A 125,808-nucleotide genomic window follows, 5' to 3' on the forward strand; every position below is an offset into this window, starting at 1 on the left:
AGGGAACATTTAATCGGACCGACCGATAAATATGCTTTTACTGTGGGGTATGTTGCCGTGTCTCCATGGATACAGGAGATCGCCACCTGACCTTGTGGCTGCCACACCATACCGCCTAAGAGAGATGCTCTAATTAAGGTTTGACCACACCCTGTGTCCACTAATGCATGGGTTTTCACATTTCCAAAAATCACCTTAACAATACAAGGCCCCTCCCGACCATTTTTCCCTCGTTTACCCGCTTCAGATGCCAGATTACAGACGGCCACGTCACATTCCATCGCAGATGGGCATGACCTAGCCTGATGTCCCGGCTGGCGGCACCTAAAACAGGTAGGGGGAAAGGAGGGCACAGTATTAAATGGTCTGTCCCGCTGCTGGTATGGCAACGGGGCAGGGGCAGCACCTCTACCCCAGCTGGGGGCCAACCTTGGTCTCCATGAAGAGGAGGCAAGGTCGCCCATTGGGGTTGGTGCTCTCGGAGGTCGTTGAACCGGTCCTGGTGGTGGGGCTGGCGGAGCAGAGAGAGGAGGTGGGGCTCGGCCGCTCCGTTGAGGTAACGGGGTGAGTAGCCCGGTCTGGGCGGATACCAGGGAGTCCTCGAAGTCCTCAGCGAGCTTGACTGCCTGTTCCAGGGTGTCGGGGTTGTGGCGCCGTATCCATCCTTGGGTCTCGGCGCCGACCACATGACAAAACTGCTCAATAACGATGGCCTCCCCCATCTGGGCAGTTGTTTTTAGCGCCGGGGTGAGCCAGTGTATCATGTGGTCACAGAGTTTCTGCGCGACCACCCTGGGGCGTACGTTCGGGGACCTCCTGAACCTCACTCGGTGCGTTTCCTCCGTAATATTAAGACGGCGGAGAATAGCCAGCTTTACCAGGTCATATTGAGCGGCGTCGTCATCCCCCATCGCCTGGTAGGCTGCCTGCGCTTCCCCAATCAGGCAGGGTCCCAGCTGGCTTGCCCAGAACTGTCGGGGCCATGACGCGGTGGTAGCCAGCCGCTCAAATGCCACCAGGTATGCCTCTGGATCATCATCCGCCGTCATTTTATGCGTCCTGGCTTTGGGCGCTACGAAGCCGCGTTCCGCTGATGCTGTGGGAGGTATTGCCAGCCCGACCCTCTCGATCAGCGCAGTGTACCTCTCCTCTCTCCGTCTTTCCTCCACCTCCCGTCTGCTGTCCAGCTGCTCCAGCAGCGCTGACAGTGTTGCGTAGTCCATCTCTACTTCTGACAACCACGTGTGGCAAAGTGGTAATGACGTGCAGGTGAGTGCAGTGCAGAAGAATCACACAGACAAACGTTGGTACAGGTGCAAGGGTGTTTATTTAAATTAATAAATGTCCAGAGCCTCAAGGCAAAACCTGTAACTAATAATAATGCTGGAAGTGATACAGCGGCGTGTATCACTTCTCGTTATAATCCTACGGGTTTGACCCGCAATCCCAAAGTCCCGTTCCGACACCCACACTAAACACAAACACAAAGACAGTGCGTGATTCAAGTGCTAAAAGGTGCAAAACAAAAGACAGTTCCAGTAGTGAAAAGGTGAGTAGTGAAGTCCGGGTTTGTCGCTGGCCTGCGGCTGCAGCTCCGGATCGTGCTCAGTAATCTTTAGTGAGACAACAACACACAAGACACACAGTGTTAGAACACAGACACAAAACACTCACGGTCGATCTCACAAAACGGGCTCCTTCTTGGTCATATAATTTAACCATATGCAAAGGAACAGATCACTCAAGCCATGCCCCCTATTTATACCCTTGTCCATGACCCCGAGGTTAACGAGCGCATCCGCTCCTCCAGTCCTCGGATGCCACGCCGCTTACCGTCTGGGTCACTGAGCTCGGGTGCCATAGCTCCGCCCCCTTCCGAACTGACCGACTTCCATCTACCCTACGGAATAAATTGTCGTGCCATTTCATTAAGGGTACTCTGTTCCTCGTACACCGTGCTCTCACAGGTCGAAAGGGAGATCTAACACTAAGACTCATTCGATCGCTGTCACAATGAGTGATGCATTTAACAGCGATTCACCCCCACTGATGTAAAATGCTGTTTAAAAAAACAGCTGTAGCTAATCAGGGTATGGGCTGATCCCAATCTACCCCCAAGTGAAGCTGACAAACTTTGCAGCTGGTGCCTTCATCAGTGTTTGAAGTTCAACAGCAGCACCTGCAAGATGCTACGAGAACAAACAGTGCACTGATGATATTTTGTTTTACAAGTGTGTTAAAATGAAAAGTAGTTGTACTCTTATAAATAAACAAGGGAAGCTCTGATGATCACAAATGTAAACAGAACTCTCTCCCTCGCCTCTCTCTGTTACAGAACGGCGTTGGCCTGGCCTCCGTCTTGCTGCCACCCACCCTGTTCCACCCCAACACCCCCCAGGACTGCAAGCTCCAGTTCCTGACCTTCCGAAACGGGAGGCTCTTCCCCAGCACAGGGAACAGCAGCGGGCTGGCGGACCAGGGCCGGAGACGCAGCGTCAACACCCCCGTCATCTACATCGGCATGGGTAAGTACTGTAACAAGACCATGCATAGCACAGCACCACACACTGCAACACAGTACAGTACAATACAACTGGGAACATTCATATATTACCACAAGACAACCGGGTACTTCCACAACATATTCAGATTGAGAATATTCACAACCTGCAATAGAATACAATACTACATAACACAAGTGGGTAAAATCATAACACAACACAGTATGTATACAATAAAAACAAACCAATGAAGTACATTCACATTTCAACACAACAACTGGGAATGTTCACAACCTGGTATGTTACCATGTGACGGGGTCACCCCTGCCCCTGGGTGCAGTTTGGTTTATTGTATATAGCGTGGCTTATGTAGCACGGGTGATTTGAAATGTATGTTGGTATGTGGGCATGGGGATTTCACAATTAGCTCATGTGCAGACTGTGCCGGGGCCAGAGTGAATCATTAGCAGTTGAGTCCCGGCACAGCTGTATTTAAGAGACATGAATTTGTTACTTGGGGTTGGTGTGTTCAGAGTGGAGAATGGGAGAGTGAGTGAAACACAAACTAAAGATAAAACAATTGCTACTCGTGCTGGATTTGGACCAGCACGATGCTTGTTTGTTCCGTGTCTGTTTTGTCTGTTTATTTTGGCTACTGTGCCGTTTTGTTTGTTTTACAAAGTGTTTTATTTAAATTGTTTATAATAAACTTGCACATCAGCGCTTCACGCACCATACTGTGTGCCTATATTTCAGGTATGTGATGTCACACACAAACTATCCATGATGTACCAATACATCCAAGCTTTCAACACCACCATGCAACACAATGCAATATGCAACATCCACAATACAACACAGCACCACTGCACAACATCCACAATACAAGAGAGCACCACTGCACAACATCCACAATACAAGACAGCACCACTGCACAACATCCACAATACAAGACAGCACCACTGCACAACATCCACAATACAAGAGAGCACCACTGCACAACATCCACAATACAAGACAGCACCACTGCACAACATCCACAATACAAGAGAGCACCACTGCACAACATCCACAATACAAGAGAGCACCACTGCACAACATCCACAATACAAGACAGCACCACTGCACAACATCCACAATACAAGACAGCACCACTGCACAACATCCACAATACAAGACAGCACCACTGCACAACATCCACAATACAAGAGAGCACCACTGCACAACATCCACAATACAAGAGATCACCACTGCACAACATCCACAATACAAGACAGCACCACTGCACAACATCCACAATACAACACAGCACCACTGCACAACATCCACAATACAAGAGATCACCACTGCACAACATCCACAATACAAGAGAGCACCACTGCACAACATCCACAATACAAGACAGCACCACTGCACAACATCCACAATACAAGACAGCACCACTGCACAACATCCACAATACAAGACAGCACCACTGCACAACATCCACAATACAAGACAGCACCACTGCACAACATCCACAATACAAGAGAGCACCACTGCACAACATCCACAATACAAGACAGCACCACTGCACAACATCCACAATACAAGAGAGCACCACTGCACAACATCCACAATACAAGAGAGCACCACTGCACAACATCCACAATACAAGAGAGCACCACTGCACAACATCCACAATACAAGAGAGCACCACTGCACAACATCCACAATACAAGAGAGCACCACTGCACAACATCCACAATACAAGACAACACCACTGCACAACATCCACAATACAAGACAGCACCACTGCACAACATCCACAATACAAGAGAGCACCACTGCACAACATCTACAATACAAGAGAGCACCACTGCACAACATCCACAATACAAGAGAGCACCACTGCACAACATCCACAATACAAGAGAGCACCACTGCACAACATCCACAATACAAGACAGCACCACTGCACAACATCCACAATACAAGAGAGCACCACTGCACAACATCCACAATACAAGAGAGCACCACTGCACAGCATCCACAATACAAGAGAGCACCACTGCACAACATCCACAATACAAGAGAGCACCACTGCACAACATCCACAATACAAGACAGCACCACTGCACAACATCCACAACACAAGACAGCACCACTGCACAACATCCACAATACAAGAGAGCACCACTGCACAGCATCCACAATACAAGAGAGCACCACTGCACAACATCCACAATACAAGACAGCACCACTGCACAACATCCACAATACAAGACAGCACCACTGCACAACATCCACAATACAACACAGCACCACTGCACAACATCCACAATACAAGAGATCACCACTGCACAACATCCACAATACAAGAGATCACCACTGCACAACATCCACAATAGAAGAGAGCACCACTGCACAACATCCACAATACAATGCAACACATCCAATACAAGATGAGTTCACAGTACCGTAGGATACATTCACTATGCTGCTCCACACAGGTAGGGATGATTGGCTCCCTGTTTCTCTGTCCTGGCAGATGGATGCTCAATGTGGACCCTCTCAGACCCGGTCACTGTGTCCCTGCGTCACTCCTCCCCCGGCTCAGACCCGGTTGCGGCTCACTGGAGCTTCGAAGCTGTGGACGGGCAGGGGGGCTGGATCCAGGAAGGGTGCCAGCTGACCCACAGTGACCCCAACATCTCCACTCTGCGCTGCACTGACTTCAGCAACTACGCCGTGCTGCAGGTAGGGGGCATCAGAGAGAGAAAGAGACATACACACGTTGTGCAATACAACACAACTGGGTATCAACACTTAAATATTTAGGTTGTTAAACAGAAATTAAGATTAAATCTGTTTTAACATTTTAGGAACATATTTGGAATAACCCTTAACAAGAAGAACGCCAATAGAGTTGAAAATTACTGTATATACAGACACATATACACACACACTCATATACACATATATACACACACACACACACACACACACACACACACACACACACACACCATGAATAAATATGCAGTATTACATTACTTTAAGTACTTGATAAGTTACTATTGTATAAAACACCAAGGCCAAAATCTAGATTTCCGATGCATATTTCTGATAATGTTGGGATAAAACTTTTAACACCCCTATTCACAGCACAGCGCAGCGGGGCTCTGTGCAACAGGCATGTAGAAGAAAATAAAACCATAACTGTCTTTGTGTCGCTCAGGAGCTGAGTGATTATTCCAGCCCGCCGCAGTCACCTATGGAAGTGCTCCACCCCGTCATCTACACCTGCACTGCCATCCTGCTGCTGTGCCTGTTCACAGTCATCATCACACACATACTGCACCGCAGGTAAGAGCCAACCACACACCTGTACACAGGTAAGGGTCAGCAGCACACCTGAACACAGGTAATACATGGCTCAACAGGTAAGAGTATCTTACACACCTGTACACAGATAATACATGGCTCCACAGGTAACAGTGAATAACACACAACACCTTTTTAAAGTTTAAAGACCCCTCCCCCCTCACATTGCTGATGTCGAGCAGGAACGTGCATAACAGGCAAGGTAAGTCACATGACTCACATCTCCCACAGCGCTGTTGAATTCAGTCAGCTGTCCTCTTGAGGCAGTGAAAAGAGCATAAGGAACTTCTTCTATTACAAAATACTTCTTTAAGAAGCCTTAAAATGCAGACGAAGACGACAGCAACAGACAGCGCGTCAACTACGACTGTGGAGACAAACACAAACGAAGCCCCTGACACGTAAATAAAGTAAAGCATTCTCACAAGATGGAGAAAGACACTTTGTGGAAATTAGATAAATGCATTACCTATTATATGTGTTACTAGAAGTTCAGTATACAAATAAAATGTGAATTCGTATTACAATTACCTTTAGATTCAGGACGACACCACTGGCCCCTCACCTCTGTGTGTGTGTGTGGTGTCCTGCATTCCTGTCCCTCACCTCTGTGTGTGTGTGGTGTCCTGCATTCCTGTCCCTCACCTCTGTGTGTGTGTCTGGTGTCCTGCATTCCTGTCCCTCACCTCTGTGTGTGTGTGTGGTGTCCTGCATTCCTGTCCCTCACCTCTGTGTGTGTGTGGTGTCCTGCATTCCTGTCCCTCACCTCTGTGTGTGCGTCTGGTGTCCTGCATTCCTGTCCCTCACCTGTGTGTGTGTGGTGTCCTGCATTCCTGTCCCTCACCTGTGTGTGTGTGGTGTCCTGCATTCCTGTCCCTCACCTGTGTGTGTGGTGTCCTGCATTCCTGTCCCTCGCCTCTGTGTGTGTGTGGTGTCCTGCATTCCTGTCCCTCACCTGTGTGTGTGGTGTCCTGCATTCCTGTCCCTCACATCTGTGTGTGTCTGGTGTCCTACATTCCTGTCCCTCACCTCTGTGTGTGCGTCTGGTGTTCTGCATCCCTGTCCCTCACCTGTGTGTGTGTCTGGTGTCCTGGATTCCTGTCCCTCACCTGTGTGTGTGTGTGGTGTCCTGCATTCCTGTCCCTCACTTGTGTGTGTGTCTGGTGTCCTGGATTCCTGTCCCTCACCTGTGTGTTTGTCTTGCAGCTCAATTGGTATCTCCAGGAAGAGCTGGCACACTCTGCTCAACCTCTGCTTCCACATCGCCATGACGACAGCCGTGTTCGCTGGGGGCATCACCCTGACCAGCTACCCCACCATCTGCCAGGCTGTGAGTACAGACTCCCCTGTGGATATAATTCCCGAACCCTTTCATGCATGAAATGTTGAAAATAGCTGAACAACAACAAAAAACAACATTTTAAGTAGTTTGAAAAATATTTTTCATTTAAAAAAATTGAGTGTGTAATGGAAAACAAATATCTCCTAGCCTCATATCCTCCTATCATGCATTTATGTCTTGCTCATGTCCCCATATAAGAGAGGTTTTTATCCATCCCCATGCATGGAAGGGTTAAATGTCTCAGCTCTGTGTTCGAATTGCTATTGGAATATCAATTGTGTTTTATTATAATATAGAACCCCTTCTCCATATCGTTCTCTGAAAACGAGAGCACATTTATATATTATAGGGCTTCTGTTTTTCAGTTTTATTAATTTCGTTTTTCGGTGCTTATTTTTAGCTGTTTTCGAGTTATATATGTTTTTTGGGTTTTTTTCCGGGGCTTTTGCTTTTTATATACTGTATGAACTGATTGTTTTCGTTTTTTTGTTTTAGTTTTTTTCTGTCACAATATGTATAGTAACTCGACACCAAATCCAACCACTACCCCAATACCAACCACTACCTCAAAATCAACCACTACCCCAAAACCAGCCTCTACCCCTACCCCAACACCAACCACTACCCCTATCCCAACACCCTACCTCAACACCAACCCCAATACCAACCACTATCCCAACACCCTACCCCAACACCAACCCCAATACCAACCACTATCCCAACAACAACCCCAATACCAACCACTACCCCAACACCAACCCCTACCGCTATCCCAAAACCAACCGCTATCCCAACACCAACCCCTACCCCTATCCCAACACCCTACCTTAACACCAACCCCAACACCAACCCCTACCCCTATCCCAACACCCTACCTTAACACCAACCCCAATACCAACCACTATCCCAACACCCTACCCCAACACCAACCCCAATACCAACCACTACCCCAAACCAGCCTCTACCCCTACCCCAACACCAACCACTACCCCTATCCCAACACCCTACCTCAACACCAACCCCAATACCAACCACTACCCCAAACCAGCCTCTACCCCTACCCCAACATCAACCACTACCCCTATCCTAACACCAACCCCTACCCCAACACCAACCACTACCCCTACCCCAACACCAACCACTACCCCTACACTTACACCAACCACTACCCCTACCCCAACAACAACCACTACCCCTACCCCAACACCAACCACTACGCCTACCCCACCACCAACCACTACTCCTACCCCAACACCAACCATTACTCCAACCCCAACACCAACCACTACCCCATCCCAACACCAACCCCTACCCCAACACCAACCTCAATACCAACCCCTACCCCAATACCAACCACTACCCCTATCCCAACATCAACCACTACCCCTACCCCAACACCAACCCCTACCCCAACACCAACCTCAATACCAACCCCTACCCCAATACCAACCACTACCCCTACCCCAACACCAACCATTACTCCAACCCCAACACCAACCACTACCCCTATCCCAACACCAACCCCTACCCCAACATCAACCTCAATACCAACCCCTACCCCAATACAAACCACTACCCCTAACCCTACCCCAACCACTACCCCTACCCCAACACCAACCATTACTCCAACCCCATCACCAACCACTACCCCTATCGAAACACAAACCTCAATACCAACCACTACCCCTATCCCAACACCAGCTCAAACCCCTACCCCTATTCCAACACCAACCCTTACCCCTAAACCAACCACTACCCCAACACTAACCTCAATACCAACCCCTACCCCAATACCAACCACTACCCCTATCCCAACACCAACCATTACTCCAACCTCAACACCAACCACTACCCCTATCCCAACACCAACCCCTACCCCAACACCAACCTCAATACCAACCCCTACCCCAATACCAACCACTACCCCTATCCCAACACCAACCATTACTCCAACCTCAACACCAACCACTACCCCTATCCCAACACCAACCCCTACCCCAACACCAACCTCAATACCAACCCCTACCCCAATACCAACCACTACCCCTATCCCAACATCAACCGCTACCCCTACCCCACCACCAACCCCTACCCCAACACCAACCTCAATACCAACCCCTACCCCAATACCAACCACTACCCCTACCCCTACCCCAACTACTACCCCTACCCCAACACCAACTATTACTCCAACCCCATCACCAACCACTACCCCTATCGAAACACAAACCTCAATACCAATCCCTACCCCAATACTAACCACTACCCCTATCCCAACACCAACTCAAAGCCCTACCCCTATTCCAACACCAACCCTTACCCCTAAACCAACCACTACCCCAACACTAACCCCTACCGATACCCCAACACTAACCCCTATCCCCTACACCAAACATTCCCCCAACCGCTACCCCAACACCAACCGCTACACCTACCCCTACCTACCCCACTAACCACTACACCTACCAGGCCGTAATTACAGATACCCCCCATCCCCTGGTTCACTCTCTCTCTCTCTCTCTCAGGTGGGCATTGCGCCACACTACTCCTCAATCTCTCTCTCTCTCTCTCAGGTAGGCATTGTGCTACACTACTCCACTCTCTCCACGCTACTCTGGATTGGGGTCAGCGCCCGGGTCATCTACAAGGAAGCCATCTGGCAGTCTCCACGGCAACCTGAGGGCGAGCAGGCCACACCCACCCAGCGGCCCATGCTCAGGTCAGTGACGTCATCAATCTGCGACAGCTGAGGAACTGTGAGGGAGAGAAGACAGAGCTGAGGAGAGGTTGGACTGGGAGGGAGGGAAGCATTGTGGCTCTAGTGGTTAGAGCTGAGGGACTGGGAGGGAAAGAAGCAGTGTGGCAAAAGTGGTTAAAGCTGAGGAGGTTACTAGGAGGGAGTATGGCTCTAGTGGTTAGAGGTGAGGGAGTGGGCGGAAGGGAAGCAGTATGGATCTAGTAGGAAGATGAGGGAAGCCGTGTGCACATTAGTGTGTGTCTATCAATGTCTGTGAGTGTTTCTATTGCTGTAGCAGAGCAGCAGTTGTAAGCCTGGAGCTCCCTGACTGATCTCTGTGTGAAGGCGTGGGTCTGGCAGTGTGTGTGTGTTTGTAGGTGAATGTGGGTGTGTGTATGTGTGTGCGTTAGTATGTGTGTGTGCGTTTGTGTGTGTGTGTTTGTAGGTGTGTGTGTTTGTGTTTGTAGGCGTGGGTGTAGGTGTGTGCATGTGTGTGTTTGTAGGCATGGGTGTGTGTTTGTAGGCGTGGGTGTAGGTGTGTGCATGTGTGCGTTTGTAGGCATGGGTGTGTGTTTGTAGGCGTGGTTGTGTGTGGGTGTATGTGTGTTTGTAGCTGTGTGTGGGTGTGTGTGTGTGTTTGTAGGAATGTTTGTAGGTATGTGTGTTTGTGTGTGTGTGTGTGTGTTTGTGGGTGTAGGTGTGTGTGTGTTTGTAAGTGTGGGTGTTTGTAGATGTGTGTGTGTGTGTGTTTGTAGGTGTGTGTGTGTCTGTAAGTGTGGGTGTGTGTTTGTAGGTGTGTGTGTGTGTATCTGTAAGTGTGTGTGTGGGTGTGTGTCTGTAAGTGTGGGTGTGGGTGTGTGTTTGTAGGTGTGTGTGTGTGTGTCTGTAAGTGTGGGTGTGTGTGTGTGGGTGTTTGTTTGTAGGTGTGTGTGTGTGTGTGTGTCTGTAAGTGTGGGTGGGTGTGTGTGGGTGTTTGTTTGTAGGTGTGTCTGTAAGTGTGGTTGTGTGTTTGTAGGTGTGTGTGTGTGTATCTGTAAGTGTGTGTGTGGGTGTGTGTTTGTAAGTGTGGGTGTGTGTGTGGGTGTTTGTTTGTAGGTGTGTCTGTAAGTGTGGGTGTGTGTTTGCAGGTGTGTGTGTGTGTCTGTAAGTGTGGGTGTGTGTGTGGGTGTGGATGTGTGTGTTTTTTCTTTAAGTTTTTTAGACCCTGATTACTGTTAATCTTGGGCTCCCATACGTAAGGTAGCGTTAAGCAGTTGAAAGGGACACATATTGTGGTTAAGGTGAATTCAATTCTTATGGTATTTTTGTGTTTTAACAAGAGGAACTTGCCTCTGTTAAAGACACACTTTGAAAAAACAATCTTACAAAAACAAATCACCAAACAACTGAAGAACCCTGTTGAAGGTGAATGACCTCTTTCTTCTCCTCTCCTCTCCTCTCCTCTCCTCCTCTCCATCTCTCTCCCCTCTCAGGTTTTATTTAATTGCGGGCGGGGTTCCTCTGATTATCTGTGGAATCACAGCGGCCGTCAACATCAAGAACTACGGAGACTCAAAATCATAGTGAGTACCGAGAGAGAGAGAGAGAGAGAGAGAGAGAGAGAGAGAGAGAGAGAGAGAGAGAGAGAGAGAGAGAGAGAGAGAGAGAGAGAGAGAGAGAGAGAGAGAGAGAGAGAGAGAGAGAGAGAGAGAGAGAGAGAGAGAGAGAGAGAGAGAGAGAGAGAGAGAGAGAGAGAGAGAAGAATAGGGTTAGGGTTAGTGGTAATAGAGTTAGGGTTAGGGTTAGGATTAGGTGTAATAGCTCCTGCCACAGCAGACCAGCCTGACACAAATATAATTGTGTTCATTTCATGTCTGATCTTTCATGTTCTCAAATGCATTGTATCTTTGGCAAAACTTGTCATGCCAATAAAGTATTTGAACTTGAACTTGAACTTGAACTTGACAGAGAGAGAGGCAGAGACAGAGACAGAGAGACTTGACTTTATAAAATAAACAAATAAATAATAATAATAATAATAATAATAATAATAATAATAATAAAACCCTTCTTCACTGGATTCACAGACAAATAAAATTAAAATAAAATGTTGAGCTCCCACACACCACCCCCTCCCTGGAGTCTCTGAGCACAGAGTCTCCCACACACCACTCCCTCCCTGGAGTCCCTAAGCACAGAGTCTCCCACACACCACTCCCTCCCTGGAGTCCCTGAGCACCGAGGTCCTCACTGAAGATCCCCACTTCTCTTAGACAGTGGGTTTGTACAAAACTCTCCAAACAGGCCTTGTGTCTCCCTCAACAGAGAGATGAGCCCTCCACATAGTGTCAGTCAGCTCCTGCAGCTGTCTGAAATGGAATGTCTTGACATGGAGGCGATAAAGCTTTTCATTTTCAATCCTGTGGAGAGCCTGATCTTTCTCCCTTTCGATATTCAGCAGACCACAGCTGCTGCTTTACTTTCTATCATTCCTATTGGAGAGATGAGTATTGAAGGGAAGATGGGCTCCCTTTCCTGCTCTGCTCTCCTGGACATCCCCTCTCTTTTGGCGCCTCTCTGAGCACCAGAGAAAGAGAATCCCTCAGCCCATTCATAATCCTCCCAGCCAACCTCTCTGAATGCCAGCCTAGCCTCCCAGCTAGCTGATCTGCCGATATCCAGCGAGAGAAGCCAGGCTCAAACAGATTAAGTAGTTGGGTCAGGCCTGCCCTGCAAAAAACAGCACACAACAACTTGGACTGAAAAAAACAAACTGGGAAAAAAGGATTGAAGACGAGAAGCACCTGTAACAGAGCCTGGCCTGTCAGAGACCCCGCCTCTCTCTCTACCCTCACTGTCTTCCACACCTCCAACACGGTCTGATAAAATGAGGGGAAGCCCTCCTACAGTGCTCAGAAAGAAACAGGCTAGCCTGCTCCAGTGAGCCTCTTCTCCGGCATACAGGAGCTCTGTACTGCCTGTAGTCTAAAGCTGCCACCCTGCTGGCAATACGCACCAGGCCTTGCCCCTCTTCATCAGTGGGGAGGTACAGCACTGCCGGACACAGCCAGTGTCTCCCACTCCAGAAAAAATCCAAGAGCACCCTCTGGATCTCCTGTACCATGCCCTTGGGAGGGTCCAGGCACACCAACCTGTGCCACAGCATGGAGGCCACCAAGTTATTAATGACCTCTGAAAGACAGCTGCTCCAGCAAATCCTGCCAGCTCTGCAGTCGCCCCTTCGCCCTTTTCACCAGGCCCTCACAGTTCTCCATAAACAGCTGGGACCCCAAGTATACTCCCAGCACCTTGAGCCCAGCTCTATTCCACTGCAAAGACTGAGGCAACGCTGGGGGTCCCCCTCCTGCCAGCTGCCCAACAGGAAGGTGTCACATTTTGCCCAGTTCACCCTTGCAGAAGATGCTCTCTGAAATGTTTCTAAGCTTACTTTCAGGGACTCGACATCCCCATCACTGCGAACAAACACGTTCACGTCATTAGCATGCGCTGACAGCTTAACAGTAACGGGTGGGTGAAGCGGGCACCCCCCAGCCAGACAGTCTACCCCTCAAAAGGTGCAACAGCGGCTCTATGGAAAGTGAGTAGAACATACCAGACAGGCGACTCAGGCTGTTATTAACCTTTAAAATACTAAAACATATTTGTATTTAAAAGTTTTATAAAATTAATAAAAACAGGCCCAAATCCGAAAGCTCCCGAGGCCTAAAGAGGTAGTTGTGGTCAACCCTGTCAAAGGCCTTCTCTTGGTCTAGGGAGACCAACCCCACAGTAAACTTCCTAAACTCATTTAAGGACATAAAATCACGAATCAAAAACAAATTGTCAAAAATAGAATGTCCAGGAACACAGTATGTTTGATCTGTGTGCACTATAAGTCCAATATATTTCTTAAGTCTTATTGCAAAGGACCTCGAAATTAATTTAAAATCAGAACATAAAAGTGCCACAGGTCTCCAGTTCTTTAATAAACATAGGTCTCCCTTTTTGGGCAGTAATATAATTACTGCTCTACAGCAGCAGAGGGGCAGTTCACCAAGTTCCAAGCTCTCTTGCAACACCTGTAATAATATTTAAATGACGTCTTAAAATGTATCCCGGTCTAAACGCGCTCTATATACACAAGTACTATGGTGCTGCGACCAAGTATATTGCTGTGTGTGTGGATGCAGACACCTCCAAACATCAACCAGGTCTCCAAACTTAAAAACTGCAGTCAAAACTCCAGCAGACTGGAGATGCGGCTCCCCCCATTTCTATCTCTGTTAAAATCCCCTCCAGCCATCAAAACCTCATCGCTGTTGAGTTTTGAAAGAGTATCTTTAAGTTTATAAAAAAATTAAGTTCTTTCCTTTCCTACATTTGGAGCATATATATTAATGAAAACATAAATAATCTCCACAATTTTAACTCTCACCTTTAAAAGCCACCCTTTAACTATCTCCTCCATGTCTAAAATACTTAAGCTTAATCTAGAGCTAAAAAGCACAGCGACCACGGCGCTAGCATTAGAGCCGTGATTCTGCACGCTATGCCCCCGCCACTCTGCACGCTCTGCCCCCACCACTCTGCACGCTCTGCCCCGCCACTCTGCACGCTCTGCCCCCGCCACTCTGCACGCTTTGCCCCCGCCACTCTGCACGCTCTGCCCCCGCCACTCTGCACGCTCTGCCCCCGCCACTCTGCACGCTCTGCCCCGCCACTCTGCACGCTTTGCCCCCGCCACTCTGCACGCTTTGCCCCCGCCACTCTGCACGCTTTGCCCCCGCCACTCTGCACGCTCTGCCCCCACCACTCTGCACGCTCTGCCCCGCCACTCTGCACGCTCTGCCCCCCGCCACTCTGCACGCTTTGCCCCCGCCACTCTGCACGCTCTGCCCCCGCCACTCTGCACGCTCTGCCCCGCCACTCTGCACGCTCTGCCCCTGCCACTCTGCACGCTTTGCCCCCGCCACTCTGCACGCTCTGCCCCCCGCCACTCTGCACGCTCTGCCCCCGCCACTCTGCACGCTTTGCCCCCGCCACTCTGCACGCTCTGCCCCCGCCACTCTGCACGCTCTGCCCCCGCCACTCTGCACGCTCTGCCCCCGCCACTCTGCATGCTCTGCCCCCGCCACTCTGCACACTTTTGATTTAAAAAGCCATAAAGTTGCACTCTTTTAAAAGCCTGTCTACATCCATTAACATTAAAAGAGATAAACTTGGTATTCTCCATTACAGCTAAAAAGTTTCCATAAAAAACAGCCATTTTAATTTTTTTCCTTTAATAGTTTCCCAACAATTTTCTTTAATCTAAATCTTTTTTGCTGACTTAATTCAACTAACGTTGCTGTACAGAGTATAAAAACAATTTTAAATCATGGAGTAATGTTTAACTCTATACTTTTCTTGTTTTTTGTAATGTCCAAAAAACTATTTATTTTTCTCTATCAAGTATTTTGTTGCTGGCAGGTTGACTGCCAAAGATATCAGAAGATACAGAGGAATCAGAGAGCTCCCCGTCCTCCTCTCTTCATTTTCTTCGGCCGCCGCACCGGACTCCGGCCCATCAGCTAACGGTGGCTGTAGATCACCTCCGCGCTTCACCCGACTCACTGCCTTTGAGTTCAGCTCCAGTACACTATCTGACAGCCCAGCCGCACTTGTATTCCTTTTCTTATTTTCCTTCTTTTTCACTTTAGTGAACTGTCCTTCGTTATCATTACATTCGCTAGCTTGCTTCTCAGTTTGCGAAGCAGGTTAAGGTGCAGGCTCTGCGATGTTTTGTGAAGGCTCCGGGTCTGGGACAGGGAGCCCCTTCTCCCACATCCTTAGCCTCCCCCCCACCAGCATCTCCCTTCTCCTGTCCTGCCTCAGCCTTATCCCCCCTTCCCCGAGCAATCTCTTCTTGATGCCTGTGTTTTCCACAATTAAAACACCTCATTGTGTCTGATAAAACAAAAACACAGTTCACTTCATGTACACATTATATTGCCTGGTTTTTCCATGATAATAAACGCCTGTCTCCTAAAAGACAAGACGTGTTTAAGATTGGGATCTTTACACCCCAGGGGAATGGGTTTAATGGCAGATACGAGCTTCCCGTATTTCGACAATTCATTCTCCAGCAGACCATTACTCAAAAACGGGAACATTGGACAGTATCACCTTACTGTCAATATGCACGGCTTTATTCATTCAATATGCACGGCTTTATTCATTCAATATGCACGGCTTTATTCATTCAATATACACAGCTTTATTCATTCAATATACACAGCTTTATTCATTCAATATGCACAGCTTTATTCATTCAATACACACAGCTTTATTCATTCAATACACACAGCTTTATTCATTCAATACACACAGCTTTATTCATTCAATATACACAGCTTTATTCATTCAATATACATGGCTTTATTCATTCAATACACACAGCTTTATTCATTCAATATACACAGCTTTATTCATTCAATATACACAGCTTTATTCATTCAATATACACAGCTTTATTCATTCAATATACACAGCTTTATTCATTCAATATACACGGCTTTATTCATTCAATATACACAGCTTTATTCATTCAATATACACAGCTTTATTCATTCAATATGCACGGCTTTATTCATTCAATACACACAGCTTTATTCATTCAATACACACGGCTTTATTCATTCAATATACACAGCTTTATTCATTCTCAAAGCCAAATGTATGCCATTATATCCTACAACTTCTCCCGTTGCTAACAGACACTCCTCCTCCATCTGGCATACAACACACCCCGTGTTGGCGACTCAACCCCCCAACCCCGCTGAATGAGACCCCATCGCTGGGGCTCACCCAGCAAAATGCACCTCAAGCACGCACACGAACACACACAAACTATTGATTTATTTTTTAACAACAACATACAAAAACTAAGAAAAAAAGCAATTTTCACTCCTACCCGACAGGAAGGAGGGATACTGTTTAGTATTAAAATATATGTTTTCTCTGTCTTTATATATTTTACTTGTTTATGCCATGTATGTTCTTTGGCAACACAATTATTTTTCATTGTCATGCCATTAAAGCCAATTTGAATTGAATTGAATTGAATTGAGAGGCAGAGACAGAGAGAGACAGAAACAGAGAGAGAGAGAAACAGAGGCAGAGAGAGACACACAGAAGTAACTGAGCTGCTTTAGTCTCGGTGCAGTTTACTTCTCTAGCATTCTGCCCTTCTCAGAAATCTTTCACTGCAAGTTATCGGGTCTATTTTAATGATCTAAAACATTTACAAATCTGATGTTTGCAAACCGCATTTCACTATATTTCTGTTGCATTTAAGCAGTGATGTTAATAAGGTGGACAGTAGATTAGAGGGATACAGGTTTAGTTTTTTAAGCCTATTTTGATTTCATAAATCAATTAGTCCTTAAAAGTTTTGTTAAAAGCAGCAAGTACTTCAAAAAGATAAAATAATAAAAATACTGGATGTGCCGGTTACATTAGAACTCTAATTGAGCGTTTTGAAGGGATTGATGTGCTTCACCTCTCCCCTCTCCCCTCTCCCTCTCCCCTCCCACAACTACCCTCTCCCCTCTCCCCTATCCCCTCTCACCTCTCCCTCTCCCCTCCCACTACTACCCTCCCCCCTCTCCCCTATCCCCTCTCACCTCTCCCCTCTCCCTCTCACCTTCCACTTCTCCCCTCTCCTCTCTCACCTCCCACTTCTGCCCTCTCACCTCTCTCCTCTCTCACCTCTACCTCTCTTTCTCTCCTCACAGCTGCTGGCTCGTGTGGCGGCCCAGCCTAGGCGCCTTCTATGTCCCAGCAGCCTTCGCGGTGCTGGTGAGTTGGGTCTATTTCCTATGCACCTTGTCCAGCCTGCGGGGCCGTGGGGAGGGGGGTAGGAAGGAGCTTCCTGCGGCTTCCACCTCCTCCTCCTCTTCCTCCTCCTCCACCTCCACGTGCTCCCCCACTCCCGAGGCTTGCCGCTCTAGTCTGCTCTCCTCGGACTCCGCGGAGGGGGGGGCAGTGCACATCAGGCCGGCCCTGGAAGACCAGCACTCCCTGAGGGCCCGCTTCATGGCCGTGGTGTGCACCCACGTGCTGTTCATGGCTCTGTGGAGTTTGGGGGCGCTGGCAGTGTGGCGGGGGGGAGGGGAGGGGGTGCTGTTGTTCAGCTGCCTGTACGGCGTCACGGCTGTCGCGCTCGGCCTCTTCCTGCTGGTGCATCACTGCATTAGGAGGCGGGACGTCCAGGCTCATTGGCTCGCCTGCTGCTGCTGCCCCTCCAGACGAGCACGGCTCATGCAGGCCTACCTCGGCCCCGCCCCCCTCGAGTCGACGCCCACCAATTCATCGCCCAGCCTGTTGAACCCGGGGCCCTGCAAGCTCACAAACCTCCTCCAGGTGACGCAGTCAACAGCAGGGGCTCCTGGGGGCAACAGCAGCGGCAACGGCAATGTGTCATCTGTGTGCTGCAGCCTCGCAGACAACCACAGCAAGCACTCCAATAACAACCTGCAGCAGCAGCACCCTCTGCTTCCCATTATAGGAACTACAGCACAGCAGCAGCAGCAAAGGAGGTCACACAAGCCAGGAGGTAGGACGAAGCAAACCGCAACACTCTATCACCACCGCGGCGGGGAGGGCAAGCCTCACCACAGGATCAAAGTGACCAAGGGGGGGGCCTTGGAACTGCTGCCGTCGACACACCACACTCAGAGACCTGCCCCCTCCTCCAGCGAGAGCGGCAGCCTCCCCAACAGCCACTCGGAGAGCCGGGCCAGTCCGCTGCCCAACAGCCACTCGGAGAGCCGGGCCAGTCCGCTGCCCAACAGCCACTCGGAGAGCCGGGCCAGTCCGCTGCCCAACAGCCACTTGGAGAGCCGGGCCAGTCCGCTGTGTAGCAGCCACAGGGAGGCACCGGTGGAGGCCAGCACAAGCCCGTCGGAGGGCAGCGACGGGGGGGGCAGCGGGACACAGAAGCCCTTCCCACTGGTGCTGCTGTCCTCAACCAGGGCACCGACGGTGCCATGCCAGGGAGCTCAGAGGCGTAGCGTCAGCAGAGATAACCTGAAGACAGCTGCCTCGCCTGAAAGAGAGGCCAAGCGCAGCTCCTACCCACTCAACATGGCCGTCCTGCCCCCCGCTCCCCCCAGCGCTCACAATGGGTTCCAGCTGGATCTGAGCCCCATGGCGCCCTCTGCAGGAGTGGAGGGGATGAGAGGGGGAGTGTGGAAGAGTGAGACCACTGTCTGAAACAAAGACAAAGTGAGAGAGAGACTGAGAGGAACTGGGGTTGCGTCTGAAGCATCACCGAATCGTTAAACTGAACAATCCTATTCAGTTGTACAGGCAAGAATGATATTGTAATCCCCGTAATTCAACTTTAATCCCAGCTACAAAAACAATATATATATATATAAATACGATAAATAAAGTAATGAAGAATGGGATGCTTGCAGTAATTCAGCAGTTTGCCTATAGCACTATTTACTGTTTCAGTTTACCATGTAGTTTTCACATATTTCAATATTTTTTAATGAAGGGTGGACATATAGACAGACAGAGACAGATTAAGGGAAGAGACAGACCCTACACACAGCAGATCCACTAATTCTGCAGTTGAAGAGCAGTACAGTGTTTGGATTTGTGCTGATCGCCATATGTGAACAATAGAAGCTACGAAAAAGCTGTCTCTTTTTCACACAATTACAGAATAATGAAGACATAGACGAGACAGAAACTTGGGTCTACGAACAATACTATACAAGACTGCGATTTTATTATATCGAATTGAGCAAACCATGCCGTCCAAACACAAGACAGACAATCAAAAACAAACAACTCAGGCACTTCCAGAAGACAGCTATATAATATATATATATATATATATATATATATATATATATATATATATATATATATATATATATATATGTGCCCCCAGGCGAGAAGGGGAGTCCGATGGGAATGTTCGCATGTTTGTGTGGCGGTGCTGCCTTGCCAGTGTGTAAGTAGAGGGGTGGTGAGAAAGAGAGAGAGCGGGTGGGGTGGAGGGGTACAGCAGGGGCACCCTCAAACCCAATGGGCTCATTCCTGTAGGGTGCATTCTGAGCAGCTGATTGTCTAGTACATAAATGAGATCACTAACCCCCAGACCTAATACAAGCACCATGCTTTGTGTGCGTTAACAACTTAACTCTCTTAACTATTGGAGCATGCAACACACACACTAACTTCTAAACAGAATGCATGTTTTATTGGGACCAAGTTAATAGATACTGTATATTCCATTCCCTACAGTACGGTTTATATAATAATTAACACACACAAGTTTAAGTTGTTTCCGTCCTTTTGTTACCATCCCAGGTTAGTCAGACACTGCCAAGTACCGTCCAGTGCAAAAAATAAATAACATTATAGCATCCCGTGCTGTATGTCATCTCTACAGTCTGGTCTCAGACCACGGCAGTTTAAATACCCTAAATCTTTATCGTGCTCCTGGAGAAATCTGCATATTCTCAAATGGAAAAGTCAAATAGCTCCACCCAATATTAATGGGACAAGGGGCTAGTGATAATGCTAATTAAGGAGCTAAGAAATGAGATTTTAAAGCTTTGGTTAACACCACTTAAAAAAGGGGACCAGTGATGATGTTGCTGGTGCTATAAGAGGTAAGAAAATGCATTTTGACAGCTTGGTTAGCATGCCTCTAAACGGGGGGAAAATGTTGCTGGTAATAAGAGGCAGGACTATTTAAACCATTAGTTTAGCACTCCTCGGAAGGGGGTCAGCTTTAATGTTGCTAGTGCCAACAAGAGCGCACCAGCACCTATGGGCGTCCCACCAACTCTCACTACTGTCCCTGTCAACGCACACTGGCAGGCAAGGCATCCCCATTCCTGCACACCGAGTCAGTATTAACAAGCTCTACATGGCTGATGTAGTTCTAGTGTTGTTTCCTCCAGTATTATTGTGTTGAGTGTTCATATCCAGCATGCAATGATATGCCTTTTTGTTCTTCTTCTCATTTATTATAACAAGTGTTAGAAGATTCTCAGTATTATCCCTCGTAGAGTAGGTAGCATGTAGTATACTGTATACTGCACGCAGCCAGAACACTATGAGAAATGCCTTTATATATGTTAATAATATAACTATGCCACATTGTGTTCAGGGAAAAAAATAATAATCATGAATTAAATGTGCCAAAGAAAAAAAAATATGGATAGAAAAGATGCTTCAGATTTTTTTTTGCAAAGCAAATCTATTTTGTAAATATTTTGTATTATTTTGAATGAATACTGTGAAATCTCCCTCCCCTCCCCATGTGCATGGATAGAGATCCATTGAAAGACATTGTGCCTCTGTGTTACACTTACAGTAACAGGACGCAGCTACACACCTGCTATTTACAAAGGTGCATGAGCCCTCTTCATTCTATTATTTATTTTTAGCGTTATCACAAGTTATATTTTCGTAACTTTAAACACTCGCCCAAGAACAGAATTATATTTTTAAACGTATGACAGGGAGATTCCTATTGCATAGCAGGTTCACCCAGTCCAGCTTTTAATACAAGCTTGACAAGGTAACTTAAACTCCTAGTGAAGCCAGGAATGGATCCAACTGCTTATTTCCACACCTTTTAAAAAGTGCCAAATAATAAAAACAAACTAAAACAGAAGTGCGCAATTATTTGATGCCACCACTGTATACAAATACAAAACTGAGTTATCTGTCACAGGCGTTTGTTTTGTTATTTGGTTCTTTTGAACAGCCGCTGTAAGAAATTGAATTATAAGGGACAATCGTAAAACTGTGAAACTTAAAAACAAACAAACAAAAAAAAAAAATCTCTTTTGTCCAGTATTTGTCTGCTAGAGTTACACGTTTCTTTGTTCTAGTTGCTCACAGTAATGGCTCGTGGCAGCGGCAGTGCTAGACAGGGTGGGGGTCCCTTCCTGTTTTTCCAATTCCAGTTCCAATTCCTACAGAGCCATAATAATTGTTGTGCTTGTTCAACTGCTTTCATTTGAAGCCAGTTGAACGGACTAACACAGTGACTTCAATTGAAGTGATTTGTTGCCACTGTGAGCTCATTTTAACTAAATACGGCTAATTGCAATTGTGATCAGTGCTGTGTTGGAATTGATTAAAAGGGAATGGGAATTGATTTTAAAAAGGAATTGGAATTGAAACACAGGAATGGCCCCCGAACCTGGTTCTAGAATGTTGTTGCCTGTCGTTTCGGGCTCCACCAGCAGCCAAGACTCACTGCTCTATTGGAAAGGGTTTCCACAGTAGTGAATAGTTATAGACCTGGATTTGGGGAAAGCAGAATCGCTCACAGATCTCGGGGGTGGATTCACAAAGCACTTCTAGGAAGCACATTGTTAACCCTGTTTATCACAGGATTTTTGCAGTTTTCCCCATGGTTATACTGCACATGTTTATTGTTTACATTACAGCCTATGCTTTACCAGGCCTTCACTATTACACGCTGTTGTGCTTTTACTATGGGAAACTTGTATAAGAGAAATCCAATTGAATTCCATGAAAGTAAACGTGTCTTTTAATCTTTCAGACTAGCTGCAAGTCCTGTGGTATATTAAAATGCAATACTGTCTCGTCGCTTTAGGCCCCAGCGCCCCTTAGTGGTGCGCTTCTGTTACTACAAGGAGGGAGATTTCACAACCAAAATTTGTGTATTTATATTTTTTATGCGATGCCGCTTAAAATTTATAACAAAATGATCATTACTTTTCATGTTTTCATAGTTTTGGTTTGGTTTTTCATAATATATTTGTTTATTTTAGTAAAAGTAACCCAGACTGGGTTCAGTGCCTTAAAGAAATGTATTTTGTGGTTTGTTTTTTGTATAATAATAAAACAACAGTTTACGCTTTTAAAAATGTTTCTAAGTCTCACCAATTACTGCATGACTGGGATACAGTAAAGACTGGGTGATTCAAGCTCCTGTGCTCTCCAAAATGCCCACCAAGGTAAGCTGTTCTGTTTGCTCTTCTCTCCTGGCTAACCAGCCCTGTATCTCTGCCAGTCACAGTAATACAGCACAATACAATCAAACAATATCTTTATATAGCGTCCTCCCTTCACGCCATGGCATCCCAGAGCGCTGGACAGAGTTCAAAACAAGAGAGCTCAGTCCACACACGCCAGATACAACCACTTATGTTTTCAATGTAGCCTAGCCCAATGTTTCAACCTGCCTAATCTCAACTGGAACAGAATTCCACAAACGAGGGGCACAACAGCAAAGCTCCGGCTCCACATGATTTAAGACCATTTTTTGGAACAATTTAAAGTTTGCATTTTCTGATCTCAGGAACGAAAAGGAATAGACAGAGTTAGTAGTTCTTGGGGAGAGGGTGGCCCTAATCCATGAAGGACCTTGAGCACCTTTAAAATCAATTGGAGAACTCGCTGGTAACCAAGGTAAGGATCTAGGCACTGGAGTAATACATTGAGAAAGACAAGTGTGAGAAAGCAGTCTGGCAGCTGCATACAGGATATTATATTGAGCAATCATTATCCTCATATTTTCAACCATGTTTTTTTTTTTAGTAACTCCATTTATCTGATTATTATATATATATATATATATATATATATATATATATATATATATATATAAGAACATAAAAAAGTTTACAAACGAGAGGAGGCCATTTGGCCTATCTTGCTTGTTTGGTTGTTAGTAGCTCATTGATCCCAGAATCTCATCAAGCAGCTTCTTGAAGGATCCCAGGGTGTCAGCTTCAACAACATTACTTTGAATAAATACAGTAAACATGTTAATGTGTGCAGTTGTTATTTTTTTTTTTAACACAATTGTAATTAGAATTGAAATTTCACCAATGCTGCTGTAACAGTAATTATAATTGACAAACACAGCTTAAAATGTATTTGTTACAAACATGACCATATGCAATGTTTTTAATGTAATACGATAAATTACACTTTTGCTTTCCAGCTCATTCAAAATTAAAGAATATTTGAGTATTGAATATTTGAACAAGAAGCACCAGTACTAACATATTACAAAGAGTTTTTATTTTTGGACGTTTGCATTCTGAAAGTACAGTGTATTGAATAGCTAGGAAACTTAACATAGTACAATTATACTTAAAGGAAATATTTGGGGTGTTATAGAGTTCACACATATAGTTAGCCAAGTATTCAACATTTAGAACTTTGCATTGTAAGGGATAACAGTTTGGTTTCACTATGACTAAGACACACAAAAGCTTGTTAACCTTATACTAATAAAGCACATGGTAAAACCTGGAACAGGCAAAACTGCTATGCAATGGGAGTCTTATTTCCACCACTGCATTCATTTTCTTTGACAGTTGTTTAGAAACATTCCCAATATGTTCAATTTTAATACGATTTCACAAAGTCAGTCTGGTTAGCACCAACCTTGCACTTCCATCAGCACCTTACATTATGAGTCAATCTTCATTTTCATTTAAATTAGGAGGCTAGAAATCCCAGGAGCAGGCAGGGGGGTATGGGGGTCCCCCCCCCCCCTAGCGCGGGTGCAGGTGGCAAAGCCCCCCAACGAAAATTAATTTCAGGTTTTGCAGGGTCTAAATCCTGCATATCCTGGGCCTAAACATGCGCCTTAATTAAATTAAAAGTAAGTGTATAACTTTGTTCATTTTTTTTTTTTTTTTTTTTATGATTTTAGGCATCGAGATTTAAAGAGCATGTAAAAATAAAACTTATATGTGTCTATGAAAAGCAATTACAAAATAATGTATTTATATTAGAATTTTAAAACCACAGACTTGTCTTAGCACACAGTATTTTTCAAAGTAAGTAAAGTCCACATATTTAAGCAAACTGTTTGATTTTGCAATAGTTTATTACACACAAAAAAAAGTGGTGAAAGAAAGACAGAACCTGACACCAATGAAACAAAAATTGTATTTCAGGCACAAAAACAAACAATGTCACATTATACAGACACCATAATACCAAGTGAGCCATAAGAGAAAAATGTGAAGCACTTTCTAAATTAAAGACGATAAAAAGCAGTATTAATTGATAGTAAATCTGAATACAGTAAAGGTAAACCATAAGCTGTATTTTGTTTTATATTTGTTCATGTATTCCATTTTTCATTTGCATTGTATATAAAAAAAACAAGACATTAAGTTTCTCAAAAAATATTCATGGTACCAACCAGTCCTTACATTTATTTTTAGTCTTCCAAGATTCTACTACATACTTTCCCATGTCGTCGTTTTCATTAATTACCGAGTCCGAGAATGCGCAAGTCCATTAATAAATATATAAATACATTTTTAAAATGCGTTTGTTAGAAATATTATCCTTTAGGTGTAGTTCGGAGGCGCTCGAGGGAGCTCTCCGTGTCTCTCTGTTTACTACCAGCTCTAGCCGCGCGCCGCCGCGGAAACCAGCAAAAAATAGTTCCGGGTCCACGCGGCTGCACCCATTCCGCCTCGAGCTCTCGGTCTGTCTCGCGCTTTGCCAGCTCTCAATAGCCTCGCACCCTGCAATGGTACGTCAGCTTCCGAGCCAGGGCGGGGCGGGCCGGGGCTCCCCGCTTCGCTGTCCAATCTGTCAATCACTCCCTACTCTATAAATGCACAAGCACGATTTCCTGGCTTTGTCTTGCGTTTGTTTCTACAGCCTTCTTGACTGGCCTTTTAGCTTCAATCTTATAAATAAATACCTACCTACCTACCTACCTACCTACCTACCTACCTACCTACCTATTAAGAATAGAAATTATTTATTTAAAAACCTTTTTTTGAAAAAAAAACACCTTTTTTGAACATTTCGTTTTGGAAATCCTTTATTTAAAACTTAAAAAAAAAATGGTTTGATCCTTTCGTTTTTGAAATTATTTATTTAAATCTTTAAAAAACGAAAAAAGCATGGATCTGCAACCCGGGCAGTCCTTTCCACCGGCCCCTCTGACCGCCTCGACCTCCCACCAGGCCACCCCAGCGTCTCCTCACCAGCAGGACCCCGCTGCCCGGCGCTCAAAACGTCACCGCCTGCAGCTGCCACCATCACGCCTGTTCTATAAGGATTGGCCTCTTGCCCTGCTCCTCAAAGCCCTCTTCGTCTCGGGCATTCGGATTCCGCCATCTGCCGACCGTGAAGCTCTCTTCTTGCTCTACTGTAGCTCAACCGCGGCACAGCCCATCTTCCCGCCACTGAAACGCAGACGCGTCGCGACTGGAGGCCGCCAATCCAGCTTTGCTCCAGCTTCTGCACCTCCCAGCTCCTCTGAGCTGCTTCCAGCCCGGCCTTCCACTTCCACTGGTGTTTGTTCTTCATCACCGGTGCAGCGCACCTCCCCCTCCAGCAGGAGCACGGCCAGCGGCTCTCCAGCCTCCGATTTGCCTCCTGCTACCACCGCAGTTGCCCAGCATCCAACCTGCCCCAGCAGGCAGTCCTCCTGCCCCACAGCTCCCAGGTCTACTCCTCAGCCTCCATCCGCTGCCACCGCCACAGGCTTCCAGTCGCTGCACCAGGGTATCTTTCAGGAGATCAAGGAGTTCATGCAGCCTTTTGCCGATTATATATCGGCCATCAACTCCCGCCTTGACATCATCGAAGCCCGCTCTTCCACTCCTCTTCCACCCGCCACCACAGCCGATCTCGACCCTGCTCCCGTTTTCAGTCTGGCTTCAGCATCGGTCTCAGGTCCTCGCCCAGCTCCCGCCACCCGGCGCTACACCATCTCTCCTGCTCTGCGCCAGCAAATCATTGAGGGTAAGGACGTAAATCTTATCTCTATTCTTATTCCCACGGCGGAGTTAATAGACCATCGAGTAGTTCATTGTGGGGATGTGTCTGTCACACTGAAGTCCAGTGACCCCCGCTTGCTCAAGAACCTCACCCTGGGAGAGTTCGTCCTGGCCTTCTCCATCTTCCGCGATGTCCTTTGCACTGCTTACCCTCATCGACGCGAGGAACTGGATCTCTACCTAGCATACGTTGTCGAGTTGTCTGTGCGATACGGCGGTACAATGTTCTTTGAGTACCACAAGAGCTTCTCTGCTAAGGCTGCAGCAGTCCTTGCAACTGACAACATCATAGTCAACTGGACTACCCCCGACAATTACCTTTTCAACCTGGTCTTCAGCGGCCTCCTGGCTAACGCTTGCGGGGTCTGCGCCTCCGCTGGGCACTCCACCCACCTCTGCCCCAAAACCGCCTCTGACAGCAGCTCTCACACCACACAGCCTCTTCGAACCCCTCCTTGCTTCAGCGGTAGGCTTTCAAACGGCCCCAATACATTCATCAGCGCCTCCATCTTCCTCCTTGTCTAAAGACAGATACGGATGCGCCATCAAGTTCATCGGATCTAAGCAAATCTGCAGTAACTTCAACCTGGCCATCTGCTCTTCCACCTTTTGCCGCTACCTCCACGTCTGCTCTTTCTGCGGCGATGCTCATTCCCAGCTCATCTGCCCTGTCCAATGGAAGAAATGACATTTAACAGCCCCTTCAGTCTTAACGATCCCAGCCCTCATCGAAGCTCTCCGTCTCCACCCTGATCGGCAGTTCGTCGACTACCTAATAAACGGCCTTCAATGCGGCTTCTCCACCGGCCTAGCCAGCCTTCCATCCTTGTGCTTCATCTGCAAAAACCTTTGCTCTGCCGTCTCGGACCCTCAAGCCGTCTCTGACCCTCAAGCCGTCTCTTCTCTCATCTGAGATCAACAAGGGTTTCATGGCCGGCCCTTTCTCCGCCCCCCCCCCCCCCCAATCCCTAAATACTATATCAATCCCATTGGCATCTCTACCCAGAAGATCTCGGGAAAGAAGCGGCTCATCATTGGTCTTTCCGCCCCCCCCCCCCCCCCCCCGTGGTCGCTCCACCAATGCTCTAATCCCCTACGACCAATTTTCCCTCCAGTATATCACGCTTACCAATGCCATAAAATGCAGCTAGCTTTCTGGTCATAGAGCCTTGCTGGCCAAAGCTGACATCACCGACGCCTTCAAGGTGATGCCCATCCATCCTTCTCTGCGCCATCTGTTTGGAATCTCCTGGCAAGGCTCTTTCTGCTTTTCCACCTAACCTGACCTTCAGCTGCTGCAGTACCCCGAAGATCTTTAGCTCGCTGTCCGAAGTGCTGTGCTGGATCCTCCTTAATACCTGCTTTGTCCGGTCCCTGCTCCATCTCCTTGATGACTTCCTCCTCATCTCTCCAGCCTCTCATCCTCCAGCTCAAGCCATCACTCAGATTAAATCCCTCTTCTCTACCCTCGACGTCCCACTCTCCGACGACAAGACCATTGGCCCTACCAAATGCCTAGAATTTCTGGCAATAACCCTTGACACACAAGTTCAAGGCCCTCCTTCCTCCCTCTAAACTGGACTGCATCCACCAGCTCATCAGTTCCTTCCAGAGTTAAAAAAGAGAGACCTCCTCTCCCTCCTCGGTCATTTCAACTACGCCATCCGCATCATTCCCCAGGGTCATACCTCACTCTGTCTGCAACTACCAAAAACCTCAGCTCCTCCATCCGCATCCCCTCCGATGCCAACAAAGATATCCAGATGTAACTGGCCTTTCTCTCTTTTACAACAACTTCATAGCAGCCCCAGACCTCTGCCTGTTCACTGACGCCTCTCACTCCGGTTTTGGCGGTCTTTTGGTCTCCAGTGGTTCTCCAGCACCTGACCCCAGGAAATCCAATCACTGCCTTCTCAGCAGAAATCCTCTCCATTTTTGGAGTTATACCCCATCATCGCAGCCACATCTTCTACAGTGCATATTATCAACAAAGGCCGCTCAACCTCTCCTCTCATTATACAATTACTCTGCCGCTTAGTCTAGATTTCAGTGTGTAATAATTTTATCATTCAAGCCCGCCACCTTCCTGGCATTCAATAACACTGCTGATGCTCTCTCTCACTTACAGATCCTCAAGTTCTGCAGCCTGGGCCCCGCAGCAGACCCCACTCCTCTTCAAGTGCCTCTGTTCAGCCAGCTGACACTCAGCTTAATTCTACACTCTCCAGTCTTCTCCACTCCGCCCATCAATACATGGCCGCGGCGCTGGCTCCGTCTACCAGATCATCTTACTCCTCCGCCTGGTCAACCTACTCCACATTCTGTGCTCAAAACCAAATCTCTCCCACCATCTTTAACCAAGTTCTTCTCCTAGCATTTGTAGTTTTCCTCAGAGACACCCTCAAGCTGGCTCCATCAACCATCAAGACGTACATCTCAGGGATCCAGTACCAGTACTGCCTCATGTCTATCTCATCGCCTCCTCTGCTTTCCATCCCTGCAATCCGCTTAATTCTCAGAGGAATCGAAACGAGCCTCCCTCCCTCCACCCCAACCAGGCAAACAATATCTGCAGATATCCTCTGCAAAGTGGTGGTGCCCTCTCCGCCAGGTCCACCAGAGGTTTTCTCCCATTGGATGGGGGGAGGGGGGTATTCCTCGCCACAGTGCGGATGGCCTCCTATCTATAGCCTGTCCTTACTAACCCTCTCATCTGTTGTCTTCCTTTTCCTAGGTCGTGTATATGATGCGCAGTAGACAGCGCCACACCAGCGCTTCACTGTTTTTTTTGATGCGCAGTAGACAGCGCCACACCAGCGCTTCACTGTTTTTTTTTTTTTTTGATGTGCAGTAGACAGCGCCACACCAGCGCTTCACTGTTTTTTTTGATGTGCAGTAGACAGCACCACACCAGCGCTTCACTGTTTTTTTTGATGTGCAGTAGACAGCGCCACACCAGCGCTTCACTGTTTTTTTTTTTTGATGCGCAGTAGACAGCACCACACCAGCGCTTCACTGTTTTTTTGATGTGCAGTAGACAGCACCACACCAGCGCTTCACTGTTTTTTTTTTTTATGCGCAGTAGACAGCGCCACACAAGCGCTTCACTGTTTTTTTTTGATGTGCAGTAGACAGCGCCACACCAGCGCTTCACTGTTTTTTTTTTGATGCGCAGTAGACAGCACCACACCAGCGCTTCACTGTTTTTTTTTGATGTGCAGTAGACAGCACCACACCAGCGCTTCACTGTTTTTTTTGATGTGCAGTAGACAGCACCACACCAGCGCTTCACTGTTTTTTTTGATGTGCAGTAGACAGCGCCACACCAGCGCTTCACTGTTTTTTTTTTTTTGATGCGCAGTAGACAGCACCACACCAGCGCTTCACTGTTTTTTTTGATGTGCAGTAGACAGCACCACACCAGCGCTTCACTGTTTTTTTTGATGCGCAGTAGACAGCGCCACACCAGCGCTTCACTGTTTTTTTTTTTTTATGTCCAGTAGACAGCACCACACCAGCGCTTCACTGTTTTTTTTTGATGTGCAGTAGACAGCACCACACCAGCGCTTCACTGTTTTTTTTTTGATGTGCAGTAGACAGCACCACACCAGCGCTTCACTGTTTTTTTTTTGATGTGCAGTAGACAGCACCACACCAGCGCTTCACTGTTTTTTTTTTTTGATGCGCAGTAGACAGCACCACACCAGCGCTTCACTGTTTTTTTTTTTGATGCGCAGTAGACAGCACCACACCAGCGCTTCACTGTTTTTTTTTTATGTCCAGTAGACAGCGCCACACCAGCGCTTCACTGTTTTTTTTTGATGTGCAGCAGACAGCGCCACACCAGCGCTTCACTGTTTTTTTTTTTATGTCCAGTAGACAGCGCCACACCAGCGCTTCACTGTTTTTTTTTGATGTGCAGCAGACAGCGCCACACCAGCGCTTCACTGTTTTTTTTTTTTGATGCGCAGTAGACAGCGCCACACCAGCGCTTCACTGTTTTTTTTTTTTATGCACAGTAGACAGCACCACACCAGCGCTTCACTGTTTTTTTTTTGATGCGCAGTAGACAGCGCCAGGTAGGGGAGACTGGGGCTAATTGAGACACTGGTAAATTGAGACACTGGTGAAATACTGTCACATGATGACATGGGTCCATTATGAGGAGGCCGTTCAATTCAAAATTTCTGGATATAACATATAGCAGAATGGATATGGCATATGTCAGAATGGGTATAACATATTGTAACAGGGGAGATCTGTGCTGACTCTTCTGGTGCATTCATAGTGCTGCAGGAAGAGGGCAGCAGCCTTACAATATCTGCCTGTCAGTCATGGCAGTGACACAGAGAGGTGGGGGAGAGGGTGTGCGGGCTTTCCCTCTCTCTGATTGGCTGAAAGGCGGGCCTTGGGGGATTGCTGAACCTATGAATAACGCTCTGTTATCTCAGATCTGCCCCTGTAGGACGTACACGAGCCAGCGAAAGCTTTGCGGCCGGACAAAGAACAGTGCAATGAAATATAGCACAACAATACAACAAAATACAAGATACAGAGCAGTAGCGGGGAAATCTGCGCAGACCCCCACAAGTATAGTTTTCAGCAGCGCAGCTGAGGGAACTGCAGAGTGTAGGATGGAGTGTCAGGCCGCACAGGTAGCGATGGTCGGAGAAACGCTGCATAGTGCAGCACCTTTATTTTGTAGTTTTGTTAATAGTGTTTTATTTCTCTTTTTCTTTGTGCCTTCTGTTCTGATTATTGTTTCATGCACCTGCGTGTGCACGCAGGGTATTCTGTGTAGCCTTCTACCATTAGTGGTAACAATAGGACAGCAGTGCCACCTTGTGGACATAAATAAATAGTGCACCCCAGTGGTGTTTAGCACTGCAAATTTCTGCCTCCTGTGTCAGTGAATTCCTCACCCTCCCACACATATATCAAACTGTTGTGGATATACAACAAACTGGATACATCGAACTTAAACACTGGATACTGTAGATTACAAAAACAGTAGAAATAACTGGTAAACATGTTGTGAAGTGATTTATATACTTACAGTTGTTTTAAAAAAGAAATAATGTTTAATGTTAAGCAACTTTTAACTTGTCAACACAGTTATGGCAAAGTGGGTTATAGTGTAGAGGTACTGCAGGGCTCCAAACAATGACAAACACAGTACTGGTGATATGATGGTTTCTTTTATTTATAATCCAAAGGTCTAAACTGACCAACAGAAAAAACAATAATGAAACACAGGCAGTACCAAATGTTGGGTACTGCTCTGTATAAATAATATATAGGGAAGTCCTGACTGAATGAACAAACACACAGTAAATAAACACACACACACAGACAAAACATACACGGTCACCAGTCCTTTAGTGAATGCAGTAGTACGATTTACAACCAAGCATCATTGTATTTCTGTCACAAGAGGTTATTTGATTATTACAAAAACTGGAAAGTAAAACAATTGTAGATGTTAAAAATGAATGAGAATTGAAAGCAACATTTTTTATCACATACTTTGACAGGTTATTTTATTAAGTGCATTGTGGAAGGGTGGTGGACACTTCACTAGCACAAAGGAGGCAGAATTTTATTTGTAACACCGCTCAGGCTCACTGTTTTATTTTAGTCCACAGAGGGCGTGATTGTCTGTGGCCTGAATACCGACAATGGTGATCAGGTCCACAGGAATACCAACACAGGTAAACAAGTGTGATTGCACTTACAGGTGCTTTGAAAATAATAATAATAAATGACAAAAGGTGAAAGAAAAAGGGAAAATAAAATTACAAAATAAAGGTGCTGCACTCTGCAGCTTCACCACGACCGTCACTACCCGCACGGCCCGGGTCTCTGTCCTATGCTCACTGGGTCCCTCAGTACCTAGGCAGATAATCTCCGGGGTTCTGCCTAACTCTTTTCCCCGCTGCTAAAAATAATCTTTTTTTTTTCTTTTTACTTTGGTCCTCTCAGGCTGTGCTTGGTCCAGCAACAGCGCTTCCGCTGGCTCGTATCTCGTCTTAGAGGGGCAGATCTGAGGGAACAACAGAGCGTTATTTAAAGGTTCAGCAATCCACCAAGGCCTGCCTCTCAGCCACTCAGAGAGAGGGAAATCCAACACACCCTCTCTCCCACCTCTCCGTGTCACTGCCATGACTGACAGGCAGATCTTACGAGGCTGCTGCTCTCTTCCTGCAGCACCATGCATATGTCGGACAGTCAGTACAGATCTCCCATTACATGCATGAATATTGAAAATTAATAATTTGAAATAGTGACTTGTTGATTTATATTTTTTTTAAATAAATGTTTTTGCATTACAATATTTGTTTCTATGATTTTATTTAACAATTCACTTTTTGGGTATTACTGAGCGCATAGGCATCTTATAAGTAAGATGTGAATGTTATTATATTTAAAAATAATAATGCATGTCAGTTTCTGAAGAAAATGTGTAATATTTCAAATGAAATGGTTACAGTAGAAATAAACACTCAGATTGAAGATAAAAAAGCAAGGTATACAGAATTACATGGACATTTTACAAGTCATCTTTTGTTCTTGTATCATATGGATGATTTAGAAAAGAAAAATTAAGTTTTAAAAAATCATTTTATTTCTCTTCCATACCTACATTGTCTCTTGCAAGATCTGCACTTTTAAACTTTTCTGCAGACAATTCTGCTGTGGAGCAAAAAGTTTTGAAAATCACCCTGATAATCTTCCATCTATCTGAGGTGCGTACTGTTCAATTTGATGAACAGTCTCACACAGGAATCCTGAGTGTGAGACTGTTGGGCCACTCTGTAAATGTATTATTTGATGAGCAGTAGAAAGTTTTTTTGTACCTCCAAGTGACTTCAAACACCACCCTTCATAACCAAAAACGCTCTGTAAAATATGAAACGTGAACATATAATGATCTATTCCATAATTTAAATCGTCAATGCTCGGATCTACCATTGACTGGAGGTAGTTTATTTGCTCTTCAGACAGCAAATAAACTATCATGGTCTTTGGTTCATGGTCTGGATTTTGAGCACCACTGATATCATATTCTGATACATGCACATCATGAAGAACAGTACTGTTCTGCAACTTTCCTTCAGTCCACAACTGGTAATGAGAACAATGTCCTTCAGTACTCAAGGTGTGCTTATTCCACTGGTGCACAAATTGTGTAACAGATCGATTGATTTTGCCCAAGTAAACATAATGAAGAGCATACATGTGGTACCCTCTTATAGATTCTAATATTCTCCGATTTTCCTTCCAACGAAACACATCTCTGTAGTGAATGACTACTCTGTTGAACTCTACCCACAACCGCTCAATTTGTTGGTTATGAAGCTACCACTATTTACACCCCTCAATATTCTCTCCCCCCTAACTCGGTAAGGTAGTCCAAATGTAGATACTCCATCTTCAAACAGTTTGGGACAAATCATTTGTGCAACATTTAAAATAGATGAGAAGTCAACTGAAACCATCCATACATCCATGGAAAATAAACCGCCATGACACTAGCTTGTGATTACCATCAATGTGCCTGTGGAAACAACAGAAGAACAACAACTAATATGAGCTTCAACGTGGATGTATTTCTAATTCTGCATGCACGCTGTGGAGGACAGTATATTTCTAATTCTGCATGCACGCTGTGGAGGACAGTATATTTATAATTCTGCATGCACGCTGTGGAGGACAGTATATTTAAAATTCTGCATGCACACTGTGGAGGACAGTATATTTACAATTCTGCATGCACGCTGTGGTGGACAGTATATTTATAATTCTGCATGCACGCTGTAGAGAACAGTATATTTACAATTCTGCATGCATGCAGTGGAGAACAGTATTTATAATTCTGCATGCACGCTGTAGAGGACAGTATTTTCCACGGCTTGTGGGTACAAGAATACAAACATCCTCCTTGAGATGTACTATATTTTAAAATAATAAAATGCCAACTTCGGGTTTTATTAATTGTATTTTTTTGTGCTTATTTTGAGCTATTTTCGAGTTTTATGTAAAATCGGTTTTGTGTGTCAAAATATATATAGTAACTTGACAGTACTTCTTTCCTTTGCTGTCTTCCAGAGCGAAATGCCTCTGGTCACAGGCACATTCTTCTGGGGTTTTTGTGTGGAGGCATTTTTGTACATTTCACCACAATTCTGTTTTAAATCCTCTGTGTCTTACCTGTATTACAGCTTGAAATCCCGCTAACAAGCCCCCATCCTGATTGTAATCTTATTTTAAATCTTGCAGAGGAGTCTCCAATAGAAATGTAGGAATGTGCTGTCACTCAGTAGTTGGGGCGGGTTTAAAGTCAGGAAGGTGGGACATTGCCCAGCAGCAAAGGAAAATGTATTTATTATTATTTTTGTATTAGGTTTTATTTTTTAAAATGTGAAAAGGATAAAGTCAACATGAATAGATTCTCCAATCTACTCGGAAAAAGGATCCTTGAGGAGGTCCAGAAGCATTTAAACTAGAAAGGAAAGGGGGAGAAAACAAAAAAACAGAAGGGAGACCACATCAAAACAAGAGCAACAACTCAGGTAAGACCACTATTAAATGTATTTATCTTAATGCTAGAAGTCTCAGAAACAAAATGTTAGAACTTGAAGCTACTGCACTAACAAGTAACTACGATGTGATAGGTGTTACAGAAACGTGGTTGTCTGAGAGTGATGGAGACGAATATAATATTAGTGGGTACACACTATATAGGAAAGACAGGCAGGACAGAAGAGGCGGAGGGGTAGCGCTATACATAAGAAATAGTCTTGAAGCCCAGGTGTTAAATCTGGACAAAGAAAACAATGCAGAATCAATATGGGTCAGAATAATGGACAAAAATTCAAAGGGCATAATAGGAGCATGCTATAGACCGCCAAATTCAGAGGCTGAGCAAAATAATCTGTTATACAATGACATTCGAAATGCATGTAGAAAAGGAGAAGCCATACTAATGGGGGATTTCAACTTCCCCCGTATAAAATGAAGGTATGAAACTGAGACTAACAGAAGTAGATTGGAGTAAAATAGAGAAAACATCCACAGAAAAAGGATGGCTGTTTCTTAAAAATGTAGTACTAGAGGCACAAAACAATTACATCCCAAAAGTAGACAAATCTAAATCTAAAACAAAATGGCCAAAATGGTTTAATAGATCAATTTAAAAAATATTCAGCGAAAAAAGGCACTTTACAGAGTGTTTAAAAGGGACCAAAAACAAAGTACACGGAAAGAGTACTTGGAACTGCAAACACAAGTCAAAAAGGAAGTTAGAAAGGCCAAGAGAGAGATAGAAATCAATATTGCTAAGGGGGCTAAAACCAATTCCAAAATGTTTTTCCAATATTATAACAGCAAGAGAACATTCAAAGAGGAGGTTAAATGTCTAAGAAACACAAATGGCAAAATCACAGCAAATATATTAAATGATTACTTTTCACAGGTTTTTACAAAGGAGGACATGGACAACATGCCCCACATGTCGACCTGTTCCTATCCAATTTTAAATAACTTTAGCATAACAGAGGCAGAAGTGTTAAAGGGACTAGGAGCTCTTAAAATAAACAAATCCCCCGGGCTAGACGAGATCCTCCCAATAGTACTCAAAGAAATGAAAGAAGTTATTTACAAACCGCTAACCAAGATCATGCAACAGTCTCTTGACACAGGGGTTGTACCGACAGACTGGAAAATAGCAAACGTAATACCGATCCACAAAAAGGGAGACAAAAACCGAACAAGGTAACTACGGACCAATAAGCCTGACTTCTATTATATGAAAACTTATGGAAACAATAATAAGATCCAAAATGGAAAATTACCTATATGGTAACAATATCCTGGGAGACAGCCAGCATGGTTTTAGGAAAGGGAGATCGTGTCTAACTGACCTGCTTGATTTTTTTTGAGGATGCAACATCGACAATGGATAATTGCAAAGCATACAACATGGTTTATTTAGATTTCCAGAAAGCTTTTGACAAAGTCCTGCATAAAAGATTAATTCTCAAACTGAACGCAGTAGGGATTCAAGGAAATGCATGCACATGGATTAGGGAGTGGTTAACATGTAGAAAACAGAAAGTACTGATTAGAGGAGGAACCTCAAAATGGAGCGAGGTAACCAGTGGTGTACCACAGGGATCAGTATTAGGTCCTCTGCTCTTCCTAATCTACATTAATGATTTAGATTCTGGTATAGTAAGCAAACTCGATGATCTAGATAGCATTCAGAACTGGGCAGACACATGGCAAATGAAATTTAATAGAGAAATGTACGCAGGCAATAAAAAATGTGCATTATAAATATCATATGGGAGATACTGAAATGCAAGAAGGGAACTATGAAAAAGACCTAGGAGTTTATGTTGACTCAAATGTCTTCATCTAGACAATGTGGGGAAGCTATAGCTTCTAAAATAAAGAACCTTTGTCTAGTCATCTTATGTACCATGCCCATTTAAACATACATAGAAACAGTATCTGTTTATGCGTTTTAGTGTGTGTGTGTGTACTTTTTATCTGTATTTTGTGTGTAAACTGTCATTAATATTACTTGACCACAGTTTTACAGCAACTGATTGTGTAGCAAAAGATCTGACCGATACATCTTGTAGATCAGATAGTGATATTTATTGTTTAATAAAGGCTGCATCAGCAAAACAAAGCACATAAAAATAAAATAATCTAGTCATATTCATTAATTGCACACTGGCTCATGCAGTGGTTAAGACAGTCGCTGTTACATATGCAACAGAAGTTTAAGTTTTAATGGAAAGTTACCAAATCTCTTACTTTTTACTGATTCTGTGACCATGTGATTATTGCTTGGTGAAACCAGTAGTTCGTCTTTATTCAAAACGTATACAGGTGCAGGAGAAACCAACCAAAAACACATGCACCACACACTTGTCTAAAACACCTCTTCCATGACAAATCAATTGCTTGAACAAAATGTACCCCCCCCCCCCCCCCCCCCGGTTTCCTGTGTCATGTTCCTCTGGACACCTCTGCGCGACACTCATCAAGTCTGCTCTGTGTTTCAGCAAATTGCCTCATCTCATCAGGGGTGCGGATATACTGCTCGATCTCACTGTCTGAAATCTCCTCGTCCCCAGTCACCTCCCTGCCCCTGCTTTCCTCCTCGTCCCTCTGCCTCCTCTTCGGGGGATTGACGATACAGGGGGGCAGAAACACCGGCCGACGCCGCTTGCCTCCCGCGGGTAAAGGTAGTGTCCCACAGTTTCCAGGTCCCTCAGTCTCTACCAGGTCCTGCGCGGAATTTATGGTACCCTTTACAGGCACCATAGCAGCAGGTTTTACACTCCCTTCAGCACTGCTGCATTGCACCACACTGCCCCCTGCTGGTGAAGAAAGAGATCCCTGTGCACAACCTCCTTTTTCATTTCCTCCAGTGTTCAGTGCAGCAGCAGCAGCCCCCTCCAGCTCTTTATCCTCACAGCCAGCACACTGTGTCACAGAGCCCACTAGTGACAAAGATGCTCCACTGTGTGCAGTCACACAAGCTGCTTGCTCAGCAACACCTAGAGTGCGCTGTGGGGCTTGCTCACTGTCCTCCACCTCCTCTCCTCCCTGACTCTCCATGGCTCTCCTCAGTAACACAGCCCTGTGTTTCAGGATATCCCCAGCGTGCTTGGCCACCACCTTACGATCGAGTTTGACTCCGCGCAGCCACGGCAGTTCCTTGCCCAGCTTGCAGAGGGCGTCCTGGAGCTCTGCCAGGCGCTTGTGGGCTGGAAGGGGCAGGGGGACTCCGGCCAGCTTACAAAATCTAGAGAGGGAGGTGGCAAGGCGAGGGGCCACTGGCCGGAGAGAGAGCCAGGACAAGTAGACTGCAGCAGTCAGGATCGGGACGGGGTGCCGGCCTGTCACTATCCAGGCCTCTCCGGCCAGTTCAACCAGGTTGGAAGCACGGTCCACCAACTTGGAAAGGCATTCGCTGAACTGGTCCGGGACAGAGGCTGTGGAGAGCTGGAAACTGAGAGAGACAGACACAGAGGGTTACAATGATTCGACCCTGGAAAAATGGCTGCACAGAAAGGTTACAATACCCTGGTTACCTGCTGCAGTGGCTCCTGACGAGCTGTGTGATTGTGGTGGGCGGGGCCTCCACTCCCAGCTTCTCCACCAGCTCTAGGTAGACTCCCGCCATCAGCCCTGGGTTTGCCTGCAGCAGCGAGCTAATGGTTCCCATGGTGACAGGCCAGCTGTACTGCCGGCCCACCAGCAACACACAGCAGCCCGCCAGCACCTCCTTGCGCTCCAGCGACACGCCCAGGAAGGCAGGGTGGCGGTAAGCGCGCTCGAATAGGCTCCGAGAGGAGTCCTCCACGCCTGGGGGGAACCTCAGGATGTGACACAGAGTGCTCACACGCTGCAGACCTGCGGGAAACACGCTTAGTGTGGGGATACTGGCCTGAGTGCACACCCTCGATATGGTTGTCTATACTGTGCACGCACTCCTCTCTCTCACACTCGTCCCGATTGTGCACACTCACACACACACACACACACACACACTCACACACACACTCACACACACACTCACACACACACACACACACTTGCCTCAGATCTGGTTGCGGCTGCACTGCTTACTCTCGCTCAACTTGGAGCTGGTTAGGAAACCACATGCCTGCTGGTGTACACACTCACTCTATCACATACTCTTATTGTGGATCTGGTTGCAACTGGACTGCATACTATCCTCTCAAATTCTCACACTCACCTTGAACCTGTATGCAACTAGACAGCTTATGTGCAAAACACAAGCACACACACACACATCACTGACATCTTGAATCCGGTTGTGACTGGACTGCACTCTCTTCTCGCACTCAACTTGAATCTGACTGACTAGACTGCATGCTCACACTGTGACTGCGCCACCCTCACCTTGTCTGTTCTCTCAGAGTATCACCCCCTCTCACCTCTGATCTGGTTGCGGCAGGGCTCCTTGTCTGTTCTCTCAGAGTATCACCCCCTCTCACCTCTGATCTGGTTGCGGCAGGGCTCCTTGTCTGTTCTCTCAGAGTATGCTCCGCTCTCGCTTCTGTTCTGGTTGCGGTAGAGCTGCTTGCCAAGGACTGATCTCTCAGAGTATCCCGAGTCTGTGTGGAAACAACAATCAGATGAGCAAGTGAGACGGGGCCTGGCCTGGCTGAGCTCTGTGTGTCACGCAGGGCTCAACTGCAATGTCAAAACACTCAGGTGAAGCTCATCGATGCTGCACTACAGGCAACAGAGCATCCAGAACTTCACAACACCAAGTCAAGTAGACCAAGCTACCTTCATCATTGTAATGATGGGTAAGAGAGACCTCACAGGTAAGAGACCCCACAGGTAACAGGGACCCACATGGTTTCCTATGCGAGACAGGAGAATGATGTATTTATAAATCAATCACATACCTGTACTTTTAAAATGAAGTCAAGAACCAGGAGGTTGTCTGCTAGTAGCTATGCAGTGATTTTGGTTGTGTATCACACAATACACAATTCGTAAGACAGGGACGGAAATAAGACTCCTACTGCACAGCAGTTTCACCCATTCCAGGTTTATCTACAAGCTTCATAAGTACCAATGTACAGGTAACAACCCAGGAATGGATCAAACTGCTATGCTATGGGAGTCTTAGTTCCGTTCTTGTAAGATAACATTGCTTATAGTTTCCACTATGGGCAAATCGCCCCCTGCACAGTAAACGGGCAATATGTCAGTAGTGGAAAAATTGGGTCCCCTTAGTAGTAAAGGAAGAAAGGTACACTATGAAGCAGTACTCACGCTGATTGCTGTGACTGGTCATGTGATACTGCTCCTCGGACAGTGTGGTTGTGAGCAGTCCCTCACTCACCACGGAGCCGCAGTCCACACACACTAGCTGGGCCTGCGAGTGGTGCGAATCATCGATGATATTGGAGGAGCCGCACTCAGGGCACGATTGAGCCGCGGCCATCTTCAAACACAGCGCCCGGGCAGGAGCTGCAACCACAGGACAAAGAGAATCATTTCAAACACAGCGCCCGGGCAGGAGCTGCAACCACAGGACAAAGAGAATCATTTCAAACACAGCGCCCGGGCAGGAGCTGCAACCACAGGACAAAGAGAATCATTTCAAACACAGCGCCCGGGCAGGAGCTGCAACCACAGGACAAAGAGAATCATTTCAAACACAGCGCCCGGGCAGGAGCTGCAACCACAGGACAAAGAGAATCATTTCAAACACAGCCCCCGGGCAGGAGCTGCAACCACAGGACAAAGAGAATCATTTCAAACACAGCGCCCGGGCAGGAGCTGCAACCACAGGACAAGGGGAATCATTTCAAACACAGCCCCCGGGCAGGATCTGCAACCACAGGACAAGGGGAATCATTTCAAACACAGCCCCCGGGCAGGATCTGCAACCACAGGACAAGGGGAATCATTTCAAACACAGCGCCCGGGCAGGAGCTGCAACCACAGGACAAGGGGAATCATTTCAATTCCTCCGTAATCTTTTCAGGAGGAAACAAAACTCGACTCAAACCTGCAGTGTACCCATGCGCTGTAGCACAGTGCCTCCACACAACAATTAATTGTGTTGTCATATTAGATTTAGGGTAGCATGCAAAAAAAGGTACGGGTAATAATGGGCATTTAAGGCCCACCTTGTATAGGAAAGGTAACTCCATTCCAACACGGTGTGCATGTGTGTGTGTGTGTGTGTAATTTATTATATATATATATATATATATATATATATATATATATATATATTATATATATATACACACACACACACACACACACACACACACAGTGCCGTGAAAACGTATTTGCCCGTCTGATTTTCTGCATTTTTGCATATTTTTGACACTGAATGTTATCAGATCTTTAACCAAAACTTAATATGAGATAAAAGGGACCCTGAGTGAAGAAATAACACAAAAATTTGATACATTTCATTTATTTATTAAAGAAAGTTATGCAACACCCAATGTCCCCGTGTGAAAAAGTAATCTCCCCCTTAGACTCAATAACTGGTTACGCCACCTTTAGCAGCAATAACTGCAACCAAAAGCTTCCTGGAGTTATTGATTAGTCTCTCACAGCACCGCTGAGGAATTTTGGCCCACTCCCCCATGCAGAACTGCTTCAACTCAGTGACATTTGTGGGTTTGAGCATGAACTGCTCGTTTCAGGTCCTGCCACAACATCTCAATGGGGTTTAGGTCTGGACTTTGACTAGGCCATTCCAAAACTTTAAATTTCTTGTTCTTCAACCATTCTGATGTAGACTTGCTTGTGTGTTTCGGATCATTGTCTTGCTGCATGACCCAGTTGCGCTTCAGCTTCAGCTCACGAACGGATGGCCTGACATTCTCCTGTAGAATTCCCTGATACAGAGCAGAATTCATGGTTCCTTCAATGATGGCAAGGCATCCAGGTCCTGATGCAGTAAAGCATCCCCAAACCATGACACTACCACCACCATGCTTGACCGTTGGTATGAGGTTCTTACTGTGGAATGCAGTGTCTGATTTTCGCCAGACATAACGGGGCCCATGTCGGCCAAAAAGTTCCACTTTTGACTCATCTGTCTATAGAACATTGTTCCAGAACTCTTGAGGATCATCCAGGTGCTTTTTGGCAAACTTGAGACGAGCATTCATGTTCTTCTTAGTGAGCAATGGTTTCCGCCTTGCTACTCTGCCATGAATCCCATTTTTGCCCAGTGTCTTTCTGATGGTGGAGTCATGAACACTGACCTTAGCCGAGAGAGGCCTGCAGATCCCTGGATGTTGTTCTAGGGTTCTTTGTGACTTCCTGGAAGATTTTACGCCTTGCTCTTGGAGAGATTTTGGCAGGACGGCCACTCCTGGGAAGATTCACTACTGTCCCAAACTTTCTCCATTTAGACAATATGGCTCTGACTGTGGTTCGGTGGAGCCCCAGAGCCTTAGAAATGGCTTTGTAACCCTTTCCAGACTGATAGCCATCAACAACTTTTTTCCAGAGGGAATCAGGAATTTCTTTTGTTCGTGGCATGATGTGCCTCTAGAACCTGTGTGTTGACAACTTCACTCTGATGGTAAGGGCCAAAGTTAGTCAGATTTATATTGGGCAGGGCTGGCCCAAATCAGGCCTGGTTGTTAACCAAAGTACTCAAACAGCTGACCCTAATTATCCCTTTAATTGGGTTGAGTTAACCAGGGGGGGTAATAACTTTTTCACACCTGAAGATTGCATGTTTGATTACCTTGCACACCAAACAAATGAAAGAAGCACCAGTAATCCTAAACTACATGAACAGTGCGAGAAACTGAAGTTCTGGTAAAAATTTGTCAGACACCAAAATCTTGCTGAACGCAACAAAACTCACAAAATAGTAAAATACATTCAATCTAAACAATTACTTTGTTTAATGCCGACATTTGGTGAACCGTGCAGAATTGTCTAAACTGCATTATAAAATGGCTTGGATAAATTAAGTACTATGATTGGCTGAACAAGATCACATGACCATGCGCTACTAATTCTTACTGCACGGCTATGATATCAGATACCAACTTACTTACCTGATCTATTTATATTACTACGCCTTAATAGTAACAATTATCTAAACAGTGTTTCTGAAAGTAAAAATGTCAACATACAACTGAAACTGCATTTAATTCACTCAAATTACAGAAAAATTGGCAAATATACAGTGGTATTTATTTAGTCAGAGAACAGAACAAAGAAAACTCAGAGGCAAGCAGGAGCAGTAACACTATTCAAAAGCTATCTGAGAAATCACTGCGCAAGTCTCACTCCGCATGTAATATATATACGGTATATGCAGCAGCGGCATCTACTTAAACTAAATATCACCTTATTAAACGGACTAGCGAGTATGCAATGTTTAAACTAGACAGAACATACATCTCACCACTACCCTCCGATTTCACAAACATATTTAAAACAATTTAAATCTCCTGCTCTCTGCTGACACAACCGTTGGGCTTTTAAACCGTTATCATTGGTAAGCTGGCTGCACCGCTTCACCCAGTGCCATTTCATTTAAACCGTTATCATTGGTAAGCTGGCTGCACCGCTTCACCCAGTGCGATTTCTTTTAAACCGTTATCATTGGTAAGCTGGCTGCACCGCTTCACCCAGTGCCATTTCATTTAAACCGTTATCATTGGTAAGCTGGCTGCACCGCTTCACCCAGTGCCATTTCATTTAAACCGTTATCATTCGTAAGCTGGCTGCACCGCTTCACCCAGTGCCATTTCATTTAAACCGTTATCATTGGTAAGCTGGCTGCACCGCTTCACCCAGTGCGATTTCTTTTAAACCGTTATCATTGGTAAGCTGGCTGCACCGCTTCACCCAGTGCCATTTCATTTAAACCGTTATCATTGGTAAGCTGGCTGCACCGCTTCACCCAGTGCCATTTCATTTAAACCGTTATCATTGGTAAGCTGGCTGCACCGCTTCACCCAGTGCAATTTCTTTTAAACCGTTATCATTGGTAAGCTGGCTGCACCGCTTCACCCAGTGCGATTTCATTTAAACCGTTATCATTGGTAAGCTGGCTGCACCGCTTCACCCAGTGCGATTTCTTTTAAACCGTTATCATTGGTAAGCTGGCTGCACCGCTTCACCCAGTGCAATTTCTTTTAAACCGTTATCATTGGTAAGCTGGCTGCACCGCTTCACCCAGTGCCATTTCATTTAAACCGTTATCACTGGTAAGCTGGCTGCACCGCTTCACCCAGTGCCATTTCATTTAAACCGTTATCATTGGTAAGCTGGCTGCACCGCTTCAACCAGTGCGATTTCTTTTAAACCGTTATCACTGGTAAGCTGGCTGCACCGCTTCACCCAGTGCCATTTCATTTAAACCGTTATCATTGGTAAGCTGGCTGCACCGCTTCACCCAGTGCGATTTCTTTTAAACCGTTATCACTGGTAAGCTGGCTGCACCGCTTCACCCAGTGCGATTTCTTTTAAACCGTTATCACTGGTAAGCTGGCTGCACCGCTTCACCCAGTGCGATTTCTTTTAAACCGTTATCACTGGTAAGCTGGCTGCACCGCTTCACCCAGTGCGATTTCTTTTAAACCGTTATCACTGGTAAGCTGGCTGCACCGCTTCACCCAGTGCGATTTCTTTTAAACCGTTATCATTGGTAAGCTGGCTGCACCGCTTCACCCAGTGCCATTTCATTTAAACCGTTATCATTGGTAAGCTGGCTGCACCGCTTCACCCAGTGCGATTTCTTTTAAACCGTTATCACTGGTAAGCTGGCTGCACCGCTTCACCCAGTGCCATTTCTTTTAAACCGTTATCATTGGTAAGCTGGCTGCACCGCTTCACCCAGTGCGATTTCATTTAAACCGTTATCACTGGTAAGCTGGCTGCACCGCTTCACCCAGTGCCATTTCTTTTAAACCGTTATCATTGGTAAGCTGGCTGCACCGCTTCACCCAGTGCGATTTCATTTAAACCGTTATCACTGGTAAGCTGGCTGCACCGCTTCACCCAGTGCCATTTCTTTTAAACCGTTATCATTGGTAAGCTGGCTGCACCGCTTCACCCAGTGCGATTTCATTTAAACCGTTATCACTGGTAAGCTGGCTGCACTGCTTCACCCAGTGCCATTTCATTTTATTGCTAAATGGTTTGTTTTAAACTTGCTTTTTAAATTTTGCCTCCTGTTTGTTTAGGACGGGCGTGTGTTTGCACCTTCTGGAGGTACTGTTTTTTATTTATTTATTTTATATATATATATATATATATATATATATATATATATATATATATATATATATATATATAGATTTCTTTATAAACTGTGGCTGGTATTTTGTAATCCTTGTGTTTGTAGAATTCTGAAGTGCCAGTCACCGTTTCTCTTACTGTTTTGTATTTTATTTTATTGTTGAACTGTATTTACTGTATACTGCTTCTTTTGACAGGTTTATTTATTTTATTTTTTCTCTTACTAGTGTGTGCTCTTACGGTGCCTAGCTCACTGATTTAACATTACTGCTAGACAATTCTCGTTGAGAATACCCTTACCAAAGCTACCGAAGACTGTTTTACTCTGGTTGTTGGAACTCAGGATAAATTGTCACTTAAAACTGAGTTTGTGTGCACGTTACACTTGATTATTATGGTTCTCTTTGGTTTTGGTTGTTTGAGTTTTGCTGTGTTTTACTTTACACACTTTGTGTGTAATAATTTATTTTCTCTATTTAAGTTGATCGGTGTGTGTGGTCAGAGGGAGGTTCTAATAGAGCTACAGTTTACATTCTCAGCACATTTGATGAGCATAAACATATATCTTTGTTAGCTAGTAAAGAAGATTCTGTCTGACACCATTCAATTCTTGTGTCACGTGATAAACTCTGTTTTTAACTGCACTGCTGTCTCTGTTATCCTTCACTCATTTGATCTTGGTCAACCTCTAGCCAGAGGTTACAAATTGTAGTCGAGGAAGTAAAGAAACAATGGCCTAACCTGGAGACACTTATCAGAGGAAGAAGCGTGACAGGGAAGAGCGGTCAGGGCTTAACAGTCACAAGAGGGGCAGTACATGAAAGTGACGGAACGTATTCGGTAGCTCATTGCTAGATTACCGACTTTTAGATATAAATTTATTACAGGAGCGAGTGTTTGAAAAATTAAATATTGGTCATATGGTTCCTGATGCTATGAAAACCGTGTTGTGTAATATGTATTGCCTAACAACATTATTGTAGTCTAGTAGAAACATAATAATTAGCAAACATTTTACATCAGCATTTAATTACCAAGTTTATATAACATTTTACTTTGTGTTCAAAGTTATGTAAGAATTCAGAGATCTTAAGTACGATATCAACGCATCTGGTGTGCAATGGTTTGACGAACGACTTTTTCGGATGACTGATTTTAAATGACGGAACAGATCCAGTGTGCAAAGGCCTTTAGTCTTTCTTCCACTCCACTCTATTTTCATCTTAACTTTTTTTTCATAATTTCATTCTTTATTTATTGATTTAAACACTTTACTTTTGGCTTACTGGTGCAGTTGGTTACTTAGTTGTTAAAAAAAAAAAAAAAACCTAACAAAAAATGGCCATGTCGAGGTAACGAGTATTACCAACAGCACTTCAGTACGTAGTCTCGGATGCTGACTGTACAACAAATACGACAAATAAGTGCGGCGGGAAAGTTCGGACGAGTTGAATTATCGTTATCGGGGGTGGGTATGTTTTAGTTTTTTTCAGCTTTTTGGCACACTGACCCATTTACCTGGATTCATGAAACGATAGCCATGTGTACCAATATATATATTACATACACATTATATACACACACACACACACACACACACACACACACTAGTTAAATGTAACCGGCCCAGTCGGGCCTGTGGTGCTTCATAACTACCGGCCAAACTGCGACCTCTACCGGCCCCGGAGAAGGGGTTGTAGCATTCTGTGGCCCGTGGTCCGGACCACTCCAGCTGTCGCTGTTATGTTATGATTTCAGTTTCCTTTTCATTATTGGCAATTATGTTATTTTACAAATACGTATGTTACAGTAATACATGCCAGTGTTAAGGTTTATAATTATCAGTACAGGGGACTACGTTGCTCTTCATTGCGCTGAGTGGTCTGGACCACTGCCCCTGTACTGTTTTCACAGTTAAAGCACTTTAAATAAAAAACATTTACAAATCTATTTAAAAAAAGAGCTAAATAATAAAATAACAATCTGCGTGTATATTATTTTCCAAATACTTACAGTAATAAGAATGCCAGTGTAGGCTGTAAATGTATAATAACCTACTGAGGAACTTTTGCTGCCCTTTGCTGCCGAGTGGTCCAGTCCAGACCAGATCACTGCCGCTGTACTGAGTTCACATCTTGAGCATGTGTGTGTTTGGTTTGAGGGGTTTTGTTTTGTTCATCACAAAACTTAGAATGTATGGATCCCTTGCGCCAGTTAATATACTTAATATGATAAGAATCGGATGGTGACATCATGGAAGTTCTATTCTCTGAAGAGACAACAAAGTGGAATTCATAATGGCAGGTAAAGTGTGTTCGATGTGTTTGTATGTTTATGATAAACTACAGGTAGATTGCACTGTAAAACATAAAACATAAATGTAGGCCTACTGTGACCTACTCTGCCAAATTTCAATGACCAGCATAGGCACATGTTTAAAAATGTGAAAAAAAACTGAATTAAGCACCAATATTTTCTATTTGAAACAGAACCAGTGTGTGAATCATTTGAGGACTTGGTAAGCAGGTTGTCAAAAGAAGACAATTGTCCCTATTGCCATGTACCTGCAAAATGTACAGAGCATCATCTCTGTACAAAACATTGGAGGTTTGTTATTTATGTTTAAGACAAAGGCAATGGTAAGAATACTTTTCTCCTCTCAAAATAATCTATTTTATTAGTATTATATTTATATTATATATATATGTGACGGTGCCGCGTCCGTCCCATGTGAACTGTGTATGGAATGATATCGGGATGCTGAAATACTTATTTACAGCTCGATTGAACTTGGACTATTTGTTGTAACCCTGCAACGATGAAAGAAATTAATACCGTTGTTGAGACGGGGACAGCATGGTTTCATTTTGTACTAATGTATTGTATTGTGTGGTTAAAAAAAAAATAAATTAAAAAAAAATTAAAAAAAAAAACACTTACCTTTGTATGGTGAAGGGCCGTGATACACGGGGTAATGATGGTGGTGATGGAGGGGAAAAGAAAACAGGCCAGAACAGAAAGGTTAAGTTAAAAACATAAATAAATAAATTAATGCGTGCTGAATGCAGTTTAATCTCCCAGCAAACGGGAAAAGGTGCACATTTTTCCGCTTGCCGTGCGATCAGCATTAGCACGCGCAAAGTTTAAAAATGTACGGTATATTTGCACATATTATCTTGCTGTTGGTTGCACGGAGGATTGTTGTGGTGTTTTAAAATTAACTATTTTAAATAAAGACTAATTTAAAGAAAAAAAAAAAAAAGAAGATTAGAAATACTTACCATTCAGCAGGAGGGTGGAGATAGAAGGCGCCATTTTGTGGGCGGAGACTAATATAACTTCGGGTTACCAAAAGTGATGTAATGCGGGCACTTTGAGTTTTATTTACCGTATTGCTGTTAATAGCTGGACCTTTGGATGCACCCAGTAGTAGCAGGGGGGAGTAGTTATTATGTAAACTAAGCCACATGCTATTTAGTTATGGGTTTGGGCAATAATCTCTGCAAGATTTGAATTTTAATGTTTATACTAGTTATTGATATTTAATGGTAAAGTATATTTGTATGGTAACTTATGAATGGGGTTTTAGTAATCTTGGTTGAGTCCCAGGGGAGGAGTTACAGATGGGTGGCTCTATAAAGGGATTCAGTTGGAGAGAGGAGGGGGGATAGCTGGTATCAGGTACAGCGTATAATGCTGGAGGTAATAGTTTTAGCCTACTAAAAGAAGTTTGGTTTGTTTAACTATTTTCTTTTTTTTTTGTATGTTAAAGAAAACAAAATAAGTTAGTTTTTTTCGATAGAGTTTGTTTGTTGCACTGGGCCACTTTATTCCAAATAAAGTTTGGACAAATTCTCTATCGACTCAACTTGTCTGTCTACCTTTTTCTGCCGTTCTGCACTACACCATAAGATCACTCGACCAACCCTACAAATGGTGGCAGCGGTGGGATGTTCCAGTGATTGGTAGCAGAAAGTAAATGGCACGGAAAGACTACAGAAGGCAAGTTAAAGTGGGAGAACGGCAGCAGTCAGTAGAATGCCAGCGAAACGGCGCCAACTAGAGGAGACTGCGGCAGAGGAGACTGGGGAAGTGGAGATGGCTGCAGCCCAGGTGACCACCGAGTCTGAGGGCCCAAGGCCAGTTTCAGCCACCAGTCGGGAGCCAGGAATGGCAGAGCTCGCTGGAATGTTTAACACATACCTCCAAGCTCAGGAGAGGAGAGAGGAGCGTATGGAAAGAGAAGAAGCAAGACAAGAACAAAGATGGAAGATCATACAGCATCAGTTTGGGCAGCTGCAAGTGGAGGTGGCGAGAGGTCTTCAAAGGGAGCATGAGGAAACAGGCAGCAGAGACAACACTTTCGGAGATTCGGAACATGTCACAGAGCCAGGGAGAGGTCCAAGATGTGACTGGAGAGACCCAAAATTACAAAAATTGGAAGATAAAGATGACATTGAGCAGTTTTTGACCACCTTTGAAAGAGTAGCCACTGCTTGTTTGTGGGATAAAGGAAACTGGGCCATACGTTTAGTTGCATTACTCACAGGAAAGGCTCGTAGTGCTTTTGTAGCCATGAATATTGAAGACACCACGGACTATGATAAAGTGAAAAAGGCAATTTTAAAAAAAATATGAGATTAACTCCGACACTTACAGACAGCGGTTCCGGTCTGCAGAAATATTGAAAGGAGAGACACCAAAGGAGCTCTATGTGCGATTGGAAGAGCAGTATAAGAAGTGGATACAGCCAGAGAAACATACCAAAGAGGAGATAGGAGAACTAATAATCTTGGAACAGTTTCTACGTATGATTAATACAGAAGTGAGGATCTGGATTAAAGAACATGATCCAGCAACAGCTCGGGAGGCAGCGCGGCTAGCAGATGTGTTTGTATCAGCTCGGAGAGGATATAAGATCTATTCCTACGCCCGTGGGTCGAGCTCTACAGGACCGGGTAAGTCTGAGGGACCGGGACAGGGTGTTGGTCAATTTAGTAGAATTAATACATATCCCATGCAAAGTGGTAAAGTTGATAAGAAAATAATATGTTATAATTGTGGAAAAGAAGGACATATTAAGCCAAGTTGCCCATTAAGAAAAGAAAAGCCATCAAATGTTAGTTATGTGCCCAGACCTAGTGAGGAGGGAGATAGGAGAAGGGGGTTGGAACAGATAACTGAGATAGCCTTGAATGGAAAGAAGGTACACGCTATATTAGATACCGGAAGCTCCCAGACACTGGTGAAGGAAGGATTAGTTTCTAGTGATTGTTTCAATGAGGGGGCTGCTCTAGGAATTAGGTGTGTGCATGGGGACGTAAAAGGTTATCCTACAGCTGATGTTTATTTAGGTATAGAGGGACAAACTTTTTTAGTCACTGTGGGTATAGTGAAGGAACTGCCATATCAAGTTTTGTTGGGCCAGGATATTCCTATTCTTGGGAAGCTGGTGCAACAGGTCCAGCCCTGTAATGTAGTGGTTACACGGTCTAAAAGTAGGCGGTTAGAACCAGGAGTTACATCATTGCAAGACATGCCATTCTTTCATGCAGAGTTGGAGGAGGGTAGTACTAGGGTACGGAAGAGTAAAAGACAGCGGAGAACTGAAAAATTAAAATATGCCATAAAAAACAGGCAGGTGGAGTTACCTAAGGAGCATATGGCCGGGGATGATTTTGAAGTACCCACTAATTTGGGAGAGTTACAGAAAGCAGATAGTACTTTGCAGTCTCTCTTTGACCAAGTGGAGAAGGGAGGTAAGGAGAACACTGGGTGGAGGGGAGAATGTTATGTACTAGACAAGGGTTTGTTGTATAGACAGTCAGAGGAGGGGTCTCAGCTGGTTATACCACTGGAACTGAGAAATAGGATTTTATCTTTAGGACATACCATTCCATGGGCAGGCCATTTGGGTACACAAAAAACTTTAGCTCGAATTGCGCACAGATTTTTTTGGCCAGGTTTGTACAAGGAGGTAGGAGATTATATACGTTCATGTCCAGAATGTCAGGTAGCTTGTGGAGTGGGGAAAGCTAGTAAAGCACCACTAATATCTTTACCTGTAATTGAGGTTCCTTTTGAAAGGGTGGCTATGGATGTGGTTGGCCCTTTAGAAAGGAGTCGGTCAGGTAACCGGTTTATGTTGGTAATTTGTGATTATTCGACTCGTTATCCTGAGGTTTTCCCTTTGAAAAATGTGAAGGCAAGACAGGTGGCATCTGTACTGTTGCAGCTGTTTTCCAGGGTAGGCATACCACGAGAGATATTAACAGATCAAGGTACTAATTTTAGATCTGATTTGCTCAAACAAGTTTACCATTTGCTGGGGATTAAAGCAATTAAGACCACCCCTTACCATCCTCAGACCGATGGCCTGGTAGAAAGGTTTAATCGAACACTGAAGAGCATGCTGGGAAAATTTGTGAGAGATACTGGTTCCGACTGGGATCAATGGTTACCATACTTATTATTTGCTTATCGTGAAGTCCCTCAGGCATCTACTGGATTCTCCCCTTTTGAGTTGCTGTTTGGCAGGCAGGTGAGGGGTCCCTTGGATGTCTTGAAAGAGGAATGGGAGTCGCCCCAAGACAATCGTCTGAATGTTGCTTCCTATGTTCTGAAGATGAGGGATCACCTTGAAAAGATGTCTGCTTTGGCTCGAGAAAACTTGAAAGAGGCACAGAGAAGGCAGAAGACCTGGTATGATAAAAAGGCCAGATCACGGTCATTTGTTCCGGGACAGCAGGTTTTGCTCTTGCTGCCTAATAAAGAGAGCAAATTGCTAGCCCAATGGCAGGGACCGTTTACTGTGCTGGAGAAGAGAGGGCCAGTCAACTACCTAATTGAAATGCCTGACCGTCGGAAGAAGGAACAAGTGTTTCACATCAACTTGTTAAAAGAATGGTTTCCCAGAAATGAAGTAAGCCTAAACCTTTTTATTAGAGCTGTGCGGAGGAGGAGGAGCAGGAAGAGATGTACTTTCCCACCACTATTCAGAATGTGAGTTGGGATTTGACTCATCTGACCCTAAAGCAGCAAGAGGAGATTAAGTCTTGTCTAATCACAGATGTTTTTCAAGAGAAACCAGGTTATACACAGTTGGTGCAACATCAGATTCAGCTGAAGGAGATGAATCCAACTCGACAGTGGCACTATCGAGTACCAGAGAAGCTTCTGTCTGTATTAAAAACAGAAGTGGAGATCATGTTGTCCTTGGGAGTTATTGAGGAATCTGCTAGTGAGTGGAGCAGTCCCATTGTCTTGGTTCCGAAAAAAGATGGCAGTATGCGTTTCTGCATAGATTTTAGGAAGGTCAATGCCAGTACCAAATTCGATCCTTATCCTATGCCAAGGATTGATGAAATGGTGGAGAAGATTGGGAAAGCAAAATACATCAGTACTTTGGATCTCTGTAAAGGTTATTGGCAGGTTCCCATGGCACCGGAATCCAAGGAGATCACTGCGTTTCGAACACCCTTTGGTCACTACCAATTCAAAGTGATGCCTTTTGGTTTACAGGGTGCTCCGGCCACATTCCAAAGGCTGATGAATTTGGTACTGAAGGGAGATGACCGATTCGCTGCAGCCTATCTGGATGACATCGTTATATATAGCCAGACATGGGAAGAACATCTACAACATCTTACAGCTGTGATCCAAAAACTCCATCAAGCTGGACTAACTGTCAACCCTCAAAAATGTGCCTTTGCCAAGAAAACAACTAAGTACCTGGGTTATTATCTGGGTAATGGCGAGATTCGACCTCAGGTGGAAAAGGTTGAGTCTATTCGACAATGTTTACCACCTGAAACCAAGAAGCAAGTGCGCTCCTTTCTGGGTCTCATTGGGTGGTATCGAAGATTCATTCCTAACTTTTCATCCAAAGCAGTAGCTTTAACTGAGTTAATCAAAAAAGCTAGTCCTAATAAAGTTAGGTGGACTAAGGACTGTGAAAATGCTTTCCAGCAGTTAAAAGAAGCTTTGTGCAAAGATCCAGTGCTGCAGAGCCCAGATTTTAACCAACCATTTCTCGTCCAGACGGATGCATCTGGGTTGGGATTGGGGGCTGTTCTTTTACAGGGTGAAGGGGAAACCCGGAAGCCTGTTCTATATATCAGCAGGAAGTTGTTTCCCCGGGAGATAAACTATTCCACTGTAGAAAAGGAGTGTTTGGGAATCAAGTGGGCCGTAGATTCCCTGAGGTACTATTTGTTGGGCCGTCATTTCCAAATAGAGACTGATCATCGTGCTTTACAGTGGCTTGGGCGAATGAAGGATTCGAATGCCCGGATCACCCGATGGTACCTGAGCCTACAGCCATTCTCATTTGAGGTGGTTTACAAAGCTGGGAAGCAGAATGTTACTGCAGATTACCTCTCTCGAATTCCAGAGAAACCCGAGAAAGGTTAAAGGGGGGGGAAATGTGACGGTGCCGCGTCCGTCCCATGTGAACTGTGTATGGAATGATATCGGGATGCTGAAATACTTATTTACAGCTCGATTGAACTTGGACTATTTGTTGTAACCCTGCAACGATGAAAGAAATTAATACCGTTGTTGAGACGGGGACAGCATGGTTTCATTTTGTACTAATGTATTGTATTGTGTGGTTAAAAAAAAAATAAATTAAAAAAAAATTAAAAAAAAAAACACTTACCTTTGTATGGTGAAGGGCCGTGATACACGGGGTAATGATGGTGGTGATGGAGGGGAAAAGAAAACAGGCCAGAACAGAAAGGTTAAGTTAAAAACATAAATAAATAAATTAATGCGTGCTGAATGCAGTTTAATCTCCCAGCAAACGGGAAAAGGTGCACATTTTTCCGCTTGCCGTGCGATCAGCATTAGCACGCGCAAAGTTTAAAAATGTACGGTATATTTGCACATATTATCTTGCTGTTGGTTGCACGGAGGATTGTTGTGGTGTTTTAAAATTAACTATTTTAAATAAAGACTAATTTAAAGAAAAAAAAAAAAAAGAAGATTAGAAATACTTACCATTCAGCAGGAGGGTGGAGATAGAAGGCGCCATTTTGTGGGCGGAGACTAATATAACTTCGGGTTACCAAAAGTGATGTAATGCGGGCACTTTGAGTTTTATTTACCGTATTGCTGTTAATAGCTGGACCTTTGGATGCACCCAGTAGTAGCAGGGGGGAGTAGTTATTATGTAAACTAAGCCACATGCTATTTAGTTATGGGTTTGGGCAATAATCTCTGCAAGATTTGAATTTTAATGTTTATACTAGTTATTGATATTTAATGGTAAAGTATATTTGTATGGTAACTTATGAATGGGGTTTTAGTAATCTTGGTTGAGTCCCAGGGGAGGAGTTACAGATGGGTGGCTCTATAAAGGGATTCAGTTGGAGAGAGGAGGGGGGATAGCTGGTATCAGGTACAGCGTATAATGCTGGAGGTAATAGTTTTAGCCTACTAAAAGAAGTTTGGTTTGTTTAACTATTTTCTTTTTTTTTTGTATGTTAAAGAAAACAAAATAAGTTAGTTTTTTTCGATAGAGTTTGTTTGTTGCACTGGGCCACTTTATTCCAAATAAAGTTTGGACAAATTCTCTATCGACTCAACTTGTCTGTCTACCTTTTTCTGCCGTTCTGCACTACACCATAAGATCACTCGACCAACCCTACAAATGGTGGCAGCGGTGGGATGTTCCAGTGATTGGTAGCAGAAAGTAAATGGCACGGAAAGACTACAGAAGGCAAGTTAAAGTGGGAGAACGGCAGCAGTCAGTAGAATGCCAGCGAAACGGCGCCAACTAGAGGAGACTGCGGCAGAGGAGACTGGGGAAGTGGAGATGGCTGCAGCCCAGGTGACCACCGAGTCTGAGGGCCCAAGGCCAGTTTCAGCCACCAGTCGGGAGCCAGGAATGGCAGAGCTCGCTGGAATGTTTAACACATACCTCCAAGCTCAGGAGAGGAGAGAGGAGCGTATGGAAAGAGAAGAAGCAAGACAAGAACAAAGATGGAAGATCATACAGCATCAGTTTGGGCAGCTGCAAGTGGAGGTGGCGAGAGGTCTTCAAAGGGAGCATGAGGAAACAGGCAGCAGAGACAACACTTTCGGAGATTCGGAACATGTCACAGAGCCAGGGAGAGGTCCAAGATGTGACTGGAGAGACCCAAAATTACAAAAATTGGAAGATAAAGATGACATTGAGCAGTTTTTGACCACCTTTGAAAGAGTAGCCACTGCTTGTTTGTGGGATAAAGGAAACTGGGCCATACGTTTAGTTGCATTACTCACAGGAAAGGCTCGTAGTGCTTTTGTAGCCATGAATATTGAAGACACCACGGACTATGATAAAGTGAAAAAGGCAATTTTAAAAAAAATATGAGATTAACTCCGACACTTACAGACAGCGGTTCCGGTCTGCAGAAATATTGAAAGGAGAGACACCAAAGGAGCTCTATGTGCGATTGGAAGAGCAGTATAAGAAGTGGATACAGCCAGAGAAACATACCAAAGAGGAGATAGGAGAACTAATAATCTTGGAACAGTTTCTACGTATGATTAATACAGAAGTGAGGATCTGGATTAAAGAACATGATCCAGCAACAGCTCGGGAGGCAGCGCGGCTAGCAGATGTGTTTGTATCAGCTCGGAGAGGATATAAGATCTATTCCTACGCCCGTGGGTCGAGCTCTACAGGACCGGGTAAGTCTGAGGGACCGGGACAGGGTGTTGGTCAATTTAGTAGAATTAATACATATCCCATGCAAAGTGGTAAAGTTGATAAGAAAATAATATGTTATAATTGTGGAAAAGAAGGACATATTAAGCCAAGTTGCCCATTAAGAAAAGAAAAGCCATCAAATGTTAGTTATGTGCCCAGACCTAGTGAGGAGGGAGATAGGAGAAGGGGGTTGGAACAGATAACTGAGATAGCCTTGAATGGAAAGAAGGTACACGCTATATTAGATACCGGAAGCTCCCAGACACTGGTGAAGGAAGGATTAGTTTCTAGTGATTGTTTCAATGAGGGGGCTGCTCTAGGAATTAGGTGTGTGCATGGGGACGTAAAAGGTTATCCTACAGCTGATGTTTATTTAGGTATAGAGGGACAAACTTTTTTAGTCACTGTGGGTATAGTGAAGGAACTGCCATATCAAGTTTTGTTGGGCCAGGATATTCCTATTCTTGGGAAGCTGGTGCAACAGGTCCAGCCCTGTAATGTAGTGGTTACACGGTCTAAAAGTAGGCGGTTAGAACCAGGAGTTACGTCATTGCAAGACATGCCATTCTTTCATGCAGAGTTGGAGGAGGGTAGTACTAGGGTACGGAAGAGTAAAAGACAGCGGAGAACTGAAAAATTAAAATATGCCATAAAAAACAGGCAGGTGGAGTTACCTAAGGAGCATATGGCCGGGGATGATTTTGAAGTACCCACTAATTTGGGAGAGTTACAGAAAGCAGATAGTACTTTGCAGTCTCTCTTTGACCAAGTGGAGAAGGGAGGTAAGGAGAACACTGGGTGGAGGGGAGAATGTTATGTACTAGACAAGGGTTTGTTGTATAGACAGTCAGAGGAGGGGTCTCAGCTGGTTATACCACTGGAACTGAGAAATAGGATTTTATCTTTAGGACATACCATTCCATGGGCAGGCCATTTGGGTACACAAAAAACTTTAGCTCGAATTGCGCACAGATTTTTTTGGCCAGGTTTGTACAAGGAGGTAGGAGATTATATACGTTCATGTCCAGAATGTCAGGTAGCTTGTGGAGTGGGGAAAGCTAGTAAAGCACCACTAATATCTTTACCTGTAATTGAGGTTCCTTTTGAAAGGGTGGCTATGGATGTGGTTGGCCCTTTAGAAAGGAGTCGGTCAGGTAACCGGTTTATGTTGGTAATTTGTGATTATTCGACTCGTTATCCTGAGGTTTTCCCTTTGAAAAATGTGAAGGCAAGACAGGTGGCATCTGTACTGTTGCAGCTGTTTTCCAGGGTAGGCATACCACGAGAGATATTAACAGATCAAGGTACTAATTTTAGATCTGATTTGCTCAAACAAGTTTACCATTTGCTGGGGATTAAAGCAATTAAGACCACCCCTTACCATCCTCAGACCGATGGCCTGGTAGAAAGGTTTAATCGAACACTGAAGAGCATGCTGGGAAAATTTGTGAGAGATACTGGTTCCGACTGGGATCAATGGTTACCATACTTATTATTTGCTTATCGTGAAGTCCCTCAGGCATCTACTGGATTCTCCCCTTTTGAGTTGCTGTTTGGCAGGCAGGTGAGGGGTCCCTTGGATGTCTTGAAAGAGGAATGGGAGTCGCCCCAAGACAATCATCTGAATGTTGCTTCCTATGTTCTGAAGATGAGGGATCACCTTGAAAAGATGTCTGCTTTGGCTCGAGAAAACTTGAAAGAGGCACAGAGAAGGCAGAAGACCTGGTATGATAAAAAGGCCAGATCACGGTCATTTGTTCCGGGACAGCAGGTTTTGCTCTTGCTGCCTAATAAAGAGAGCAAATTGCTAGCCCAATGGCAGGGACCGTTTACTGTGCTGGAGAAGAGAGGGCCAGTCAACTACCTAATTGAAATGCCTGACCGTCGGAAGAAGGAACAAGTGTTTCACATCAACTTGTTAAAAGAATGGTTTCCCAGAAATGAAGTAAGCCTAAACCTTTTTATTAGAGCTGTGCGGAGGAGGAGGAGCAGGAAGAGATGTACTTTCCCACCACTATTCAGAATGTGAGTTGGGATTTGACTCATCTGACCCTAAAGCAGCAAGAGGAGATTAAGTCTTGTCTAATCACAGATGTTTTTCAAGAGAAACCAGGTTATACACAGTTGGTGCAACATCAGATTCAGCTGAAGGAGATGAATCCAACTCGACAGTGGCACTATCGAGTACCAGAGAAGCTTCTGTCTGTATTAAAAACAGAAGTGGAGATCATGTTGTCCTTGGGAGTTATTGAGGAATCTGCTAGTGAGTGGAGCAGTCCCATTGTCTTGGTTCCGAAAAAAGATGGCAGTATGCGTTTCTGCATAGATTTTAGGAAGGTCAATGCCAGTACCAAATTCGATCCTTATCCTATGCCAAGGATTGATGAAATGGTGGAGAAGATTGGGAAAGCAAAATACATCAGTACTTTGGATCTCTGTAAAGGTTATTGGCAGGTTCCCATGGCACCGGAATCCAAGGAGATCACTGCGTTTCGAACACCCTTTGGTCACTACCAATTCAAAGTGATGCCTTTTGGTTTACAGGGTGCTCCGGCCACATTCCAAAGGCTGATGAATTTGGTACTGAAGGGAGATGACCGATTCGCTGCAGCCTATCTGGATGACATCGTTATATATAGCCAGACATGGGAAGAACATCTACAACATCTTACAGCTGTGATCCAAAAACTCCATCAAGCTGGACTAACTGTCAACCCTCAAAAATGTGCCTTTGCCAAGAAAACAACTAAGTACCTGGGTTATTATCTGGGTAATGGCGAGATTCGACCTCAGGTGGAAAAGGTTGAGTCTATTCGACAATGTTTACCACCTGAAACCAAGAAGCAAGTGCGCTCCTTTCTGGGTCTCATTGGGTGGTATCGAAGATTCATTCCTAACTTTTCATCCAAAGCAGTAGCTTTAACTGAGTTAATCAAAAAAGCTAGTCCTAATAAAGTTAGGTGGACTAAGGACTGTGAAAATGCTTTCCAGCAGTTAAAAGAAGCTTTGTGCAAAGATCCAGTGCTGCAGAGCCCAGATTTTAACCAACCATTTCTCGTCCAGACGGATGCATCTGGGTTGGGATTGGGGGCTGTTCTTTTACAGGGTGAAGGGGAAACCCGGAAGCCTGTTCTATATATCAGCAGGAAGTTGTTTCCCCGGGAGATAAACTATTCCACTGTAGAAAAGGAGTGTTTGGGAATCAAGTGGGCCGTAGATTCCCTGAGGTACTATTTGTTGGGCCGTCATTTCCAAATAGAGACTGATCATCGTGCTTTACAGTGGCTTGGGCGAATGAAGGATTCGAATGCCCGGATCACCCGATGGTACCTGAGCCTACAGCCATTCTCATTTGAGGTGGTTTACAAAGCTGGGAAGCAGAATGTTACTGCAGATTACCTCTCTCGAATTCCAGAGAAACCCGAGAAAGGTTAAAGGGGGGGGAAATGTGACGGTGCCGCGTCCGTCCCATGTGAACTGTGTATGGAATGATATCGGGATGCTGAAATACTTATTTACAGCTCGATTGAACTTGGACTATTTGTTGTAACCCTGCAACGATGAAAGAAATTAATACCGTTGTTGAGACGGGGACAGCATGGTTTCATTTTGTACTAATGTATTGTATTGTGTGGTTAAAAAAAAAATAAATTAAAAAAAAATTAAAAAAAAAAACACTTACCTTTGTATGGTGAAGGGCCGTGATACACGGGGTAATGATGGTGGTGATGGAGGGGAAAAGAAAACAGGCCAGAACAGAAAGGTTAAGTTAAAAACATAAATAAATAAATTAATGCGTGCTGAATGCAGTTTAATCTCCCAGCAAACGGGAAAAGGTGCACATTTTTCCGCTTGCCGTGCGATCAGCATTAGCACGCGCAAAGTTTAAAAATGTACGGTATATTTGCACATATTATCTTGCTGTTGGTTGCACGGAGGATTGTTGTGGTGTTTTAAAATTAACTATTTTAAATAAAGACTAATTTAAAGAAAAAAAAAAAAAAGAAGATTAGAAATACTTACCATTCAGCAGGAGGGTGGAGATAGAAGGCGCCATTTTGTGGGCGGAGACTAATATAACTTCGGGTTACCAAAAGTGATGTAATGCGGGCACTTTGAGTTTTATTTACCGTATTGCTGTTAATAGCTGGACCTTTGGATGCACCCAGTAGTAGCAGGGGGGAGTAGTTATTATGTAAACTAAGCCACATGCTATTTAGTTATGGGTTTGGGCAATAATCTCTGCAAGATTTGAATTTTAATGTTTATACTAGTTATTGATATTTAATGGTAAAGTATATTTGTATGGTAACTTATGAATGGGGTTTTAGTAATCTTGGTTGAGTCCCAGGGGAGGAGTTACAGATGGGTGGCTCTATAAAGGGATTCAGTTGGAGAGAGGAGGGGGGATAGCTGGTATCAGGTACAGCGTATAATGCTGGAGGTAATAGTTTTAGCCTACTAAAAGAAGTTTGGTTTGTTTAACTATTTTCTTTTTTTTTTGTATGTTAAAGAAAACAAAATAAGTTAGTTTTTTTCGATAGAGTTTGTTTGTTGCACTGGGCCACTTTATTCCAAATAAAGTTTGGACAAATTCTCTATCGACTCAACTTGTCTGTCTACCTTTTTCTGCCGTTCTGCACTACACCATAAGATCACTCGACCAACCCTACAATATATATATATATATATATATATATATATAAAAAAAAATATGTCAGCATTGTCTATTAGGAAATATCTGTTTTGCACTGTATGTGTGTCATTTGTTTCTTAATGTTATAATTGGAAGATACACGGATTATTAATTTCGTAAACTCGCAACGCTTTAAACAGGTTTGTGTCCCGCCCCTATGTATTTATTTATTATTATTTGTATTTGTTTGCGGCGCGGATAAAAGTGCTGCGTCTTGTTATTGTTTATAATTTAAAAACCCCGTGAGGATGCGTGACTGATCAGCTACTGATTATTTAACTAGCTGACAGTCACGCATCCTTACCAAACGCGTGCAGACTGTGGCCGAGGAGTAAGAAGATAATTAACAGCTAGTTAACCCCTCGGCCAGAGTATAAGAACCTGCAGCTGTCCGTGCTGCAGGGTGGAGTGTAGAGAGGAGAGTACGAGAGAGCGGAGAGAGAGAGAGAGAGAGAGGAGAATATAAAAAGAACAATTGCTATATTTAAAATTATACTTGTTTCTGTTTGTTTGGCCATCGCGCCTTTTTGTTTTGTGTTTTGTTATTGTTTAAATCTTTTGTTTTTGGTTTGTTTATTTAATAAATCCAGCCGAGTGCCGTAGCATTCAGCTTCACCCGCCCATCCATTGTTTTGGTTCAGTTACTTCCTGGTCCGTGACGTCACCACACCTCACCACTGCAGGCCATCCTGCCACAAGGTTATTCTTACTTCAATCAATATCATTGGTTATTAACCATTATACAATCCTTTCGAATTCGCAGACTTTCTCATGTAACATTGTTCTACGCACCTGGGTGTAGAAATAGAAACACTTCCTATTGAGATCAGAGGTTAGGATTTGCTGTCTGTTTTTGAATCTCGCCTGAAAAGCCACTTCTTTAAAATTGCCTTTTCTTCTGCTGTTATTATATTCTTTATTTCTAATTGTGTTAGTATTTTGTAGGTATGCTAACAGTGTGAAGCGCTTTGAGATTTGGTTATGAAAGGTGCTATATAAAGTCAAGATTATTATAATTAGTAGTATATATTATTATTGTTTATTTCCACAGACAGGTGCATCATTCCCTGTTATTGTGCTGAAATGAAAAGTTCTTCAACAGTAAACAGAAGCCACTGGCATTGTCAAAAGTGCAAAAGTACTATTCAACGACAACATAACTTTAAACACATAGAAAAACATATTTAAATCCTACAATTGTTTTATACATTTTTTTAGTATTACTACAACATATATATATATATATATATATATATATATATATATATATATCTATATATATCTATATATATATATATATATATCTATATATATATATCTATATATATATATATCTATATATATATATATATATATATCTATATATATATATATCTATATATATATATATATATATATATATATATATATATATATATATATATATTTTACAGGGAGCATAATTAAAAGCAAAGATAAAGGTAAGCTTATGTCCCTTGTATTTTTCCTCTAATCCCTTAATTAAATACATTTAAGTGTTTCTTAGTATTACCATTTATAATTAATAAGGTTGGATGCACGATTATAATAGCCTACTGTTTTTCTATTAAATGTAGTACTTAACCAAATATCTGCAGCAGCATGTACTTCACCAGAAGACTGAAATCCAGCTTGATCTCCATAACAAGTCATTTTAATTTGATTGTTTCTTGGGCCAATGCAATCTTGTCTTTCACTTTCATTTTACTAGGATTGCAAACATTTACTTTCATCTGTATACCAAAAGGTGTGTTCTATGTAATGGTTTTGGTGGTATAGACTTCTGACCATTGACAACTATGTCTGTAATCTATATTTTGTTTCATTTGCGAGTTAAGGGCTGATTGAGTGTCAGCAAATTCAAACTATCTTGACATCTGTGCTCCGTTTTGTTTGTCATGGTTACTTCTAGAAATGTAAGATAGGAGGACGAATCAGATAAAATAACCGCAATGTAATTTCAAAATTTATAATACGAGTAGAGCAACCCAACATATGAAGCTATACATTGTGTCATCATTATGCAAAGCACGGTTTGGAAGTCATGCATCACTGCGACGTCATGCTTTGCATCAACATGGAACACCAAAGGATCCTACTTATTGTGTTGATCTAATAAATGGTATATTTTACTGCAAAAGAAAAAAAAGTGGACAAAGGGCACCAGTCCATCTTCGTAAATCTATCACTGCACGAGTTATTGATTGTGAATCAGAACATTGTATGGAGTTTATGGCCCTTGCTCCCAGAAGTGGAAATCCTGGACTAGAATGCATTCATCTGCAGAGAACAGGCACCTCACTACCACACACACCTCCATCTCCATTACAAGATCAGGATCTCCTAAATATGTTGGATAGTAGCACGATTTCCAATTTTAGGGAAAATGAATGTATTACTATGCGATCTCAAGCAGTAACTGAAGGAGTATGTGCCATTTACGCATTTTTTTTTTTTTAATGCACATAGCTTTTCTGACTGATTTGTGTACTTTTCAGTGCACACAGGTAAAACTTTTTGGTGTCGTTCTGGGAGAACTCGTGTTACATTTGACACCAAAACAGGTCAGTGGCACGGTCTATGTAAAGGCAGTGGAAAAATGGCACAATGTGTTCACAGATCTCTCAATGTGGTATATTTATGAAGAACGCAGAGATTTATTCTGTGGAATTAGAATACAGAAAAATGTGACTGAAGAAGCAGACAGTGACAGCATGCATGAGAAATGTTTTGATTTGGATGATCCCTGCTTTGATGTCCATGAATATCCCCCAGACAAAGAACATGCAGTTAAGATGGTTAATTATGGACGAACAAACGTATTCCAGAAGAATTACCAGATGACATTTCAAAACATGAAAAAGAATTACCAGAACAATTTGTGCATATGAAACCACCTGCCCTTATTGTACTGGACCAACCTCACCACAACTTTTAACACCAAAAATAGTTACCAAAAATGCAGTTGTGTATGGACTTAAGGTCCACAAAGGTTAGTGTTTTAAATTTTGCAACAGTCATTAATAATTATATATGAAACCCTTTTTATTTATTTTTAACATTGCTTGTGTTGTGATACGTAGGCATCAACATGCATGTGAAGACATGCCCGGTCTGTGAAACTCCTGTCCGTTTTCAAGACTACAATTCTGGATTCCATAATTAATGACCGGGTTTTCCTAAGCCTTCCCCTGTGCATTCTTCTAACAGCGGCACTACAGTGAGTTTTAGTCTTTAAATTAATTTAGCTGTAATGTATCTGTTACTTTTTAGACAATATATACTGATCTAGGAACACCACCTACTTGTATAATAGTTTTTTTTTTTTTATGTTATGCCTTTGTGATAAGCGTTTATTTATTTTTTTTGCAGAACCACACAGCAATTGGCTGCTTCCTGACCACAATGGAAGATTTTATGGCCATTCAAGTGCATCATGATACTTTAAGAAAGGCATTTTTTCATTTTCCTGCACAGAGACAATAATCATACAATTATTTTTGCTTTCGATGTGGTCACCACCCACCTGTTATTTCAGATGCTAGCTGGAAAACGGCATTTGACATTCCTGGTGAGTATGCACACTTATTTTATTTCTGGAATGTTAAGAGTAGCCAACAGAAACGAGAGAAAGGAGTGGAAATGACCTTTGTCCTGCATTGAACTGAAAACACCTTATCATCAGGATAAAGAGCATTTGTTAATATCCAACAAAAATAGTACAATTGCATTTATTTACACTCCTAGTCAGTCTGTTCAAGAGACCAAAGGTGGATGAAGTACCTAAAGAGGATCATGTTGTTAACGTTGAGACCACGTGGCAAAATATGGAGCAGGAACTTATTGCATATGGCCAAAGTGATGGCGAGTACTTAAAAAGGTTAAAATGATGTGCTTTTAAGATCTAAGCAGCATTTCATCTCGCAAAGAAAACATTTGTAGATTAGAAGATTACTTAATGATCCATGTCACTAATGTTTGTAATATTTTTACATGGTGTTTTTATGGCAAAATAGGTGCTATATCTATGCCTGTTTTAAAAAAACACATGCTCATTTCTTTATTTAATCATTTTAGGTGCTGCTAGTAAAAATCCCTTTTCTAGACCTTTGTCTTATTCAGCTTTTATACCGTGGATTGGTGCTGCAAGTAGGATAGGTCAAACACTGCCAAAAACTGAAGCATTAAAGGGCATGCCAAGCAGAAAAAAACTGAGGAGTGCCAAATTAAAGAGACAACCAGAATTGATGAGGACAAGCGAATAGATGTTATTGAATCTCGAAAGGTAGTAATTACTATAAATTGAAACATATAAGATTATAAGCTTATTATACTTAACTTCCACATTCAGCCAACAATACTATGTCTTTTATGTTGAAAGTCAGAGGTGACTATATATGCTATATTTGTAGAAATCTGTTAATCAAATGTTACCTGGTAGAAAGAGCAGTACATTTTAAATTAATGCTTATTGTACTTGGAGTGCAAAAATGAATACGATTTGATTTTTCCACAGGCTAGTAGAGGTCAACTGGCGGCAACATGTCAAGAACTGGGTGTGTCTGGTGTAGGTTCTCGAACAGACCTTATCAATAGACTACAGGAGCTATTGCTCTATAAAGACATTTATCCAAAGATGTTTGTTAAACTGCAAAAAACTGGAGGTAGGAATTAACTAAGAATCACTAAATTACCGAAGTTCCTATTTTATTACTACAGAAAAAGATGGCAAAAGTTTATTTTTATAACTCTGAATATTACACATTTGACTATTTCTATTTCCTCCTTTTCTTCTCTGAAGGCGGTGTGTTACACATGGGATGCATGCACTCTGTGGTATATTACCACCCTCCTCTTTGGTGGCAAGAGTCTGCCCAAGACCACTGTGATGCATTACTGAGTTTCAAACACCCTCCGAACATGTACATATCTGACATTGCCGGTAGAGTTGAAAGACACACCAATAACCGTACAGAACAGAAGTGTTTTCAGCCACATGATGGTAGGCTCTGTGCAGCCACAGAAGAAAATATCCAGAGTGCTCAAGAAAAGACATTAAAAATAGACTTACCTTGGCTGGCTGCACTAAAGTTCAAAGGTTTAAGTGTGCAGACAGAACATGCAGCAGCTGATAGATATACCCAAGTACATCCTTCCACTGGAACGAAAGAGCGTTATTCACTCTATGATCGTTTTCAAGAAAAAAAAATTCAAAACGAGACCAGAAGGATTGAGAAGTATGACATTTTCGCATTGAGGCTAATCTTTCACCTTCACAATGAAAAGATAAAATCGACATTTCCATAAACATACAAAGACACTAACATTGGATCCTTTGGAAATGATGGAAGATTGGCAATTTATGGAGCAGGTTAGTATATTATTATTATTTATTTTCTTAGCAGACACCCCTTATCCAGGGCAACTTACAATTGTTACAAGATATCACATTATTTTTACATACAATTACCCATTCTTACAGTTGGGTTTTTACTGGAGCAATCTAGGTAAAGTACCTTGCTCAAGGGTACAGCAGCAGTGTCCCCCAGCTGGGATTGATTCCACGACCCTCCGGTCAAGAGTCCAGAGCACTAACCACTACTCCACACTGCTGCCCGTACTATAGTAACTATTGTATTTTATGCAGTTCTGCTTAAATGTTATACTTATAATGCTATACTTACTCATGTTATCAATTATTTTATGATAACACTTTGATAGTATCTAACAAATACATTTGAAGCTGTGATCATTTATGAAATATGATTGTACCATATTTTGATGCATTTTAATTTTATAATTTATTTTGCTTATAGAGCAAAGAATGCAGGCAGTAAATATGAAAAAGGAATCGCCTTCAGCAAGCGAGAAGAGAGCTTTATCAGGACTTAAATAGGGGGGAAAACATGTTGACATGTTCCCCATACAAAAGGAAAATAAGGTATTGAAAATAACTTCAGTTTAAAACCAAAAAAAGTAAAATTCTGTTCTATGAATGCAATTGTTACACGGAAAGTTAATACAAATCTTGTTATTTTCAGGAGCAACTAAGCAAGCTTTTTCAAGAAGGAAACAAAGAATACCAGATTGTTATCCGAGAGCACAGCAGCACAGTAACAACAAGAGACATGAAAAGTTTGTGCCCGCCTCAGGTTCTATTATCAGAAAAAGATATAGACGAGGACAGGGCTGGTCTGCCTTGGTTAACGGATGATGTAAGTATACTAATTTGAGTAACTGAGTACATAAAAATATAAAAATAATGTGATATCTGTATAATGTGAAATAATGTATAATGTGATATCTTGTAACAATTGTAAGTCGCCCTGGATAAGGGCGTCTGCTAAGAAATAAATAATAATAATAATAATAATAATAAAGCACTTCATTCTAAGCTGACGTTTATATCCTTTTTAAAAGGTTGTCAATGCAAGAATTAGACAGATAGCATCTGGACAAAAGAGTGTAAGTGGATTAAGTAAAAATTTGAAAATAAAAGTTTACATCAAAATCATAATTCAAGTGAAACATACTTGACAGGTACACGTGATTGAGACTTTTTGGTTTACACTTTAGTGGAGAGACTGGAAACCACCCCAAAAAATACATGATCGCAGTCTGCAATGTATAAAAGGTATGTACAAAAATATATATTTGTGTTCTCATCTTCACTGTTATTTTTAAAGCAAAGTAATATATGTTGATGTTTTATTACAGAATATTCAGAAAGATACCAAGCTTTTGTTTACACATGTTGTGGGCCATTCATGCCCTGAATCAGGAAACCATTTCATTCTATGGGTAAGTGTGTTACGGTACATTTTCTTCAGTATCGGTTGATGATACTTAAACCATGTGAGTAAGGAATTACACACACTAGTGTTATCACAATTTGATAACAATGTTTCAAAGGTCTATCCAAGGAAGGAAAATCTTCATTACTGTTATTCGGTGATGTAAGGGGTCCCCTTGTGTTGGAATGACAGTGTATTAAAAAATTGACAATTCATTACTTTTATACAAAAAAAAACTTTACCTAGAAAGTTTTGGCATTAAAATTAGGATCAAGGTGTTTAACAGAGCATATTTTTAAAAAGTTTTTTTTGATGGAAGACTGCAATATATTACAGTGTATGACTCCCTTGGCTTATTGAACATAAGAAAGTTTACAAACAAGAGGAGGCCATTCAGCCCATTTTGCTCGTTTGGTTGTTAGTAGCTTATTGATCCCAGAATCTCATCAAGCAGCTTCTTGAAGGATCCCAGGGTGTCGGCTTCAACAACATTACTGGGGAGTTGGTTCCAGACCCTCACAATTCTCTGTGTAAAAAAGTGCCTCCTATTTTCTGTTCTGAATGCCCCTTTATCTAATCTCCATTTGTGACCCCTGGTCCTTGTTTCTTTTTTCAGGTCTAAAAAGTCCCCTGGGTCGACATTGTCATACCTTTTAGGATTTTGAATGTTTGAATCAGATCGCCGCGTAGTCTTCTTTGTTCAAGACTGAATAGATTCAATTATTTTAGCCTGTCTGCATACGACATGCCTTTTAAACCCAGGATAATTCTGGTTGCTCTTCTTTGCACTCTTTCTAGAGCAGCAATATCCTTTTTGTAACGAGGTGACCAGAACCCACAACCCTCCAGTCAAGAGTCCAGAGCCCTGACCACTACTCCACACTGCATGCATAATTAACAAATACTGTCACAATTGAAAAATGCAGAAGTTATATAAGAAAAAGAAAAAAAAAACAGAATAGTAGCATTACAGGAAATGGGAACATTTTGGTTTGTTTTATATGGGTCAAACTTAATCTCTGCAGGACAGCACAACTGCGCAACCACAATATTGAGCATTTTCCATTTGTATAATGATTTAAAATATGTTTATATAGAATAGGCTTGATCTGTTCTTTCAAATATGGTTCATACCTTTTACTTTCAAAGTAAAAAATACCAAAGCATGACAACATCCATTTATGGATGTATCAGCAATATATAATTTTGCAGCAACTATTCACAATACTAATGCAAATAAAATGCAGTAACAGATTAAGCAAAATGTAGCAAAACAAAGTTCCTTAAGTATTATTCGATAACTACCTGATATACAGACTAGGCCTACACTTGGTTATAGGTGCCGCCTTGAGGACTTAGAATCCTTGGAAACATTTGTACACTAACCATTTACGAGCCATGTATTAAGACACGTCTGGTTAAAAAACAATATATCTACAACTAAATCTCTACGAAACTCATCAGAAAACCCGCTACACCATGTTTGTTTTATTACTGTCAGTGTATTTTGTAGTTAAGGCTATCATAATGCATATGTAGGCTATATATTATACCAGCAAGTTTTATAACAAGAAAATATTTACCTTATATAAAAAGATAACGTTTCTGGAAGTGTAAAATCAATTTTCTAAATACACATGATAATGGTAACGGGTCCCAAGCACATTATTATAAACTTAAACACTGGTATGAATTACTGAAAGATACGTATTTGGAAAACAACATAACCGGCAATAAAGAAAATGAAAAGGAAACTGTGAAATCATAACATAACAGCGACACACACACACTGTGAAATCATAACATAACAGCAACAGCTGGAGTGGTCCGGACCACGGGCCACAGAATGCTACAACCCCTTCTGCGACCCCAGGCCATGGTTAATGTCGAACCCTGATTACACACACACACACACATTATATATATATATATATATATATATATTATATATATATATATATACACACACACACACACACACACACACACACACACACACATATATAAGAACATAAGAAGAAGAACATAAGAAAGTTTACAAACGAGAGGAGGCCATTCAGCCCATCTTGCTCGTTTGGTTGCTAGTAGCTTATTGATCCCAGAATCTCATCAAGCAGCTTCTTGAAGGATCCCAGGGTGTCAGCTTCGACATCATTACTGGAACTGGGAGTTGGTTCCAGACCCTCACAATTCTCTGTGTAAAAAAGTGCCCCCTATTTTCTGTTCTGAATGCACCTTTATCTAATCTCCATTTGTGACCCCTGGTCCTTGTTTCTTTTTTCAGGTCAAAAAAGTCCCCTGGGTCGACATTGTCTATACCTTTTAGGAATTTGAATGTTTCAATCAGATCGCTGCGTAGTCTTCTGTGTTCAAGACTGAATAGATTCAATTATTTCAGCCTGTCTGCATATGACATGCCTTTTAAACCCAGGATAATTCTGGTTGCTCTTCTTTGCACTCTTTCTAAAGCAGCAATATCCTTTTTGTAACGAGGTGACCAGAACTGAACACAATATTCTAGGTGAGGTCTTACTAATGCATTGTAAAGTTATAACATTATTTCCCTTGATTTAAATTCAACACTTCTCACAATATATCCGAGCATCTTGTTGGCCTTTTTTATAGCTTCCTCACATTGTCTAGATGAAGACATTAGGAGTCAAACTCCTAGGTCTTTTTCACAGTTTCATTCTTCCATTTCAGTATCTCCCATATGATATTTATAATGCTAACCATGTTAACCACTCCCTAATCCATGTGCATGCATTTCCTTGAATCCCTACTGCGTTCAGTTTGAGAATTAATCTTTTATGCAGACTTTGGCAAAAGCTTTCTGGAAATCTAAATAAACCATGTCGTATGCTTTGCAATTATTCATTGTCAAAAAAATCAAGTAGGTTAGTTAGACACGATCCCCCTTTCCTAAAACCATGCTGACTGTCTACCAGGATATTGTTACCATATAGGTAATTTACCATTTTAGATCTTATTATAGTTTCCATAAGTTTACATATAATAGAAGTCAGGCTTATTGGTCTGTAGTTACCTGGTTTTATATACACACACACACATACACTACGTATGTATGTATGTATGTAACAGTTTTGAATGTACACACAAGGGTTAAATTATTTTTTAAAACAAACAAACAAACAAAAAAAACTCAAAAGTGGATTAAACACGCCTGTTAGTACTGTACAGGTAAATGATAGGAGTAGACGTGACTGAGTAGATATATTCGTTAAACTAAACATGTTTGTCCTAAATAAAAATATAAAAAAAGTTACAGGGTAAAAAAAAAAAAAAAATTATAAATTTCAAAACGTGCAGTGGTAATTCCAAAATCCTACACGTACTGTCACCAGTACAAGAGGACTGGTGTTCACAGATATTTCGGCAAACCGTCAGTTTTACTTTTAATGACATGACGTTCACTTTACGTTTAGCCCTTAACCTGTTCCATACAGCATTCCACAAAGCTAAAATATTGTTTCTCTAGTTTTATTCCAATAAAACGACTTTAAAAGGCACAACAACTATATCAGTTAAATACTGCATTTTGAGTAATTGTACTATTAGTAACTGTATTAGTTAAATACTGTACTTTGAGCAATAGTACTTAGTAACTTATGCATGATAAAGTCGTCGTGATATTGATATTTTGTTTTTTCATTCAACCTCAGAGTTTGCCGTTACGTTTTACATATATATGTAAATATTTCATTCATTGCGGCTGCGAGTAAGAAAGTCTTTCTTGCTTTAGCATTCATATATAGCAAATCAATGTTTCAGATTTTCTTGGTGGTGCCTCTATCCCGAATTACGCGGAGACACGGTTTCCTACTTCCTAAAATAATAACAAAATACAGTAAAAGCAAAACTAACACACAGGTTTTTATTTATTTTAAAATAAATAAATAAATAACAACTACCTACAAACATACCTTCAACGTTTTCAGTCTCCCCTCTCAGTTCATCTGTGTAGAATCGTACACCATTATTAACTTTCCGTGTGGAAACTAAAGCCTCATAATTCAGTTCCGACTTGGCGTTGAGTTTTCTCCTCTTTCCTTCTTCGTTGCGTGGTAAAAAAAAAAAAAAAAAAAAAAAAGTGTGTACAGTTTAAACAAACACGCGTCCCTTCTATCAACCCACAGAAAAAAATACATGTAACCCTCTTTACATAGGTACAGCAAACAAACTTACCGCGTAAGATGGAGGACTTCTGGTTCCCGTTGAATTTAAACACATGCGACCACCACCAGAGGGCGGTCTTATTTAAATGTGTTGACTGTATTTTTTTTCTTTTTTTTTAATCGAGTATCCTTTCATTTTTAAACGTTAATGCTGTGTGCGGTATTGGACCAAAAAAGTGGAAACACTTTCTCTCTGGAGCACTTCCTTATTTAATGGCGCTGCAGTATTTTGGATAAACGCAACAACTGCAGAATGATTTCTCTTTACATGGCACTGCAATAAAAAGCTTTCTGAAGACTGCTTATTGGTTTTTATGTGGTTCTACATTAACCAGCTGCTCATTGTTCCTACTTGATAGTGCTGTAGTGGGTATTGAGATGTTAAGTGAGGGGGCTGGGTGGTGCTACAGCAGGGTAGTTCAGTGTTAAGCGAGGGGGCTGGGCGATGCTACAGCAGGGTAGTTCAGTGTAAGCGAGGGGGGCTGGGCGGTGCTACAGCAGGGTAGTTCAGTGTTAAGCTAGGGGGCTGGGCGATGCTACAGCAGGGTAGTTCAGTGTAAGCGAGGGGGGCTGGGCGGTGCTACAGCAGGGTAGTTCAGTGTTAAGCGAGGGGGCTGGGCGGTGCTACAGCAGGGTAGTTCAGTGTTAAGCGAGGGGGCTGGGCGGTGCTACAGCAGGGTAGTTCAGTGTAAGCGAGGGGGCTGGGTGGTGCTACAGCAGGGTAGTTCAGTGTAAGCGAGGGGGCTGGGTGGTGCTACAGCAGGGTAGTTCAGTGTTAAGCTAGGGGGCTGGGCGATGCTACAGCAGGGTAGTTCAGTGTAAGCGAGGGGGGCTGGGCGGTGCTACAGCAGGGTAGTTCAGTGTTAAGCGAGGGGGCTGGGCGGTGCTACAGCAGGGTAGTTCAGTGTTAAGCGAGGGGGCTGGGCGGTGCTACAGCAGGGTAGTTCAGTGTAAGCGAGGGGGCTGGGTGGTGCTACAGCAGGGTAGTTCAGTGTAAGCGAGGGGGCTGGGTGGTGCTACAGCAGGGTAGTTCAGTGTTAAGCGAGGGGGCTGGGCGGTGCTACAGCAGGGTAGTTCAGTGTAAGCGAGGGGGCTGGGTGGTGCTACAGCAGGGTAGTTCAGTGTAAGCGAGGGGGCTGGGTGGTGCTACAGCAGGGTAGTTCAGTGTTAAGCGAGGGGGCTGGGTGGTGCTACAGCAGGGTAGTTCAGTGTAAGCGAGGGGGCTGGGTGGTGCTACAGCAGGGTAGTTCAGTGTTAAGCGAGGGGTCTGGGTGGTGCTACAGCAGGGTAGTTCAGTGTTAAGCGAGGGGGCTGGGTGGTGCTACAGCAGGGTAGTTCAGTGTTAAGCGAGGGGGCTGGGTGGTGCTACAGCAGGGTAGTTCAGTGTAAGCGAGGGGGCTGGGCGGTGCTACAGCAGGGTAGTTCAGTGTTAAGCGAGGGGGCTGGGCGGTGCTACAGCAGGGTAGTTCAGTGTTAAGCGAGGGGGCTGGGTGGTGCTACAGCAGGGTAGTTCAGTGTTAAGCGAGGGGGCTGGGTGGTGCTACAGCAGGGTAGTTCAGTGTAAGCGAGGGGGCTGGGTGGTGCTACAGCAGGGTAGTTCAGTGTAAGCGAGGGGGCTGGGCGGTGCTACAGCAGGGTAGTTCAGTGTTAAGCGAGGGGGCTGGGTGGTGCTACAGCAGGGTAGTTCAGTGTTAAGCGAGGGGTCTGGGTGGTGCTACAGCAGGGTAGTTCAGTGTAAGCGAGGGGGCTGGGCGGTGCTACAGCAGGGTAGTTCAGTGTTAAGCGAGGGGGCTGGGCGGTGCTACAGCAGGGTAGTTCAGTGTAAGCGAGGGGGCTGGGTGATGCTACAGCAGGGTAGTTCAGTGTTAAGCGAGGGGGCTGGGCGGTGCTACAGCAGGGTAGTTCACTTGTCTGACCTCTGGTGCCCTGGGTTCAAATACTGTAAAGCCATAAATATTTGCAACCTGTTGCAATATACAAAGTATGTATTGTTAGTGGAATTTGATATTCGTGCCAAAAATGTTTGCGTTTACGAAAAGTCCATAATAAAAGGCTTGCAAATATTTATGACTTAACAATATAACTTATCAGTTTTTTGTGATCTCAGTTTAGGGGGTCTATTTGATCAGCCTACACCCTGATAAGCCACAGCTGGATTATTTTAGAGCGTTTTACAGCACTGGGGAATCATTTTGGGCTGTCTCAACCACCTGATTTTAGAATCCTGGGACACAACCACAGACAGAATCCAGGAGGATTCTCCAGTGCTGTAAAATGCTCTGACAAGCTCCAGCTGTGGCTTATCAGGGTGCAGGCTGATCAAATCAGCATTCAGTGAAATCCACTGATAGGAATTTCGACTGGACAATACCATTATAATTTAATAGCATTTATTTGTCTAATTATTTTGTGTACATGTAAAGAAATCCTTTAAAGCAGTGGTTCTCAACCCTGGTCCTGGGGACCCATGTGTCTGCTGGTTTTCATTCCAACTGAGCTCTTAATTACTTAACTGGACTCTTAATTGAACTGATAATTTGTGCAATTAAACCTTTTTTAAATGGTTTTTAGCTCTTAAATAATTGCAGAGTTCAAGTTACTTATAAACTGTTATAGCTAATGTGAACTCTGCAACTGTTTAAAAGCTGCAAACAATTAAAAAAGGTAGAATTGCGCAAATTATCAGTTCATTTAAGGGTTTAGTTAAGTAATTGAGAGCTCAGCTGGAATGAACACCAGCAGACACAGGGAGTCCCCCGGACCGGGGTTGAGAAGCCCTTCTTTAGAATGTAATGAAGTGCTAGATGGTTGCTGCAGCGCTGTTACTCTCCAGGGTGCAGTTATTGCTTCTTTAGCTGAACTTTCACACACACCCGCACTGAGACACAGACATGTGATACTGACCTTACACTCACTCATTGTGACATCAGCACATGACCTCATACACAGCCACACCCACTCTGGTACTATGCACTGTATTTCATTTGCGTTTCATTTTTATTTTGTTGATGGTACAAATTGTTGTGATTATGAACCTTTTTTTAATACGGCAATACTATTGTGATGTCATAATCAACACTCCACCTTCTGGAAAAACAACACTTTTGTGGTAGTATATTTGATCTCATGTCCTGATGAGTTATTTCATGGATCAGTGTGTGATAATGACTTTGATACACATGAGTGTGCGTGAGGAGGGCCTGACCTAATCTTGTGGCTTTGCCAGTCTCCTTTTATCAGGCCACACTAACTTGCATGATGAAGCTGTTACCACACTCTGATCCAGGCATATCTCTTGATTAGTTCTCGTTGTCATGCATTAGGAAAGTGCTTCTGGATCCTGCTGAATGATGAAATCCCAGACAGATGGAATAAACATCAGAGGGATCCATTATGCAAATTCATAATCTGAATCAGCATCACTGTTGCCCGTCATTCAGATGAAATCATCATGGAGCCCTAGAGAAATCTGAATCTGCATCCCTGTCCATTTCTGAAGAAATAAAAAGTCAAGCAGACATTTTCATGAAGGCTTTAATCTAGGGGTGGCCAACCCTGGTCTTGGAGAGCCACAATCCTACAGATTTTTTTTGGATATCTTTAAATCATCAATGGCTAAAGACCTGGAAAGAAAGTTAGTGTTGACCAGTTAAGAAAATAATTAGTTCAACTAGATAATTGAGAACTTTGGTGGAGTGAAAAGAAGAAGACCCTTCAGCTCTCCAGGAGCTTTACCAAAACGTTTGTCTGTTACTGACCTCAGGGTGAGTGGATCACTCTATACCCCACTGCGATTTTCTGAGCATCCACCCTGAACTACATTATTTTTTAGGGGATAAACACAGATTGGGGGTTGATGCAATCCAGGGCGAGTACCTCTAAATCAGGGGGGCAAAGTTTTGCCTTCCACTCCTGGTCTTTATTCCAACCCTATTCTAAATTATTTAATTGAAACAATTAAACTTCCAAACAAACTCTGAAGTATTTCATGATCTTGTTTTACTTGTTAAACCTGCAGTGGAATGGCCCTCCAGGACTGTGCTTGCACACCCCTGCTATAAATGAGTGAGTGTTTTCTTATTTAGAACGTGTCTGTGTCTCTCTCCCTGCCTCTCTTGCAGAGCTGTAATGGTGAAGCCCGCAGGCAGTGCCACCATCCCTCATCTTAACGAGCCTTGAATTCACCCTCATCTAAAACAGGCTTGTATGTTGCTCCTACCCCTTTAATTCACTGTGCTTTAGGCTGGCGAGTGGGTGGCTGGGAGCTATTGGTTTAGGTTATCAAAGAAAAATACAATCCTTGCATTAAGACAGGCTAATCCTGGATCGAATCCCACAGAGAGAAACTGGGGCGCCAAGGTCACCGCAAACAGGACTGCCAAAAAAACAAGAAATACTTACCAGGGCTGAAACCAAGCCGGGATCACACCATTGTGAATGGAAGGCCCCTGTGTGTGTGTGTGTGTGTGTGTGTGTGTGTGTGTGTGTGTGTTTAATATATTATATATATATATATATATATATATATATATATATATATATATATATATATATATATATATATATATATATATATATATATATATATATATATATATATATATATATAATGGTTAATAATAATTATTTTATAAAATAAAATAATTATATATAAACAAACACTTTCTGTACAAACACCTGTTTTGAATAAAGGACGTGAACTGTGGCAGGAGGAAAAGTTGTCTTTACCAACTCAAATTGAAAATTCTGGGAAACAAGAGTAAATGCTAAAATTAAAAAAAAATTAAAAAATTTAAAAATATTAAATTAAAAAATAAAACCACACTCCTTGACAATATAAACAGTGCTTTATTTTTCAATTTTACATGGAAGAATATAATGATAATATTATAATGATATACATATATATGTGAAAATATTTATACTTTACTGCTCTAGAGAAAACAGCCTTATACAGCTGCACTCACAAAAAAAAACTGTATAAAGAAAACCTTAAGTCAGGAATGGAAGATCTTTCAAGCTATTGCTGTTGATACTTCTGACAAGGAATGAAATAAAAACAAGACTTTTCACCCAAGATGATCAGTAAAAACAAATATCCCCAATCTGCTGTAGGGACAGAGAGGCCTTCAACATCCTTCTGGTTACTTTGCTTTTTCAAATAAACAGCTCTCTTGTTTCATTCTGCATGCCACGGTAAAACATAATAATCTCTGCTATGAAAGATCAGGAACTAAAAAAACAAAACAAACAAAAACAAAAAACAAAAAATCACATTTAGAGCACCTAAATGAGTGAAGTGGATACATTCCAGCTGAAACCCCTGAGCGATTATTGCAGTTTAGAAGAATTGGTTCCAAGAGGGCTTGTCCAAACATCCAAGCGACACAGATAAAGTGCGAGCCAGACTCGGTATCAAGTCAGAATGGGGTTCAAACCCACTGCTGCGTTCTGAATTACAGACACTATTCCACTCTAAGCATGGTCTCAACCTGTATAGCTTTGGAAAACTTTACATTGGAGAAACATTTCCATCCGCCAACCCCTTTATTAATAGATATCTATACAATAAAATAAGTCTTATCTTCAATAAGTCTCATATTTGAAGCAGCAATGCCCACAATTGCACTGTCCCATATTGCAGCTCCTTGCACCACACCGCGTGCATCCAGCCTCAAACCCATCACCAATCTGCACTGTCACACAGCCCTGGAATGCTTTCTGATGAGAAGCCATGATTAGTGTCTTGTTGAACATATATATTCAAATCCCTCCCACAAAGGAAAAAAGTACAATTTAAATATATAATAACTGGTGAGCAATTGTTTCAACGGGCTCATCCAGTAGATATTTCCCGTAATAACTGTCCGGTTATTACAGGAAACGCGCTCATTACCACCTGCACCAGCGTGACCCCAGCGCGACCCCAGCGCGAGCCTATATTAACTCAGCAACACAGACTAGGTAGATTAAGCCGCCCCCACAACAAGCAGCACAGAACTTTAGAACTCTGGCAGGAAAGAACTGTTCACCAGAGATTATAAAAAATACTGCATGGGATAGTGTGTGATAAATGAGAATTTAATGCCCACCCTCAGATGGGCGTTGAGTTCTCTTATGACACACTACCCCATGCATCATTCTCTCTCTATCTATATCTACATCTACAGAAAGAAATTTTCAATAATAATAATAATAAAACAATAGAAGTTTACAGTTCAATTCAATGTTGTTCACAAACTTATACAGGTAGGAAAACAGTACATTTGAGTTTGATTGGATTCACTACAGCCATGATTTTTGGTATACAGGTAAAAACAAAGCCAGAAATCAAATCTATACATTCCCCGGCCCCTATGGATAACCAGAAGCATGCTCCAGTAACAGTGACTCTCAAACTTCTGCCATGGTTTCCGAGAGAGGAAAAACAAACTGCACTCCCATCCAATCCTACAGTGGCTACACCAGCACAATGGCTTCTTATATCATCTGAACCCTGAAGCCCAAAACCTTTGTCTACTTCGTGTTTTAATTGTCAAGTGCTATACAGCAATTTTATATGGCAATTCTCAAGCTCTGAGAGAATACAGGGATGGACATAAGACTCCTATTGTATGGCAGTTTCACCCATTCCAGGTTTTGATACAAGCTTGATTAGCCACACTGTATAGGTAACAGGTGTGTCTTATTAAACTGGTAGTAAAACCAGGAATGGATCAAACTGCTATGCAATGGGAGTCTTAATGCCACCCCTGGAAAAGAAGTGGAGCTCATGAGATGCAGACAGACAGACAGACAGACAGACAGACATACAGACAGACAGACGCACTCTGCCACTAGACTCGGCCGGCCTGCTTGGAAGGCAGGTTTCTCAGTATGTTGGGTGTCTCCTCCATCACTCGGACCAGCAGGTTGTCTATGTAGTCCTCCAGGTCTCTGATCTGGCAGTCCTTCTTGGACAGCGCCTCCTTCTGCTTCACCAGCAGAGCAACCAGCTCATCGTGTGTTAGTTGGGAGTAGGGGGCCGCATCCGAGGGGTCAGTGAACTGGGAAGGGGGAGAAGAGAGTTACTCAGTGTACAGAGGAAATGCAAACACCAATCCTTTATTACTAGTAGGGATGTGCTTTTGGTAATTTTTTTTAAACGTTTAAACTCTTTGCAATGTCAGCTTTTAAACCACACACACACACACACACACACACACACACACACACACACACACACACACACACACACTGACACACACACACACAGACACACACTCTCTTTATATTACATTCTGATACTGACAGCCCTGGTTAGTATTTTCTAAGCAAATAAACCCCAAATAAGCAAAACATCGCAAAGACTGAACTAACAAAATGTAAAAAAACAAAACAAAACAAAAAAACACCTACACAAAAGTATGTATTGAAATGTTTATATTTATGGTAATTAAAGTTGCTAGTGAAGATATAACTTTATACTATATACATATTGAACACATGTTTTTAGAATAGTGTGTTTCTTAAAGGTTTATTTAAACAACAAAAAATAGGAACCAATTACATTTATTTATAGGTTTTTTTGTTTGTTGTTGTTGTTATAAGTAACTTTGCCCCAAATTTATATGGTTTAAAAAATAAAAAAATTTGAAGAGACGAACATCACCCACTGTACAGTGCGAAAGCGAGTTGTGCTTACAATTGAAAAAAAGTTAGAAATACTTTCACTTCTGGAAAAGGTAATTATCAGGGATAAAATAGCACAATATTTTGGAATTTTAAAGAGCACTGTGACTGATATTAAAAAGTCTGCCTCAGAGATTTAAAAGTTTGCGATTTTTTAAGCTCAGCTCACCACCACCACCCCTGCGCTGACTCGGGAGGGGGAAGACGAACACACACTGTCCTCCGAAGCGTGTGCCGTCAGCCACCCGCTTCTTTACACACTGCAGACTCACCGTGCAGCCGCCTCAGAGCTACAGCGTCGGAGGACAACGCAGCTCTCGGGCAGCTTACAGGCAAGCCCGCAGGCGCCTGGCCAGACTACAGGGGTCGCTGGTGCGCACTGAGTCGAGAACACCCTGGCTGACCTAACCCTCCCCCACGTGGAGCGCCTTTACTGGATGCGCCACTCGGGACCCCCCAAAGTTTGCTGTCTTTGATAGTAGCGGTGGGATTTTTGAGATCTATTGTTGCTCGAGAGGAGTACTCGAATCAAACGTCACTCTCCTCTACATACTGCACTCGTGTACATAAACCTCCCAAACATTGCCACAAGTCCTATCTTAAATGCCAAATTAACACACAATCAAGTAATATATTAAGTAATTAATATAACGTTTGCCTTCTTGTGCAGTTAATTGGATATGGTCAAGTATTACTAAATAACGTAAAGTATTCAAATTCACGTATCCACACAACTTCACATTAAATTTTAAAAAGAGATGCCTGGCCTACCTGTCTGAACTGTGTCTCAGAGGTCCTTTACTTTAGTGCAGTAGTTCCAACATACAAATAAAAACTGTACTAAACAAACGGCCGTTCGGCCCCAAAGCCAACAGAACAATTTCAAGTAAAAAAAGCCTTCCACCTATGGGAAGATTCGAGAATGGGGTCCACGAGTCTGTGGTAATTGCAACTTTTTCTCCCTTTGAAAGGTTTGTATTAACAGCTGCAGTACGATTTCCTTTAAGTTTTTCCAGCCTCGCTGTTATTGTTTTATTGGTCGGCACAGTATTGGGATAATCTTACATCGATTTCAAAACTGCAGCATTCACGATTCACATGCACTGACCTCACAGGGGATAACGTGATCACGTCCTGTTCGGCCAAATCTATAGCAAATGTTGTTATGGATGTTTGCTTTTTATTGCCATCAGTAACTCCATCCACAATAAATTATGAATGTTTTCATTTCAAACTGTGAAGCATTTAACTTTTGTGGTACGGCAATTTTGTTTGGCATAATTATTTACATATCACGGTTTTCTCGTCCGTTCCTCAAAACGTGGCTTCTTTTGTTCAGAGATGCCATTTTAAAAATAGAGAACCAACTCAGAAAAAAACGCTGGTCATTAACATTATTTAACCCCGCCGTGGAATTGATACCATACCACGCCAAATACAGGCATAAACACACACACACACACACACACACACACACACACACACACACACCAATGATCAGATCGACCGAGAATAAAACCCGCCCCAGTGTCAATCTTTCTGTTGCACCAATTAGAAAAGCTACTTGGGGGCAATTGCCAAACCCCTTCCTTTTTATAATATCTGCCCTTACTGTGGCACTAGAGCAGTCTCATACGCGAGGACTACTGATGATAAATTACTAAAATGAATGCATAAAAAAATATGCGTTTGGTGACATTTGTCACGTGACCGGTTATACAAGCATATTATTAAATGTTTTACCACTTATTTTGAGCTTAAACATTTAAAATTCCCATCCCTAATTGCTAGCCACACTGCTTCCGTCCCTCCCAGTCCCTTCTCAGCTCTAATCACTAGAGCCACATGGCTTCCCTCCTGCCCAGTCCCTCATCTCTAACCACTAGAAACACTCTGCTTTCCTCCCTCCCAGTCCCTCAGTTGCTCAGTTTTTGTAATCTCTGTTCACGCTATCAGTGGTACACTGTGCTGGCAGAGTATCCTGCTTCCTGCTAGGAACAGGGGGAGGCTGGGCAGTGTGGAATGTGCTGAGGTTTCATGTTCCCATGAAAATTAACCACAACAAACCCTCTGCAGCCCACCTCGCTCCTAACCCTTCGCTACAGAGTTTAAAACACACAGTTCCCGAATGCTAGTTTTTGCTCTTTCCCCGCTGCGTTCGTTACTCTGGGTGGTTCTGAGTGGCACAATCAGGAGTATCAGTGTGGAAACCGTGCAGTTCAAATTAAACTACAGAGTAAATATTTACAAAGGCAGAAGTCTTGAATGAATACTTTACCTCTGTTATTCTACATTGTTGTTTCTGATTACATCTTTAATAATTCCACTATTCCGGCACAAATTGCCTTTTGACAAGACTTCTCAAAAGGCAGATTGCAGATTAGAGGGGTAGGGAAGCATATTTAAGTTGCACCATGCACTGCAGGGATGGGAATAAGACTCTCATACCATACCTGATCCATTCCTGGTTGCACTATGAGTTTCATAAGACACACCTGAGTTTATTACCTATACACTTGTGGCTAATCAAGCCCATAGTAAAACCTTGAATGGGTGAAACAGCTATGCTAGGAGTCTTATTTCCATCCCTACACTGAAGCCCATAGGTAAAGCATTGTGCTCTAAATCCTTTGCAAGAACGAATATGCTTCCCCAGCTCACTATCTTTTGGCTGGGACAGTTAAGCACAACGCAGCACTGAAAAAGAGACTTCTAGTCGAAACCTTGAATCGATTTATAGATTTTTTATTTTTTTTGTATTTCTAAAACAAGCCTGTCCAAAAAAGGAGAAACAGATAATCCTACAGAAAACATAATAGGGGTGATGCTTTAGTTACATGTTAATAGGCAGTCAATAGATGAGCCTGCACTTGTGTGTCTATTATTAGATAGCTCATCGGAGCTCATATTTCATATGTATGTTGAATGTGTTTTTTCCTGCTTCAGTAAATAAATAAATAAATAATACACATTTAAACCACAATTGCCATTCACAGTCACGTTGTGATGATCGTGTGAATAGGGTATTAGTGTCTTTACATAGCAGTCTTTGTATGTCGATTTATTTACTGGAGAAGGAAACTACCAAGTCTCAAAAACACACTCAACATACATATGAAATATGAGCTCCAATAGCAGTCTAATGAGACACACACATGCATGGCATATCTATTGACTGTTTATTAACATGTATCTAAACTTCAGCAAATGGTTAACTGCAGTTAAGTAACGATATATTAAGAACATTTAGAAAGTTTCCTGTTAATTGGCCATGAGGGGAGCCGTGTTACCTTGCTGATGACTAGTCCGCTCCGCCCGGACGGGGCGTCTTTCACCCCACTGCTCTTCGGATCCTTCTCCATTCGGGAAGTCTGACTGTCCTGGGAGCTCATCGGCTTCACTGGGTGTGGCCTGTAGGGGGCAAACGGGGTGGGGCAGAAAACACGGTTTAAAACAGTCATGCTAAAAATAAACGAATCAGAAAGTAGATATAAAAAAAAACACAAACACGTGGACTGCAGTTTGAAAAAAAGGCCAGTTTGTTTCATTCCAGCTGCCAGCAGGCCATGTGATCAGGGCAGGATTGAGGAACATGTGTGGGGGAAGCCTGCATCCCACCTGCCTATGTTACTACTGCATTCCTGGTGTGTGAATGTGGTTAATGCTTGTTGTATATGTGTGTGTGTGTGCGCCTCACCTGCACTGTGCTGAGCCAGGACTTTGCTGCATTGTGATTGGCTGTGTCTCCGAGGGAGAAACCCAGGCACGGAGCAGTCTCTTCCCTCCGGAGCTGATGGGCTGGGCGGGGCTATTCACGACCGTCTTAGAGGAGGGAGAGGGGGGTAGAGGGGAGAAGGAGGAGGAGGGAGGAGGGGACAGGCTCTCGGTTTTGCTCTTCCTCTGGGACTCAGCCACTTCCTCTCCAGTCTGCTTTTCCAAGTTAGATCTCGGAGTGCTGCTTGGCTCCGTTCTCTCTGCTCTTTTCCTCGCAGAGATAACTGCAGGCTTGTTTTGCACAGCCGGTAATGGGCTGGTGTCACCTTCAGCATCCTCCACCGAGGCTGGCGGTGTCCGTCTGTCCTTCTCCGAGGTCTGCTCAGACAATGTCCGTTTGTCCTTCTCCAATCCTGCGTTTTTGTTCTCGAGGGGCTTTTTCGTATTTGCTGTGATCGTTTCTTCCGTGCCTTGGTCAGGCTTTGCCAGTTTCACCTCCTGCGAGGATATTCCGCTCACGTTTTTGTCTGGGGGTGACGGTGTCGGCTTGGTGGATAATACAGAGAGTTTCTGAGCCTCAATGTCGCTTGCGTCAGACAGTGTCTGTTTGTCTTTCGGTTTTAAACTGTCGCCAGTGCTTTTATTTGACAGTGCTGCAAGTCTGTCATCTGCGTTCTTCTCAGTCTGTTTGTCCTTCTGTGAGAGCATTTCCCCTGCATTTTTGTCCTGAAGAGTCTGTTCATCCTTCTGGTTCATCCTTGTGCTCTGGTGAAGCAGCGTATCTCTGTCCTTTGCTGCGACAGTCTCACCAGACCTGCTCTGGTCCTTCTCCTTATCTGAAGCAGCAAGTTTGTCCTCCGTTTTGAATACCTCCCCGGAGCTCTTGTCGGGCAGTTTGCTCTTCTCCATCGACACTCCACCAGCCTGCTTATCCTTTTGCGCATCCCTGTCTCTCGTAGTCTGGTCAGAGCATGCCTGTTTCCCTTTGTCCACACTCTTGTCTGGTCCTGGACTTGCAGAAGGGACTCTGCCTCCCAGACGCCCATCAAACAAGCCAGTAACTCCGACACCCTGTGAACTCCCTTTTGCACCCAGTGAAGGAGGGGGCTTGTTAACTGCTGTTGGGCTCCTGGCACTGGGGCTGCTCCTCCCTTCTGCCTCTACGGGTGAAGAGTTAGTGCCTGGCTTGTTGCTCGGTGGACTGTGAGTAAGGATGGGAGCAGCGGACTCTTCTTTCCCAGCCTGTTGAGCTGTGATGGTTCTGGGCGCAGGTTTCGGTGTGGAGGCCGCAGGCTCCGTGGGGCCCCATGGTTCTGTCCTGGATGATTTAGGGGCTCTGGGTGCAGGCTTTGGCACCTCTCTTTCTGTTCTGAAGTGTTTTGAACCTGGCTCAGAAGGTTCAGGAACGCCAGTGGTTTCGGACTTCTCTCTCTCCGATGTAGAGGAGTCTGGTTTGACGTCCAGTTTTGCAGGCTTCTCGTCGCTCTTCAGTTCAGAGGGTGGGGATTTTGGGTCCCCGGATCCGCTGCGTTTCTGTATGACTGATTTGAAGGAGAAGCTGGAGGCCAGCGGATCTGCTTTCAACTGCTTCTCAGAGGCCGTTTCAGAAGTAGAGGGCTTTCTGCTCCTAGAGGTTGCCTCGGAAACGAAGGCTGGTCTGGTGGCGTTCTTAAAGGGGGAGTCAGAAAGAGTTTCCTTTGACAAGGAGACAGATGTGGTCACATTCTCAATGGGTGGGTTACAAACGGAGGCCAGCACAGTTGAAGAGTCAGAAAGCGATGATTGCCTGGAGTTGGCCTCAGGTAGTGAATCAGAAATTTTGATAGTCTCACAGGGAGTGTCGGAAACAGAGGGTGGCCTTGAGGTGTCCTTCAATAGTGAGTCAGAAACAGAGGCTGATTTGTTCACTCTCTCGAAGTCCGAGTCAGAAATAGAGGCCAACACAATGGAAGAGTCGAAGAGAGATGGTGGCCTTAAGTTTTCCTTTAATAGTGGGTCAGAATCAGAGGCTGGCTTATTGATATTCTCAATGGGAGACTCGGAAACAGAAACAATCGGAGAATTTGACCCAGAGGAAGACGCTCTAGATGTCCTTGAGGCGGCCTTAGACAGCAAGTCAAAAACCGAGGCTGGTGTCGCGGGGGGGCCAGAGCCCTCTGGAACAGAGGCAGAGCTGGAGGCTCCTGATTGCCTACCCTTCTCAAAGAGGGACGCGGCCGCCGGGCTCCGAGAGATAGAGCTGGAGGAAGCCTTCGACAGCAAGTCCAACGCGGAGGCTGGTCTCGAGGAGGGGGAATAGAGGACAGAGCCATCCTCTCCCTTTGCTTTGGCCACAAAGTCTGATTCTCCATCCTTTCCTGTGCTACCCGCAGAGCTCCTCTGCCCGCTCACTGGCCCAGGAATGTTGGGGTAAACCAGACTGGCTGTGGGTTCGAACTTGGGGGTTCCAGGGGAGAGCTGGGGTTCCTCTCCTCCCTCGGAGGGATCAGTTTTGAGGACGGATTTCCTGTTTTCCTTCAGGAGGGAGCCGGCTGGAGTACTACCAGAACTCACCTCCCTACAGAGAGGCACAGAGCTGTCCTGAAAGGGGGTAGGGGAAGGGGGGCTAGAGGAGGAGGAACAAGGGGTGCTAGTGAAGGGATTGGAGAGGGCACTAACGGGGGGGAGAGGCGACGTGGAAAGAGAAGGAAGCCTGTCTTTGGTTTCATCCTTCAGAGACACGTCCAATCTGAAAAAGCACAAAACAGAAACGCCTGTGCGTCAGAGACCCAGCTGGGAACCCAGATCAGGACACCATGTGATAAAGGCTCCAAAAAACATTTGAACATGCTGTAGTAAAATTGGGAAAACAAGGATCCCAAAATGGCAGTGTTTTATGAAAAGTTAAATCGTAAATGTATTATATTTGCGAGGGTCGTGTATACATATATATACACATATACACTGAGCATCAAAGAAACGTATCACTTATATTTGAGCATCAAAATAAACTTATCACTTACAGTTGGATAAAATTCACTAGATGTGATTGAAAAATGCCAAATTGTTTCAGAACAGGTGCAGTGACTTTTTATTGTGTGGATTAAAAAATGACATCACGAAAATGCTGCAAAATGATCTGTTGATCTTGGGCAGGTGTTGTGACTCTTGATCTCCCAGTTCGTGGCCTGTCATTGACAGAGTGTGTTTGGTTATACCGTCTCACTAGGTTTGAAATTGCTGGCTGTGAGCACCCAAGACAGAGCGCCACAGTACGCTGCCCTAGTCCAGCCTCCAACATGCCGATCGCACGAAGGCGCTGCTCTCTTGACGGACGTGGCATTGTTTTTTTTCTGTGATTTTCTTTATTGCTTTTATTCAAGCTTGCAATTCAATAACTGAAATCACTCCATATCCACTGTCTCACTAATTAGGTGATTAAGTGCATATGCTTCAATCATAGTCACTCAAGCGTGTCATGGTCAAGGATGAAACTTTTTTTTTTGGAAAATAAATGTGTTATAATAGGGATACGTTTATTTTGATGCTCGGTATATATATATATTAGAGTATCAATACTACAACAATAATGCAAATCATTACTTTTTGTTATTGAAAAGTCAAAGCAAACATACATTTTGACATATCCATTCACCAGCGTTTCTTACTACAGGGACTCCCATTGCACAGCAGTTTGATCCATTTCTGGTTTTACTATGAGTCTAAGAGACACCAAGCGATTTATTCCTTAATAACTCAGTTTACGGCCTTTAGTCACTGTGTGTGTGTGTGTGTGTGTGTGTGTGTGTAATTTTACCACGTTAAGATTCCTATCTATGCATCTTATAATGCAAAAAGTTTCGGCACGGCAACTTCTCAAACTCCACAGAGTTCACACAAACTGTTTTACAGTTTCTAAACATGTAATACAATTGACATTACCTAAGGGGAGATAGAGATAGAGATAGAGATAGAGATAGAGATAGAGATAGAGATAGAGATAGAGATAGAGATAGAGATAGAGATAGAGATAGAGATAGAGATAGAGATAGAGATAGAGATAGTCCCATGAATTGAATGGAATGAGGAAGGCTGTGCAGGCTCTGGTTGAAATGTGCTCCTGTAACTGAAACTCCGCTAGTTACTCATATCACAGGGAAGCGGCTTTAGATGATGACTCATGGAGAAACAAAGCCTGGCCTTGCTTTTATAACAGGGCGATTGTCCTGAATATTCAGTCAAAACCTCTGAACCGTAAACTCGAAAACAGCGAATGCGCACACAAACACACATTCCTTTACCTACATACACAGAAACCCACGGTATTATATCTGATCAAGACTTCTCTTTACCAACAGGAACCTGCCACTGAAAACAGATTCATAAATAACATACAATACATTTACCATTACTTTATTTCATTGAGCTATTCGGTGCAACAACGGGATGGGCGAGTCTGAGGCTTGTGCACACTTACCCCAAGGATATTCTGTTACCCCAAGGAGATTCTCAACTCCGCTTTTACTTCTGTCATGCTTGTTTAAGTGTTTTTTTTTATATTTACAGATAAGCTACAGCAGTAAAAACATTTACAAACGGACATCTAATACCAATAAATCCAACTTTTATAATTACATCTGTCTACTCTAGGACTGGGTGAAACGCTCATCTCTGTTTTCTGGCACTGCGTTCAGAAAAGTGCATTTTCTGTATAGATTACAGTGTGTCATCATTACCACCGGTTGTGTTTTTCGTAAAGACACCCTGGGCGAGAGTAAAACAGACTCCACAAGATTTTTTTTTATATTTTTAAACAAACAAACAAACATCGACAAAATCAACTCAAAGCAGCGCAGTCCTACACCGCGCGCTCCATTGACTCACAATAGAAAATCTTCTCCTGCGTGCTCTATATCCCAGAACCCTGTGCGCGCAGCGCGACGGAGGTCCCCATAGAGAAGCAGTGGAGTGGAGTATCTTGTGTAATGAGAATATCTTTGATGCAAGTGTATCAACATAAACCAATTTAAATGTGGACCGGTATATCGCAACACTATCGGTCTTGTGCTGGTGTTGAGAAATGAGTTTGGACAGAAAGTGTTATCATATCGGTATATTCTAAACCCAAACTCATTTTACCAGTATCGTTCCGATACAAGCGTGAACAGGGTATAACTCAGAATCGCCTTTAAGTAGGAATTAAAATCTGCAGGTTTAAATAAATCCATTCCTTAATGTGTTGATTTCACCTTTACAATTGAGTACCAATCAATGGCAGTTACCTTCTGCTAAAGACGACTGGAAGCGAATTCCTCTCCTCTCCGGGGCTGACTTTTTATTTACTGCCGAACTGAGGCCATAAACTGAGTTACTGAAGAAGATTTGCTTGGTGTGTCTTAAACTCCTAGTAAAACCAAGAACGGATCCAACTGCTATGCAGCGGGAGTCTTATTTCCATCCCTGCATTATGACAGTGATCCTCAAACCTCCACCCATCAAATGGTCCAGACTGAGGGCGCAGAGTAGCGAATGGAATGACTTCTGTTCCCTTCCACTACACATCAGTGCTGCAGTATTGCAGTTCATGCCAGCTGACACAACTTGAGGAGGAGGCCTGGGTTAGGACATGCTGACCAATTCACTGTGCTTGCAAGTATTGCTACTGTATGGAAGCACGCACCAACAAACATTCACGGGTAAAGGTGGGCGTTATTTTCTATACACAGTCACAGATACTTGGCAGCCTGTCAGACTACTTTTTGCAGCCTTCCCTTTCCTCTCCCCATGAGATCAAACAATAAAACAACTCCTCTTTCTCTTCCCATCTCTCTGATCTAAACTGTCCCCGAGACCATGCATTTTACCTGCACCTCACTGAGCCACTTCACATCTGCCATGTAAATAAGTCTAGACCATGCAAATCACCCAGAGGCCAGGTTGAGATAACGAGACTCCCATTGCAGAGCAGTAGAAACCACAGTGTGTTTTACTTTGGGAGTTTGTCAAGACCCCCTACTGAAGACTGACATCTTGACCCACAGCAGGGTTAACATTCGTGAGGTTAATACGAGACATTTTGCTTTGAGATTAATTATACTACGGGGATGGAAATAAAACTCCTTTTGCACAGCAGATTCATCCACTCCAGGTGTCACTAAGAGCTTGAACAGCCACAGTGTATAGGTAACAAGCTCAGGTGTCTCTTATTAAACTCATAGTAAAACCAGGAATGGATCAGACTGCTATGCAATGGGAGTCTTACTTCCATCCCTGCACTCTCATTGCAGAGCAGTCTGACCCATTCCAGGTTTGACAGCCTTTGCTCTTAAATCAGGCAAATTAAAGACAGGAGTAGCTCCTCCAAGCAACCCAAACACCACACCCCCTACAGTAATTGGCAGTGCTGCATAAACAGATTATTCAATTAAATCGGATTGAGTTCTCCACAGAAATCAGGTGCTGACAATCAGGCAAGGGTCACTGGTGTTGATTGGACTAACTAACCATTCCAAGTGAAACACGTAAAGGAACAGCTGCTTTTCTTACTGTGGAGAACAGTGATCCGCACAAACCCAGGCAGCTGTTTCTTCAGCTGTTTCACTTGGAATGGTAAGTTGCCCGATCAACACCAGAGTCTCTCACCTTTGGAGAGCTTGATCCAAATAATCGGTTTGTGCAGCTCTAGTAATAACTTCTCCCCACATGCTGCGGGATTCACGAACCAACCACCACCCAGGATTCAAAAGCAAACCCCTCCGAGCTACAATCCCAACACGTTTCACACGGAGCTCAAGGGCAACCCTCGCTTCCCAGCAATCAGTTCCGAGTTAGTAAACTTTGTGATGGAGAAACAGCAAGAGAGAGGAAATAAATAAATAAATAAATAAATAAATAAATAAATAAAAACACAACCTGGACACAGGCTATAGGTTATTCAAACCAGGGGAGAAATTAAATACAGGGATAGAGATAAGACCCCTAGTGCACAGCAGTTTCACCCATTCCAGGTTATAATATGATTTACCCCAGTGTATAGGTAACAAGCTCAAGTGTGTCCTATTAAATTCATAGTAAAACCAGGAATGGAAAACATCAGGAAAAAGTGGATGATAGACAAGCATCTCTATCCTGTCCAATTCAAACCGGGTTAACCTTGGGCCGCCCTGCTGCAGATGGAAACAAAACCAGGACTGGTTTCAAACCGCTTTTTAACCAGGCCCAAGGGGGACAGGGGCCATCCGCAGCTTACCACCTTTCCCCAACAGCTCCCAATGACACCAGGCAGAGAGAGAGAGATAACCCCACAAAGCAGCCCTTAAGAGTGGGTGGAGATGCTTGAACCGGCTTCTGTTCCCAGGTGCATGGGGATGGTTAATAAAAACAGAATGCAATAACCCTTAAGAAAAATAAACAATAAAACCCACAGCAAACACATTACTTGCAAAAGCCTGATGCCAGTTAAAACAAGCTCTTCACTGTGCACTTTCAAAAGCAGATTAAAGATTGTTAAGAGTCCGCAGTGCAGGCTCCAGCAAGGATTAGGCAGCCCACCGTGGCAATAAAAACTAATAATAAAAAAAATATATAGTACAAAATCAGAATATCTTTCTTTTTCAAACTCCTGACCAATTCAAACCTACTACTTTCCATACTGCAGCCAAGAGCTTTCTTTCAACTGCTGCCCATCCAGCCTCTTTTACAAGCAAAAAACAAACAAACAAATAAACAAACAAAAAGAACCTTGAATTTTGCCAAAATGATCTGCAGTGGCAATGTGAAAATGTTAAATAACCATCAAGTGAAATTATTTTAAAGTCTTCAATTGCCCAATTTTCCCCGCCCCCCTCCACTGACCTGGGCTTGACTGCAGTGACCTTGCTTGTTGCCCAGCTGGGAAAGCCTGTGGTCGGGGTGGAGGGGTTCTTCGCTCCCCTCTCCTTCTCCTGCAGGTGCGGATCTGGGTCTTGCTCCTCTTTGGAAGGGATGAGAGGCTTCCTCCTCAGGGGGACCTCCTCGAATTCCTGGGACCCCTGTCTCTTGGGGACCGGCTCGGTCTTCCTGTCTGCGGGGGTCTCGGGTGGACTCACGCTGTCCGAATTCTTTAGAGAGTCTTTCCTCCCCCTGACCAGTGACAGTAGAGTGGACGCCTTGCTGCTCTCAGATTTCTCCGCTGTCTTGCGCTCCTCTTTCTTGCGGATTTCCTCCTGCCTTTTCTTTTCCTCCTCTGCAGCAGCCACCCTTTGTCTGTTTTCTTCCTCCTGTCTCTTCCTCTCCTCCACTCTCTTCCGCTCATCTTCCCGTCTCCTCTGCTCTTCCTCCTGCTGCTGCGATCTCTTCCTCTCTTCATCCAGCCTCTTCTTCTCCTCTGCCTTCTTGGCAGCGTTTTCCTCCTCCTGCAGTTCTTCCCGATTCTTCTGGGTGGCGCTGGTGCTCTGCACTCTGTAGCTGGGCAGGGTCCTGCTCTTCAGGGACTCTGTGGAGGCTTGGTCGCTGCTCTTCAGGATGGTGAAATCCTCAGTGGACCCAATATTGGTGGCACCGGACAGGTTCTGCAGAGACCCGCTCAGGCCCGCCTCAGGGTCACGTTCCTCCGCGTACACGTGGCTCCCATTGATGCACACGCTGGAATGGGACACAGGGTCGTTTTTGGAACGCAGGCCCCCCAGCAGGGAGAAGGGGTCCTTCTTGCCAGAGAAGAGCTGCTTGGTGTCGGCACTCAGGGTGTGCTTGTGGGTTGGGGGCTTCGGCAGGGGGGGCTTGCCCTCCACCTTTGCTGAAGGAGGGAAACAGGAAGAGCCGTCACTAAGGGTCGGCGGGAATTCAAACCTGATTCGCATGCAGTTACATTTATTACATTTAGGCTTATTGAGCGACACTGACTTTACCATCAAAATGTCTGTCCTACTTCACAACATTCTTTTGAGCAATCGTCAAATACAAAAAGGACAAGAGGTATGTTTCGGATAATGTCTCCACCTACTCTTCTACTCTGTGCAAGACCCAAGCGGCATATTTATTTGCGCAATATGCTATATGACATCTTTCCAGCAATTTTTTACATCTACCCTTTAAAAAAAATGGATTGCCTTAAAGGTCCCTCCCTTCCCCTCCCCTCTTTTCTCCCCTCTCCCTTCACTCACTCTCTGGTACTGGAGACAGAGATGGTTCAACGTCCAGTCCAGATGACCGGCTGCCGCTGAGCCACGCGTTCCTCTCTGGGAGCGGCTGCAGGGATGGCAGGACCGACATGGACTGGGAGAGGGATGAGCGCTGGAGGTTCGATGACTTGCCGAAGATGGACTTGATCTTGGATTTGGCAGACTTCTTGGGTTTCTCTACCCCGCCTCCGCCCTCCTCCTCCCCCTCGCTGTCTGTAAGGACCTGGGAGACCCGCGGCACGATGGCGGAGGCAGAGTCAGAGAAGCCCCCCCGGTCCTTCTTGCCCCGGATCTTGTCCTTCAGCTTGCCGAAGGGGGAGCGCGACTTGTCCTTCATGGAGAGGTCAAACATGCTGGCCGTCATGTTGTTCCTCATGAACTGGATGTTCACATGAACTTCCCCCCTCTCCTTCTGCTTCTTACCGGCCTTCGACTGGAGCTTGAACCACCTGCACAGACACAAGTGAACACAAGAACATAAGACAGTTTACAAACAAGAGGAGACCATCAGGCCCATCTATGCTCGTCCGGTTCCTAGTAGCCGATTGATCTCAGAACTTTGTCAAGTTGGGTCTTAAAGGATCCAAGTAATTCTGTCTCAACAACATAACTAGGCAGTCCATTCCATACCCTCACCACTCTGTGTAAAGAAGCGTCTTCTTCCCTCTATCCTAAGTCTATCTCTGCTTAAATTCCAGCTGTGTCCACACATTACATTATGTCACGTTATACAACGGGCAGTGCTGTGCAATTCCCTATCGTTACGGATTCTATACCCTACTGGTGAGATGAGACTAAGGTAAAAGCTCAATAACCACAAATACAGTGCAGGGTCGCTGGTTTGCACCCCGCCTCCGTCACAGGCCAAAACAGGGGTAACATGTTCAATTTTTCTGGTTTTAGTCAGAATTCTAGCAGTGGTATTCTGAACAAGCTGCAAGCGGGATACCACACGTTTTGGTACCCCAGAAAAAAGTGCATTACAATAATCAATTCTAGATTGATACGGAAATAATTGGTCTAAGTTTGGCTATATTTCTCAAATGGTAAAAAGATACTTTAGTAACTTTCCTAATATGAGTCTCAAATGATCAGGATCAAAGATGACCCTCAAACTCTTAATTTCTAGTTTAAGTTTTGATGGGAGACTGCAAGGGTTGAGCTCATGTAATCCCACATTTCATTTTAGTTGGTTCCATGAGCCCGCTAGCATAACCTCTGTTTTATCTGAATACAACATTAGAAAATTCTGTTACATCCAATGCTTGATGTCTGTAAGGCAAGTAGCTAATAGCCCACACTTGGTGAAATCTGTAAGCTTAAAGCTGCAGTGTCCCATTTAAATAGGTTTTGCATGAAGCACACTGAAACCAAGTAAAGAAAAAACTATAAAACACAGGGGTGGAAGGAAAGGTGGATTTTCGTGCACATACAGCAGTCTCTACTGCAGTTTCACAGGTCAGTCTTCCTCACACAACACCATGCAGCCGCTGCACATACAATCCGTGCTCAGTTGGCAGGTGCTCCCTTGCTTAATACCACACAAACTACTGATGGTGTCTCACAAGGGACAAAAAGTAACAAAAGTGAGTACTCTCTTTATGGGCTATTCTGGAGAACAGTTGGCTGCAGATTGTCACTGAATACAATGCAATTTCAGTAAAGGAAATAAAGGGGTGGTCAGTAATTATTGAGGAATGGGCTAAATACAACACAATACAGCAGGGACAGAAATACTCATATTGCATGGCAGTTTCACCCATTTTTTACTATGAGCTTGATTAGCTAGTGTGTCGGTAACAAGCTCAGGTGTGTCTTATTAAACTTATAGTAAAACCAGGAATGGATCAAACTGCTATGCAATGGGAGTCTTACTTCCATCATGTAGAGTGCAATATACAATACAATGCAATTTGTGTAAAGGAATTAGAGGTTTTGGTAATTATTGAGGAATGGACTCATTTCGTCCTTATCAGACACACTGCCGGCCACATCAAATCAGTGATTGCCCTGCACCCTACTGAGTTATGGTGGGTGTGTGGAACCTCTTAAATGTAACAAAAACAGTCCTGGATGGAAACGTCCCATTTCAAACATGCAGGAGTTTATTTTTTTGGAACAGTCAAAAGGTTTGTCATTGAATTTATTAAGTTTCTGCTATTGAAAAGGACCTGAATGTCACACCGTATTTTAATAAAAACACTCTTTGAAATAATAGAAAAACATACTTTAAACAATTCAAGATGTCTGTGAATAGTGCCCTACCTGTGGATTAGGGGTTTTGGTTTCAAGAGGTTAAACATTGTGTAAACGTGTTTAAATGTTCAAACTTTAACATATTGGGAATGTTTCTAAAATCAGAAGTGGATACAACATGTATGTGTGTAGAAGACTATGTGAATATTGAATATTAAATATAGTATGCAGGGGTCAACGAAAGTCTGTGAGCACACTGAAGCTCAGCACAGCTGTAAAGCAAGCAGTTGTGGGAGGATGTTTTCCAGCTCAGGAATAACATTGGAACTCATGCCATGAAATTGAAAGTGTTTAGATATTCTTAGGAAAACAGAAGTGCAAGCAGGGTTCACAAAGTTCAACTTTACACTCACACAGTTAGGCAAGATATTTGCAGGCGAGTGAGAAAAAGCTACCTGCATCCTCTCCTGATGACAGACCACCTCCGTACCTCAACTTTCTCCAGAACAGCAGGTAACCGATCAGTATCCAATTTCTAATTCAAACTAGGTGATACATTGTTGAGTCCATTGATAATGTTTGAGCTAAATGTGTGCAACTTTTGAATATTGGAATCAATCAATGGAAACTTACTAACACAGCAACTGATATTGTGCAGACATCAAATTTGTTTACAGCTGAGCTACACTGTACACCAAGGCTAACGCCTATACTTGCATATCTGTGGCAGCGGGGAGCGATTTGGGCAAAACTCTAAACACTTGGTTGATGTTTGAACTTTTTAAATAAACAACCACCCCATATGTGGATACGACTATAAAATACTGTTTCAGCACTTACTGTAAATAAAAAAAAGGCAAACAAGTAAAATATCACATTTCCAAGGTCACTTGGGAGACGGGAACAAATCGGAGACAACAGCGCTTCTATCAATCAAGGCTAGGAGGAAAACAACCACATTCTGTACATACCGTGATCATGGAATTTATAAGCACTTCAAGAGACACCCTTCCACTCCACCTGGCCTTCCACCCTATTGTTCTTTAAAACACCTACAGTACTGACAAGGCTATTTTTGGTTAATAAAAGAAGATAGTTGCGTTCATTGTAGCTGTCTTGCCTGTCAACTGCAGCTATGACATTTACAGCGATATGCCACACAAGGGTGGAAATAAGACTCCTATTGCATAGCAGTTTAACCCATTCCAGGTTAAGTCACAGTGTAGAAGTAGCAAGCTCAAGTGGGTCTTATTAAACTCATAGCAAAACCAGGAATGGGTCAAACTGCTATGCAATGGGAGTGTTATATCCACCCGTGCCACAGGATTGGAAGAGAGGTGGTGCAAGATTTTATCAGCAATTGTTTTCGCAGGAGAATACCACAACACTAGTGAAATCCCAGTTACCTGACTACCACGACATGCACTCACAGCAAGTTCTGGTAATAAATGCACATGCCAAGATTAATGCAATTTAAGCAACTCATTCCTGAGATATATGGGTCGATTACAATGAGCTAAAAAGAGGCAAATCTAAATAACAGCAGTATTGAACTCTATAATATTAAACTAGCTGGGGTTACAACTGAAGCTCCAGTTTATACACTTAGAGCAGAGTTTATAGGATTAAAATATATAACAGCCTACATCAGACTCCTTTCACCCAGCAAAACAGGGATGCGATGCTGGTGTCGTCATTGATTTCATTTTGTTTTGCCACGATACCATCACAGTTTCAATCCCCTTGAGAAGCAGTCCAGGTCTCATAGTGGAGTAGGCGGCTCAACTGGTCCGACAAGTTTTTTTCTCATCCAGGCAATGGAACACTTTGAGCCTGCATGCTGCCTGGTTTGGAAACGCTCTGTGAATGGAGCAGGCGACACGCACCTGCTTCTTGGGCAGGGTTGGTGTCAGTTCCTGTTTCAATTCCAATTCCATTATTTCAGTTCCTTTTTAAAAATCAAATCCCAATTCCAGTTCCTTCGAAGGATAATTCCTTCATAATAATTGGTGTGATTGTTCAACTGCTTTCCTTTGAAGCCAATTTAACTGACTAACAGTGCCTTCAATTTATTTGCGCTTTGAGAAGCACATTTTAACAGAGAACTGCTAACTGGAAATTTGATCAATGTGTTGGAATTGATAAAAAAGGGAATTGGATTTGGAAATATATTAAGAAAGGAAGTTGAGGAAGAAACCTTCAGAGCAGAAGTCTCAACAGAAGAAGGTGCGAGTGCTAAACCCCCAGGCATGCACATCCAAGTTCACATCCATTGTTTGTTTGTTTGTTTTCTTTTTAGTGTAAACTGAAAATACATAAACGTTAAAACAACTCACGGTTAGCTAGTCAATGTTTTATGAAGTGGTTGTCATTCTCCAGGGATGGAAACATCAACACTCCCATTGCAGTTTGATCCATTCCTGGTTTTACTACAAGTTTAATAGGAAGACACACCTGAGCTGGTTACCTATACACTGTGGCTAAGCAAGCTTGTATTAAAATCTAGAATGGGTGAAACTACTATGCCACAGGAGTCTTATTTCCATCTTTGTTCTCTTTTAGTAAATAAGTTAAAGGTGTGATTATGGATCTCTTTCAGTTCCCCTGGTCTAGACTGCACAGAGAATTTCAAATGACAAAAATATTAAAACAGTGAGTTGTACAAAAACAAAAAGGCAGTATCCCGATTCACCAGGGGATCTGAAAGAGATCCATAATCACACCACTTGTGTTTCGATAAGCTCAAGCTGAAAAGGAAGTTTTTATCTTGGCATTTCCTGCAGAACAACATTCACGAGTTATCTGATTTGGGGTTAATATTGAATCGTCAACTTTAAACGCTCCTTCATTCCTTACATTCCTTAAAGAATCTTAGTGGTACACTGGTAATAAGCCAAGACTATGTTTATCAAGATCTTTACTCCAAAGCGCAGCTAAAAAAAGTAACTACCAACTAAGAAGGTAGAAGCCATACTTGGGACACTGCAGCTTTAAGCACACAGATTTCCCCATTTAAATAGGTTTTGCATGAAGCACACTGAAACCAAGTAAAGAAAAAAACTATAAAACACAGGGGTGGAGGGAAAGGTGGATTTTCGTGCACATACAGCAGTCTCTACTACAGTTTCACAGGCCAGTCTTCCTCACACAACACCATGCAGCCGCTGCACATACAATCCGTGCTCAGTTGGCAGGTGCTCCCTTGCTTAATACCACACAAACTACTGATGGTGTCTCACAAGGGACAAAAAGTGACAAAAGTGAGTACTCTGGAGAACGGAGTTGGCCTCAGGTTGTCACTGAATACAATGCAATTTCAGTAAAGGAATTAAAGGGGTGGTCGGTAAGTATTAAGGAATGGGCTAAATACAACACAACACAATACAGCAGGGACAGAAATACTCCTATTGCATGGAAGTTCCAGCTATTCCAGTTTTTACTATGAGCTTGATCAGCCCCAGTGTATATGTAAAAAGCTCAGGGGAGTCTTATTAAACTCATTGTAAAACCAGGAATGGATCAAACTGCTATGGAAGAGTCCTACTTCCATCCCTGCACAGTGCAATATAAAATAATACAATACAATAGAATACAACTTCTGTAAAGGAATTAAGGGGTGGTAGGTATTTATTGAGGAGCGGAGGGTTTAGACTTCCTACCTGCTACGTCAAATCAGTGATTGTCCTGCGTCACTGTAACAGGGCGAGCAGCCCTGTACATTGTTTTGTTTATTTTTAGAACGAGGGTTCCCCCTCCGCCCCTGTGTTATTTTATGTTTGTTTATTTTGATTGTTGTATGCATGACGGCGAGCGCCGTATGTTTGTTATTGTTTTGTTTATTTTTAAAACGTGTCCTGGCAGAGGCGAGATCGGTGCTCGTCCTTTGCCAGGAGTAATAATTAAAACTCGTGCAGAAGGTGGCCATCTCCCGAATTAATTAAGTGATTAATTTTGTTGCTAATCGGGAGATGGTCACCTGAATATAAAAAGCCTGCAGCTCTCTAGCTCGGGGTGGGGTGTTGGAAGGAGAGCGCGAGAACGAGAGGAGAGAAACTAAACGAAACGAAACGTAAAGATTCCAGGAACAGTGACAGTAACTGCCCAGCCTGACCTGGGATCGTATTATTTATTGTTTATTTTGTGTTCGGGATTTGTTTTTGTTTAACCTTTTATTTTCGCTCTTTGAGCAAAGTGTCTGTGTTTAAATATTTATTTTATTTTTGTTTGCTTTAAATAAAACGGCGCCCGCGCCACTGCACCGTACCTTTTGTTTTTGTTGTGCCTTCTTCTGGTCTGACGTCACCACTAGCCATCCCTGTCACAGTCACATTTCAAACACAGGAGTTTGGCTGCAATTTCTATTTTTGGAATGAAAACAGTCAGCCTCGCCCTGTTTATTACAAGAAGGACAGGGCCTGTGGATTTCAAACTTGCCTGGCTCCCCTCCTTCTTATTATAGCCGTGAGGTAGAGTGAGCCAGGAGCCACCTCCTCTACATTACCATTCTAGAGGGAGTAAAAACAAAACACATCAATCGCATGACCGTCGCAGAGGGCCATTTCTAGTCTATCTAATCGGGCAACTGTCAGGTCGACCAAACTGTACAGCACTACCCATGAATGATTACTGTTACGATGTTTTCTTACCTGGCATTACCATCCTTTCCTGATTGAAATTCCTGCTGAAAGGTGGTATAGCAGAGACAGACGTATGTAAACGTGTCACACACGCACTGCACTAAGCAGCTGTGATTCAACAGAAAAAAACACAGATACACAGGGATGGCAACAAGACTCCTGTTGCATAGCAGCTTCACCCACTCCAGGTTTTACCACGAGCTTGATTGGCCACAGTGTATAGGTAACAAGCTCAGGTGTGTGGTCTTAAACTCAGTGAGTGGATCAAACTGCTATGCAATAGGAGACTTAAGGAAACAGGTATAGTCATGACAGCTCAGTTTGACCTGCAATTTATTTTTCGATAGATTTGGGTTACTGATAAAACTTGGCTATTTAGTTTTCCACAGACATTTTTCCTTCAATAACACTCCAAGTTCCCATCCTTCTTGTGTTACATGTAACAAGACCCCACCTGAGCCTTACTGCTCATGCATGTCTTATTAAAATGTAACTCAAGAAGGGAGTGGATGGAGAAAAGGAAGCCCCTTACTGACTACAGATCTTCAGGGCTCAGTTAAGCAAAATGATCAACAGCCAACCACAGTTGTGTATTATTATTATTATTAGGCTTATAATTATTACTATTATTGTTTTGATGAATGCCTAGGTTTTGACTACATTATAAAAATTCACAAAAACTAATTATCACAGTATTGTTTCCAAGCCTTGCTCTGATGCAACATGACAATACGGCTGCGGTGCTACTGCTCTTTACTTACCTGAACAGGTATGTGAATGTGTGTGTGTCAGTGGGGTGTGCGTGTGTGAGGTACGGGGTGACGCCAGTATGTATATGGTTTCATTCCAAGCGATAGCCGGTTAAACCGGTTTTGAGGGGGTTGTCTAGTTAGGCGTTAGCCTAAAATTGGAAAAGAATGTGCAAAAAGACATGAGACCCAGGAACAAAGTATATAAAACAAACAAGTTCCATGTGTCATGAAAGTGGGGCACTGAGCCGCACACCAAGGGCACATGGAAGAGCAATGCACGCCAGAGCACTGCACGCCACAGAAACCCCCAATGCAGACTGAGCCGCACACCCAGAGCACTGCACGCCACAGAAATCCCCAATGCAGACTGAGCCGCATACCCAGAGCACTGCACGCCATGGAAACCCCCAATTCAGACTGAGCCGCATACCCAGAGCACTGCACGCCACAGAAACCCCCAATTCAGACTGAGCCGCATACCCTGAGCACTGCACTCCACAGAAACCCCCAATTCAGACTGAGCTGCATACCCAGAGCATTGCACGCCACAGAAACCCCCAATTCAGACTGAGCTGCATACCCAGAGCACTGCACGCCACAGAAACCCCCAATTCAGACTGAGCTGCATACCCAGAGCACTGCACGCCATGGAAACCCCCAATTCAGACTGAGCCGCACACCCAGAGCACTGCACGCCATGGAAACCCCCAATGCAGACTGAGCCGCATACCCAGAGCACTGCACGCCATGGAAACCCCCAATTCAGACTGAGCCGCATACCCAGAGCACTGCACGCCACAGAAACCCCCAATTCAGACTGAGCCGCATACCCTGAGCACTGCACTCCACAGAAACCCCCAATTCAGACTGAGCTGCATACCCAGAGCATTGCACGCCACAGAAACCCCCAATTCAGACTGAGCTGCATACCCAGAGCACTGCACGCCACAGAAACCCCCAATTCAGACTGAGCTGCATACCCAGAGCCCTGCACTCCACAGAAACCCCCAATGCAGACTGAGCTGCATACCCAGAGCACTGCACTCCACAGAAACCCCCAATGCAGACTGAGCCGCACACCCAGAGCACGCGGAAGAGCTCTGCACGCCACAGAAACCCCCAATGCATAAGTAGGGCTATCAGGATCACACCTAATTCAAAAAAAATACAGGGGTGCAACTCAGGCAAAGCAAAACTAAGATTCCAAAATTGTGAAATTAACCTAAAGCTCATTGTGTTGAAAATGCCACATCATGAAAAAAATGATAAATCACATTCAAGAACCAATCACTGTTTAGAATATGTACATTATATCTTAACTTGTGTACAGAGACTTGAAATTGAGCACTCTTTTTAACTGACTGCAGATGTATACTGCAGTGTGATTTCATGAGAAACTGGACTTGCTTAGTCTATATTCCCATAGAAACTTTCAATGGTTCCTCCGATCCAGGGCAGGCTTGAGGCATGGAGACTTAACTACTCCCTTTTCAATTTGTATCAATGACCTTCCTAGTGAGTGCAGGGCCAATAGCATTCATCTCTATGCAGATGATATTGTTGTATACAACAGCTATTGTGCTTTACCTGACTTGATGAAATAAATACAGCAAGGCTTCAATGACATCCAACACTGGTTTAAATAAAACGGATTACTAATAAATGAAAAGTAAACAAACATTATGCTGTCTGAGTCTGAACAGAAGGTGAGTCAGCTGTGCCCTTCATTCAATATGTTAAATTCCCTTTGGCAAGAAATGTGAAATTGAAATACCGTGGCATATGGTTAGATTTCACTTTAAGCTTCACTGACTGTATAGATATGATCATTAATAATGTAATTGTAAAGTTGGCGCCTTATAGCAATCTCGTTCTTTAAGTTCAGCCACAAGACACAAGATTGTACAAGAAGTCTTGCTACCAGTTTGGGATTATGGAGATGCTGTTTTGCTACTAAAACTACTCTGCAAAAATGTATACTGCAGTGTGGTTCCATGACACATCACTGTGATATGTGTGAGACACTGGATTTACTTCATCGAAATTCACATGGAAACTTTCAGTGGTGCCAAATTACATTTAAGTGCTTACAAAATCCAATGCCAGCCTATCTGACCAGTATGTTGCAATGTTTTTCTAATAATTATTCATTATGTTCAACATAAGAAGGTTTACAAACGAGAGGAGGCCATTCGGCCCATCTTGCTCGTTTGGTTGTTAGTAGCTTATTGATCCCAGAATCTCATCAAGCAGCTTCTTGAAGGATCCCAGGGTGTCAGCTTCAACAACATTACAATAACAATAACCTTCCTGCTGAAATAAGGGCACATGCCTCTCCCTGTTTTAGGGATCTATTATTGCAACATTGAAAACATCTTGTAATTGTTTTTAACTTTTTCAGCTGATTGTGTATGAATTGAGCACACTATGTGCATGGTACGAATGAACGGTTGTGAATTGCACCCTGCCTGCAGTCCTCTGGGACACCCTTGTAAATGAGATGTTCCAACTCGAGGGTCTGTCCTGGGCTGGACATTTTAAACAAATAAATCATGTGTGTAGAACATCCAGCAGAGTTCAAAGGGAATATAGATAGATAGATAGATAGATAGATAGATAGATAGACAGACAGACAGACAGACAGACAGACAGACAGACAGACAGATAGATAGATAGATAGATAGATAGATAGATAGATAGATAGATAGATAGATAGATAGATAGATAGATAGATAGACAGACAGACAGATAGATAGAGCTTATGTTTGATAGTTTCTTAGTTTTTGGGATATATAGTAAGAAACTATATCGGGTGCAGGCATCTTATTATAACAGAAATCATTCTGCACAGTCTGAGCAGCCAGAAACTGCAGATTAAATGTGGGGCCATTTATAAATAAATTACAAAAACAGATATACTGTTAGTGCCTGCTTACTACAGTGACGTTAAACATGAGGCAACATTTGTGATCATATATATGTAGTGTTGTAAATCGAACCCTGACGCTGACATCGATTATCAACGTGCAAATTCCAACGACGATTATCGATCATTAGAATTAAAATGCTTAAAAGAAAACTCCCCTCACAGTAACAGTTTAAAGGAACAGCAAGTCCTCTTTATATAGAGAATGGTATAAAAAACTCATTCAAACGAATCCCGATGTTTTAAGACACGTTTCATAAATACACCAGCATTTAAATATAACACGCTCCAATTTTCATATTCCTGCCGTCACTAGCCTTTGCCTTGTTTTGTGTGATATACGATAAATGTATAGTGTAAACATAACAGTAAATTAAGAAGAAAACAAAACAAAAACATGAACCCCACTGTCCAAAGGAAAAGAAAAAAAAAGTTTGAAAACTACATTAACATTATGGCCTATTCACATGGAAATAATTCAATCTCTCTTTTTTTTTTTTTTGGTTACAATTTATGGATTATGTGGCCCAGCTTCTGCTAGCGAAAGCAGCCGTCCCCTCCAGTGTGCCGCGGCTGCAGAGATGCATTTCACTTTTTGCTGTCATATTTTAATAAAAACTTTATGTGACTTTGCATAGCCACTTAGATTTGCATTATCTTCAGTGAATACAACTATATCGTCATTTTTCCAAAAAGTACATTAGAGGTAGCCTACCCTTTCCTGCAACGGAAGTTTCAACAGCGACAACTCCTGTTGATTTTTGCGTGTCCATACTTTAATATGTAGAATATCTCTTTCATACATGTATAGACCCTTCAATCTACATACCACGTCGCAACCAAAAATACATCGCATACTGGAGTGCTCAGAGAAGTGTTTCACTCACGTGGATTTGCTTACACTAGTACATTACTAAGGCCCTACCTATTTCACGGCCATGAAAAACGTGACACGGACCGTGAAATTCATTCTTCACTGTGAAAACTGTCTTTTTGTGTACTTTTACCCTACACTTTAAATCCAATTATGTTATGTGTATCGGTCCAGGTTCCTGATGTGATTATAACAGACATATATAGAACTAGACCCGCCAACGGCTGACTCTGAGATTTCGGTATCTTGGCTGCTTATCGGTCTGCCGCTGAGAGCACTGTAATCAATATAAACAGGCAGATACGCCCAGCGTTTTACGGGGTTTAATTTATTTAGCTTCAATAAAATTGGCCATTCAGCCCATCTTACTCGTTTGGTTGTTAGTAGCTTACTGATCCCAGAATCTTATCAAGCAGCTCCTTGAAGGATCCCAGGGTGTCAGCTTCAACAACATTACTGGCGAGTTGGTTCCAGGCAATCACAATTCTTTGTGTAAAAAAGTGCCTCCTATTTTCTGTTCTGAATGCCCCTTTATCTAATCTCCATTTGTGACCCCTGGTCCTTGTTTCCTTTTTCAGGTCAAAAAAGTCCCCTGGGTCAACATTGTCTATACCTTTTAGGATTTTGAATGCTTGAATCAGATCACCGCGTAGTCTTCTTTGTTCAAGACTGAATAATGAAATGCAAATGACATGCCTTTTAAACCCGGGATAATTCTGGTTGCTCTTCTTTGCACTCTTTCTAGAGCAGCAATATCCTTTTTGTAATGAGGTGACCAGAACTGATTAATGCATTGTAAAGTTTTAACATTACTTCCCTTGATTTAAATTCAACACTTCTCACAATATAGCCGAGCATCTTGTTGGCCTTTTTTATAGCTTCCCCACATTGTCTAGTTGAAGACATTTCTGAGTCAACAAACTCCTAGATTTTTTTCATAGTTCCCTTCTTCAATTTCAGTATCTCCCATATGACATTTATAATGCACATCTTTATTGCCTGAGTGCAGTACTTTACACTTTTCTTTATTAAATGTAATTTGCCATGTGTCTGCCCAGTTCTGAATGCTGTCTAGATCATTTTGAATGACCTTTGCTGCTGCAACAGTGTTTGCCACTCCTCCTATTTGTGTCGTCTGCAAATTTAACGAGTTTGCTTACTATACCAGAATCTAAATCATTAATGTAGATTAGGAACAGCAGATGACCTAATACTGATCCCTGTGGTACACCACTGGTTACCTCGCTCCATTTTGAAGTTTCTCCTCTAATTAGTACTTTCTGTTTTCTGCATGTTAGCCACTCCCTAATCCATGTGCATGCATTTCCCTGAATCCCTACTGTGTTCAGTTTGAGAATTAATCTTTTATGCGGGACTTAAAGCTTTCTGGAAATCTAAATAAACCATGTTGTATGCTTTGCAATTATCCATTGTCGATGTCGCATCCTCAAAAAAATCAAGCAGGTTAGTTAGACACGATCTCCCCTTCCTAAAACCATGGTGACTGTCTCCCAGGATATTGTTACCATATAGGTGATTTTCCATTTTGGATCTTATTATAGTGTCCATAAGTTCACATATAATAGAAGTCAGGCTTACTGGTCTGTAGTTACCTGGTTCGGTTTTGTCTCCCTTTTTGTGGATCAGTATTACATTTGCAATTTTCCAGTCTGTCGGTACAACCCGTGTTAAAAGACTGTTGCGTGATCTTAGTAATTGGTTAATTAATCAACGTGCCTTTGAGTTTATGAAAGGAGTGTTTGAAGCAGATAAAGGGCAAGTGTGGACGGTAACAAATTCATGTACTTCTGCATCCAGAACGATTGCGTCAGGACTTGAACCAGAGCCAGACTAAACAGAAGAACATTACAACAGGTGGGGGTTTAAAACGCACAGTAAAGTAATCTAGATAATTGATAGATAGAACAGCAGTCCAAAGTCCTTAATATAGCAGAAGATAAGATTATTAAAAGGAGTTTGAGTAATTAGAAATAGTTCCTGACTTACAGCTGCATGAGCAACTCCTCTTAGTAAACCTACAGACTTAATCTTGCTGTGGGGAGTTCAGAGCAGATTTAGCAGACACTTGATTGTTCAAATCCTGGCTCCTAATCATTCCAATAATATACCAAAACAAGGGAAGTTCTCAAAGCCATGACTGGGAGCAGGGCTACTGTGAGTTTCAGGTCCTGCTTTTTGATATCTTAAGCTTCTTACTACATTTGAAGGTAATATGGGACACATCTATCAAGAACTTTCCACCACAGGTATTTGCAATACTGGGTGTTTGAGTTTACAGTTTAAATGTTAGCCAAGTGCTAAATGATTTGATTGGATCTTTTAAACTGCAGAAATTCATGCTGTCCTTAGTGATTACACAGATAGATGTGTTCAACAAAAGACAAATACATCTTTTTTCATATTCAGATGGTTTGATTTCATCTAGATTCTAGTTCTATAGTGCTGTACTTGAAATATCTGCATATAAGAATTTAAAGTATCGAAAGAACGTCAAAACTACCAAAAGATATTTATTACCAGTACAAAAAAAGCCTGTCTGTCTGTACTGATATTTTATCTGTCTGTACCAGTCTGTCTGCCTGCCCGTCTGCCTGACGGTCCGTACTCACTCTGTCTTGTTGTGCTCCTGTCTGTACTCACTCTGTCTTGCGCTCCTGTCTGTACTCACTCTGTCTTCTTGTGCTCCTGTCTGTACTCACTCTGTCGTCTTGTGCTCCTGTCTGTACTCACTCTGTCTTCTTGTGCTCCTGTCTGTACTCACTCTGTCTTCTTGTGCTCCTGTCTGTACTCACTCTGTCTTCTTGTGCTCCTGTCTGTACTCACTCTGTCTTGTGCTCCTGTCTGTACTCACTCTGTCTTCTTGTACTCATGTCTGTACTCTCTGTCTTCTTGTGCTCCTGTCTGTACTCACTCTGTCTTGTGCTCCTGTCTGTACTCACTCTGTCTTCTTGTGCTCCTGTCTGTACTCACTCTGTCTTGTTGTGCTCCTGTCTGTACTCACTCTGTCTTGCGCTCCTGTCTGTACTCACTCTGTCTTCTTGTGCTCCTGTCTGTACTCACTCTGTCGTCTTGTGCTCCTGTCTGTACTCACTCTGTCTTCTTGTGCTCCTGTCTGTACTCACTCTGTCTTGTTGCACTCCTGTCTGTACTCACTCTGTCTTGTTGCACTCCTGTCTGTACTCACTCTGTCTTGTGCTCCTGTCTGTACTCACTCTGTCTTGTTGCACTCGTGTCTGTACTCACTCTGTCTTCTTGCGCTCCTGTCTGTACTCACTCTGTCTTGTGCTCCTGTCTGTACTCACTCTGTCTTGTTGCACTCGTGTCTGTACTCACTCTGTCTTCTTGTGCTCCTGTCTGTACTCACTCTGTCTTGTTGCACTCGTGTCTGTACTCACTCTGTCTTCTTGTGCTCCTGTCTGTACTCACTCTGTCTTCTTGTACTCCTGTCTGTACTCACTCTGTCTTGCTGTGCTCCTGTCTGTACTCACTCTGTCTTGTTGTGCTCCTGTCTGTACTCACTCTGTCTTGTTGTGCTCCTGTCTGTACTCACTCTGTCTTGTTGTGCTCCTGTCTGTACTCACTCTGTCTTGTTGTGCTCCTGTCTGTACTCACTCTGTCTTGTTGTGCTCCTGTCTGTACTCACTCTGTCTTGTTGTGCTCCTGTCTGTACTCACTCTGTCTTCTTGTGCTCCTGTCTGTACTCACTCTGTCTTCTTGTGCTCCTGTCTGTACTCACTCTGTCTTCTTGTACTCCTGTCTGTACTCACTCTGTCTTGTTGTGCTCCTGTCTGTACTCACTCTGTCTTGTTGTGCTCCTGTCTGTACTCACTCTGTCTTGTTGTGCTCCTGTCTGTACTCACTCTGTCTTGTTGTGCTCCTGTCTGTACTCACTCTGTCTTGTTGTGCTCCTGTCTGTACTCACTCTGTCTTGTTGTGCTCCTGTCTGTACTCACTCTGTCTTGCTGTGCTCCTGTCTGTACTCACTCTGTCTTGTTGTGCTCCTGTCTGTACTCACTCTGTCTTGTTGTGCTCCTGTCTGTACTCACTCTGTCTTGCTGTGCTCCTGTCTGTACTCACTCTGTCTTGTTGTGCTCCTGTCTGTACTCACTCTGTCTTGTTGCACTCGTGTCTGTACTCACTCTGTCTTCTTGTGCTCTTGTCTGTACTCACTCTGTCTTCTTGTGCTCCTGTCTGTACTCACTCTGTCTTGCTGTGCTCCTGTCTGTACTCACTCTGTCTTGTTGTGCTCCTGTCTGTACTCACTCTGTCTTCTTGTGCTCCTGTCTGTACTCACTCTGTCTTCTTGTGCTCCTGTCTGTACTCACTCTGTCTTCTTGTGCTCCTGTCTGTACTCACTCTGTCTTGTGCTCCTGTCTGTACTCAATCTGTCTTCTTGTGCTCCTGTCTGTACTCACTCTGTCTTGTTGCGCTCCTTGTTCTCGTGCAGCTCCAACAGGTTGATAACAGCCTCCCCCAGGAACTGATCCAGCCCCACCAGGGCTCTGTGCATCACCACGATGCGCAGCATGCACCTCTCCTGGTTCCCCTGGTGGAACACAGGCAGCTCGAAACTGGCCTCCTCCCTCCACACCGGGGCCAGGCTCTTCTCAGACACCGAGGTGGAGAACTTCTCCTTGCCCAGCTGGATGATGGCGTAAGCATCGTTGGTGCCGTTCTTCCCTTTAGCCTTCAGGCTGTGGGCCTGGAGCACAGTCACATTCACGTTGGTGGGGTACCACTGCTGGCTCTGCTCTGCTAAAGACATGATCCCAGCGTGTGGAATCACAGGGAGGACCTCCTTAGAAATGAGGTGTCAATGGTTCTCTCCTGGTAAAATAAATAAATGGTGGATTATTTAAATAAAATTAAATAATAAAATATGATATATTTCAAAATGTTTCTTTCTTATTCATTCTTTCACGCTGAAGAACTCAGTTTGACCACCTTCCACAGCACAGCCAGGCACTTACCTACTTTCTTTAAATTTCTCTAAGTCTTGATAGATTCAAACGTACTACTTTCCCTACAGCAGCCCAATACTTTCCTTCTTTCCTGTATTCACCACTAAGCTATTCAAACCTGCTGCCTTCCAACCTGCAGTCCAACATTGTCTTATTTTCTGATTCTTTTTACAATATATATATTTTTTTTTAATTACTGCTTTTTTGTAAGTCTGTGTGAAGCGCCTCGAACCTCTTGGTATGAAAGGAGCTCAACAAATAAAGTTTATTATTATTATTTCTTCTTGAATTTCAGCTCCACTTGCTCAGTTTGCTTTTTTCCTCCAACCAGCTGGACAGCAATCTAATACAGTACAGCGAGTGCACTCCTAGGGCTATTTCACAAGAGTATCTCACTCCTCCTCCCTCTCCTCCTAGCTTCTTAAAGCAATAAGTACTGCCAAGTAACCGCAGGTACTTACAGCCAGGTACTTACAGCCAGGTACTTACAGCCAGGTACTTACCCCACCGGTTTCACAGAGCAGCAATAACAATATCCCAGCTCTTCGAACGCTAGTTAAAATTCTCAAACATTAATCCTAATCGGGGTCTGTGAAACCGGCCACTAAATATGTACAAATCATGTGACTTAATTCAATATGCCATTTATTGTATTTATTTTTTTTGTAAAAAATAAAATAATGTAACCACACACACGCGCACCACGTCCAATAAAACTTGGAACTGCTGAACAATTCCTTCTGTCAAACTAATGCGACTGTGCTCCTTGTTTGGTTGTGTAATCACTTACTATCCGATTCATACATATTCCAAAAGGAAAAGCATAGAACCCTTTTTTAAAGTTACAATAACCAGCTATTATTTAAAGATTACTTGTGTGTTGTTTTCTGCCTGGTTCACCGTCGGTTTGCTCGTCTGTTTTACACTCTCCTCTCCACCCCCCTAGCACAACAAACAAACCGGTATCAAGGTCCTATTCAATGTAAACGGTCAGCCAGCTAAATCAATACTCAGCGTATGCGCTTTCCAAGTTTAACACAAAACATGACTTTATTATGACAAAAATATTTACCTTTTTTCCAATAGAACTTAATGAACGTTCTACTCCGGCGTACCTCGTTTTCCACACGCGCCAAGTTGATGTTATTACAAATATATCCTATAGAAGTCGAGAAAAACAATTAGGCACATTTTTTAAATGAATTTAAAAGCCCAGGAAAGTTAATCCTGGCCATAGTCTAGTCATTTTAACAAGCGACCCCCTGCCGAATATACTCGGATTATTTAGCTCGCCGCGGTAAATTCAATCAATGCCAGAAAATACAACTGGCAAGTCCCAACAATACACAACGCCAGGTATAATAAAAGCACGTCTATATAATTACATAAGCATCCAATCTGGCGTTGTTTTCCTTTGTTTTTTAATAAACAAACATCCCCAATCCTGTTGTTGCAAAACTGGCTCCGAACTTCCTACTTTACTGAATTCCATTCACTCCCTGACCATCCCGTTTATCGATACCAAATCTGCTATTGGTCCACGCCCGCTGTCAGTCAACCGCTCTTCGGCTCTCATTGGTCGGGAGTCTTCCAGTAACAGGTTGTGTGTAATAGTAGTTTCGGGTAACAGGTAAAACTGGAACACAGCAGGCAGTCGCTTGGCAACAGCCAGTGCGTCACCCCCCAGTTTTTCTATTGTATTTTTTTTTATATAACAGGGCACCCGTCTCCCAGCACACGCTGAGTAGTATAATACCCGACATGGAAAAAAAAAAAAAAAAAAAGACTTGCTGTTTGTGTGTGTGCGCGCACGGGTCTATTTTATTTATTTAAAACGAATGCACACCTTTATTAGTAATAGACAACTGTTATTGAGTATTATTAGTTTGCATGTTCAGAGCCTTTCATTATTGGAGAATGTTCCTACTGGTACCGATACAAATTCTAGGTCCACGCCGTCCTTATATCATTTGAACCAGAATAACCACCATCTTAAAGATGAAGCTAACTGATTCCCCCATAGTCTATGTTTTCTGAACTTTGAAAATAAGTTAGGGTATGCATACAAATATAAAAAATATAATATAATATAATATAAAACGAAAGCAATCGTTTTTTGGCCAGTACCTTCACGTAGCCTTGTTATGACAAAACAATAAATATATTATATATGTACATAAATCTGAAATACAATGCACTCTGTGCTGGACAGAGGAAATATGTAACCTGTGTGTCATTCTCTATCAGCAGAGTGCTGTACACCACACATATTATTACCGCGGAGAACTATACTGTATTTCCAAAGTCATGCGAGACACATACGCCATCTGCTGGCTTATACCGTACACTGCGCCCTTTCAATATCTGTAACTATTGCTACAGTGCAGAGTTAAACATACCGGTGCGTTTTAAATAAGCAACATAAAACACATTCTAGTATTTCACATACTTGATATATTACATTATGCATTTCAGGTACGCTGTGGTGTTTGTTTTGGTAGCACATGCACTTTGTGTGCGTGTAAATTACTATTAATACAATAATAATAATAATAATAATAATAATAATAATAATAATAATAATAATAACACAATTCTAAAATATTATCCAACATTTAAATAATAGTTTGGAAACAGTTACTTCACAACTCAGAAAAAAATAAAAAACATATTTCCTAAAGCGCCGCTAGTGCTTTTAGAAGGGGTCCAACTTTAGCTGACATTGTTTTCCACAGTAAACAGACGGAACATATTGCCAAACTTTAACAAAACAAAATACGCAGCAGAGACAGCATTAAATAAAAGAATACAGAATCAAACATAAGAAATAAAAATGAAATGATCCAATAGTTCAACAATTTACAACAACTTAACACAGCATGAATGACCTGTAGTTTCAGCAGAAATACAATAAGATCATGTAGAACACAGACGAATAAAGGAAAATAACTGGATAAGAGACTCAATACCTGAAATCATGATGCCTGAATGATTAAATAGAAAGGAAGCGCAGATAGTCACACCATTAACTATGTAGTAAATGACATCACAAGCACATTCGTAGAGTCTAATAGAAATAAGCGAGTGTAGGTACGGCAGCAGTCTTTTGGGGGGGCTTCTTACTGGCAGTAGTTTGTACAAGAGCCCCTCTAAACCCAGGTCAGTCGATTTTGTCCACGTGCTTTTTCCGTCCATCCGATGAGACGTAATGCCGAGGGCTGCTGTAAGTGACTCTGCGGCAATTGTTGATGCTTGTCCCCCTAGTCTAAGTCACTTTGGATAAAAGCGTCTGCTCATGACTAATTAATACTAATTAGAATGCTCTTCTGGTTCACAAAGGGCAATACAACATGTGTTTATATTACTGCTCTTTTTACTCGGTAAATTGATATAATTAGACGTGTTATTAGTGATTTATCCTTCCTTCGTGGTTTTGAAAGTTGCTCACGGCATTTGCCGGTATTATCGACGTGGAATAACAGCTGTTTGATGTTTCCCTGATGCATGTTCAACACAGTAAAAGCACAGCAAAGTGTAACAAAGCACAGTGAAAGAATGAAGCCTAGGGAAGCATTGTAAAGCACAGAGGTATGGTAAAGCATATCATAAATAATAATAATAAAAAAAACATGGCAAACCAGGTAAACTATGGTAAAAATGCATAGTATAACCAAAGGAAAAGCATGGTGCAAAACAACACGTTTATAAGGGTTAACATAGCCATGCAGCACAGCCTATAAAAAACACGTCTTTCTTAGATGTGTGACCTACAATATTACGACGCGCCTCAGTTTTGTGACACTGCTAAGCCGCGATGACACCGACCAGTTTGAAAAATGAAAAAAAAAAAAAAAAACTTTCATTAAAGTTTTAACTTTGGTTGAATCCCTCTCAAGGTAAGAACTTTTGAAAATGTTTTTGTATCATGTCTTGGTTTGATGTTCCTTATTCCACCTATTGTAGACAGAAAGATTGTAATTTGAGTCTAAGATATTTATTATTTTAAGTCGATTTCTTACTTAGGTAGAGAACAGTTTTAGCATACAATTAAAAAAAAAACTATACATTCTTTAAGTAAATATGTATATTAAATGCATTAAATAAGATGATACATTTTAACATATTTCTTTTTTTATTTAGTTTATATATATATATATATATATATATATATATATATATATATATATATATATGTATATATATATATATATATATATATATATATATATATATATTGAGCAGTTTTCTTGGTGCATAACTATTTTATTATATGAATTGCATGTTATTATTAATAAAACATTTTAAATATTTGCTTAAAGTTCATAAATATATACAAAATAATTAAATTAAAAAAAAATATTAGTTTTATGTGTTTTTTTCATATGAATGTATTTGTATTATTACTGTCGCTGAGGCAGAGACAATGAATAAACAGGGCATTGATACTGAGGTGGTGGAGACCAGAATGGAGCTGAGGGAGTTCAATGGGAGGAGGAGGTTTTACCTCAGCAAGATGAACAAGTGGAAGAGTAAGAGGCTGAGAGAGAAACAGCAGCAGGAGAAGAGCAAGGGGCGAGAGGGGGCAGAGGTGGAGGGGAGCGCTCGCTCCAAATCCGAGGGCCTGGTCAGACCGGGGAGGTCCCAGATCTTTCGGGTGCCACAGGAGAGGAACGAGAGGAAGAGGAAAGTGATGTTCTCCAAGTCGATCAAATCGACGAACGAGGAGACCAAGAAGAGGAGAATGATCTCGACGACCCTGCCTGCCAGGGCTCCTGCCAAGAGGAAGGGAGACCCCTTAAAGCAGGGACCCTCGAGGAAGTGGAGCAGGGTGGAGGAGCCGGAGAAATCCAGCCCCCACAGGAAGAGGGACTCGCGGCCTGGACCCTCGAATCTGGGCCTGACAGGGAGCTTCCTGGTCCTCCGCTCTCGCCAAATCTTCCGGGAGCCCACGGTACCCTGGAGATCTTCCCCTTCCAGCAAGAATGACCAGGACTACAACACTGCTGACTTCAATCGCACAGCTTTCCCCACTTCTCACTGCAAGCCATCGGCCCAGGGTTCGAGACCCAGGGCCTCTCGAGGTGAGAGAATCTAGACTCTTGTACTGGGTCGTATCGCAGCTACAGAAGCAGTTTGTATATAGTTCAGTTTGTAGACTTCCTCCGCATTAACCAGTCTTATTCCAAAATCCAAATGCCATATTTGTTATCGAATATAGTACCAGGGGCATTTTTCTTGTTCAAAGTTCAAGCATCGTCACTTATGTCAGAATGCCAACCGGCTGATGACATGTCAAAAAATACATGAATTAATGTGTCATCGTGACATCATGTTAATGTGTCATTGTGACATCATGTTGTATCAAATTACTCTCAATTGCTATTAAGAACCGTGTCTTTTTTAAAAAAATGCATTTTAATGCCCTCTTTGTATTTGAATAGGAGAGAAGGAGCCCTTCAATAACTTGTATTCAATGGGCTCCATTCTGGGGATTGGAGGCTATGGGTGGGTGTTGGAAGGACACCGCAAGTCTGATGGTCTGCCGGTATGTAGAGTCCGATTCAATATGGCAGCTTCACATTCAGCCAACCTGTCGTCTTTGAATTCATCAAGTTTATTTTAGCATTTCTACAGTTATTGACAATGCCTCTGATTAAACTCTTTTGCTTTCTGTCCAGGTGGCAATAAAATTCATTCCCAGGGAGATGGCGAACAACTGGGTGGAAATAGTGAGTTCATGAACATGTTACGGAATCGGTTTGAAAGTATCTCTAGTTGTCATCTCCACAATGCATTAAGCACCTGCTCCCCCCCCCTTGTCTCTTAGCCCCAGGAGAAGGGGAGGCTGCCCCTGGAAGTTGCCCTGCTGAAGCTGGTTGGCAGAGCTCCCGCGCATCCCGGGGTCATTGAGCTCCTGGAGTGGTTCGAGCAACCCGAGGCGATCCTTCTGGTCCTGGAGCGGCCGCATCCCTGCAGTGACCTCTTCGACTTCGCGCATTCCCAGGGAGGCCTTCTCAAGGAGCACACCGCCCGCAATCTGATGCACCAGCTGGTGGTGGCGCTAGAGCACTGCCACAGACGAGGGGTGCTGCACAGGGACGTGAAGCCCGAGAACATCCTGGTGAAGACCGACACCAAGTCCCTGAAGCTCATCGACTTCGGCTGCGGGGATCTGATTCAGGACTCTGTCTACACAGAGTTCGCCGGTGAGTGACTGCAATCACAGATCTCAGCACCATTTTTCCTTTCAAGACTGACCTGATCGGGGAGCCTTGTTTATAGTACCTTGCTGCTTCTATCTGTATATATTTCGTATTTATTGTGTTTTTACACAAATTGTGTGTGATATTTAAACTATTCGCTGTAATAGTTTTTACTAATTACGAGTATTGTGTGCACTACAGCCTGTTGCTTGTTCCGTCCCGCTGCATGAAGCCAGCGGCTCGAGTCGCTCCTTCCCAGGGATCAGACAATTGTGCTCTTCCCCCAAGGCTGCATTGCTCCAGCTGGAGCTAATTTTATTTCTCATTTTTGCTCATTGTTGGAAAGTATTTTCTCTTTGTGTGCTTCCTGTTTTTTACACATTCTACACACAGGCCTGTCTGCAATGTGGTGCTCAGCACACATTATTATTATTATTATTTATTTATTAGCATTATCCAGGGTGACTTACAGTCGTAAACAAAAATACATTTCAAGAATGCAGCAAGCAGCTGCTGGACTTAGCAGCACTGCGTAGGACCGAGATACTGCGTTGGTTGTTGCTTGCAATTGGATCACAGTATCTTCATGCCGTTTTGGTGACAGCTTTTAGCTGTGGTTTTGCCAGTAATGGTTACATTTCGTACTTGAAAAGGAACTAAAGCCTATTTTGCTGCCTTTAGTACCAAAATATTAAACACGGGAAAAATGTTAACTGCAAACCTGAAATGACAAAACTGAAGCTTTTGTGTTTTTCTTTATACACACTGTACATCTCTAGAGTATGTAGAAATTATTTTTTAAATAATTAAGTTTTAAAACCACAGATACTGTCAAATTATTAGTAAATTATATAACATAATATATGCCACTGGAGCCTATCAACCTAATCAGATAATATTAATTAAAAAAAAAAAAAAAACATCTTATACGACTAAGCATAGATTTAAACAGCTAGTGTTTCTCCCTCTGTTACACTGTCTATTATTACAAAGGCAGACACACAGCTGAAATCAATGCCATTCTTCGCAATCGTTTTAATGAAGCCTGACCTACTGCTGTTGTGTGGTTAGAGTCAAGATGTAGTGTTTCTACTAAGTAAGCAGTAAGTTCCTCTGAATTAGCAGTAGTAAAGCTCTGTGGGATGAAAATAATGTACAAAACACAGCTGCCTTGATCATCGGTGGCCTCGTCGCATACAACGCTGACAGACTCAGAATCGTTCATTCTGCCTGTAACAGGGCGAGGATCCCTGTACATTGATTTGTTTATTTATTTTTAGAACGGGGTCTCCCCCTCCTGTGCAGGTTATTGTTTTGTATTTGTTTTGTTTTATGATTGATGTATTTATATGACCGTGAAGCGCTGTCTGTATTGTTTTTGTATTTATTTATTTATTTTTAGAACGGGGTCTCCCCCTCCGCTCCTGTGCAGGTTATTGTTTTGTATTTGTTTTGTATTATGATTGATGTATCGTGAAGCGCTGTCTGTATTGTTTTTGGATTTATTTATTTATTGTATTGTTTAGTAGCGTGGATGGGTAGCCCCATCCACAGTAATTAAAAAATCTTGTGCAGATTGTGGCCGAGGGGTAATAGAATAATTGCCAGCTAGTTAAACCCCTCGGCCACAGTATAAAAAGCCTGCAGCTCTCCATGTTCTGGGGGTGGGTGTTCAGAGGAGGAACGAGAGCAAGCGAGGAGCGAGCGAGAGAGATTAATTTAAAAACGAAACTAAAACCTATGGTTTCCGTGATGGCTGCTGCCCAGCCGGACCTCAGTATTGAGTCTTTGTGTTTGTGATTTGTTTTGTTTAATTATTTATTTTCGCTCTGTGATCAAGTGTTTTCTGTTTAAGTATTTTATTTACTTTTGTATTTGAATGCAAACGCCACGTCTTTTGCACTGCAGTACTTGCCTTTGTTTTTCTGTTCCTGCATCTGGTCTGACGTCACCACTTGCCATCCCTGTCACACGTGGTGTCAGAGTGAGATCAACAGGGGGTTCCCGAGTGGCGCATCCAGTAAAAGCACTTGCGTAGAGTGCCGGATGCGCCCTATAGTCTGGACGTCGCGAGTTCGAGTCCAGGCCGACCGAGGACGGGAGCTCCCAGGGGGCGGCGCTCAATTGGCCGAGCGTCACCCGGGGGGAGGGAGGGTTAGGTCGGCCAGGGAGTCCTCGGCTCACCGCACACCAGCGACCCCTGTAGTCTGGCCGGGCGCCTGCGGGTTTGCCTGTAAGCTGCCCGAGAGCTGCGTTGTCCTCCGACGCTGTAGCTCTGGATTGGCTGCATGGTGAGTCCGCAGTGTGAAAAAAAGCGGTCGGCTGACGGCACACGCTTCGGAGGACAGCGTGTGTTCGTCTTCGCCCTCCTGAGTCAGAGCAGGGGTGGTAGCGGTGAGCTGAGCATAATAAAAATAATTGGCCATTCCAAATTGGGAGAAAATAATAAAAATAATTGGCAATGACTAAAAAAGAAGTGGGATCAACAGCGTCTCCTGGACGCAGGCAGAAAAAGGTACTGCAGGAAAGGGTACTGCACTTTTTTTGTTTTTGTTTTTTGTTATTATTACCTGTGAGGAAGGAAGAGGATGGGAGGAAGGAGGAAGAGCTGCAAGAGGCAGCAGCAACAGCTGCCACCGGGGGACATTGGCCCGATCTATGTAGTAGATGAGTGGTGCCCTGGTTGTGGGGAGTTTGGGCACACAGTGGCCATCAGCCCCACCCAAACAGAGATGAGGAGAAGGAGGCAGAGAGGAAGGAAGGCACGGGAGGAAGAGGAGTGGTGCACCCACTGCATGCGGTACGGGCATGAGGAGCACCACTGCCTGGAGGTCTTCCAGGAGACAGACCTGGAGTGGGAGGAGCCAGAACGTCCTGCGCCTGAGTGGGAGGAGCCCGAACGTCCTGCGTCTGAGTGGGAAGAGCCCGAACATCCACAGCCCAAGAGGGGGGAGTCGGTGCGTCCATAGCCCAAGAGGGGGGAGTCGGTGCATCCACAGCCCAAGAGGGGGGAGTCGGTGTGTCCACAGCCCAAGAGGGGAAAGGCCGAACGTCTACAGCCCACGTCTTCACCAGCAGAGGGAGAGCACCTGCTGGTTCCACCTCCATCTATGTGGGAGGACTGCTTGCCGCTCCCACCTCCGCCAGCAGAGGGAGAATACCTGCTGGTTCCTCCGCCGCAGTGGGAGGACTACCTGCTGCTCCCAGCACCACCACCAGGGGGGGAAGGGGAGGAGCCCCTGTCGCCTTCGCCACCACCCGAGTGAGAGGAGCTGCCTCTCCCTTCACGACAGGACGGACCGGGAAAGGAGTTTGGCGGTCCACAGGCCCCTTTGCATAGGCTGCTGAGCAGAGCAAGGGGGAAAACCATCGTGTCGCAGTGGCTGAGAAGAGGGCCAACCCCAGCACCACCGCAGGTCCTGGCTCCCCTTCTGCCGTCGCCTTCCGAGGGTCCGCTGCCACCGTCGCCTCCCGAGGGTCCGGCACTGTCCTGCCGTGCTCCGCCCGTGGATGCCAGTTCGCCACCGCCCAGGGATGCCAGTTCGTTATCGCCTGGGGATGCCTGCCTTGCAACGCCCAAGGATGCCTGCCTTCGGGAGGGGCCCCTTCCGCCTTCGTAGCCAGAAGGGGAGAATCTTGCATGTGCCCTGGCCTACAGCAGGGGAAACAAGGCAGTCAATTTTCAACGATGAGCCTATCTGCCCGGGGTGACAAACTGGGCAAAGGACCTCCTCTCAAGGGCAGTCCCCAGCAGCTCAGAGTGGAGGCTTCACACCTAGATGGTGATCCTCATCTGGGAGAGATTTGGGAGAGCAGAGGTAGACTTATTTGCCTCCCAGGAATCAACCCACTCTCACCTCTGGTTCTCCATAATAGGTTGCGGGGACCTGCTTGCACACCAGTGGCCGAGGCATCTGTTATACATCTTCCCACCGCTCGCCCTGCTCTCGCTGTGTCTGGAGAAAATCAGGCAGGACTGGGCCAAGATGCTTCTATTAGCCCTTTATTGGCCCAGGAGACTCTGGTTTTCAACTCTGATTCAGCTTCTGAGAGGCCAGCTGAGGAGACTACCGAAGACCTGCGACCTGCTCATTCAGGCACGGGGGACCTTATGGCATCCCAACCCATCAAGCCTTCAACTCTGGGTCTGGCCCCTGAACGGTGACATTTGAGCTATCTGGGTCTGTCCAATAGGATTACTGACACCCTACAAAATGCCAGAGCAGCGTCCAAAGTTTTCCCAGTACGGGTACGAGTAGGGCGTCTTTCAGGTGTGGTGTCTGCATCGTGGGTTCCACCCCACGACTTGTCCCATAGCAGTAGTACTGCAATTTCTGCAGGATCTGTTTGATGAGGGGAAATCCCTCTCTACATTAAAAGTCTATCTGGAAGTTATTTTAGCTTGCCATGTTAAGATTGACTAGGTCTCTCCAGGAACTCACTTCCTGGCAGGGCAATTTTTGAAAGGGGCTCATGTCTTGGGCCACCTATGAAGGACAGAGGCCAGGACAAAGGTTACGCTCCTACCAATACTGCCTTTTTGCTGAAGACTATCTCGGCATTCCATGTCAAGCAGTTCTGGCCCTAGCATATTATGTTGACAAAACGAAAAGTTGGAGGCAGTTCAAACAATTTTTTGTCTGCTATGGATCGAAGTCCCATGGTCAAGCCCTATCTAAGCAGCGGCTGTCCAAGTGGTCAGGACTGCCTATGAGATGGCCAACTTGCCCCCTCCAGAAAAGCTCACTGCCCATTCCACCAGGGGCATGGCAACTTTGTGAGCCAGTATGACTCCATTTTTGACCAGATTTAATTTTACAATCTTCATTAGAGAAATGGTGTCTCTGCAGGTCCTGTTATCTATTTTTATGGTGCGAGATGTAAACAAAATCTGTTTGAAGCTTGGTACATAGTTCTGATAATAATCTTCATTTGTTTAAAAAGTCTATGAGTAGCTGATCCTCACAGCACAGGATTAAGCTTAACAAATTGAGTTTTTCCATACCTCTTGTCACAGTAGTTTTGGGAAGGAATTCAATAGGCATATTCTCATTTAAGCAAATATAAAGTGTACTTTTCTACATCACACTGGGGCTTAGCCTTGTAGCATTCCGGTCATTCCGCAATCTTGCCCTTGCAACGGCTTTGGACACTCAACCATTCAGTAATGGTTACATTTCGTACTTGAAAGGGAACATTAGGTTATTATCATAACCCTGGTTCCCTGAAATAGAAATGTAACCATTACCCTTCAAGGTTGCTGCTTCCATGGTTGCTGCAGGAAAAATGACGCTGAGATCTGTGAGCGTAGTCCTTTTATGACCTCGGCGTCTCGGGCTCAAAGAGCAGCTTTCGTATACAGTATTCAGGATTCAGGTCTTCAGCATGTACATACCTATTTGGTAATGGATACATTTCTATTTGAGGGAACCAGGGTTATGATAATATGAATCGATCTGGGGCTAGGGGTCGAATGAGATCTGGGTCTAGTTTTACAAATCAGTTTGAAGCAGCAGTCTGCTAAATCCAATTGACTTCCTTAAAAAAATAACACATTTAATATAGACTTGCTGAGTAGATTTCTACTAAACTTTATCATTCTGTCTTAAAATATTGTTTTTTGAAACAGGTAAAAATCAGATAGCTTGTGAGCGAGCAGCCTGCTAAGTGCTAGCAGTGCTTTGTGAAACTGGTCCCTGGTTTTGTTAAATCAAGGTAATAATACACTGAAGTGTATTCTGTATATCACAGTCGCTTGTTGCTTGTGCTCTTGTGCGCAGCTGTTCACTTAGCCCTGCCCTCTCTCCCAGGCACCCCTCAGTACGCCCCCCCTGAGTGGGTGCTACAGCAGCAGTACCATGCCCTACCTGCCACCGCCTGGTCCCTGGGGGTCCTGCTGTTTGACCTGGTGTGTGGGCACCTCCCCTTCCGAAAGGACAAGGACATCATCCGCGGGGTCCTGAACTTCAACAAAGGCGTCTCCAAAGGTGAGTTCATGAGGGTGCTTCAGGGTTAGTTTTAAGGACCGCCCCTGTAATAGTGCCTGTTTGGTGGGAGCCTCTGATGTGATGCCTCACTGCCTCCTGACTCCCTCACGGTTTCTCCTCCCTGTCAGAGTGCCGGAATCTGATTCGACGCTGCCTGTCACACTGCCCAGAGAGCCGTCCGAGTCTGGAGGAGATCCTCCTCCACCCCTGGATGAAGTGAGAGGCCTGGCTTGCAAGGTAAGGGGGCAGCCGTTTATTCCTAAGGGTGCCAGTATCGGTACATGACATAAGGACTAGCATTATAGTTAACCATTATAACATTGTGATGCTGTTGTGATTGGTGAAATGGCACCATTCTGTAAACCAGATGTTGCATCTTATGAGAACATTTTTAAATAACTCTTCCTTGTCTCTAGGAGTCCTTGCCGCTCAGCTGTCCTGGCAGGGAGGAGAGAGGCAGGGTGTGTGGAGAGGTGAGGCCGGCGGTGGGAATGGCCCACGAGGATCCGGTACCGGCAACGGAACTCCCGCGAGACCCAGCCCTGCTCGCCCTGCACAGAGACAGAGAGAGAGGGAGGGACGGAGGGAGGGGGTAAAGAGAGGGGGATACATTCGCAGCTATTAATCCTGAATCAATCAATGAAATACAGAATCAGCTGTGCACCTTCACAATAAAAGTGTGCAATCTGATTTTGTAGTCCTTTATGTTGTCTCTTTTGTCATATTTTAACAAATATCTACATCATACGAACAAAAGGCAGAGGGTTTGGAACCACCAGCTCCAGTACCACTGCAGTGGAACAAAAGAGTCTCGTGCCCATGTTGTGGTGCTCAGTAAAACCAACAGTGCAAGTCACCTACAGCCAGAAAGCAGCATGGCTAGTTTCAACCACAGGTTACCATACAGTATTCATATACTACCTATATACACACACACACACACACACATATATACATATTATCTCTGTTATGTATAAGAAAGCAATTACACACGACAGGGTGTTAAAATATTGTTTAATATCTGCATTCCTTGGGGTTTTGTTTTTTTCACAAGGCGAAGCTGAGTTTAACAGCCTGGACCAGTGCTTATATAACTGGCACCCCTCACCCCAACCTACCCCTCCCAAAGTGAATGGGTCGTCTACAGAGTCAGGCAGAGTGGTTCTGAAAGTTCTGAGCTGAGCTGGCATTGTGACATATCTGCACAGGCTCGAACACCAACGAGATTGTTCCTTCTTTTCTTGCCTTTTTCTGAATGTATACAGATTCTGTTAGTCACACATTGTATCAAATACTCCAGAACCAAAGGGGGAGGGGCTGCTGTCATCTCCAGAGCCAGAGGGGGGGGAGCCGTAGCTGTCTCCAGTGCCAGAGGGAGAAGCCCCACTGTCTCCAGTATCTGGAGGGCCCAGCGCTGCTCCTAGGGGTTAAACGGGCATCTCCTCATCGAACCCTAGGGGTTATCATGGGGGTTAAATGGGTGCCCCCTCACAGAAGCCTGGGGGTCTTAAAAGGGGTTAAACGGGCACCCCTAATCAAAGATCCAGAACCAGGGGAGAAGGAGGAGACGAGGAGATCACAACCCCAACCACCACCCCTGTGCTGTAAGCCCTTAGTTTTTGAGTTGGCTGAACCCCCTGTCAGACTAATTTTTATTGGTATTATTTTGTTCCTTAATATGTCTAGATTCCATTTCTGCCTGTTGCCAGCTGAATAACTGTCCGTTTAGATGCACAACAACCTATTTTGGACCTGCCATTACTGCGCTTCAGACAGTAGAACGCCATCATTGCAGAGAATCAAACCATCCTTCTTGTGTTAACTCGTCACGCTGCTTAAATATACCCCAGGACTCCATACAGAAAGTTGTATTTAAATAGTTGTGTTATTTCTTGATGTTTACTTTTTTAAAACTTATTTTGGTATTAGAACACCAGACTTTTATCAGCATCTAATTTGTTTGTGCACCGTGCCAATTGCTTCCTGACTTCCCCTGGTAATGGAGGGGTGGGGTGATGTGCAGCAGTGATGTGGCATGTGACAAAAGAATACCGATGTAGCATCGCCTATTTTATACAGAATATTCTTCTCATTAGTGAAATTTTACCATTACAGATACTTTTTTTTTTTTTTTTTTTTTTTTTTAAATACAGTACATACGTATATATTTACATATCAATGAATAAAGTTTTTGGTATATAATGTTGACAGACTACACATTACTGACACCTGAAACCTAATCAATTAATTTCAACCTGACATATTGTGCCGCCAATATAAATAATTTATAATGTACGTGTGTGTGTGTTTTTATCTATCTATCTACATAGAGAGAGAGAGAGAGAGAGAGAGAGAAAGAGAGAGAGAGAGAGAGAGAGAGAGAGAGAGAGCATAAGAAAGTTTACAAACGACAGGAAGTCAATCTTATGTTCTTATTCCCAGAGGTTTCATTTCCCCTGCTATAAATGGTTCGGGTTTTGTTTTTCCTCTCCTGAGTGCTAACGGACCATGCTTGCATAAGCGAGCGAGCACAGGTGGGCAGAATGGCCTTTTCTCGTTCTAGAATTTCTTATGTTCTTATGTTCTAAACTGCATGAACATCTTTTTTTCTGCAGATTTCTTTTTACATCCAGTTCAGAGAAACAATAGATAAAAGTGAAAGCTAAAACAGGCCTATGCTTTTGCAGATTACATTTTATCCCCTCAAAGGTATTTCAAACGTTTCCAAGCTTTCTTCATGAAGGTAATCGCTTTAATTTTTTTCAAGGTTTAGCATAACAGAGGCAGAAGTGTTAAAAGGACTAGGAGCTCTTAAGATAAACAAATCCCCTGGGCCGGATGAGATCCTCCCAATAGTACTCAAAGAAATGAAAGAAGTTATTTACAAACCGCTAACCAAGATCATGCAACAGTCTCTTGACACAGGGGGTGTACCGACAGACTGGAAAATTGCAAACGTAATACCGATCCACAAAAAGGGAGACAAAACCGAACCAGGTAACTACAGACCAAAAAGCCTGACATCTATTATATGTAAACTCATGGAAACTATAATAAGATCCAAAATGGAAAATTACCTATATGGTAACAATATCCTGGGAGACAGTCAGCATGGTTTTAGGAAAGGGAGATCGTGTCTAACTAACCTGCTTGACTTTTTTGAGGATGCAACATTGAAAATGGATAATTGCAAAGCAAACGACATGGTTTATTGAGATTTCCAGAAAGCTTTTGACAAAGTCCCGCATAAAAGATTAATTCTCAAACTGAACGCAGTAGGGATTCAAGGAAATGCATGCACATGGATTAGGGAGTGGTTAACATGTAAAAAACAGAAAGTACTGATTAGAGGAGAAACCTCAAAATGGAGCGAGGTAACCAGTGGTGTACCACAGGGATCAGTATTAGGTCCTCTGCTATTCCTAATCTACATTAATGATTTAGATTCTGGTATAGTAAGCAAACTCGTTAAATTTGCAGACGACACAAAAATAGGAGGAGTGGCAAACACTGTTGCAGCAAAAGGTCATTCAAAATGATCTAGACAGCATTCAGAACTGGGCAGACACATGGCAAATGACATTTAATACAGAAAAGTGTAAAGTATTGCATGCGGGCATTAAAAATGTGCATTATAAATATCATATGGGAGATACTGAAATGGAAGAAGGGAACTATGAAAAAGACCTAGGAGTTTATGTTGACTCAGAAATGTCTTCATCTAGACAATGTGGGGAAGCTATAAAAAAGGCCAACAAGATGCTCGGATATATTGTTAGAAGTGTTGAATTTAAATGAAGGGAAGAAATGTTAAAACTTTACAATGCATTAGGAAGACCTCATCTAGAATATTGTGTTCAGTTCTGGTCACCTCGTTACAAAAAGGATATTGCTGCTCTAGAAATAGTGCAAAGAAGAGCAACCAGAATTATCCTGGGTTTAAAAGGCATGTCGTATGCAGACAGGCTAAAAGAATTGAATCTATTCAGTCTTGAACAAAGAAGACTACGCAGCGATCTGATTCAAACATTCAAAATCCTAAAAGGTATAGACAATGTCGACCCAGGGGACTTTTTTGACCTGAAAAAAGAAACAAGGACCAGGGGTCACAAATGGAGATTAGATAAAGGGGCATTCAGAACAGAAAATAGGAGGCACTTTTTTACACAGAGAATTGTGAGGGTCTGGAACCAACTCCTCAGTAATGTTGTTGAAGCTGACACCCTGGGATCCTTCAAGAAGCTGCTTGACTCTACGCAGACTGGTGAAAGTCTGAGCTTCGTGAACGCAATCAGATGCTGCAGGGATGCCAGGGAAAGTCCCCATAGGCTAACATTAGTGCGTCGATGCACCACCGGTGATCTCTTAGCAGGGGATTCAGGGGACGCACCTATCAATAAGAAAACTTTTTTGTTTGTGTTTAACCATACTTAATAATACAAGTCATAAAGCTGTAACATTTCATTTAAAAACCGAGGGCTATGCACTGTACTATGCATATGCATTTCCTGTAAGTAATGTATCTTCTGCTTGAAGCTGTTCCACAGTTTTCTGACAGGACTGAATCAGAGCAGATTTTCTTCCCTAAAGTGATCGGAGGAGTTTCCTAGATTTGTCTGTCGCTTTGTTTACTGGAACAAACTTGACCGAGTTGTCGTGTACACATGGAGTCTGATTGGCTGAAAGCGTTCCTACTCAGATCCTGGTTGGCTGAACACCACGCTAGTTTGTGGATAGGGCGGTGCTCGCATGAAAGGGTCGTAACGGGCAGGGCTGTGTTTGTTTT

At 43.4% G+C, this 125,808-nt stretch overlaps 5 protein-coding genes across 11 annotated transcripts in view; 3 read left to right on the forward strand and 2 right to left on the reverse strand.

Annotated features, from left to right (window-relative positions):
• LOC117397889 (adhesion G protein-coupled receptor A2) overlaps nucleotides 1-22,843 on the forward strand; it is an 89,180-nt gene extending 66,337 nt beyond the window's left edge. Inside the window, exons 13-19 of the mRNA XM_059008454.1 lie at nucleotides 2,336-2,525; nucleotides 5,032-5,240; nucleotides 5,722-5,849; nucleotides 7,074-7,197; nucleotides 9,783-9,928; nucleotides 11,419-11,508; nucleotides 17,701-22,843. Coding sequence (XP_058864437.1) covers nucleotides 2,336-2,525; nucleotides 5,032-5,240; nucleotides 5,722-5,849; nucleotides 7,074-7,197; nucleotides 9,783-9,928; nucleotides 11,419-11,508; nucleotides 17,701-19,180 — 2,367 coding nt within the window. The 3' untranslated portion in view covers nucleotides 19,181-22,843. The remainder of the gene's footprint in view (nucleotides 1-2,335; nucleotides 2,526-5,031; nucleotides 5,241-5,721; nucleotides 5,850-7,073; nucleotides 7,198-9,782; nucleotides 9,929-11,418; nucleotides 11,509-17,700) is intronic.
• A 14,539-nt stretch (nucleotides 22,844-37,382) lies between these two features.
• LOC117966463 (transcription factor IIIB 50 kDa subunit-like) lies at nucleotides 37,383-72,054 on the reverse strand. Of its 4 annotated transcripts, XM_059008508.1 has the most exons (7): nucleotides 71,954-72,054; nucleotides 71,692-71,820; nucleotides 66,025-66,111; nucleotides 40,576-40,773; nucleotides 39,783-39,902; nucleotides 38,853-39,174; nucleotides 37,383-38,770 (listed from the first exon to the last, which is right to left on the reverse strand). In XM_059008508.1, the coding sequence occupies exons 4-7, from the start codon at nucleotides 40,745-40,747 to the stop codon at nucleotides 37,762-37,764; spliced, it is 1,623 nt and encodes a 540-aa protein (XP_058864491.1). In that variant the 5' UTR covers nucleotides 40,748-40,773; nucleotides 66,025-66,111; nucleotides 71,692-71,820; nucleotides 71,954-72,054; the 3' UTR covers nucleotides 37,383-37,761. The 4 variants fall into 4 exon arrangements, with proteins under 4 accessions (XP_058864491.1, XP_034768379.2, XP_058864489.1 ...); XM_034912488.2 differs by lacking the exon at nucleotides 66,025-66,111 and having other exon boundaries at nucleotides 71,954-72,035; XM_059008506.1 differs by lacking the exons at nucleotides 66,025-66,111; nucleotides 71,692-71,820; nucleotides 71,954-72,054 and adding an exon at nucleotides 48,825-49,025.
• A 4,717-nt stretch (nucleotides 72,055-76,771) lies between these two features.
• LOC117971323 (rab11 family-interacting protein 1-like) lies at nucleotides 76,772-110,343 on the reverse strand. 3 transcript variants are annotated; one of them, XM_059008774.1, is made up of 8 exons: nucleotides 109,905-110,343; nucleotides 109,706-109,774; nucleotides 108,287-108,698; nucleotides 92,448-92,914; nucleotides 91,162-92,080; nucleotides 83,312-86,056; nucleotides 82,905-83,025; nucleotides 76,772-78,989 (listed from the first exon to the last, which is right to left on the reverse strand). In XM_059008774.1, exons 3-8 carry the CDS (start codon nucleotides 108,634-108,636, stop codon nucleotides 78,780-78,782), a joined length of 4,812 nt encoding a protein of 1,603 aa, XP_058864757.1. In that variant the 5' UTR covers nucleotides 108,637-108,698; nucleotides 109,706-109,774; nucleotides 109,905-110,343; the 3' UTR covers nucleotides 76,772-78,779. The 3 variants fall into 3 exon arrangements, with proteins under 3 accessions (XP_058864757.1, XP_058864756.1, XP_058864758.1); XM_059008773.1 differs by lacking the exon at nucleotides 109,706-109,774 and having other exon boundaries at nucleotides 109,905-109,991; nucleotides 110,218-110,342; XM_059008775.1 differs by lacking the exons at nucleotides 109,706-109,774; nucleotides 109,905-110,343 and adding an exon at nucleotides 108,842-109,173.
• A 2,912-nt stretch (nucleotides 110,344-113,255) lies between these two features.
• On the forward strand, nucleotides 113,256-121,315 carry LOC117397767 (serine/threonine-protein kinase pim-2-like). The gene is made up of 6 exons (XM_034912489.2): nucleotides 113,256-113,913; nucleotides 114,274-114,377; nucleotides 114,511-114,561; nucleotides 114,660-115,038; nucleotides 120,846-121,022; nucleotides 121,151-121,315. The coding sequence occupies exons 1-6, from the start codon at nucleotides 113,256-113,258 to the stop codon at nucleotides 121,240-121,242; spliced, it is 1,461 nt and encodes a 486-aa protein (XP_034768380.2). The 3' UTR covers nucleotides 121,243-121,315.
• Nucleotides 121,316-125,745: 4,430 nt separating this feature from the next.
• Nucleotides 125,746-125,808, forward strand: part of LOC117397806 (zinc finger protein 32-like) — an 18,290-nt gene continuing 18,227 nt past the window's right edge. For both annotated transcript variants that reach the window (XM_059008597.1, XM_033996678.3), the window contains exon 1: nucleotides 125,746-125,808. This exon is cut by the window's right edge and continues 160 nt beyond it. The gene's annotated coding sequence lies outside the window, so the exon portion shown is untranslated.

The sequence above is a fragment of the Acipenser ruthenus genome, chromosome 37 (genome assembly GCF_902713425.1).
Source record: "Acipenser ruthenus chromosome 37, fAciRut3.2 maternal haplotype, whole genome shotgun sequence".
NCBI classification, from domain to species: Eukaryota; Metazoa; Chordata; class Actinopteri; order Acipenseriformes; family Acipenseridae; genus Acipenser; species Acipenser ruthenus.

Bases quoted from the DNA above. Each gene is read 5' to 3' on its own strand.
- LOC117966463 (XM_059008506.1), bottom strand. From the start codon at position 48,858: ATGGCGCCTTCTATCTCCACCCTCCTGCTGAATG. The intron at 40,774-48,824 runs GTAAGTATTTCT...CTGTGGTTGCAG, and splicing joins CTCCACCCTCCTGCTGAATG to CTCCTGCCCGGGCGCTGTGT. The intron at 38,771-38,852 runs GTAACCAGGGTA...TGTCTCTCTCAG, and splicing joins GTCAGGAGCCACTGCAGCAG to TTTCCAGCTCTCCACAGCCT.
- LOC117971323 (XM_059008774.1), bottom strand. From the start codon at position 108,636: ATGTCTTTAGCAGAGCAGAGCCAGCAGTGGTACCCCACCAACGTGAAT. The intron at 92,081-92,447 runs GTGAGTGAAGGG...TCCCTCCTTCAG, and splicing joins TCTGTCTCCAGTACCAGAGA to CAAAGGTGGAGGGCAAGCCC. The intron at 78,990-82,904 runs GTAACACGGCTC...CCCCCTTCCCAG, and splicing joins GCGGACTAGTCATCAGCAAG to TTCACTGACCCCTCGGATGC.
- LOC117397767 (XM_034912489.2), top strand. From the start codon at position 113,256: ATGAATAAACAGGGCATTGATACTGAGGTGGTGGAGACCAGAATGGAG. The intron at 114,378-114,510 runs GTATGTAGAGTC...CTTTCTGTCCAG, and splicing joins GCAAGTCTGATGGTCTGCCG to GTGGCAATAAAATTCATTCC. The intron at 115,039-120,845 runs GTGAGTGACTGC...CCTCTCTCCCAG, and splicing joins TGTCTACACAGAGTTCGCCG to GCACCCCTCAGTACGCCCCC.